This window comes from Hyla sarda, chromosome 4 (genome assembly GCF_029499605.1).
Source record: "Hyla sarda isolate aHylSar1 chromosome 4, aHylSar1.hap1, whole genome shotgun sequence".
Classification (NCBI taxonomy): domain Eukaryota; kingdom Metazoa; phylum Chordata; class Amphibia; order Anura; family Hylidae; genus Hyla; species Hyla sarda.
In genome coordinates, this window is record NC_079192.1 from 380013498 (window position 1) to 380157676 (window position 144179).

The 144179-nt window shown below is 43.6% G+C and overlaps 2 protein-coding genes and 1 long non-coding RNA gene across 8 annotated transcripts; 2 read left to right on the forward strand and 1 right to left on the reverse strand.

The window, feature by feature from the left end:
* The first annotated feature begins 3341 nt into the window (after window positions 1-3341).
* GPX3 (glutathione peroxidase 3) lies at window positions 3342-30297 on the forward strand. The gene is made up of 5 exons (XM_056516920.1): window positions 3342-3571; window positions 21996-22149; window positions 25637-25754; window positions 26281-26380; window positions 29723-30297. The coding sequence occupies exons 1-5, from the start codon at window positions 3386-3388 to the stop codon at window positions 29963-29965; spliced, it is 801 nt and encodes a 266-aa protein (XP_056372895.1). The 5' UTR covers window positions 3342-3385; the 3' UTR covers window positions 29966-30297.
* Window positions 30298-30858: 561 nt separating this feature from the next.
* Window positions 30859-119722, reverse strand: TNIP1 (TNFAIP3 interacting protein 1). Of its 6 annotated transcripts, none has more exons than XM_056516916.1 (19): window positions 119534-119690; window positions 89909-90036; window positions 78972-79100; window positions 77200-77285; window positions 73586-73654; window positions 57537-57737; window positions 56631-56725; window positions 55502-55625; window positions 52051-52140; window positions 50335-50400; window positions 47932-48063; window positions 46311-46439; window positions 46001-46129; window positions 41279-41404; window positions 38662-38727; window positions 36120-36299; window positions 35938-36028; window positions 32183-35597; window positions 30859-32059 (listed from the first exon to the last, which is right to left on the reverse strand). In XM_056516916.1, the coding sequence occupies exons 2-18, from the start codon at window positions 90006-90008 to the stop codon at window positions 35554-35556; spliced, it is 1857 nt and encodes a 618-aa protein (XP_056372891.1). In that variant the 5' UTR covers window positions 90009-90036; window positions 119534-119690; the 3' UTR covers window positions 30859-32059; window positions 32183-35553. The 6 variants fall into 6 exon arrangements, with proteins under 6 accessions (XP_056372891.1, XP_056372890.1, XP_056372889.1 ...); XM_056516915.1 differs by having other exon boundaries at window positions 57537-57731; window positions 77200-77300; XM_056516914.1 differs by having other exon boundaries at window positions 57537-57734; window positions 77200-77300.
* LOC130267339 (uncharacterized) lies at window positions 85636-108542 on the forward strand. Its single transcript, XR_008843149.1, has 3 exons — window positions 85636-85723; window positions 94077-94209; window positions 108414-108542. It is a non-coding gene; the product is annotated as an uncharacterized LOC130267339 (long non-coding RNA).
* Window positions 119723-144179: the final 24457 nt, after the last annotated feature.

A 144179-nucleotide genomic window follows, 5' to 3' on the forward strand; every position in this document is an offset into this window, starting at 1 on the left:
ACACACTCTTTTACTGAAGCCACACACTCTTTTACCGAAGCCACACATACTCTTTACTGAAGCCACACACACTCTTTACTGAAGCCACACACACTCTTTACTGAAGCCACACACACTCTTTACTGAAGCCACATACTCTTTACTGAAGCCGCACACACTCTTTACTGAAGCCACACACACTCTTTACTGAAGCCACACACACTCTTTACTGAAGCCACACACACTCTTTACTGAAGCCACACAGACTCTTTACTGAAGCCACACACTCTTTTACTGAAGCCACACACTCTTTTACTGAAGCTTACTGAAGTCACACACTGCGAACAGGAGAACGCTGTGAGCGCTCCGGGGAGGAGCGGGGACCCGGAGCGCTCGGCGTAACATAGGTTTAGATCTTCAAAACTATTCGCACTGTCAGGAAAAAGTGTACGCCACCAGTATGCAAGCACCAATATAGCCAACATTACCGCCATACAGTGGCATACCATGGTCAGATACCAGGTCTACTCTTGCAGAGGATCATTACCCTTCACGGAGAATACAGTAGGGATCAAATGCAGTCACAGGCAAAATTCATATCTATTACACCCAGTGAATACAGGTGATGTCTTCTCTGATTGGAGTCCTTCACTTTTCTTTTATTCTCCATCCAGCCTAGACCACCATGAGGATTTCTCCTGACAACAGACCAGACTGACAAAATTACGGTAATCAGACCCCTAAATAAGTCAAACTCCAGACACGACCCCTTAAATGTATTTTAAAGTTTTTCAGATCCTTAGATCAGATCCCCAAATTAATGGAGTATTACCATTTGAAAAAGGGTCCTCCCTGAGTCTGACAAAGGAGGACCCACAGCTCCCCTTCAAAGGAGCTCTACCTGTCTCGATCATTATAGCTCAAGGACCCTTTTAGCAGTGGCTTATTATATAGGGGCACAGGGGCAGTTTCCCTGGGCATTAAATTCATAGGGCACAATATCAGACAGGCAGATGATCTGATCCTCAGGTTTTGCACCCATAAGATAAAGTGAGCTACGATGCATACAAGGTATACATCAGTGCTCACTACAGTAAGTGTACATTTTCCTGGGCTATGTATGAAATTTGTAGTAAGTGGTGGTACACACACGGTATGCATTTTCAGTCAATTTACATTCGCCAGGCAAGACTAAAAGGCATTGTCCCATTACCCCTAAGGACAACTCACTGTCCCTCTTTTTGTCTACCAATGCAGTTCCTATATAGTTAAGATTTCTGCATAGGTCCTGTTGCTAAGTAACAAATGGGATGAGACCTGCCAGGGCTGGACCCATCTATACAGGGGGCCTCATGGTATATAGTAAGGCTACACTCATACCACATATTGAGGTGCTAAAATAAAAAAAACATATATATTGTTTTTACTTATCATTCTGCACTCAATACCCCAAAATGACAAAGTGAAAACAGAATGTTAGAAATCTGTGCTAAAAAACAAAAGGTAAAATCTTGTAGAACTATCTGGATCGGGTTTTCATTAAAGTTGTCATCCAGTATTAGAAAAGCAGAGCTGATTTCTTTCAAAAACAGCACTGCACCTGTCCTCAGGTTATTTGTTGTAATGCAGGACAGAAGTGGTGCTGTTTTTTAAAGAAGTCAGCTCTTTTCCTATTTCTGGATAACCACTTTAAATATATCTCTGTACTTTGCTCCATTCAGCTGTCCCTCAACCCTGGCCAGTCTCCCTGTCCCAGCCACTGCAAAACACCCCCACAGCATAACGGTGCCAGCACCATGCCTTACTGTAGGGATGTATTGGGCAGGTGATGAGCTGTGCCTGCTTTCCTCCAGTTATGAGGCCAAAAACATCAATGATTGTTTTATCAGATCAGAGAATGTTATTTCTCACAGCCTAAGATCCTTTAGGTGATTTTTCTGAAAACTCCAGGCAGCTTTTATTTGTCTTTTTGACCTGATTGGTGGAGGCTGCAGTGATGGGTGACCATCTAGGAGTGGCCCCCTTTTGTACACAAGATCTTTGGGGCCCAGCCAGAGTGACCATTGGGTTCTTGTTCATCTCTCTTACCAAGACGCTTCTCCCCCCAATCCTCAGTTTGGTGGTTTCATCAGCTCTAGGAAGACTCCTGGTTGTTTCAACTTTCTGTTATTTAAAAATTATGGAGACCACTGTGCTATTGGGAACTTTTACAACAGCAGAATTTGTTGTACTCTTCTCTGGATCTCTGCTTCCACATAGTCCTGTTTCTGAGCTTTACAGGGAGTTCCTTTCTCCCTCATGGCTTGGTTTTTGCTCTAATATACATTGTCAGCTATGAGACCTTATATAGACAGGGCTGAGTATTTCCAAATCTTGTCCAATCAGCTGAATTTACCCCAGGTGATTCCAATCAGCGGAATATACCCCAGGTGCCTCCAATCAGCGGAATTTACCCCAGGTGACTCCAATCAGCTGCATTTACCCCAGGTGACTCCAATCAGCTGCATTTACCCCAGGTGACTCCAATCAGCTGCATTTACCCCAGGTGACTCCAATCAGCTGCATTTACCCCAGGTGACTCCAATCAGCTGAATTTACCCCAGGTGACTCCAATCAGCTGAATTTACCCCAGGTGACTCCAATCAGCTGAATTTACCCCAGGTGACTCCAATCAGCTGAATTTACCCCAGGTGACTCCAGTCATCTGAATTTACCCCAGGTGACTCCAATCAGCTGAATTTACCCCATGTGACTCCAATCAGCTGAATTTACCCCAGGTGACTCCAATCAGCTGAATTTACCCCCAAGTGACTCCAATCAGCTGAATTTACCCCCAGGTGACTCCAATCTGCTGAATTTACTCCCAGGTGACTCTAATCAGCTGAATTTACCCCAGGTAACTCCAATCAGCTGAATTTACCACAGATGACTTTAATCAAAGTAAAGAAACATCTTAGAGATGTTTAATAGAAATAGGAGGGGCCAGAGCTAAATATTGTCATAACAAAAGGTCTGAATACTTATGTCCATGTGAAATTTTAGTTTTCCATGTCTATAAATTTGCAAACAAACAATATATTTCCACTTTCTTATTATGGGGTATTGAATACAGAATAATGGGTTGGAAATAGATTTTTTTTATGTTTACATTTTAGCACAAGGCTGCAATATAGATACACGCAAACATCCCAAGTGCTTCCAGAACATACGTGTGTGTGTGTGTACAGTTGTAAACATCCTCCATATCTTGTGTGATATGATCTGTGCAGGATTTAGTGTATTCTCTCTGTCTTTCCTGTGACAGCGCAGACATTGACAGGGTTAACAGGTTCTCGGTATCTTATTCCTGTTCTCCTATTGGCTGACACTGGCTCTGCCTTGAGTGTTATATTGTGTGATCCCTGGAATGTGTCATTATTCCTGTGTGCAGAGAAGAGGCTGCTCAGCTGCCAGCTGTGACCACATACAAGAGCCTCTGCTCCTGGGGCCGCTGTGCTCCCCCAAGATGGGGGCTAAATTCAGATTGCCGTGGCTTCTGCCCTGTATCCTGGCTGCGCTAGTCCAGGCACAGAAGGACAACGACCAGAAATCGGTAAGGATTCCAGATATTCCTTATTTTATTAACGTTTGTACAGATGCAGCAGAGCTGAGTTTGTAATTTAGTTTTATTCACGGTTGTATCTGGTTATTTGGGGTTTTCCAGAGGATTGCAGATAAATTGAATGCACTACAGTAAGTCAATATCTCAGTGCAGGAAAGAAACAGGTAAATGGCACTATAAGCTCCGCTATATCTGTGCATGGTACTTAGTGAAGGCAGAACCCTCTGGTATTCTCTCCATTCTATAGCAATGCATATTAGGGAATATACAGTAGGCTACGCAGGTAAAACCCTATTGGTTTCAGCTTTTTAAGGTAAATCAACTTTTGCGTTTTTATTTACACTTTTAGGGTAGGTTCACACATAAGCAGATTTGATGCGCAGGATTTTCTGCTGTAGATTTCAATGTAAACTAAATCACTGGCCATGGCTTCTAATCTTCAATTACAAATCCTGCGCATCAAATCTGCGCAGGATCCTATACGTGTGAACGTACCCTTAATAGGGGTGGCCTCGTCACAGAAAATCCCTTTACTATGAGAGTTGTCACAGCCATCGGCTGATCACAGTGGGTCTGGTTCCAAAGACCCCCGGGGAAAAAGCAAAAACAATTTCGCAGGGGAAATGTGCCACCAGTTGCTTATTTCCCAATGGACACATTACGGGAAATAAAAAAATGCAAGTGGCAAATCAAAGGTAGGTCTGTCTATACAAAACATGGACGACAGGGTCTGCCAGTATGGGAGCTGCCCCTTGTTACCGGCTATCCCTCCAATAAAGGGAGGGGTCCAAACAGGACTATATGACGTCCATGCTATAGGATGTATGGAGAGGAACTGTTGAGTTGTGACACCACCCAAAAGTGTCCATGGAGATGATACATAGGATATACCCCCCCCCCCCGAGAGCCATTGACCTATCCGATCCATAGATCCATCTGTTCAGGATGTGCAGACAAATAACTCCAGGAAAAGTTCTCCTGCCATTCCGATTAAGCTAAAGAAAATGCAAGATCATACTAGACTCTATATCATATCTATCTATCAATCTATCTATCTCATATCTATCTATCTCATATATATCTATCTCATCTATCTATCTCATATCTATCTCATCTCTATCAATCTCATATCTATCTATCTCATATCTATCTATCTCATATCTATCTATCTCATATCTATCTATCTATCTCATATCTATCTCATATCTATCTATCTATCTCATATCTATCTCATCTCTATCAATCTCATATCTATCTATCTCATATCTATCTATCTATCCTCATATCTATCTATCTCATATCTATCTATCCTCATATCTATCTATCTCATATCTATCTATCTCATATCTATCTATCTATCTCATATCTATCTATCTCATATCTATCTATCTATCTCATATCTATCTCATCTCTATCAATCCCATATCTATCTATCTCATATCTATCTATCCTCATATCTATCTATCTCATATCTATCTATCTATCTATCTCATATCTATCTATCTCATATCTAAACAAACAAAGAATAAGTTGGACAGCACTATTGATTCCAAACTATTATACGGACCTGGCCTACAGGTGCAGGCTGCTGGGCTAAATATACAGCAACAGGAGAATACAGCAGCACACTGCTAGCACAAAGATATAGATAAAACATGAGTATATAGATACAACATGAGAAGCTATTCAGCTATGGTGCAGTAATGAAATAGTGAGATACTTAGCTTGCAATTTGGCAGCCAAATAGCTTGGACCGTCCCACCACGGTAAGGTGATCTCATTGGGACGGACCCTACACTATGAATATGCCTCTGTGTGAATAGATCAGCAGGCATATATCTCATAGCTATCTATCTAAAATTCACAGAAGAGCAGCACAACCAAGATGAGGCTATACGTAAATGGTACAAGCTGTGTCGGAGCCTTGGCGAGGGGATCCCAACATAACTATATCCAAATAGGCAGCAGCACACAAGGGGTAGGTGAAAAAACGTGGCAAAATTTATTGCATCATTCCAGTGTACAGAGAGCAACGTTTCCGCGGCCTCTCGCCGCCATTCTGGCGGCGAGAGGCCGCGGAAACATTGCTCTCTGTACACTGGAATGATGAAATAAATTTTGCCACGTTTTTTCACCTACCCCTTGTGTGCTGCTGCCTATTTGGATATATCTATCTATCTCATATCTATCTATCTATCTCATATATATATCTATCTCATATCTATTTATCTATCTCATATCTATCTATCGGCAGAATTCTGATTATTGTTATTAAGTGACAGCCATCCTGGACCCTTAGGCGGGGGGCGATTTTTCCGGCAAATGAGCATATGTAGGAACGGGTATTATCCACAACTGGCCTGTATAAAAGTATTAGTTGGCAGATGGCATCTTTTGTGCAGGGAGTAAAATCAACGTTATCGGACACTTATCACCTTGTAGAAATGGGGTGTGCGGCCAACAATGAAGTGAAGGTCTGCACGAATGATCCTGCAATTGTTTGTTTGACTCCCACTGGTTTCAACAGGCTAAACATTGGGATGGAGAAAGGATGAACAAGGGGTGGACCCTTTTGCCCGAGAATGATGACCAAAAGAAGGACTACGGGGCTATTGGCTACATGGCTAACAATGCCCAGCAGTTTCTCTGCACTGGAGGACTGTATGGACGCTCACTGTAAAAATATTGAATTACAATATTTGGTTATAATATTTAGGGGGTTAGCAATGCTACCATACTGCACTGGGGTCCTGAGGGGGACATCTGCACAGAGGTTTCATATTTGTCCCCATCTGTACTGGCATCTTCTGTGTCCTCTACTGCCTTCCCATCCTCCAAAACATTCCTTATTTACCCTGGAGTGTTTGCACGTGCTTGACACAGGGGTACTAGAATGTGAGCACCTTCATGGCAGCTTCCTCTGCAGGTTTATTAGTTCAAGCTTCAAAGTGGTGGAAGTTACCCATAGTGGCCTGATATGTCTTTCATGGGGGCGTGCAAAAAAAGGGCCCTTATGTCCTTCATTGACCTTAATGAGAGAAATGTAAGACATCATATGAAAAATGCAATCCCTGTTATCCATATCTATCTATCTATATCTATCTATCTATCTCATATCTATCTATCTCATATCTATCTATCTCATATCTATCTCATATCTATCTATCTATCATATCTATCTATCTATCTCTCATATCTATCTATCTCATATCTATCTATATCATATCATATCTATCTATCTCATATCTATCTATCTATCTCATATCTATCTATCTATCTATCTATCTATCTAGCCAGGAGGCTACCTTATCGCGGTGGGACGGTCCAAGCTATTTGACCGCCGGCGGAGACAAATTTGCGAGCTAAGTGCCTCACTATTTCATAGTTTCACATTTGCATCTATTACACCATAGCTGTATAGCTCTCCATGTTTTAACTGCATATTCATGTTGCACCTATATCCTTGTGCTGGCAGTGTGCTGCTGCATTCTTCTGTTGCTGTATATCTATCTATCTATTTAGATAAATAGCAAAAGATAGTCACAGCACTCCAAAAATGGTGAAAAAAGATAAGGTGGCTTTATTCCATATACAAAAATAAGAGCAATGTTTCGGCTGCCTGTGCAGCCTTTTTCAAGCATGCTTGAAAAAGGCTGCACAGGCAGCCGAAACGTTGCTCTTGTTTTTGTATATGGAATAAACTTATCTTTTTTCAAAATTTTTGGAGTGCTGCGACTATCTTTTGCTATTTATCTGGATTTGGGCCTGTGACCTGGGCCAACTAGTTGCCTTCGCCCAGCTAATTTTTTTTCTTGATCTCTGGCTGTGCTGCTCTTCTGTTAAATTTTTTAATCTATCTAAATATCTCCTTTCTATCTATGTATCTATCTATCTATCTATCTATCTATCTATCTCTTATCCGTCTATCTATCTCCTATCTATCTCATATCTATCTATCTATCTCTTATCCATCTATCTCCTATCTATCTATCTCCTATCTATCTATCTATCTATCTATCTATCTATATATATATATATATATATATATATATATCATATCTGTCTATCTATCTATCTCATATCTATCTGTCTATCTCTTATCTATCTATCTATCTATCTCCTATCTATCTATCTCTTATCTATCTCATATCTATCTATCTATCTCTTATCTATCTCATATCTATCTATCTCAAATCTATCTATCTCAAATCTATCTATCTCATATCTATCTATCTCATATCTATCTATCTCATATCTATCTATCTATCTCTTATCTATCTATCTCCTATCTATCTATCTATCTATCTCATATCTATCTATCTCAAATCTATCTATCTCATATCTATCTATCTATCTCATATCTATCTATCTCTTATCTATTTATCTATCTGTCTATCTCCTATCTATCTATCTATATATCTATCTCCTACCTATCTATCTATCTATCTATCTCTTATCTATCTCATATCTATCTATCTCAAATCTATCTATCTATCTTATATCTATCTCTTATCTATCTATCTCATATCTAGCTCATATCTATCTATCTATCTATCTCATATCTATCTATCTCTTATCTATCTATCTCCTATCTATCTGTCTATCTCCTATCTATCTATCTATCTATCTCCTACCTATCTATCTATCTATCTATCTATCTCTTATCTATCTATCTCCTATCTATCTATCTATCTCTTATCTATCTCATATCTATCTATCTCAAATCTATCTATCTATCTATCTTATATCTATCTCATATCTATCTATCTCATATCTATCTATCTCATATCTAGCTCATATCTATCTATCTATCTCACATCTAGCTCATATCTATCTATCTATCTATCTATCTATCTGTCTGTCATCGAGGGAACTATAAGAACAATGACACACTGTATAAACAAGGACAACAGTACCAACCTTCTGACTTCTGTGTCTATCCCCCATTGTCCTATTTGTTTCTATGTGGATGACCTTTCCCTTTTGGTTTATGGTTATTAAAAAAAAAAAAAAAAAAAAAAAAAAGACAAGAACACTGTGTGCAGCTGGTTAAATCTGTAAAATCAGCTAGCGGCGAGCCCCTGGACTGGGCAGAGTGTTAGTCCGAGCTGCGGTCTCTGGAGCTTTCTGTTCAGATCAGCGGGTTGATCTCTGTTGTATTCGTCTCCTCCGCACAGGCCGGGGGTGGCGGTTTCGTTGCACAAATTCCTCATTGCGTTTCGCAGTTAATTGCTTTTTACGGGGCGGCAGAATTATGATTATTATAATTATCATTCGCTGAAAAGCGTGCTGACACAGTCCTTCACAGTGTCCTTTATTCTAAACTGCTGTGAAAGGCAACAGTCATTTTGCACATTTTTAGGTGACCCTGCCCTTGTTTGTCGCTTTATGTACCATGGCCCCACATAACATGGCCCCACTCCTCCATAACCCCCTTCAACCTCAAGTTCAGATCATGAAAAACATAATGAGGGAGATTTATTAAAACCTGTCCAGAGGAAAAGTTGCCCAGTTGCCCATAGCAACCAATCAGCTTGCTTCTTTCATTTTGCAGAGGCCTAGTTAAAAATGAAAGAAGCGATCTGATTGGTTGCTATGGGCAACTCAGCAACTTTTCCTTTGCCCGGGTTTTGATAAATCTCCCTCATAATGTTTTGAATTTTTCCTATAAACAAGGATAATGCACACAGTGATGTCACAATAATGGGATAATGTGCACAACAGTGATTTCATAGTACATTTACAGTATAGTAAACATAGTTATGTCACAGTACAGGGATAATGCACATAGTAATGTAACAGCCCCTATGCCCAGTATAGTAAGACGGCTTTCACACTATAAAAATTATTCCGTTATGAGCACCCGTTATAAAAAGCCTGGAAATCGGCAGTTATACGGCCGGTACAAAATCACTAACGGCCGTTAGAAAATCCCATTATAGTCTATTAAAACAAAGGAAAGCACTCCATAGTGTGAAACCGTATATATGTATATTAGGTGAACAGTAAGGAATATTGCTCACCCGCAATAGTTGCACTCAACCAAGTACAACAATGGTAAAAGCATGTAGAGAAGGGAGTCTCAGAACAGGCAGCCGCTCCTGGGATAGATACAGACAAATTCCAAAATTCCTCCAAGGTGAACCACAGGATAAATCAGGTGCCACAAACTTGTGAAGAGCAGAAGTTTATTTTACCCACAATGCAACGCGTTTTGCGGTGAAGACCGCTTCATCAGGCATATCTATATGCCTGATGAAGCGGTCTTCACCGCGAAACGTGTGGCGCCTGATTTATCCTGTGGTTCACCTTTGAGGAATTTTGGAATTTGTCATTATAGTCTATGGGATTTTTCTAATAGCCGTTTTAACCCGTTATCGCCCGTTATTAATAACGGCCATTATTTTGTGACGGGCGATAGTAACGGGAGAATTAGAGCATACACTATCTCTCCCGTTGAGTCACAAAATAGTGGCCGCTATTAATAACGGGCGATAACGGGTTAAAACGTGTATTAGAAAAATCCCATAGACTATAATGGGACTTATTAATGGCCGTTAGTGATTTTGTACCGGCCGTATAACTGCCGATTTCCATGCTTTTTATAACGGGTGTTCATAACAGAAGTATTTTATAGTGTGAAAGCAGCCTAAACAGTTAAGTCACAGTATGGGGTTAATGCACATAGTAATGTCACAGGCCTTGTGCACAGTATAGTAAACAGTTAGGTCACAGTATGTTGTTAATGCACATGGTGATGTCACAGACCATGCACAATGTAGTAAACACATTTATGTCACAGTACAGGGATAATGTAGAAAGTGATGTCATAGTACATGTACAGTATAGTAAACATAGTTATTAATCAGCAGGAGACTGCATAAGGGTTTCCTCCTAGCATTCTCCCAGCCCTCTGGCAGTGAGCACATGGTAGGTTTCAAACTGGTGTGGTTCTCTGTGGCGGCCATTGTTTCTGTTATGCTTTGTCTGTGGGGTGGTGCGGCCCAGAGCCAGGGGCTTGGTCGGGCAGCAGTGGGGCTGCCTGGCCACAGGGTCGCTCCCCCTGTGGGCTTGGTGTCTCGGAGGCAGTGGTCGCCGCCCGGCACTACGCCAGTGTCAGGTTAGGGACCCACTCTGACTAGGTGGCCTTGACGTGGCGAGTGGGCTTGTAATTTTTGTTACAATTTTTGTTGTAATTCAGTGGGATAATCCCGGTCCGCAACCCCAGTGTTAGTGGTACTCACCTGGGGTATGGCTTGATATGTGCATATCTCCCCTCCGTGTGGGGTCAGATGGTCTCTGGCTTACAGTGGCTGTATGCACCTTATACTGTAGTTCTTGCAATTGAGAAAGGGGGAACTTACCCTCGAAACGCGTTTTGCATGTCCATATCTCAGTTTATGTTACAATAAATGAGATTTTAATTATAAGACCGAAGCTTCATTCCGATCTCTACAAGGCAGCGCCACCGCAGACCATTTTTTTGCAATCTTCTTTGCACCATTCCACAGTACAGGGATAATGCATATAGTGATGTCACAGCCCATGCACAGTTTAGTAAACATTAGTCAGATCACAGTAAGGCTAGGTTTCCACTTGTTTTTTTTGGCGTGGCAAAAACGCCACTAAAAACGCCCATTCTGCCGCATGGCATCTGGGGCCAGATGTTAGCTGCAAGATAATAGGGAACTGCAACATTTTTTTTAATCCTTTTGGCGTTTTCAGCTATTTTTGGCAGTCTTTCAAAAACGACCTCTTGTTGTTTTGGTGTTTTTTTTAAGGAAAATTTTGGTGTTTTCCTCCCATAGAAGTCAATGGGAATAAAAAAACGCTAAGAAAAATGTCATGTGGGTTTTAACTTTGGCGTTTTTGCCAGCGGTTTAAATTTTTGTCTTGGATTTTAGCAAAAAAAAGGGATGGAGATTGCTTTTTTTGAAAAATGTCATAGGGTACCATTAAAAAAATAAAAAAAATAAAAAGATATAGTAGTGATGGAAAAAATTGTATTAAACGAAATTCATATTTTTTAGAACAAAATTTTTTTATTAATTTTTAAACAGGGATCAATTTACGTGGGCGGGCAGAGAACTAAAAATCTAGCCGGCAATATAAAAAATCTAGAAAGGGGCCATTTAATTATAAAAATTATATATTTTTTATAATTAATTTTGTAAAACTTTTTATAAGTAATTTATTTTAATTATGTGTTTAATAAAAAATGTGTGTTTTTTTTTTACTTTTCTAACTACTTTTTATGTTTTTTGATTTTTAAGGTAGTACTACTACTCCCAGCATGGAACAGACTGTTCCATGATGGGAGTAGTAGTACCTGTACTAATAGACGGATCACAGCGGGTGTCACTTCTGACACCCCCTGCGATCCTCCGGTATAAGCTATAGAAGCGCGGCCAGCCGCACTTCTCTGATCCACTGCTCGTCACTATACTCCGCTGTGATGTGAAGTTCTCTTCACTTCACAGCTTCATAATTCCCGCTGAGAGCTGTGAATGGCTGGATAGTGTTGGCCACTTGGCCACTCACAACTCTCAGTGGCATATATGAATCTGTGAAGTCAAGATAACCTCACATCATAGTGTAGTGACGGGCATAGAGTATAGTGACAGGCAGGGGACCAGACAAATGCGGCTGCCGCCCGCTTCTATAACTTATACCAGAGGATCGCAGCGGGTGTCAGGAGTGACACCCGCTGTGATCTGACTTTAACTGCAGGTACTACTACTCCCAACATGGAGCACACTCTGCTCCATGTTGGGAGCTGTAGTAACTGCATTAAGAGACAGATCACAACGGGTGTCAGAAGTGACACCACGGCCATCTGTCTATTAGTACAAATACTACAGCTCCCAGCAGGGAGCAGAGTGTGCTCCATGTTGGGAGCACTAGTACCTGCAGTAAGGGACAGATCACAGCAAGTGTCACTTCTGACACCTGTTGCGGTCGTCATGATGTGAATTTGGGGACTCAGCTGTGGTCCTAGCCTACCCTGGTAATGTCAGGCTGTTGCTGCTTGGTTGGTATCTGGCTGAGAATAAAAATACAGGGAACTCTATTCATTTTTTTTCCATAATTTTTTTTAAAGGGGTTCTCCGGTGCTTACACATCTTATCCCCTATCCAAAGGATAGGGGATAAGATGCCTGATCGCGGGAGTCCCGCCGCTGGGGACGCCTGTGATCTTGCACGTGGCACCCCGTTTGTAATCAGTCCCCGGAGCGTGTTCGCTCCGGGTCTGATTACGGGCGACCACCGGGCCGGCGGCGTGTGACGTCACGCTCCGCCCCTCAATGCAAGCCTACGGGAGGCGGCGTGACAGCTATCATGCCCCCTCCCACAGGCTTGCATTGAGGGGCGGAGCGTGACATCACACGGGGGCAGAGGCGTGACGTCACACACCGCCGGCCCGGTGGTCGCCCATAATCAGACCCGGAGCAAACACACTCCGGGGACTGATTACAAACGGGGTGCCGCGTGCAAGATCACGGGCGTCCCCAGCGGCGGGACTCCCGCGATCAGGCATCTTATCCCCTATCCTTTGGATAAGGGATAAGATGTGTAAGCACCGGAGAACCCCTTTAAACGAATATGGTTCCCCATATTTTTATTCTCAGCCACATACCAACCAAGCAGCAACAGCCTGACGTTACCAGGGTGGGCAAGGACCATTGTTACTGGCCCTCCCCAGCCTAAATAACGGCAGCCTGTTACCGCCTAGGCCCAGGAGCGCCATTTTTGATGCTCCGGGCCTGTTGGTACCGGCTCTTCCCGGAACCCCTCTGGTGGTGGGTACCGGGGTAATAATTGGGGGTTAGCGCTAGATGTTTTTGGGGCTAATGCTAAGCCCCTGCTTAGTGATGGATTCCGTCTATAAGACGGCTTCCACTACTAAGCCTTAAAATTCAATTTAAAAAAAAACGACACATTGGAAAAATTATTTTATTTTAAAAAACACTCCCCCACAGCCCTCGTTAGCCATTTTATTAAAAGAAAAAAATCCAGTTAATCCACCGTAATCCATCGAATCCGCCGTAATCCTCTGAAACGAGAAGAAAAAAGAAACGCAAAAAATTGGTTAGGGCATTTTTGGCACTGTCCGCTGGGGAAAGCACCCATAATGCAATGTCTTCCCAAACAGAGAGCCTACAATTGTTACAAAACTACAACTCCCAGCATGTCCAGACAGCCTTTTGCTGTCTGGGGATGCTGGGAGTTGTAGTTTAGCAACAGCTGGAGTTTAACTGCCACAGTGCACAAATTTGTCTGTTTCCACACGCCAGAAAAAATGCCAAAAACACAGGAAAAAGCTGTGGCAGTTTTTCTGGCAGTTTTTCCTGGTGTTTTTGCTGTTGGAAAATGGAAAAAAACCTCAGTGGAATCCTAGCCTAAGGGTGCGTTCACACGCTATTTATTCTAGCGGGTTTTCCGCTGCGTATTTGAAAGTGGGCGGGCTCTTCTCAGCTGTCCGCCGCAGTCCCTACTGACTTCAATGGGGCTTGCGGCAGATTTTCCATAGCGTAAATTCCTCAGTGGAAAATCTGCTGCGGACAGCCAAGAAGAGCCCACCCCCTTTCAAATACGCAGCGGAAAACCCGAAAAAACAAATAGCGTGTGAACGCACCCTAAAGAAGTCTCTTTCTGGTTATCTGTAGTTCAGGCAGCATGAAACTTAATACAGGTTCCCAGCCTTAAAAACTGTCTTTTCTCAGACTGTTGCCTGTGCACGCCATTGGGTAATGAGTAATTTCATTTAATGTCTGCATTCCTGCATTGGGACCCCCGCCAAGTAGGTCATTATGGTCCCATAAGACAAAGGGGTTACTTATAACAGGCTACTCAATACATAGACTTGTTTTACAGGTGTAACCTAAAGCAGAGCAGGTGCCTACAAGTTGTAACACAGCTGCTGAATCACACTTTTGGGGCACACCTGAATATAAGCGATGACAATCTGTAAGGTGATGAGAAACTAAGTCACTGTGGCATTGTTATGTATTCTAGTTATACAATTATATGTGTGTCTACCTCCCGACAATTGGCAGATGGCACATTGTGAGTTCTTCCGCCAAGATAGAAATGCTGCCCCCTACTGATTGCTCTGATGAAGCTTAGGGCCCTATTACATGGCTTGACCCCATATTGAGAAGCGCTTCACTAACAAAAGCTACATCTTTTGTGCTGCCGCTTTGCTGCAATAATCTGATGTGTGTCCAAAAATTTGTGATGGGTCAAAATGACCCAACATGACAATCTGATGTGCATATTCGTGGGCTGATTGCAGGCCCAATTACAAAGGTCAATAGCGACCTATTAGGGCCCTTAGTTTTACAGCCGTGATAACTACTTTATGGATACAATGGAGATAGTGCTGGCAGCCACTTTGGGGCCCCTGGAGAGAGGGAACCCTGCCCTGATTGGTCAGTCCTCTCCCTTTCTCTACTAGGTAGAGAGCTCTTGTCCACATAGGAACTGTATTGCTAGGAAACAAAGGTGTGGGGCATTGTTACAAGGATAACAGAAAGAACGTAAAAGAGGTCACCCCTAACTAGGGTTGCCACCTGGAAGGTATTTTGGCCACCCTGTCGGTATTTTTATATTAAAAATACCGGCAATGCAATGGCCGGTATTTATCCAACCTAATTCCCGGAATGTTGCACCATATGCTATACCAGTGTTTCCCAACCAGAGTGCATCCAGCTGTTGTAAAACTACAGGGTGGGCCATTTATATGGATACACCTTAATAAAATGGGAATGGTTGGTGATATTAACTTCCTGTTTGTGGCACATTAGTATATGTGAGGGGGGAAACTTTTCAAGATGGGTGGTGACCATGGCAGCCATTTTGAATCCAACTTTCGTTTTTTCAGTAGGAAGAGGGTCATGTGACATGTCAAACTTATTGTGAATTTCACAAAAAAAACAATGATGTGCTTGGTTTTAACGTAACTTTATTCTTTCATGAGTTATTTACAAGTTTCTGACCACTTATAAAATGTGTTCAATGTGCTGCCCATTGTGTTGGATTGTCAATGCAACCCTCTTCTCCCACTATTCACACACTGATAGCAACACCGCAGGAGAAATGCTAGCACAGGCTTCCAGTATCCGTATACACTGCTATATACTACTATATACACCGCAGGAGAAATGCTAGCACAGACTTCCAGTATCCGTAGTTTCAGGTGCTGCACATCTTGTATCTTCACAGCATAGATAATTGTCTTCAGATGACCCCAAAGATAAAAGTCTAAGGGGGTCAGATCGGGAGACCTTGGGGGCCATTCAACTGACCCACGACGACCAATCCACTTTCCAGGAAACTGTTCATCTAGGAATGCTCGGACCTGACACCCATAATGTGGTGGTCACCATCTCGCTGGAAAAACTCAGGGAACATGCCAGCTTCAGTGCATAAAGAGGGAAACACATCATCATGTAGCAATTTTGCATATCCAGTGGCCTTGAGGTTTCCATTGATGAAGAATGGCCCCACTATCTTTGTACCCCATATACCACACCATACCATCAATGTTTGTTTTCCAACAGTCTTGGAGGGATCTATCCAATGAGGGTTAGTGTCAGACCAATAGCGGTGGTTTTGTTTGTTAAAGGGGTACTCCCGTGGAAAACTTTTTTTTTTTTTTTAAATCAACTGGTGCCAGAAAGTTAAGCAGATTTGTAAATGACTTCTATTAAAAAATCTTAATCCTTCCAGTACTTTTTAGGGGCTATACACTACAGAGGAAATGCTTTACTTTTTAGATTTCTCTGATGTCATGACCACAGTGCTCTCTGCTGACCTCTGCTGTCCATTTTAGGAACTGTCCAGAGCAGCATATGTTTGCTATGGGGATTTTTTCCTACTCTGGACAGTTCCTAAAATGGAAAGCAGAGAGAACTGTGTTCATGACATCAGAGAAATCTAAAAAGTAAAGCATTTCCTCTGTAGTGTATAGCCCCTAAAAAGTACTGGAAGGATTAAGATTTTTGAATAGAAGTAATTTACAAATCTGCTAAACTTTCTGGCACCAGTTGATTTAAAAAAAAAGTTTGACTTGTTTTATGGACATTAAATAAAAGTTGGATCAGCCTGTAGTGTGGTTTTCCACTTTGATTTTGAGTGTGACTCCATATCCAGACCTCCATGGGTTAATAAATTTGATTTCCATTGATAATTTTTGTGTGATTTTGTTGTCAGCACATTCAACTATGTAAAGACGAAAGTATTTCATACGATTAGTTCATTCATCCAGATCTAGGATGTGTTATCTTAGTGTTCCCTTTATTTTTTGAGCAGTGTATATATTACTATATAGTCCAACATGCTGGGTGTTGTAGTTTTTTCGTTTGGGGCAGCTGCTGAGCCACAGGCTGTATCAAAGCATGCTGGGAGTTGTAGTTCGTAACTAACTGCAACTCTCGAATTTAATAAAAAAAAAGCGATCAAAAAGTCACATCAAAACAAAAATGGTACTGTGAAAAACTACAGATTGGGGCGCAAAAACAAACCCTCATACAGGCCCATATAAGGAGAAATAAAAAAGTTCTAAGGGTCAGAATAGGACAAAATCCCCCCCCCCCTCCCTCCCCACATTTGTGTATCCTGTGATATTTAATTATGCAAAGTAGCATGACCAGTATTTTTTGGCAAGAAATGTGGCACCCCTACCCCTGACTGAGGGCCACCATAACAATATGCAATGTGCAGCAAAACACTATGGGGGAGATTTATCAAAACTTTTCCAGAGGAAAAGTTGCCCATTTGCCCTTAGCATCCAATCAGATTGCTACTTTCATTTTTAACAAGGCCTCTGCAAAATGAAAGAACAGATCTGATTGGTTGGTGGTTTTGATAAATCTCCCCCTATAGTATTATTTTTGTCTCATATCCCCCCTCTGTCATTCAGTCTTTATCATCTGCCGGGGACATGGTTCATTAGAAGACACTTGGCTGTGACAGCGGCGCGGACTGTCACTACCTACTGATAGCAGACTGGCGCATGCTAAATCCTTAGAGCATATCCTAATAATAACTCCCATATTGGACATTGTGAGGGGATTAGATGCGCCTTGGCTAATGAAAAAGTGCAGTGTGTATGAGATAGACTCATCCGGAGGACATTAATATTCAACCATATGAAAAGTAAAACCTCAGCATCACCGGCCTCCCTCACACACATTATAGGCCATGCAACCTAGGGCAGACATTATGTTATAATGTAGATTGTAAGCCCTCTCTGGCAGGGCCCTCTGTCCCTCTATATCAGTCTGTGTTATGTATTTATCAAATGTACAGCACCCATTCAAAAAAATGTATCGAAAGTAAAGCCGACCCCATCCACATTATGTTTTGGGGCATCGGTCAGGCTGTATGTCAGTATCCTATTAAAAGGAGATGTTGCGTGCAGTGTATTGGCAATGGACAATACTGTAGGCTTCAAAGGGGTTCAGGTCTTATTGGGGGAGCAACCAATCAGATCGCTTCTTTCATTTTTGAAAAGGCCTCTGAAAAATTAAAGAAGCAATCTGATTGGTTGCTATGGGCAACTGGTCAACTTTTCCTTAGCACAGGTCTTGATGAATCTACCCCAATGATTGTGACTACATTTAGTCTATTTTTGGGACTGCAGAACTGATATTTGTAAGTAGCCTTTTCCTTTAACCCTTAAAGAGGTACTACCGTGCTGACAACTTATCCCCTATCTAAAGGATAGGGGATAAGTTGCCTGATCGCACTGGATCCCGCCGCTAGGGACCCCGGCAATCTCGCACGCAGCACCCCGCTCTCATCAGGCCCCGGAGCGAACATCCACTCCGGGTTTGATGACAGGGCCGGTGATCGTGATGTCACAGTTCCGCCCCCATGTGACATCACGCTCCGCCCCTCAATGTAAGTCTATGGCAGGGGGCGAGACAGCTGTCTCGCCCCCTGACATAGACTTGTATTGAGGGGCAGAGCGGGACATCACACGGGGGCGGAGCTGTGACATCACGATCACCGGCCCTGTCATCAGACCCGGAGTGGATGTTCACTCCGGGGCCTGATGAGAGCGGGGTGCTGCGTGCAAGATCGCCGGGGTCTCCAGCGGCGGGACCCCGCGCAATCAGGCAACTTATCCCCTATCCTTTAGATAGGGGATAAGTTGTCAGCACAGTAGTACCCCTTTAATGCTTTCAATCATACATCTATGGGGAACGTGCGTTGGGGAAGAATGGAGCAGAGTCAGGAACTAATATGTATAGTAGCATTATTTTTAAGCACACCTGTAAACTCACTCAGTGTGTTATGTCTATCGCAGGGAGCAGCCTGACTCCACCATTGGGACACTGTGTATGTAGATGACGTACGTAGGTGTAAAGTTATTGTTTGCAGTGAAAATTATAGTTCAATAAAAGGAAGTGCTCAGTTAATTTGATGTCGTCGGGGTGTGATGTGAGGTGTAGGGGCAAATGGTGTTGCCAGGGGTAGATGGGATTAACCCCTTTGTGTTCGTAACGCCAGGGTGTGGTTTGCCTATGTAACCACCTGACGGTTGTACCGCTAGTCCTAGGTTAGGCAGGGGCAAATAATAGTCCAAAGCCAGGTTAAGGTTAACGGTAGCTTTTATTGAGATTAGACAGGTGTTACAGTCTATACAGTTCGGCCAGGATCCCAGAGAGGTGACCAGTAACCAGGGGACCTCGCAGCTTGCTGGGACTTGCAATGACTTGAGAGACTATAGGTGCAGGCCACACTTTCTGCAATTGACTTTACTTGACTAAAGATGATGACAGCAGATAAAGATGACTTGACTTACTGACTTGTGGCTGCAATTTGGGTTGAGGCCTCCAGATGTGCTGGACACTGACCCTGAGATGTCTGGACTGGACTTGACCTCAGCAGAAAGTGCAACACAAAAGAGACATTGTAGTACCTCCCCCTCTTATAAAGGGGGGCTGAACAAGGAGCCCCTAGGCCAACTGCGGGTCACCTGGTGCTCTCTGGGTAACAAACATATGACTTAAACATGTGACAAGCATTATCATGTGACTAACAATCATGTGACCCACTTCAAAGGTTCTTTGCACTTAATATACAACCCATTCACTTTATGGGGGGACACTGCAGGAGAGCCCTGAGGACATACAGGGGTTCAGCCTGACAGGACTGTAGGAACATATCCCGTACTGGGACATCACATTATCTTCCTGGAACATATCCCAAATCCAGCATGGTGCTCCGTTTCCATGTGAAGAACTCGGCACAATGATGCAATGTGAAAGGTGCTGTACTTTTAACCTTTATTGTGACTTGACAGCGCTCTGCTACCTGAGATTAATGGAAGGGGTATTTTGGTTTTAAGGACTGGTTTAACTTGGCTCCCGTATCTTTCTTATTTTTCCTTCTGGATGAGGAGCTGCAGGAAATAATACTGGGTGATCTAAAAGAATGAGTCTGAATGACTGTAAATGAATGAAAATTCTGGAGCATCTTTTCTCATAACTCTCCTGTGTCATCCTCCTTTTGTACCTCTTGGAAATGTATTAAGATATTGACAAGTGTTACCATTCCTCTTGTCAATGAATAGTGTCCCAGTACCAGTGTTTCAGCTACCTTCCCTAAATAAATTGTTATGTGAGAACTTTCTGGGAATTACATAAATCTGTTTGGGGCACCATGAGTTTACTTGAAAAATAGGTTTTGTTCATGGCACTACAATAATAGCATACACTGAGGTAAAATAAGAGTTTAAGGGTTAAAGTTTGCATACTTTTGTATGAGAAGAATGCTGTCTTGGCCTGTGTATGCTGCAAAAGAAACCTTTAAAGGGACAGTGACCAAACACGACAGTATAGCCTCATGGGTACCACAAAAAGGCAGTGTTCCCATCTGCTTCAAGGTTCGACGTGTTGTGCATTCAGAGATGGTATTCTGCTTAGCTTTGTTGTAACAAGTCATTATTTGAGTTAATTATGCCTTTCTGACATCTCAAACCAGTCTGCCCATTCACCTCTGACCTCGTATATCAACATGCCATTTTCATCCACACAACTGCACCTCACTGGATATTTTCTCTTTTTTGAACCACTCTCTGTAAACCCTAGAGATGGTTTTATGTGAAAATCCCAGTAGACCAACTTTTTCTGAAATACTCAGACCAGCCCGTCTGGCACCAACAACCATGTCACATTCAAAGTCACGTAAATCCACTTTCTTCTCCCATTCTGATGGCTATTGGTGTTAACAAGCACTTGAACAGGTGTACCTGATAAAGTGGCCAGTGAGTGTACAGCATGTCCATTGGTGCTTTCTGTAAAGCATATCTATGAACACTGTTTTAAAAAGCTCATGCAACATGGCGTCCCCATAGTGATGTGCAAATTGTATTAAATAACAAAAAAATAGAAACAGATTAGAAACAAAGTGAATTTCAGTATCTGGTTCTAATCAGTAAAAAAAGAAATAAAATCTAGGCGATACATTCCCTTTAAAAACCTACAAGTTGTTATATTAACCCTTCAGATTGGTGACAAGGTGATTTTTGTGATCACCCTGTCCTTATTTATGGACATTTATCAATGGGTTTAGTCAGGTTTTCTTTACTATAATTGTCGCAAAATTGTCGCACCTGCGACTACGCGATTTTTCGTGCGACAGTTTGACTGGAAAGCGAGAAAAGCAAGTTTTCCCAAACTTAACTATGTAGTAATAATTTTAAAATGGACTCCGGGTAGTCAGGTATTTATTAACTGCGACAGTCGCAACTGCGCAAAAAAAAGTCGCAACAGCGTTAAAAATTGACTAAATTTACTCCAGCTCAAACATGGAGCAGAAAAAGCTACTACCAAAGTAAAAAAAGTTAAAATTGCTTACGTGAAAGAAAATTATCAACAGGCTGAAACCAGCTGATAAATAAGTCACACATACAAGTAAAGAAAAAATTACTAAAAAAAGGAATACATAAGCAAACATTGATAAATGTCCCTCATTGAGCCTATTAGAGTTTCCTCCATGATGCATCTATTTCTCCTTTTCTACATTTCAGGGGGCAGGACCAGAAAGGGGCTGTTTGCCAATAGTACACACATAGTTGCCTCCATTCCCTGACTACTCTTGCCAATTACAACACAGCACATACTCCACTCTGCTATGCCATGACATGCTGTTGAAGGTGCACTGAACAGGCAGAATTGTGCTAGGAACAAACCTAGAGAGTCGTGTGGTAGGAAATCAGCAGGTAAAACCTTGCAGAAACCCAACAGACCCCATCAAAATCCAAAAGGTTTCATCAGAGGCCATAGCTGGATCCAGCAATGCATTATGGTTTTCACCAATAACATGTACCACAGTGCAGATAAGCCTTACTTGGTCCAATGTTAAAAGCGCCATATAATTCTTATGTTATTGTTTTGTCTCAGGTTGACTGCTACAATTCTGTCCAGGGAACCATCTACGATTACGCAGCCCTCACATTAGAGGCGAGTCAGCTCATCCCCTTTAAACAGTACGAGGGGAAGACACTCCTGATTGTGAATGTGGCTACGTTCTGAGGGCTCACCATGCAGTACCTGGGTAAGACTTGTGGACTGGATTACGAAGGATAAATGTAAATATTGTTACATAGTGTAACATTTATTCTTCAGGTCTATATGGGGCGGTGATCAATATCTAGTTGTCATGTCGTCTCTGATAAATTCCCTATGTTCTATGCCCTATATTTCAATATATACATTTTTGAGGTATGTACCATCAGGGGTGTAACTAGAGAGCAGTGTTACCCTCCTTGTGGCTCTTAAGCTGTTCCATCAAGCCTGAACAGACCTGAGCAGAATGCAGAGGTAGTAGTTGGTCCTGGGTCCTGGTGTCTTAAAAGGGTTGTGCGCTGCCCTGCAGTTCGGAGTTCCGCTCACAGTGTCCGGAAGTTCATTACTCCGAACGCTGTGTGCGGGCTTCCGTGTTCGCAGCCGCCGGGCGTGACGTCACGCCCGGCCCCTTCGTGACGTCTCGCCCGCCCCCTCAACTGAAGTCTCGCTTTCTCAACTGAAGTCTCAACTGAAGTCTCGCTGTCACGCCCACTTCCCATAGACTTTGGTAGAGGGGGCGGGCATGACGTTACGAGGGGGCGGGCGTGACGTCACACCCGGCGGCTGCAAACACGGAAGCCCGGACACAGATGAGAACTTAGACCTAGCTGTGAGAAATATTTAATGTTTTTCAATAATTCATAGTAAGTGAAGATTGAGTTAATTCTGCGTTAATATAGAGAGTGTCCTCTGTTCAGGATCCTTATTTCTTGGCCAGAGTAAAAAAACTCTTAGTGTCTCTTGCGCTGAAGGACCGGTCTTGTTCTGCAGTACTCTGACATCCTATTGATGTGAATGGGTGTTGTGCAATGCTAAAAGGGGTAGTCTAATGGAAAAAAAATAGTCAAATCAACTGGTTCCAGAAGTTACACAGATTTGTAAATTACTTCTATTTAAAAATCTTAAAGCTTCCAGTACTTATCAGCTGTTGTATTCTCCAGAGGAAGTTGTGTAGTTCTTTCCAGTCTGACCACAGTGCTCTCTGCTGCCAGTCTGTCCCTGTAAGGAACTGTCCAGAGCAGAAGAGGTTTTCTATGGGTATTTGCCTCTACGTTGGACAGTTCCTGACACAGACAGAGGTGACAGCAGAGAGCACTGTGGTCAGACTTGAAAGAACAACTCAACTTCCTCTGGAGCATAAAGCAGCTGATAAGTACTGGAAGGATTCAGATTTTTAAATAGAAGTAACAAATCTGTATAACTTTTAGAATCAGTTGATTTGAAAATATTTGTTTCCCACAGGAGTACCCCTTTAATTTCCCCTGTGGTAGCACTACAGGGTCTATATATAACACTACCAGGTTTCCCCACAGAATACAGCTGATCACTGGGGCTCCCAGCAGGGAGACAGGTTACAATTAGTATATTGTCCAGGACCCTTCTAACAAGTATGGACTGTCCAAAGAGGAGAACCCCTTTAAATTAATTTCCTATATGACGTCTGTGTTCTCCATGTGAGCTGACTGGATCGGGTGTGCTCATTATTTAGTTTAGCGTTGATTATTTCATTAGTTAACATTGAACAGTCTTGTGTCAATAGGATCTTTATAGCGGATGTGCAGTTGTGGTAAAGCCTTTTAAGTCTTCCCTCTGTTATAATGGAGTCATGTAATTCCATGTAGGAGCATGAAGGATTAGATACAAGTAAAACAATGGAATTTTCATTAAAAGTTGAGGCAATGGACGTTGGTATCCCGTGTGCTTGTCATCCCCAATCTCATGTTCATCCCAATACTATATTCCTTTGATATATTTAGGCAAAACGATAGCGGTACCAGCTGTTAGGGGGCCCATAGACTGAAGGGGACCCCAATCAAAGTGCTAAAACAGTTATTCTCTTTGAAACTGGAACAGAGATGATGGTGGCCATCTGTAACTTCTTTGTGGGTTCTGTGTTATGTAGAAGATGTGCAGTATGGTAAAGCCATTTCTTGTGTGCCAAGAAAGTTTGTGTTACTATAGACAAAGCAGTAGGGTCACGTCGTTGACTTTGCAATGGAACCTTCTATAGTTACAGCCCTGGTAGCAAATACACTTAGGTATTCTATCAATGTAAATATTTGTGTATTCGTTAAATGGGTAGTCTGGTTTAGAAACCATTTTGAAGTGTACCTGTCGTTAACACAAACTTTTGATATAATGTAGATAATACTATTATATGTATATTTGTAATATACATTGGTTAAAAAAAAATTGTATAGTTTTGGGTGAAAAAAATGCTGTCCCTGCAGCTATTGCCTGTGTGTCTCTATGAGGAGTCCAAATACAGGAAGTGAGGGCGGGAAAAGCAGGATCCTGGCTTGTCAATCATCCTGCTGTGTGAGCTTGGAGCATATCACAGAGCCTCAGTGCACAGAGCCCTGCTTGTCCTCAGTGTACAGAACCCTGCTTGTCCTCAGTGTACAGAGCCCTGCTTGTCCTCACTGTACAGAACCCTGCTTGTCCTCAGTGTACAGAGCCCTGCTTGTCCTCACTGTACAGAGCCCTGCTTGTTCCCCATGTACAGAGCCCTGCTTGTCCTCACTGTACAGAGCCCTGCTTGTCCTCAGTGTACAGAGCCCTCATTGTCCTCAGTGTACAGAGCCCTCCTTGTCCTCACTGTACAGAGCCCTCCTTTTCCTCACTGTACAGAGCCCTGCTTGTCCTCAGTGTACAGAGCCCGGCTTGTCCTCAGTGTACAGAGCCCTGCTTGTCCTCACTGCACGGAGCCCTGCTTGTCCTCACTGCACGGAGCCCGGCTTGTCCTCACTGCACAGAGCCCTGCTTGTCCTCACTGCACGGAGCCCGGCTTGTCCTCAGTGCACGGAGCCCTGCTTGTCCTCAGTGTACAGAGCCCTGCTTGTCCTCACTGCACAGAGCCCTGCTTGTCCTCAGTGTACAGAGCCCTGCTTGTCCTCAGTGTACAGAGCCCTGCTTGTCCTCAGTGTACAGAGCCCTGCTTGTCCTCAGTGTACAGAGCCCTGCTTGTCCTCAGTGTACAGAGCCCTGCTTGTCCTCAGTGTACAGAGCCCTGCTTGTCCTCAGTGTACAGAGCCCTGCTTGTCCTCAGTGTACAGAACCCTGCTTGTCCAACAGCTGTAGGGACAAAAATATACATTGGTTAAAAAATTTGTATATTACAAATATACATATAATGGTATCATATACATTATATAAAAAGTTTTTTTGTTAATGACAGGTACACTTTAAATACTGAGTTAATTCAGCATCCACATCTGTTAGCCATTGGCCATAAAGGGCATTCTCACCCTTGAGGACCTGGTACATTTATACAGTACAAGGACAGACAATTATTCCCATTTAGAATGTCTCCGGACCAGTTTCCTTAGAGCTGGGAGTCCCAACAGCGTGACACCCTGTGATCAACTAATCGCTAGTTGGCGTTTACTACATATACCTCATTATATGATTATATATCTCATAATATTTATACATACCTTTGTTATTCTCAATGAAATTCTTGCTATAATTCTCAGAACTGAATGCACTACAAGAAGAACTGGGGTCCAATGGGTTGGTCATCTTGGGGTTTCCATGCAATCAATTTGGTCTACAAGAACCTGGTAGTAATGAAGAAATTCCTTTAGGATTAAAGTAAGTACTAAACAGTCTAGATTGTGTTAGGCTAGATTTCCACTTGTTTATTTTTTTTTAAACGCCAATAAAAACACCCATTCTGCCGCATTGGCGTTTTTTTGTGAAAAAACGCTGAGGTTAGATGTTAGCTGCAAGTCAATAGGGAACTGTAAAATGCCATATCCACTTGGTGTTTTTTTAATCTTTTTGGCAGTTTGGCAGTTTTTCAAAAACAACCTCTTGTTGAGACTTTGGCATTTTTAAAGGAAAATCTTGGCGTTTTCCTCCCATAGAAGTCTATGGGAGTGAAAAATTGCCAAGAAAAACGGCATGTGGGTTTTAACTTTGGCGTTTTTGCCTGCATTTTTTATTCTTTTTTTTGGGCTTTAGCGATCCAAAAAGAGTGATGGAGATACCTTTTTTTTAAATAAAATTTCATAGGGTACCATTAAAGAAAAATGATAAAAAAGATACAGTGGAAAAAGTGGAAACCTAGCCATATAGAAACCTGTTTAAAAGTTTGTATCTTCTTTGTTTCCTATAGATACGTTCGTCCTGGCAATGGCTTCACTCCAAATTTCCAGCTGTTTGAGAAAGGAGATGTCAATGGGAAGAAAGAGCAGAAAGTATTTACCTTCTTAAAGGTATCTAAAGCTTTCCACCCTCACAAATACATAAAGACAATGTCAAAGTGTCTAGATAGTTGATGGCTAAATGACCACAAGGAGTCCTCTAATGTCTATGGCCGCCTTTACGATGCCCGTGCACATTAGACTTCGGTCAGTGAGCCCAGATAACTATCTTACACATATAATAGTGTCTCTGTTCTCCCCTGGCCGTGCTTAGTGGTATACTTGAACCAATCCCGACATTTTGCTTATTTTACCCGGTATGAGTGGTTAGATGGCACATGACCAGATACAAAGTAATGATGGCACCTTTCCTCTTCTGAATGTCTCCGATTCTTGCCTCAATTCACTCCTTGCTTTTCATGTAACAAATAAGAGGAATATGTATCCAATAGTGTACATTTTGGGTTTAATGGGCAAAGTGTTCCCTTTGGTACTAGGTTTTGCCACAAATGATATACCTGGTGTTTGCTGTCCTCCTCATTGCCTTTTTGTTGACCCTTAGGGCAATCCACCTCCTTTATTTGCTGATAAAGTTTATTTTGTAGAAGTTCTCCCCATACAACCCTTGACAATAAATATGGACTCTAGGCCCTTTTACACAGGCAAATGAGTGTTCTCAAAAAAGCTTGTTCCTGATTTTTAAAAAAACAAAAACAAAAAAAACACTTTTGTGCCGCCATTTAAAAGATCGTTATTGGCCATACATTGTTCTGTGTATTCAGGGGATGTGCAACTGACTGATGAATTTAATGGACCACACTATAGATCGAGCCTTGTAAAGTTTTTTTTTTTTTTTTAAACTTCCTAACAAATACAGAAATAGCTGCGAATTGTAGCTTTGTAACACATCCTCTAAAATAAAGATGGGAAACTATTTAAGTTTTTCTAAGTTAAGTGGAATTAAATCTTTAAAGCAAATACTGGCATGTCTAAATATGAGTCTGCATTGAAAATGGAAAGCGTTTACAGACCTTACCAAGCTTTGGGACAAGGTTAAAGGGGTACTCCGGCGCTTAGACATCTTATCCCCTATGCAAAGGATAGGGAATAAGATTCCTGATCGCGGAGGTCCCGCCGCTGGGGACCCCCGTGATCTTGCACGCAGCACCCCGTTATATCAGTCCACGGAGCACGTTCGCTCCGGGTCTGATTACTGGCGTTCACGGGAGCCGGAGCATTGTGATGTCACGGCTCCGCCCTCGTGTGGCATCGCGCTCCCCCCCCCAAATCAATGCAAGCCTATGGGAGGGGGTGTGACAGCTCTCACGACCCCTCCCATAGGCTTGCATTGAGGGGGCGGAGCGTGACGTCAAACGGGGGCGGAGCTGTGACGTCACAATGCTCCGGCCCCCATGATCGCCAGTAATCAGACCCGGAGCGAACGTGCTCCGGGGGCTGATTTTAACGGGGTGCTGCGTGTAAGATCACGGGGTCCCCAGCGGCAGGATCCCCGCAATCAGGCATCTTATCCCCTATCCTTTGGATAGGGAATAAGATGTCTAAGCACCGGAGTACCCCTTTAACTGAGAACAAACCTGATCCCATCAAGAGAGCTGTCAATTGAAGCAACAGAAAGTATATAAACCTCCTGTGTATGGCAAAAGATATTGGTTGTTCCCAGTCAGTTATGGGTAATATCTGGTATAAGTAAAAAAACAAAATGGGAAGGTTATAAAAGGGTAGACCAAAGAGTCAGCATAGAGAACTAAGTTATATGCCTAGAACATAGCAAACAAACAAACAAAAAATGCTCCGAAATTTGTGAGGACCGGATGATAGTGATATTCAGTGATTAATCACCAGACTGCAATGGCCAAGGAGATGATGATCCCTACGCTCCAGAGTTGTTTTTGAGATTCTATTTTTTTTTCATCTCATAATAAAACATTGTGGGTGATTTATCATTGTCTTTAAAGCTGTTTTTGTGTGTAGATTTGTCTCACAATTGGTGCAGCGCTGCACCTCAGGCAATTTTTTGCGCCTTTTTAGTTTATACTTTTTTTTAATTTATTTTTTAAGTGTGTACAGACCAGCTGTTAAGGTATGTCTTACGCAGTGGTAATTCATTTATCAACTGAGACTTTTTGTAAAAAGGCGCAAAAAAAGGTGCAAAACCACCGTCAAGTCTCTAAAACTACACCAACCAAGACTTAGCTTAGCTTTTTGGAGTATGTGAAGAGTGAAGTTTCAGAAAGTGTTTACCTGCACAACATTTATCAAATGCCCTGCAACCATTTAATAAATTTGGTGCTCCTACACATTACCAGCACACAAAAAAAAAGGTGCAGAAAAAAGCTTCACTTACAGCTACAGTTATGAATGCCCCTCATTGGGTTTTAAACGGGTCACAGTTTTTTGAGTGATTTTCATTGTCAAACAATCCTTGATCTACTAGAGGTTCCAGCACCTGTAAAGTAAGCCCATTAAAGGGGTTATCCAGTAATAGAAAAACACAGCTAATTTCTTTCAAAAACAGCACCACGTCTGTCTCCAAGTTGGATGTGGTTTTACAACTTGGATTGGCTAACTGAGCTGCAGAACCACACCCAACCTGGAGACAGACGGGGAGTGGATTTTGATAGCAGTAGCTCTGTTTCTATTCCTGAATAACCCCTTTAACTATTGAACCTCCAGCAGCACAAAACATCCAGCGTGCCAGGGTTTCTAAACCCTAAGGAGATGATGCTAAAACCTTTCTCTGGTGTTGTTATAAAACATAAAAATGACACTTGAAGAAAACATTTATGATATGGGGGTTACATGTCAGGTGAAGCACCAGGGGAATGGACAATCATTCCCTCAAAAAGCAATGCCCAGGTAGATAAAGTTTGGAAAAACATTTATAAGGTTAGGGTCACATACAGTGCATCCGCAGTGTATATGATGCTGCGGATGCACTGCTGGCAGTCACAGAGCGAGCTCCCTACTCAACATAGCACTGTGTGTACATTCATAGTGGCGTATTTCCTGCCGGCAGTCACAAGCTGCCTGGACGCAGGAGGGAGCTCATTCTGTCGTTGCTCTGTAACTCCTGGCAGTGCATACGCAGAGTCAAATACAATTCCGATGTGCTGTGTTTAACCATACCGTTAAGATATGATACCTTTTTTATTTTTTTTATTTGTTTGCATAACATTTTACAAAGACAGAATATCTAACTAGTCTCATATTTAGAGTTTGAATATTTCCTTTGAAAGTAAAAAAAATAAAAAATTTGTGACAATTTGCAAGTGTGGTGCAAAAATAATTTTTGTCAGGAATTGTAGCATAAACCAACCAGGTCTGGGACTTGTAGGCTGTGGGGAATGACCTAAGTAAAATGTTCATAACATGCTTCCTGTCTGTTCTTCTCAGAACTCCTGCCCCCCTGTCGGTGAAACCTTAGGCAACCCATTAAACCGTCTCTTCTGGGATAACATCAAACTCAACGATATCAAGTGGAACTTTGAGAAATTTCTTGTTGGACCTGATGGACGTCCCGTGAAACGTTGGCATCCCCGAACACCAGTCACTCAAGTCAGGAGAGATGTGATCACATACATGAAGTCAAAGTCGGGACTCGAAAGGATTCTGATGATGGGAAGGGAAGAGCAATAGACACAATTGTGCTTAATGTTACAAAGCTTTGTTTATATATATAGATATATATTTTTTGTGATCTTTTGTGCCAAGTCTTTAAGCAGTTGGTAGGAGACAGAAGGTTCTCTGGAGATTCCATCAGTATGAAAGGTAGGTCAGAAAGCACATGTGTGGGACCTATCTAGAAACCAGAAATTTGGTAGATTGCTGTTTAGTGCATTCCAGCAACTACCAATCTGGGATGTGCTCTCTAGCTGAACCTGAGGTTTCTCTTCTGCAGCTTGAGCTCAATGGTGAAGCTTTATCTGTGCTGGTACTCAATAAACATCATACATATACAACTTTTGAAAGGCTCGGGATGGATTGTTAAAAATAATTTAGTGGGAATGTGTTGGGTAAGACGAATTAACCACTCAATGTTCTTGCTACAAATGCAAAAAAATTCAGCCACTTGGAAACATTTTATTAACCTTAATGGAATGTGACACTTAAGATGTATATTATAACACAGTATATAATATACAAGCCTAAAAGGCTATTACAGGTAACTGCATAAGGGTTAATAGTTCTAACAGTGCACTGTACAATATTTTATTTAATACAGTTTATTAAACAGTTCTCATACAATGCTACACATTTAATAAGTACAAGTATCATTTGACATTAAATGGAAAAAGATAAAAAAAAAAAAAAAAAAAAAAAAGAATCTGATTTTCATTCCAGAAACAGCGCCACATCTGTCTATAGGTTGTGCTTGGTATTGCAGTTCAACCCTATTCATTTTAATGGGATTGAGCTGCCAGACAAAGCCCAAGCACAAAAGTGGTGCAGTTATTGGAAAAATGTTTTTTGTTATCCTGGACAACCCCTTTAACCCCTTAAGGACTCAGCCCATTTTGGCCTTAAGGACTCGCCTTCTAAAAATCATAACTCTTTTATATTTTCATCCACAGACTAGTATGAGGGCTTGTTTTTTGCGCGACCAGTTGTCCTTTGTAATGACATCACTCATTATATCATAAAATGTATGGCGCAACCAAAAAACACTATTTTTGTGGGGAATTTAAAACGAAAAACGCAATTTTGCTAATTTTGGAAGGTTTTGTTTTCACGCCGTACAATTTATGGTAAAAATGACATGTGTTTTTTATTCTGAGGGTCAATACGATTAAAATGATACCCATTATTATATACTTTTATATTATTGTTGCGCTTAAAAAAAATCACAAACTTTTTAACCAAATTAGTACGTTTATAATCCCTTTATTTTGATGACCTCTAACTTTTTTATTTTTCCGTATAAGTGGCGGTATGGGGGCTCATTTTTTGCGCCATGATCTGTACTTTTTTTTGATACCACATTTGCATATAAAAAACTTTTAATACATTTTTTATAATTTTTTTTTAATAAAATGTATTAAAAAAGTAGAAATTTTTGACTTTTTTTTTTTCGTTCACGCCGTTCACCGTACGGGATCATTAACATTTTATTTTCATAGTTCGGACATTTACGCACGCGGCGATACCAAATATGTCTATAAAAAATGTTTTTTTACGCTTTTTGGGGGTAAAATAGGAAAAAACTTTTTACTTTTTTATTGGGGGAGGGGATTTTTCACTTTTTTTTTACTGTTACTTTTACATTTTTTTTTACACTTGAATAGTCCCCATAGGGGACTATTCATAGCAATACCATGATTGCTAATACTGATCTGTTCTATGTATAGGACATAGAACAGATCAGTATTATCGGTCATCTCCTGCTCTGGTCTGCTCGATCACAGACCAGAGCAGGAGACGCCGGGAGCCGGACGGAGGAAGGAGAGGGGACCTCCGTCCGGCGTTCTGAATGATCGGATCCCCGCAGCAGCGCTGCGGGCGATGCGATCGTTCATTTAAATCGCGAACTGCCGCAGATGCCGGGATCTGTATTGATCCCGGCACCTGAGGGGTTAATGGCGGACGCCCGCGAGATCGCGGGCGTCGGCCATTGCCGGCGGGTCCCTGGCTGCGATCAGCAGCCGGGATCAGCCGCGCATGACACGGGCATCGCTCCGATGCCCGCGGTTATGCTTAGGACGTAAATGTACGTCCTGGTGCGTTAAGTACCACCTCATCAGGACGTACATTTACGTCCTGCGTCCTTAAGGGGTTAAGTCCTTTTTTTTTCTTTGGATACTGTATGTTCAGTATTACGTCCCCTAATGACTCTGCTGCAAGAAGAACATAGACCACCTCACCAGGACGTACATTTACGTCCTGCGTCCTTAAGGGGTTAATTATAGACCCTAAGAGTACAGATTTGAAGCAATATCGACTATAATTTAAAGACCTGTGCAGAATTTGTGTCACGACTGGCTTATGGTTTTATTGATTTTGTGGGAGTCTATTCTGTTTCTGTCAAAGATTCAGATGAATAGCTACAACATATGTCTATTAGAAGACCAGACCATTTATCACACAAGTGGCACTCAAGAGAAGAGTTTGCAGAACTGGTAGAACTAAAAGAGTGTTTCACGACTTCAGTCCTCAAGGACCTCCAGCAGTTAAGGATTTCATAGATCAATGCATTGAGTAAATGCCACAGGTCTCCTATCTATAACATAGCAACAGATCGTACCCTGTTGGGGGTACTTGAAATCGGAAGTTGGTCTATAACAACAATTTGTATTCTTATTTTATGCAAATGGTACACACTAGTAAGACTGTGTTTGCCAATCAATCTTCCATAAAACAGGTAACGCTATTAACAAACAGATAAGGCTTACTGATCTATATGACACCCATCATTTTTAATGCTTTCCTTCTTGTGCAAAAAGATACCAGCCAGTTTCCCCAAAGAACAAGCTAAGCAACCTGTGAGCCAGTAGATTTTGTGCTGACAGGGTCTACTGGAAGAAGGTGGTGACCACAAAGTTTGCCAAGAAAACTACTACAACTTCAAACTCTGTTGTGTCCCATGAGATCAGCCATTTTCCTCTCTCATAACCTAAGATCAGATCTGCCTGTGGCTGTAAGGCAACTGGATGAAGTAGATGCCCTCCTCCACTGCTTTGTCTGCAATAGGAGAAGAGCCACAATAGCCTTACCCTATAGATGGGCTATCAGCTAGAAATGTCAGGGAATAGTGGGATCTTCTTCTCTATATTTGGTTATCATTTCTGCGTCATGTCATTATAAGTAACTCAATCGACCAAGGTCATGATATTCTTGCCATTCAGATGCACTGGGTAAATGGATTTCATATAAGCCATGCTTTCGGTAAACAGAAGAGCACATATACAATATATCTTCCCATGTTGACACAAGCTGCTATTCAACTTCATCAAATTACGATGAAAGAACTACCAACTGGATACGCTCAGAATTAAGGCAAATGTTGGCATCAACAACACCCGTTATTTTTTACTGGTCCAAAAGGAGTCTTCTGGCCAAGAAACCCATTGATAAGGACCAGTATAAGTAATAACCTGGGGATCCACCGATCCACATAGGGCTTATTTCATTCACAGTTTCTCAGATTACAAAAAAAATCTCTTCTAATATCTTCTCATTCCTATTACATAACACACTTTTAGCAGAAAACTAAATCCCAACTTAAAGGGGACTTCGCCCCTAGATATCTTATTCCCTATCCAAAGGACCCCTGCGATCTTGGCTGCGGCACCCCAGACATCCGGTGCACAGGGCGAACTTCACTCCGTGCCGGATGACTGGCGATGCAGGGCGGAGGCTCGTGATGTCACAGCCATGCCCCCTCAATGCAAATCTATGGGAGGAGGCGTGACGTCACAAGCCTCTGGCGCTGCACCGAACGCTCTAAACAAACGGCGGTTGCCGCAGGGAGATTGTGGGTGTCCCCAGTGGCGGAACGCTTGTGATCAGACATTTTATTCCCTATCCTTTGGATAGGGGATAAGATGTCTAGGGCCGGAGTACCCCTTTAAAGCCCTGCCAGGTAAATACTACCAAGACAACACAGAAAAGCCAAATGTTTGCACCAACATCATGTAAAGGTGTAAATTCAAGATAATGGACCCCAATGTAAAATCTGCAACAGGGTCCTTCCCTACCACGTGGAGGGGAACTTTGGCCACCTTAGGTATCAGGGGACTGCTAACCTCTGCATCCTACATAGCTACACTGCTGGCCCCACACATGCTGCGGTCTGGTTCCCAGAACATCCGTATAGAGAATGTTGGTTGGTATGGATAGCCCTTGTCAACCAGTCTACAGCCAAGCTCAACAATAAGGTGAACCATCTGATCTTCAAGGCCTGGAAGCGAATACATGAAACTATACTGAACTGGTCCTTTTTCATGAACTTGAACCTTCTACTACTCTGAACATAAATTCATAAAGACTATTCTTCCAAGATAACCGAGAACCTTCATTCTTTCTTGGTATAGCAAGTGTCTAGTCACAGTACACAGGCTACATGCAAAATAATGCAGAATCCCACTAGACTTGGTCATTGATTTTACATGCATCCTCTAATTTTTTTAGGCTTAGTTCTCGATCATTTAAACTGATGTATCATCAGCTCTCTGATATTGGTATTGTGACATTTTCATCCCTGATCTACCTAGTTTTTCAAATAACATTTGTCAAGGCTTAGCACACCTATAAGCTGAATTACTGAAGACCAGGGCTTTTTGCTTATTTTTCGTATTCTGTGCTTTCTTATTAAGAACTCAGATATTTATTTTAGCTGTATTCTAAATGGATTAGTCCATTCCGCCTGCACATGCTGATCAAAGAGTGCGGGATGAATACGTAGGTGTTACTAGCACTCAGCAATCATCTCTGCGGGCACATACAAAGGGATGCACAAACTGTACAAATCCGGCTTTTCTTCTCCTCCCTCATGCGGAGATGGCAGGGCACACTCACCGCAGCTTTTAGGCAAAACCAAATCTGAGTCATGTCGGTAAAATGCAGGGAATTAAAATTAACCTGTACTGTTTGTTACAGTCTGAGCAATCACTGAATATTATTGGTACTATAGTATATATAAGGGTTTTGTTAAGCATTGGTATATGCTAGGGGAAAGTGAAGGAAAAGAAATGGAAAGGGAAAAGGAAGGAAGGGATAAAAAAAAAAAAAAGGAAAAGAGATGGGAAAATCAAGAAGGAAGAGGTAAAGGGTAGGAGTAAAGAAAAATAGTAAGAACAAAATGAAGGATTTAAAGTAGATAATAAAGAGGCAGAAAGGGGGATAAAGAAGGGGAAGAAAGGGTTGAAGGGGATAGAGAAGGGGAAGGAAGACCGGATTTTAGTATATCGATTACATTGCCAAAATATTTAGCATTGAGGTAAATATTATAATAGGTATAGAGAATATAACATTTTTATCTTATTAAACATATTAACAGCTGTGTACCCCTATCCTCCTACAATACATAAGAGGACAGGCTAGTGGTATGTATGTATACTCCATCTATTCGGCTAATATACTGATCTAAGCCATCCAGTGCACTTGTACTCGCTTGGTCATTCCCGACCTGCTACTTCTCCTTATTGATATGGTTGTGCCTGTGTATTTTGACCTCACACCTAGTCAGGTGGCAATGTGAACATCAGTAAATATTGGAGTCTTCATGGTCTTCAGGTTTGTCTCTGAGAATTCTGGGCTCCTTTCTTTGGGCCATCTACAAAGACAATAAACAAAATGTAAACATGGTTGATCCTGAAGGTCTCCTTACAAGATGTGAAAGCTACAATGAGCCTATAAAAGCATGGTACTTGAGAAAACCTGAGCATGGTGATTTTGAGGTTTCACTTACACTTTCTCCCTGCACCCTGGATGTTTACCCCGTGTGCTCAATATTAGACATGAACAGTACAACTGCCTGTGTTTTTATTTTGCATAAATTGTGCTTTATTATCATTGTGAGTTAGATCATCAGGCCCCATTTTGTTAGTAACCAATGCAGAAATCCAGATAAGTCATATATTTTTAAACCAAGCCCCTTCATATTTACTACTTACCAGGCTCTTTCTTTCTAGATTTAGGAATCTCTGTTCCCTTTGGATTGTGAGGTCTTGGGGGGGCGTTGGGGCCTCTCCACTGATATGCCGGCTGTAAAAAAACAATAACAATAAAAATATTACATTAAATCCAATTGGAAAACCAAAAAGGAACGGAAACAATAAAAGTGTAAGGAACTCACCGGTGGAGCATTTGGGAGATCCTGAACTTGACTGTGCTCTGGACCAACAACTGGGGGTGGATAACAGATTGGCCATTCCTCATATCCCTTATATATCATGGCAGGTGGGCTGTAAGGATACTGGTATGGAGGACAAGTGGGTCCCATGTGATGGTTTATGATGTATCTCTCACCTATTGCCTGAAAAATATAAAGCAAACAGTACATAAAAACACCTTGTTGGGAAATATTTTGTAATATAACTCAAAACATAACTACAATATAATGTGAACATTTACAATTCTCTTTCCTGAAGGTTGTCTACCAACTTCTGTGCAGGCCTGTTTCTCCATGGTAACAGACTACAAACAACCCAGTGTAGTCAAACTCTCTTATGTATGTCCCTATATATGTCCAAAAACCAAACCCAACTGGTTTGGTTTTGGGCCACTCCAAGTGCATTTTCTAAGTAGCCCTCAGGTTTTTACCCAATAACCCTCATCTATGAGGGTCTGCAGGGGACTACCTGGTCACTACATCTGGGAGTGGTCTTGATGTGGTGGCTGTGCCTATGCCTATGCCTCACCTGGTGTCTGTGTCTTCAAGGAGGTGCCAGTGTTACATTTGGTAATTTAACCAGAAGATGACAAGATATGGAAAACACTATTACCGCTGGATTAGACTATACAAGATTTGTTATGTTAGTTCTATGCCCAGCAGGGAACAGAGCTCCATAATACCCTCGGTGGTGCAGGAGTGAGGAAAGTGTCTAATTTTAAACTACCAACCTCCCTGACCCTAGTTATAAAAAAAATATATATATATATATATATATATATATATATATATATATATATATATATATATATAGCTGCCCGGAGAACCCATTTTATGGTATACTTATACTTTCCTATACATATTTGCACACTACACTTTCACTTATCTCTAACCAGAGCGGGAATAGCAGACTTAACATAATAAACCTCTGACAAACACTCAGCAGCAATGAAACTACTTAGAGCAGATGTGGATGGAAAGACTGAATAACAATTAGTGTTCTGAATGAAAAAAAGTCATTGTGGCGGAACACTGTTACATGGCATTAATGTTGTAGGATGACGCAGGTCCAGTGAATCAGAGGCTGAATCAAGAACATACAGGAAGACACTTATTATTTTATTCTGCAATTTAATCAGGTTTTCAATGATATGCACATGCATTTAAAGGAGCTGTCTGCCCTTAAAGGAGTAGTGCAGTATAACAAAACTCATCCGCTATGTGCAGTATAGGAGATGAGTGTCAGATAGCCGGGGTCTGACCGCTGGACCCCCCATGCATTTCTTTAGGAGAGCTGAAGATATCCAAACGCTGTATCTTTGGCTCTCCCATAGAGATGCATGGAGGGGGCGTGTCTGTCACAGCTTTGTGCCGTGGTCAACACACTGCATTCATACAGAGACCCGGGTGCCGTACAGGAGCTTGCGGGGGTCCCAGCAATCTTACACTTATCCCCTATCCTGCAGAAAGAAGGTACGTTTTGTTATACTGCAAAACTCCTTCAATAATAGGAAGAGTTTTTGCCATATATGTTCACTTGGAACACTTTTCTGATTATTAAAGGGGTTACTGTGTTTGTCACCCCCCCCCCCCTTCCAATTCATGGAAAAGACAATAACCTGTCCAATGGCATGGGACATTCAATTTATCTTTCATTATACCATCACTGCAGCTGCCATAAAGCGCACATCAAACACCCTCCTGCACTATTTACAGACGGGAAATTTGTCTCTCTGCTGGTCAGCCCTGAGGACAATACAAGATCATAATACTTATAATTGTAATCATTTCTTTATTTCTCTAGTCTACAACTGACTTCTACATTTTCTTCAAGAAGGTTGTCAAATTTAGAAAATCTATTTTATCTATTATATACTGTATTAGGAAACTGAGTAATTGAAAGGGGGTCCCATATTCAGGACACGCATCTCTTATCAAGCGTGGAGGGTGGTTACAAAAAGAAACTCTTGCTCTGGAGGACCTGAACTGTCCTGCATTACAATGGACAACTCACTGATGTAATGCCTAATTTTTCCTGTGGGAGCGCTGCAGGAAATGAATGAAACTGAATGCTTACTACCAGGTTTCCCCACAGATTACAGCTGATCACCAAGGATATCAATAGGGGAAAACTTTGTGGCCTGCTTATAGTCAAGGAACCCATTTAACAGTTACGAATGTCAGAAGCGGAAAATCCCTTAAATGGTGAACAATGATTACCTAAGCATCCATTCTTCTGGTTAATGGTGGTTATGGTTAAAAGCATAAACTAGCAAATATTAACCAACATGTATGGAACTAGTTCACTACAACAGTAATAAAAATCTATTGGATTATCCCAGATATGTAGCAAAGGGCAATAAAGTACCAAATCAGCAGAATATGGGTTTGCAAGTTCTTGGCAAAACATGTGTTGACCATGTGAACTATTGGCACTATGCACTGAACGCATTACAGGTTTTTACAAACAAGAGCTTTATGTAACCTTATAAAAGTCACACATTACCTGCGGTCTTGACAGCTCGCGAGCATTTTCCTTCTCTTTTCGTAAGTCCTCCTGACAAGCCTGCAGCTACAAAGGAAATGGATACTGTAATTACTAATAGATAACAAAGCGCCTACACTGACATATACAGGTCTCTGGGAATTGTTCTGCAGCTTTTACAGGTTAGAATTGGAGTCACTTAGAGTAAATGAACATTGTCTGCTTGCTAAGAATACTGTGTTAGATTTTCAGTCGAAATTATGTGAACATAGTAAATCTTATGAGTGGCAGGTGAGACGTAAAGTAAACCAAGAATTAACTAATGAAGTAATATGGTGAAAGTAAATAGTGGGTAAAATGTTATCACATGCATTTAAAGCGTCACTGACATTTGAATAAACTTCTGACATGTTGTCCAGACATGTCAAAAGTTTGGATCGCATAAGTCTTATTCCTGAGACCTGCTGTGATTGTGAGCTACAACCTTGTGAAGTGCGCTGCAGTGCTTTTCACTCCCGGCCGGCCACTCCGTCCAACCTTTTCACTCCATAGACCTATGCTGTGAAAGGGTTGAGATAGAGTGACAGCCAGGGAGTGGGGCACAGTGCGATTTAAACTTTTGACATGTCTGGACAACATGTCAAAAGTTTATTCAAATGACAGTAACCCTTTAACCCCTGCACTTTTAGGTGACTTTCCATCACAAGTAATATTCTAAACCTTGTATATGACATTGTTTACCAGTCAGGCTCCATCTCTAATTTGTATTGCCCCTGAGCTAGTAGGTGTAGATTAGCTGCTATGATGTGTGGCAAATACTATACACACAGAAGAGGAGATCCTGTTCTCCCATTTCACTTTAAAGCATCCTCAGAAGCAGCAGCAGAACTGAGGACATTACAAAGCAGTTATGAGCAGCATAAACTGTAAATCCAGCACGGGGTTGAGATATAAACACTTAATGCAAGCCTCTCTGTGTTTCTGTCTCTCTCCAGTCATTTTCATGTCCTCTTCCCTCTTTCCAGACTCCTAAGAGCAGCTAAAACCTACTCTATTTCATTTGCTTGTACTATTGCTTTTGCAAAGTTTGTTGAAAGTGTAGGGAATATCTAAGTATATATTTATTCTAATGGCAAATGTTTTCTCTTTGGGAGCTACAAATAACAATTCTAGTTCTAAGGGCATCCTGTATGTTTACGAGAAAGCAGGTACGGTATCTACACCAACATAGAAATGGATTCCTTACTGTAAGACCATTGAGACTATGGAACTCTATACCAGATGAAGCTTTTAAAGGGGTTATCCAGGAAAAAACTTTTTTTTATATATCAACTGGCTCCAGAAAGTTGAACAGATTTGTAAATTACTTCTATTAAAAAATCTTTATCCTTCCAATAATTATCAACTAGACGTAAATGTGTTAGGTCCCACGTCAGACCACGCTTAAGCGTAATTCCACCCAGCATTCAAATATGTCAAAAGAACAAAAAATATAAAGGTGTTCAGGGTAGTGCCTAAAAATTTACTTTTATTTGGATCATTAAAAAATCACCCAAAAACGTGTTTGATTTCAACACCATTAAAAATTGAATAGATGTAGACCATCAGGAGCAGTAACCTTCCAGAATCGGAGGAGACGCTCAAACTGTGCCACAGCTAATTAGTAACTATGGGTTACCAAAACTAGCAGCATATCATACCACTATTATATTGTACCACCGACGCGTTTCTGCCATAAATTTATATGGCGTCCTCAGGGAGGCATATAATATGTACAGAAAAGGTATGTCAAATTGATAGGTTTTATGTATATACAATCGGTATATCAAATCAAACCAAAAGTATTAAAGAAGTCCTTGGCGTAGGGAACAGGTCATCCATCTGCAATAAAAATATTCTCCTATCCCTATAAATCCTGTAGGGAAAAGCAGCAGGTATACATAAATGATAAGACTCTGTCCCTATATTATAGGCCAGGACTCTGTCCGTTGGTCCACGGATCCCTGGTTCACGGGGCGGGCGCGACAACCTGCTGTGGCACAGGGAGCTGGCTCCGTCCAGCTCTGTTCACTCCGGTGATTTACAAATCTGTTTAACTTTCTGGAGCCAGTTGATATATAAAAAAAAAAGTATTTTCCTGGAATACCCCTTTAAGGTAAATTCTGTATTTATAAGAATCCTGAATGCATTCCTGGAGTGTAATATGTGTATATGTATGGATATGTATATATAGTTCCAGGAATCCATGAATTAATTCTGACCTCCAGATTTGAAATCCAGAAGGAATTTTGTTTTACCAAAAATTTGAAGAATTGGCCTCTACCACATATTACTGCATTCATTCTCTTGTGTTTCTTTTAAATCTCTCCAACCGTAATGTCTGGTTTGTACATAATTGGGTTCATCCCTTCCTTTTAGAGGCTTGGGATGGGCGCTACTGTTTTTTCTTTTTTCCTGCATCTTCCCCCCTCGCCTATCACCCTCTCTGTATGTTTTTTTTGGGGTCTCCTCAGGGTCAACACTGTATGTAAGTGTATATATGTCTATAAGAGTTACAAACTCGGTTACTATATAATATACTAAAGCATCCAGAGTTGCATAAAACCCCATAACACCAATAAAAAAAAAAAACATTCACCTTAGCGTTGGCCTGGGTCAGCTGTGCCTGAAGCTGCTCCATCTCTCGTTTCAGGTCCTCCTTCTCCTCATTCATGCGTTCCCGATCGCTGCGTTCCCTCTTAAAGTCTTCTTCAAAGATGGTCACCTATAAACAGTGTACAAATAAGGATTATATATCCATAGGAGACACAGTATACACACCTAAAAGTAATCATTTTACAATGTGCAAGATACAGCTGTCCACATCTGTATTAATAATATGACGCCACATTACTCTATGACTGATGCATGAAGGCGTCCAAACTACTTTTAACATGAGTCCATTTGTAGGAATAAAATTCTACAAGGCTTAATGCTATATTCTATCTTTATTGGTGTTAATCTTAGTTTTTCTCATAGAGAAGCTGAAATCTCCCTTTTTTATCATTATTATTTAACTCACATTGAACTTACGGTAATAATAAATCTGACTTTCGTGAGCTCCCCCTAGAGGAGTCTGCAGGTGGTCAGAGTTTTATTGTTAAAGAGAACCTCTCACTAACTTGATACATTTTATAATCCTCCCAGTTCACTGCCCCCATCATGATAAACCCGTTGCCTTTATTTTTATTATTCTTTAGTTTTCTACCTTGATATTACTCTGTATTTTCTGCTCAGTCAGATTCACAGACTGGGAAGGGGTGTTCCCCAGCAGGCGTGACATCATCTGAAGCCATACATGGGAGAACTTCCTCCCTCACTCTGCTACACACAGCCCAGAGCAGTTCAGTGTGTGAGATGAGCTATGATTGGCTAAGGCAGTGCACACACCCCTCTCAGCACTCCAGACTGCACTACAATTTCTGATTTTGGTATTTTGCCAGGCCATCAGGAATCCAAAATACTTGCAAAAGATGGGGGGGGGGGGGGGGCGCGGAAATGTGCTCCGGACAAATAGGGAGACACCTAGTGGCAGCTTTTTTTTAAGACAAATAAAATATAGAAAACTTCATTTTTTTTCTTTTAAACAAATATTATAAATATTTTTTGTTTACCATAAGGAGTGCAATAGCAAACATTAGTTTTAATGAGAGTGGCCATTTAATGCTAGTATGCTCTAATCCTACAACTATAGTGAAGAATTGTGCACTGTAAAAGGAAATAATGATATGATACACTTTCTATTCAGTGGTGGTCTTTGCTTATTCTCAAAAGTAAACTTGTAGAAATCTCTTGAGTAAATCAGTGGGACACACACTGTCCAGAGCGTGTCATCTGTAGTCTCTGTATTTCCCATAGGCTTTAATGGAGCATGCGCAATCTGTACATGTCCAATGAACAAAAATAAACAAAGGATTAAAAGGTAAATTCTATCTCCAAGAGACTTAAGATATACAAAGCACCAGATTATTACCATACAGGAAGTATCTAGTAAATGGTGGCCACAATAATGCATCGGATTAAGATTAGTTAATCCCCTGCGGAACCGATTATATAATACAAATCTCTTTTCAGACTAGGAGTCAATGACATATTGTGCATGGTTGGTACAGCTATGCCCGGCTATAAGACTTCCTTGAACTCTCTAAAAATTCTTTAAAACCTATGGATCAATGACATTTACCATTACAAAGAAAACACACACAAGGGCTTGATAACCATATTTGAGGTTTTTGGCACATCATAAAGACCTGGATTTATAGAACATGCTTCAGGCATAGGACGTTTAGTAAGGAGTTTGGTTTCTGATTTTTGGTCCACAACTTATAATGCATTTCATTATATATCTTGGCTTGGAGCTTTTTCCGTTGAAACAGGTAAAATATAAAATACTGGCCTCTCATAGTCACCACTAGGGGAGCTCAGGAGCTTACTGTATACAGATTAATTATTGTGCTCAACTGAGCTCAGTAAAAAAAAAAAAAAAAAAAAAAATAATATATATATATATATATATATATATATACACACATATATATATATATTATATATTATATATAAAATTGTCACATCATTTTACTCTATGGCTGTGTAAAGGGGAGCAGGGGATTTGGAGCTATGTAACAGAAAATCAGATATAAAAATATATAAAATATATATTATGAAATAAATCACTAAAGCAGACTACTGAGATGACTCCAGATAAGTATAAATCTGACCTATGGCACTCCAACAGGTGCAAAACTACAACTATCATCATGTCCTTGCTATTAGGGACGATAGGAGTTGTAGTTTTGCAAGGCTGGAAAGCCACAGGGTGTCAGGGAATGATTAGAGTTGTAGATAGGCAACAGAAGGACAGCCACAGGTTGTCGGGGCCTGACGGGAGCTGCAGCTTTGCCAGGTTGGAGAACCATATATTTTCAGGGCATGATGGGATTGTAGTGTTGTAAGGCTGGAGAACCACAGGTTGTCAGGGCATGATGGGAGTTGTAGTTTTAAAACAGCTGGAGACCCAAAGGTTGGGGAAAGCTCTTCTAGACAGACTGTCATGGTTTGTTTGGTGAGGTCCTACCCCCGAGACTCCAGATGAAAATATTGATGGTTCAAGGAAAGGCTATGAATGTTTAAAGGGGTACTCCGCTGCTCAGAGTTGGGAACAAACTGTTCCGAACGCTGGAGCCGATGCCAGGAGCTTGTGATGTCATAGCACCGCCCCCTCATGACGTCACATCCTGCCCCCTCAATGCAAGTCTATGGGAGGGGGCGTGACGGCTGTCACGCCCCCTCCCATAGACTTGCATTGAGGAGGCCAAGCGTGGCATCATGAGGGGGCGGGGCTATAACGTCACAAGCTCCCGGCGCCGGCTCCAGCGTTCGGAACAGTTTGTTCCAAACACTGAGCAGCAGAGTACCCCTTTAAGTCTGGCAAAACAAGAAGTCCACAGCATGAATTTGACTGTTTTTTTTTTTCCCCCCACAAAACATCAAATACAACAATTTTTACCAGAACAATAAAAAAGGCTCAAGTGATCGTATTCTAAATTATTGGGGCTGCCTCCAAAACTAATGAAATTCATTGCTGGGACAGGACAGACATGATGAATTTCTTGGTCAGATGTAAGTTATTAAAGGGGTACTCCGCTGCCCAGCGTTTGGAACAAAACGGGGGGGGCGTGACATTATGAGGGGCGGGGCTATGACGTCACGAGCTCCCGGCGCCGACTCTAAGCATTCAGAAAATGTTGTTCCAAACGCAGAGCAGCAGAGTACCCCTTTAAATGTATTATTAAGAGATGATTCTGATTGAACAGAGCAGATGGACGTGTCCGCCTGCCGGCAAATGAACCAGCACCATACAGCAGCATCACAGCAGCTCTGGGACCTTCAATACCCTCTGTCCTTCCTATTCTTGATAATAACCTCACATCTTTCTTTAGTTGATATAATAGGCTGTGGATCTGCTGAAATCATTTGAAGATATAGTTGAAGGTTTTTTTAGTTGCTTGTTTCAGGACTTTGATAATAATGGGCTATTCTTAGGATCAACAGTATGAGATCTGTGGGGGTCCGAATCCAGAACCCCCCTCCCCCCCAGCTCATTACCCCTTTATGTACTGTTAGGTTATATGTCAGATGGGGAAGAAAGAAACACGATCAAGAGCTGAGCCTGAACCAGCGAGTGCCGGCTTCTGACACACATCATCAGTGCCTGGCATCAGAGATTCTGGTGATGATGGCAGTTTAACCCCATAAATGCCACACATCTCTGTGGCACCGAACAGACCCTGTGAGGTCCTGCCAGGGATCTGATTGGAACGCCCGTGACACAATCACTGACATAGCACCCAGGGTAATTCTGTAGGCCTCCATAATAGATCTACTAGTATACCTTGCTACAGACAGAAATAGTAGATAGCACATACGACAATACACTGTAATACAATAGTATTGCAATGCACTGTAAAAGCAATAGAAAAAACACTTGTAAAAGTCCTCTAGGAGGACAAAAAAAAAAGTATAAAAAAGTAAATATAAAAAAAACTATCACTTATTTTAAAATTAAATCACTCCTATTTTGTAAAAAAAAAAAGTTTTTAAATCGAATTGTAGTGCAAATCATTGAATGTTCAAACTATTAAACTATAACATTATATATTCATAAAGGAAAAATAATCATTGTCATAACTGTTTTTTTTTTTTTTTTTTTTTGTGGTCAACTCACATCCCAGAAAACATGGAATAAAAGCAAATCAAAAAAAAAAAATCCACCTACGCCAGGCTGATACAGCTCACAATACAATATACAATACAGCTCAATTGATGAAAGAATAAAAAGTATATAACGCATAATATGGTGTTCTATAATAAAACTTTGGTATCATTGTAATCATGATGACCTGCAGAATAACGTTAGAATTTTTACCACACTCTGAAAATTCCATTTTTTTTTTATTGCACCCCATGTATATATTTATTTTTTATTTTTCAACAGATTTAGTCATTAAAAAGCACAAAAGGGCAAAAAATAAGTCTGTTTATGAAAAAAATCTTTATGGTTCTTAGAAGACTAGGAGGAAAAAAAACTTAAGCAAAAAAAAAAAAAATTATTGCTGAAGCAACACTTCCTACTGTTTGCTGGACACAGTGCCATACATTTGATAGTGGCCATACCTGGTACTGCAACCAAGCCCATTTACTTGAATGATACTGTAAATGTATGGTGCTGTCTCTGTGTTTTTTTTTCCCCACGTCAGCTGGTACAAAACTTAGAGAGTGTCTAATAATGGCTTATCACCCTACGGCAATACGGAAAATGTACCTGTTGTTTCAGGAGGCCAATCTGAGTAATAAGTTCTTGGCGGTGAAGGTTCCCGGTGTCCTCTGTAGAGATGGTGAAAGACGGAGAACGTGGACCAGCTCCCTGCAGCTTCAGAGCTTCTTCTAGTGCCTGTGAAGACAAGGAGACCAACAAGTCCAGTGAAAAGCACAAAAATAACTCTGACACAAGTAAAGACATCAGCAATAATGATCTGCAGGATCTAGTACTACATCCAGGATTAGTAATCAGGTGTCTAGTGTATTGGTAAATCCAGCAGAGTATACAATGGATATCATACAACAAGAATTACTTTATTCAGTCGGCTGATCTCTCGCTCCTGGTATTCCCGCTGTCTACTGGTAGAGCCGAGTTGGTCATGGAGGAACTTGTTCTTCTGCTTCAGATCCCTTATCTCAGACTCCAGCTTCTGAATTTGTGACTGTGAAAGATATCTGGGCATTTTAGTTTTACAAGGACGCATAATGGAATATGGTCATGTATTGTCTGCAAGACTCCCCCAAGCACTTTACTTCTGTAACCTAGATTGTAAAGTATTATAAGGAGGTCGAGGGTGGACTGAGAAACTCTGACGACAACATGTCTCTTCTTATACAGTGGTCCCTCAACATACGATGGGAATCCGTTCCAAATGGACCATCGTTTGTTGAAACCATCGTATGTTGAGAGATCCGTGCAATGTAAAGTACAGGACAGTGGTCTACAACCTGCGGACCTCCAGATGTTGCAAAACTACAACACCCAGCTTGCCCGGACAGCCAACGGCTGTCCGGGCATGCTGGGAGTTGTAGTTTTGCAACATCTGGAGGTTCGCAGGTTGAAGACCACTGGAATTGGAGGTTATACTCACCTGTCCCCGCCGCTCCGGACAGTCACCGCTCGTCACCGCTGCCCTGGATGTCGCCTTTCATCTCTGTCGCCGCGTCCCTGACGCTCCGGCAAGGCCTCTGCTTCCCCGGCAACCTCGCTTTCCGTCGCCGCCATCACGTCGCAACGCACGCCGCTCCTATTGGATGACGGGACGGCGTGCGCAGCGACGTGATGACGACGATGGAGAGCGCCGACGATGCAGAGGATTCCGAAGAGGACGCGCCGGAGCCCCGAGGACAGGTGAGTGATCGTCAGAGGACCACACGGGGCACCGTAAACGGCTATCTGGCGGCAGCTGAAGCAGTCTGCGCTGCCGGATAGCCGTTTATGCGATGGCCCCGACATACAAAAGCATCGTATGTTGATGCTGCCTTCAACATTCGATGGCCTCTGAGAGGCCATCGCATGTTGAAATGATCGTATGTCGGGGCCATCATAGGTCGGGGGGGGGGGGTCTCTGTATTGGTCAGGTGTATCCATGCAGAGTCCCCATGAGAACACTACAGAAATCAAAAGGTGAAATGCTGGCATAAGAAGCTCTCAGTAGTACTTTGGGCAAGTGATTATATCTCAAATATATATATATATATATATATATATATATATATATATATTCCCAACGTTTTTCACTGTACTTCTTAATCTTCTGGTGCATCTACATGAAGAATGCCTGACACTGCTATTTGTATATTATATACAAACTGGAATTATGTTGCACAGTTTACACAATGTTTTACTTTTAATGGTCTTTTAGCCATTGCCTATATCAGATCTGTAGTGGTCTGACTCCTTGTACTGGTGCTGTACATTTTGTAGTGGTTGTGCTTGGTATTGCAACTAAATGGAACAGAACTGCAATTACAGTGACAGCCACTACTAAATATATGTGCTAGGTAAACATAAAGAGAACATTATGCTTGTCAAAACCCTGAAAACCATTCAATCACCTGGCACCCCTACCAATCTGATACTGATGGTCAATATCACTTTCCGTTATGTGGGTGCCCCACCTTGAGACCCTATATATGCCGAAATGGCTTTACCTCTTTTTCCTCTATCTTGTCTCTGGCCAGAAGTAGTTTGCGGTCGAAGTCTCTCTGCTTTCGATCTCTGTCAGCCTCTTGATCGCTCTCAGATTTAGCAGCTTGTGAAAGCTTCTGACGTAAAGATGTGATCTGCGCGGATTGGTTGTGAGATATTTTAATATATTGTCAATAAGAGGGAAATTTTTTAAATATAAAGCAACGATTTGAAGCAACATAACATACTGTAGTCAGACTACCATAGTCCTATATGCATATATATTATATAGTTCCAGTCTATAATCACACAAGTGGTATATAGAATACAAAATGCCACATAAATAGTATTTTATTTATTTAAAGGGGTACTCCGGTGAAAAACTTTTTTTTTTTATTTTTTTTTATCAAATGGTGCCAGAAAGTTTAACAGATTTGTAAATTGCTTCTATTAAAAAATCTTAATCCTTCCAGTACTTATTAGCTGCTGAATACTACAGCGGAAATTCTTTTCTTTTTGAAACACAGAGCTCTCTGCTGACATCATGAGCACAGTGCTCTCTGCTGACATCTCTGTCCATTTTATGAACTGTCCAGAACAGCATATGTTTGCTATGGGGATTTCCTTTTACCCTGGACAGTTCCTAAAATGGACAGAGATGTCAGCAGAGAGCACTGTGCTTATGATGTCAGCAGAGAGCTCTGTGTTTCAAACAGAAAATAATTTCCACTGTAGTATTCAGCAGCTAATAAGTACAGGAAGGATTAAGATTTTTTAATAGAAGTAATTTACAAATCTGTTTAACTTTCTGGCACCAGTTGATAAAAAAAAAAAAAAAAAAAAAGTTTTTCACCGAAGTACCCATTTAACCCCTTAAGGACTCAGCCCATTTTGGCCTTAAGGACTCAGACAATTTAATTTTTACGTTTTCATTTTTTCCTCCTCGCCTTCTAAAAATCATAACTCTTTTATATTTTCATCCACAGACTAGTATGAGGGCTTGTTTTTTGCGCGACCAGTTGTCCTTTGTAATGACATCACTCATTATATCATAAAATGTATGGCGCAACCAAAAAACACTATTTTTGTGGGGAAATTAAAACGAAAAACACAATTTTGCTAATTTTGGAAGGTTTCGTTTTCACGCCGTACAATTTATGGTAAAAATGACATGTGTTCTTTATTCTGAGGGTCAATACGATTAAAATGATACCCATTATTATATACTTTTATATTATTGTTGCGCTTAAAAAAAATCACAAACTTTTTAACCAAATTAGTACGTTTATTATCCCTTTTTTATTTTTCCGTATAAGCGGCGGTATGGGGGCTCATTTTTTGCGCCATGATCTGTACTTTTTTTTGATACCACATTTGCATATAAAAAACTTTTAATAAATTTTTTATAATTTTTTTTTTAATAAAATGTATTAAAAAAGTAGGAATTTTGGGCTTTTTAAAATTTTTTTTCGTTCACGCCGTTAACCGTACGGGATCATTAACATTTTATTTTAATAGTTCGGACATTTACGCATGCGTCGATACCAAATATGTCTATAAAAAAAATTTTTTACGCTTTTTGGGGGTAAAATAGGAAAAAACGGACGTTTTACTTTTTTATTGGGGGAGGGGATTTTTCACTTTTTTTTTACTTTTACTTTTACATTTTTTTAAAAAATTTTTTACACTTGAATAGTCCCCATAGGGGACTATTCATAGCAATACCATGATTGCTAATACTGATCTGTTCTATGTATAGGTCTGTTCTCGATCACAGACCAGAGCAGGAGACGCCGGGAGCCGCACGGAGGAAGGAGAGGGGACCTCCGTGCGGCGTTATGAATGATCGGATCCCCGCAGCAGCGCTGCGGGCGATCCGATCATTCATTCAAATCGCGCACTGCCACAGATGCCGGGATCTGTATTGATCCCGGCACCTGAGGGGTTAATGGCGGACGCCCGCGAGATCGCGGGCGTCGGCCATTGCCGGCGGGTCCCTGGCTGCGATCAGCTGCCGGGATCAGCCGCGCATGACACGGGCATCCTCCGATGCCCGCGGTTATGCTTAGGACGTAAATGTACGTCCTGGTGCGTTAAGTACCACCGCACCAGGACGTACATTTACGTCCTGCGTCCTTAAGGGGTTAAAGTTCTTATCAAATTAGGTGCAAGAGTCTAGTGGGCGATCCTAACCAGTGATTGACAGCTATCTCTGTATACACACCCACACAGGGAAGTCTAAATATTATTAATTGGAACTGTCCCCTGGAATCACACACCGATAGAGTAAGTGTTCAGGCAGCGTTTTCTGCATAACTAGTGATGACATCTTTTATTACTAACTATAGAAGCCTCCATGTATACGATATTTTGAATAGATCTCAACAAAAGTATAGTTTGCAGATTATATATGTTTATTAGAATACCTTTTCCTCATACTGATGTTTCATAGAACGGAACTGCTGATCCCACTGCTTATTTACATCCAGGAGCTGCAGAAAAAGTTATGGAAAAAAATTGCTGATATGAGCTGTACAAGTACTGTACGGTAGTACAAAAGCAATTAATATTTTATTGGCAGAATAGACTACACCCATTAAAATTGTTTACTGGTATGTAAAACAAAACTCATGACAGACATAGTAGCTAAATGGGTTACCCAGGAAAAACTTTTTTTTTAATATCAACTGTAAATTACTTCTATTAAAAAAATCTTAATCCTTTCAATAATTATCAGCTGCTGAAGTTAAGTTGTTGTTTTCTGTCTGGCAACAGTGCTCTCTGCTTGTCTCGGGAACTGCACAGAGTAGAAGAGGTTTGCTATGGGGATTTGCTTCTAAACTGGACAGTTCCTGAGACACGTGTCATCAGAGAGCACTTAGAAAAGAACAACTCAACTTCAGCATCTCATAAGTACTGAAAGGATTAAGATTTTTTTAATAGAAGTAATTTCCAAATCTGTTTAACTTTCTGGAGCCAGTTGATACATATAAAAAAGTTTTTTACTGGATAACCCCTTTAAAGCATGTGGATTACTGTCACCGGAAATAACATGCGGGTATAAACATGAAATGCACAGATGGCAGCACAATGTGTAATAATATGGAGAAACCTATGAAAAATGCCATGTACAAATACATCAAATTAATGACATGTACAATACCAATCCGGTACACGGGAAACCCAACGTATGTTTCGCTATGACCAGCTTCGTCAGGGAGAGCAGAACACAATTCCTTTAGGTGTAGTCTATTTTGTCATTATGTAGGTGTTTAAAAAACGGATTAGTAAAGCAACTGAATTCATTCTTGCGTCAAACTGTTACATTATACAACAGCATATGTCTCCCCACACTTTGTGGCTCTCCAGCTGTTGCACAACTACAACTCCCATCATGTCTTGACAGCCAAAAGGTGATCAGTGTATAATGGGTGTCGTAGTTTTGCAACAGCTGCAGTGCTGCAGTTTATGGGGAAGTCCTTTATAGTTTAGGTTTACAATTAGGGAGTCTATATAAGACAACCGCTTACAATGTACATATAGCACTAGATATTTATGTTATTTATATGTTAATCTGTAGAATAAGTGTTTTAGCATATCTAGAAAACGTTAAAGAGGAACTCCAGTGAAAAAAATAATTGTTCAAATCAACTGATGCAAGAAAGTTAAACAGATTTGTAAATCATTTCTATTTAAAAATCTTAACCCTTCTAGCACTTATCAGCTGCTGTATACTACAGATATACTACAGAGAAATGTGTGAAGTTCTTTCCAGCCTAACAGCAGTGCTCTCTACTGACACTTCTGTCCGTGTCAGGAACTGTCCAGAGCAGGAGAGGTTTTCTATGGGGATTTGCTTCTAATCTAGACAGTTCCTGCCATGGACAGAGGTGTCAGCAAAGAGCACTGTGGTCAGACAGAAAAGAAATTCACAAATGTCTCTTTTTTTATACAGCAGCTAATAAGTACTGGAAGGATTAAGATTTTTTTTTAATAGAAGTAATTTACAAATTTGTTTAACTTTCAGGCACCAGTTGATTTAAAAACATTTGTTTTCTACTTGTTTACACCGGAGTTCCCCTTTACTACATTTATAATCAACATATACATGTTTTATATTTGTATGTTATATATTTTTTCACCTCTGCCCTCTGGTGTTCTAGAATTTTCACTTTCTTTAACAGGGACCCAACTTGGTCTTTATTGGACGATTTATCCAGCAATTTGGAGGCCTGAAATCAGAGAAGAAATTCAACCAATGAATAAATAAGACATATATACCAACATTCAATACGTGCGGATAAGCTGTAACAGGAATAGCTATGATTAGAGCTAAATTAAAGGATTCCTTTAAATGAGCGTTCGTGTTTACTCACACATGGAAGATTTGTAGCAGAGTTTTCTGCTACTGTAAATCTGTAACATACATATGGATGGGGATGTTTCTGCAGTATGTGAAAGGGTTTCTGAAAGCACCATTAAAATGAATGCAGCAGTCACTAAAAATTCTGCATTAAAGGGGTATTCCAGGCAAAACCTTTTTTATATATATCAACTGGCTCCGGAAAGTTAAACAGATTTGTAAATTACTTCTATTAAAAAATCTTAATCCTTCCAATAGTTATTAGCTTCTGAAATTTCTGTCTAACTGCTCAATGATGATGTCATGTCCTGGGAGCTGTGCATGATGGGAAAATATCCCCATAGGAACTGCACAGCTCCCGGGACGTGAGTCATCAGAGAGCAGTTAGACAGAAAACAACAATTCAACTTCAGAAGCTAATAACTATTGGAAGGATTAAGATTTTTTAATAGAAGTAATTTACAAATCTGTTTAACTTTCTGGAGCCAGTTGATATATAAAAAAAAGTTTTGGCCTGGAATACCCCTTTAAATCAGCTGAGAGTGATTACAACCTAAGGGTAAGTTCACACGGGTGGATTTTTTTTTTGCGGGTTTTCTGCTGCGTATGTGAAAGTGGACGGGCTCTTCTCGGCTGTCCGCAGCAGATTTTCCATGGCGGAATTTACGCTGCGGAAAATCCGCCGCAGTCCATACTGATTTCAATGGGGCTTGCGGCAGATTTTCCGCAGCGTAAATTCCACGGCGGAAAATCTACTGCGGACAGCCAAGAAGACCCCACCCCCTTTCAAATACGCAGCGGAACCCCCCCCCCCCTCCAAAAAAAAAAAAATCTGCTTGTGTGAACGTAGCGTACGTTCACACATACAGGATCCTGCGCAGATTTGATGCACAGGATTTGTAACTGTCGATTAGAAGCTGTGCTCAGTCATTTAGTTTACATTGAAATCTGCAGCAGAAAATCCTGCGCATCAAATCTGCGTACGTGTGAACGAACCCTAAAAGCAACAGAGCACACTGAGTAATTGGTATAGTTGTTGTCGCTTTTGACAATACAGTGGTCCCTCAAGTTACAATATTAATTGGTTCTGGGACGACCATTGTATGTTGAAACCATTGTATGTTGAGACCAGAACTCTATGGAAACCTGGTAATTGGTTCTAAAGGCACCAAAATGTCATCCAAAAATAGGAAAAAGTGAGAAGTGAAGAAAAATAAGTAGATAACTAATATAGATAAAGCAAATCCTTACATATAAAAGTAAGAAAGATCTGCTGGGAGCTGTAAATCACTGTTTAAGTCAGTTTTTCCCATGCAGGGAGCCTCCAGCTGTTGCAAAACTACAACTCCCAGCATGCCCGGACAGCCAAAGGCTGTCCGGGCATGCTGGGAGTTGTAGTTTTGCAAAAGCTGGGGCCACCCTGCTTGGGAAACACTGGTCTATGTAGAGGACAGGAGCTTCTTCGGGGTCCTGTACAGTACACACAGTGTCCCAAAAAGTAATGGAGTCGCCTTCACCTGGTGTCCAAAGGAGCAGGTAACCCTGGGACAGGTAAAGTGTACAGAAAATGTAATACCTCTCTGTACTGTAGGGGGCGCTACCAGACACTAGTCAGTCCATACACTTCAGTAATACAGGTAAAGTGTACAGAAAATGTAATACCTCTCTGTACTGTAGGGGGCGCTACCAGACACCAGTCAGTCCATACACTTCAGTAATACAGGGGTTTTACCAGTGAATGCCCATTTTGATTGGTCAGTTCTTTCAGCCATTGACACGTTTCACAGATCTGGACTGTCTGTAGTATTGTATGTGGAGTCTGGTTTCAACTTACGATGGTCCAGAAAAGACCATTGTATGTTGAAACTATTGTATGTTGAGGCCATTGTAAGTTGAGGGATCACTGTATAGAAGTAAACAGTAAAAAAAATAAGGCTTTGGTCACAGATTATACGGGAAAAAATGCATTGAAAAAAAGTAGTTAAAGATATATCTGCAGCTTTACATAGGACTGCTGGTTAAGTGGCATAAGATAAGGCTTGTTTATAAAGCCTGCTGAGAACATTCGCACCATGATAACACTTGGTCTAGAATTTCCAGAACAGATAGTGAGCTTAACAAGACAGCATTTTATCCCTATTACAAATGGACTTTTATGCCTCTCGTAAGAACTCACTGCAGTCTATGTTCTTCTTGCAGCAGAGTCATTAGGGGACGTAATACTGAACATACAGTATCCAAAGAAAAAAAAAGGACTTAAAGAAGCACTCCAGATTTTTTTTTTCATATTCTGCAGAATAGGCCATTTTTAAAGAATAATGTAGATGGACTTATGTTTGCCTTGGGCCTATTTATTTTAGTTGATGGGTTTACGTCGCCACTCTTAACTCCTTCTTCCCCTCTGATATGAGTCTCTTAATGCAGCCTACATTTCCCATGATGCCTCTAACTCTGAAAAGTCAGAGCAAATGGAGATTCATCACTGCAAATTGCTCAGAGACATAGAACCTGTTTCCCAATACACACCATAGAGTCTTCATGTATTCCAGTGTGATGCAGCTTCAGCCTGTCCCCAAGCAGGAGGGACAAGAGGACAGGATGCATCTCATAGGATACACTAAAGAATATGTTCACAAAATGAAGCTGGCAATAAGAGGAGTTTCATAAGTCTTTCGCTGATTATTGTATAGATTCACCTACTATATCACTGCACTCCTGGTCTCTATATACAAGGTAGAAATGATGATGATCTTCTTAGCAGCATTCTGTGCATAATCCTGACTGGCATCCTGTCTATATAATAAAGCATATAACTTATCTGGGGTCTGAGTGATTACATGACTTGGATGCAACAAAGGGAGGGCTTAATGTGTTAGGAAGCTGAGATGAAACTATAGGAATAATGCTGTTAACATTATAAAAATCTAATTTCTTTTTTTTCCAGGGTACTTTTTACCAGTATTACAATTTCAACATAAAACTTATTTTTTTACTGTATAGTTAAAATACTTTCTTCTTCAAGATTTCTTAAGACGCTTTTCAACATTTCTGCTAACATTCAACAGGAACCCCCATTACATCCAATCATAAAAACAATGCTGGACAAAAAAGTCACAGGAAAGAAGGGGAATCCTGGTGTGGGGCCACCCCAAATATGGCCTCATGCAGTCTTCAAGGTCAGGGTTCCCAACTAGGATTAAGAACAAGGATGTAGTTAGACGTTTATTTACCTGCTGATGTGTCGCAACCTCAACATTATCTGGGGTCTCCCCCGCCGCTGGAGTGCTGCCATTGGTGGCTCCCAATATTTTTCCTCTATCCATAAGCAATTTCTTTAACTCTAGATTTTCATATCTTCAGACCAAATAGAAAAAGTAAAGGTTCACACATTTATTTCATCGTAGACTCACAGATTTATCAATAATCCGGCACATTCAACGATATAAAATAAGTAACCATAAAACAACTATAATCACACTAAAATAACCCACACGTGATGCCTTTTGTGGTGACAGGTTTCCCCCTACGGATCATTTCAGGGTAGTGCACTCTTTGTTGTAAAAAGAGCACACACACCCTTACTGCGGACTGCCGGGGCCCCATACAGGAGATCGCGGGGGTCCCAGTGGTCAGACACCCTGCGATTATCCCGTAGTATAGTGATAAGTTTTCATATCCCAGAGTACTCCTTTAACTGACAATCCATTACTGTGACCTCTATGATTAAAGGAGCTGACACGCTCAGTTCTGGACATGACTGTTTAACCCCTTAAGGACGCCACCTGTTTTTACCTTAATGATCAAGCCTAATTTTTCAAGATTGACCTGTGGGTCTTGAAGTGGTAATAACTCTGACATGCTTTTACATAGCGACGTGATTCTGAGACTGTTTAATCGTGACATATTGCACTTTATATTAATGGTAAATCTTTGTTTATTCATGAAAAATTTGAAAATTTCTGGAATTTTTTTTTATTATTTTTTATGGAATTCACAAAATTTTATTTCAAAAACCTTTTATTTTTATATATTTCACTTTTTAGAGGTTATACTATGCTGCAATACATCTGTACTGCAGCACAGTATAACTGTCAGTATACTCAGACATGCAGTCTGTGCGATACAGCCTATGGCTGGACCTCACAGGCTGCCGTACTTGGCAGACAGGAGGCCATCAGCTGGCCTCCTGCTGCCATGGCAACCAACGGGATCCCGGGATTGCATCACGGCATCTATGGGGTTAATAGAATAGAATAGAACTGTGTGAACATGTTAGAAACTGGGACTCAAAACAAAACAACAAAAAACAATAAAAAAGAAATCTGGGTGTAACAGGTTCCTACATGTCATGTCTCTCACCTCAGGTCTTGCTCAGCCTGGTTTCTCTGATTCCAGTCCACCTCCAGCTTAGACCGTAGATCCTCATTCTCCTTCCTCAGCTGCTCGCATAAAGTCTACAACAAAAGAACATAAATAAGGTTTTTATACAGCAAGATCATCTCATCAAGGCTCGTCTAACATAAAACAATATCTAAATATTTGAATATATTGGTTTTTTTTATATAGTTTTTAAAGCCAATGTGAGGAAAGCATAGTAAAGATTATGTAAGAAAAATTCTACTTCATCATTTTTTTTATACCTTAAGACAGCCTAAAAGATTGACCACTTGCTTCCTGTCCATAGATTATAAATATCCTGGGGGGGGTTCAAGCATGGTCTATGAGTATGTGAAAACATGCATGGTCAGGAACGGGTAGCGGGTAACTATCCAGCCGCTTTTCTGGGTCCCTCTGCCCTTCCTTTTCTGTTGTAGCTGCTACATGGTAAGCGGAGGCCAACAAGCCCCCTCCATGTATCTCTATGGGAGAGCTGGGGATACCTGAACATTGCATCTCCTGGTCTCCCATAGAAATACATGTATCGGTCTCTGCTTTGTGCAGCGTCGGCGCGCTTGGGAGAGCCGGGGAACCATGCAGGAGATCTCGGGGAGTCCCAGCGATTAGACATTTAAGTTGTCCAGCATGATAGTTCTCCTTTAACTCAAAATCCCCCAATAAGGCAATAGATAGTTAGTACAGACCAGACTAACACTTATGCTATTTTGTTGTCACTGGTGATTACATATAGAGCTGTAAGTCTAGTCATATCCCGCCTTAAGCAATTACTGTGATTAAACCTGATGTGGAGTAATAAATCCTCCACTTATACCTCATTGAGCTTTGTAAATGAAAACAAACTCAGACATACCTAGCCCATTCCCATACCTGTAACACTGATGTCCGCTGCTCGTTCTTGTGCACTTTATTCGCCAGCCGGTTAAACTCCAGGACCAGGCGGCTCATGTGGTTCAGAAGCCGGTTCTGGTCAGATTCCTCAGCAAACATACTAATAGAATTCTCCATACGTTGTAGGTGATGCCGTAGATTATCCTCGTCATTCTGTACATTGGATTCAGGATTCTTCTTCAAAAAAAAAAAAAAAAGAAAAGTAGGTTAAAGGGGTTGTACAGGCAGGAGATGGTGGGAGGTCCCACGATCAGACACTTCTCCCCCATCCTTTGGATAGGGATAAATTGTCCTACACCACAATACTCCTTAAACGTAGGGTCACACGTAACGGATCCACAGCATATTTTTATGCAGCGGATTCGCCGGTGACCAGACCCATTTTGTGCCTCCAGCTGTGAGTCGCCAAGTCCACTCAGACATTGCAGTGCATTCGCCAACTTGAAGGCCCTCTATGTGGCTGCTTGTAGCGGCGGATTGCCGCTGCCAGCAGGCCAGGGGCAGAGCGAGGCGGGGGAATGGGGGTGGCAACAGCTGGAGGCACAAAATGGATCAGGTCACTGGTGGATCTGCAGTGTAAAATATGCTGCGGATCCGTTACGTGTGACCCTACCCTTATATAATAAAATTAGGCCTGCCTGATGCCACCACTACGGGGAGCAAATGAGCTTACTGAATATTGCTTTACACTGTACTCTATAACACTGTATGAAGTAAGTAGATGTGATGATTTCTACAGTCCCTGAGTTTCTCGGTCCCTAAAATTGGCGAAAAGTATCCCAAAGGTGCGTATAGGCATTCAATAGCAGTGGCAGTCACCTTTACTCACTGACTCCCCTACAGACATACAAGGCTGCTAGACACAAGGTGCATTTCAACTTACAGGATTGGACAGGTTAAAATTTTAGAGTCTGGTACTGACATTTGGTCCCATTAAAATACACTTATTTTAACAAACCTCTGACATGTCAGAAGTTCTGATCAGTGAGGGTCCTGGTGCTTGTTTTTATTTATTTATTTTTTCAGCTCACCCCCTTAAAAAAAAAAAACCTCATACACCTATGTGGATAAAATAAAGTTATAGCTGCCCCCTTAAAGGGGTAAAAACACAGTTCACTCCTTTACTGAAATATTTTAAAATATCAATCATGTAGAATTACATTGTTTTATGTTAAAAACCCCTTTAAATTGATCTTTCCTGTAGAAAACCATAACGTGTGAGAAAAAAAAACATAAAATACAGAACAGAAACAATATTTTACTTTATATCTTTAAAAAAAAAAATCACATATTTTCATTGTGAAATCATGGAAGTTCCATCCCAGTTCCTCAAACATAGAAGATGCCGTAACACTAAAGCGTATAAAAAGAATGGCTGGCTCTACAGACCACCGCAACACGTGCTATTATCTGTTACGTTTAATTTTTATATTACATTATTTAAGATTACCGTATTTTTCGCCGTATAAGACGCACTTTTCCTTCCCCAAAACTCGGGGGGGAAAAGTTGGTGCATCTTATACAGCGAATACACACCTATTGGGTCAGTCCCTGTGGCCATCAACGGCCGGGACCCGCAGCTAATACAGGATATCACCGATCGCGGTGATGCCCTGTATTAACCCTTCAGACGCGGCGATCAAAGCTGAAGCGAAAGTGACACTAACCCGGCTGTTCAGTCAGGCTGTTCGGGACCGCCGCGGTGAAATCGCGGTGTCCCGAACAGCTTACAGGACACCGGGAGGGACCTTACCTGCCTCCTCGGTGTCTGCTCCGTGCTGGGATCCCCTGCATGGCGGCGCTCTCCTTCGATGTCATCACTGGATCCCGGGGAAGAAGACGTCCGGAGCGTCGGGAACACCACGGGGACGCGGCAACAGCGATGGAGCAACATCCAGGGCAGCGGTGATGGGTCCGGAGCGGCGGGGACACGTGAGTATTACCTCCTATCCAGTGGTCTTCAACCTGTGGACTTTCAGATGTTGCAAAACTACAACTCTCAGCATGCCCGGACAGCCAACGGCTGTCCGGGCATGCTGGGAGTTGTAGTCTTGCAACATCTGGAGGTCCGCAGGTTGAAGATCACTGTTGGGTGCAGAATCTTTTTTTTCTAGATATTGCACCTTTAAAATTGGGTGCTTCCTATATACCGGTGCGTCCTATAGGGCGAAAAATACGGTATGTGTACTGAAATGTGACAAAGAAAGCCTCTATTAGCTCCCCTGATATGCCATTGAGGGCCGAGAAGACACCGGAAGACCAGCGCTGGACCCGGAGGGCACCCCGGAGCATCGTGGAGGGGTAAGTAATACTTACCGCACCACACGGGGAACATTAAGCTGCTATCTGGCAGCAGCTTAAGGATTTTGCGCTGCCGGATAGCAGCGATGGCCCCGACATAAAAAAGCATCAAATGTCGATGCTGACATTGGCATGCGATGGCCTCTGAGAGGCCATCATATGTCGATTTAATCATATGTCGGGGCCATTGAAGGTCGGGGGGTCACTGTATGTGTAATTCCTTAGTACCCCTCATGAGTTCTGTGACTCCCGCCTGTGAGAAATAACTTGCAGATATGATCATGAAAAATTTTCCTCTGGACATGTGCTTTGTTATTGTTTTGTTAGTCACAGCCAGTCAGGTTTTATGAGGACATTGTGCCAATGAACAGATGGAAAAGCGTAAAAACTAAGATAATACTAGAAGCTTGTAAATACGTTGTTATGCAAGAAACAGTAAGTACTTGAACAAAAACAATCAGTAAAAAATAACACTGCAAAATAAATAAACTAAAATAAAAACGAGAACAGGATGTAGAAACCCTTTGTGGAAAGTCAGAAAGATATCATAACAAAAATAAATAACAAAAGGTACGGTCACTGGGGTCCCATCATTGACTGGACCCGCAGCAATCCGACCAAAACCCAAATACTCTTCAAATCAACTGGTGTGATAAAGTTATACAGATTTGTAAATTGATTCTACTTAAAAAAATTCAAGCCTTCCAGAACGTATCAGCTGCTGTATGATACAGAGGAAGTTGTGTATTTTTTCCAGTCTGACCACATTGCTCTCTGCTGCCACCTCTGTCCATGTCAGTAACTGAGTAGAAGCAAACCTCTTCATTCTTCTACTCTAGACAGTTCCTGGTAGCAGAGATACCAGCACAGCGTCAAGTGTCAGACTGACTGACTGCCACGCCCCCTCCCATAGACTTGTATTGACGGGGGCGGGCCGTGACGTCACGAGGGGCGGAGCCGTGATGTAACGATGCTCCGGCCCCTGTATTGCCCGTCATTACGCACAGAGCGAACTCGCTCTGCGCAGTAATGATAGCGGGGTGCTACAGCAACGATCCCCGGGGTCATGAAAAAGAGATTTTTTTTTTAACTCATCGTAAAATCTCTTTCTCATAGTCTTCATTTGGAGACACCTACACTGATGGGGTATATGCTCTTGTCACTAGGAGGCGCAGACACTAGGAAAAAAAAAGTCGTCTCCTCCCTGGCAGGATATACCCGCCTACTGGAAGTGAGGTAATCAGTTTTGTTACCAAGAAGTAGGAGAAGCCAACAAAGAAATATGTCCGAAGGACCCCAGAAAGGAATCCCGGCTAAAAAAAAAAAAAAAAAAAAAAACAAGAACCGGAAAAGAAAATCCGGACAAGGAATTAAGTAATGGGTGGGTGCGGTGTCCCCCAATGAAGGCTACGAGAAAGAGATTTTACGGTGAGTACAAAAAAAATATCCTTTTCTCGGAAAAAACCCCTCCAGGGAGATTGCACCGAGGGAGGAGGAGCGCAATGGCAGGACCCAAACAACAGACGGTGCTAGACCGGCTGTCGCCGAGCCATACATGAGTGCATAAACTCCTCCAACAGGGGAGAGTGCCAAGTCTATATCAGCAGCAGTAGATAACCAAGAAATAGGAATAGAGCCAGGCTACAAAAAAGTGCGCAGCTCAGCTGATTTGATGAAAAAACAAGGCCAAGCCAAGTACCCCACTTATATAGAGGAGGGGAAAACAAGGGGTGGTCGCTATGAAACCCAGGCCCAGACTCAAACCCAAGCTCCCTGATCCCCGTACCCCCCTGTGGAAGGGGGATGATCAAAATGCGCCAGGCACTATAGGAGCAGTGAAATACCACCCAAAGGTAAGGGGACAAAGTACTGGGTGGACGTAGTCCCCAGGAACCCTGCAACAACATATCAAGGAATGGAGGAGCTAATTTGAGTCCTGACCAAAAATGGAAGTAAGAAGCACACACACCCAAAGCGTTGAGGAACACTTCAATGGGGTGTAACCCTGGACCAGAATGGCGTCAACTGAGCCCTTCTGGTCATTTCATAAGGCAACAGAGCCGGCGTCTGAACCCCCCTGCACAGATACCTGGAAGCATGGGGGGGTGCTGAACTGACTGTGTCGCCCCATCATGCTCCATGCCAGAGCGGAGGAGTCCGACCGCCTAAACCTGGATCACAGGAAAGCCTGAGGCACACCCCACAGAAAAAAAGGGAAGGTGGACTCTACACGTGCAGAGTGGCCTAGCATATGTAGGGCACAGACGTGGTTACCACATGATAGAGGGGTACCAAGACAGCAGATGCGAAAGAAACCGCAGACATTCAAAAGAAGGGATGAAGGATGTATGTGGAGCAGGAAACATGCAGACACAGTCTGACTGGCAAGTATAAAAGATTCAATGAATCCACAGAGACACTCTTTGTAACTTCACCTGGAAAATGAGTCGCTGGACTGTAACCGCAGGAGCGGCAAGAATGGGGAAGAGGACCTGGCGGGGTAGAAAACCATGCAGACACAGTCTGGCTATCTGGCATAGAGACCATGGCCACACCTGGTGCCGTAGACAGAATCACACACAGAAAGAGGGTTACCAGCCTTCAGCCGTGAGAGCTGCAGGCATGTAGGGAGGAAATTGGTAAAGGAGGCAACCCCGCAAACCAGGATGCGGTGTATTGTATAGGGCCCATGGTGCAACACTGGGAGACTTACCTGTAACTACACCTTGGCAGTGGATAACCTGAACTACCGTCCACGGTGTGGGAATTGTATGGTAGAGGACTCGACGTAGTAGTAGTAGACCATGCCGACTACCATTGGGCTGACTGGTATAGGATTCCTGAATGCTCAGGGACAGTTCATCGGACCCCCCTACAGATAGTGGGAAATTGGAGTACGACGGAACTAACGAGTGACCTGGTGGTGTAAGAGACCCAGCAGACGAAAGTCTGGCTGACTGTCATCAGTTCAGAGTACCTGCAGGGTCCCTCATCCAGAGTCCTTACACCAGCAGAGAAGTATGGGGAATCTGACCAAGCCCGCGGCAGCCCAGATATGGGAGACCGACAGTGATGGAGACCGTGCAGACAACAGTCTGGCTGAACAAGTACACTTCCAGGCACTGGATAAAAGGGGACAGCCAGACAGGTGATCACTGTGCCCCACTGCCGCATGTAACATATTAACATAGTTAATAAGGTTGAAAAAAGACCAGAGTCCATCAAGTTCAACCTATAATGAGTCCCTACTGATTTGATCCAGGGGAAGGCAAAAAAAAAACCTCATACTAGAGGTAAAAATTCCTTCCCGACTCCAAATATGGCATCAGAATAAATCCCTGGATCAACGTTCTGTCCCTATAATGCAAGTCTATGGGACGTGTGACGTCACGCTCCGCCCCCTCAATGCAAGCCTATGGGAGCTGTCACGCCCCCTCAATGCAAGCCTATGGGAGGGGGCGTGACAGCTCCCATAGGCTTGCATTGAGGGGGCGGAGCGTGACATCACATGGGGGTGGAGCCGTGACGTCCCAATGCTCCGTCCCTGTGATCGACAGTAATCATACCCGGAGTGAACACGCTCCGGGGACTGATTCTAACGGGGCGCGGCGTGCAAGATCACGTGGGGGTCCCCAGTGGCGGGACCCCGCGATCAGGCATCTTATCCCCTATCCTTTGAATAGGGGATAAGATGTCTAAGCGCCGGAGTACCCCTTTAAAGAACATTTTGGGGTTAGTTTTCGTCTCTTTGGCAATGAGTCTTTAGTGTCATTATTGTTGTTTTTGAGGACATTATCCCATATTATATTGTTAAATGGGCACTGTCAGATACAAACACTTTTGATATGTTGTAAAGCATGTATAACCAATAGGTTTTGGAATTGCTTTCATAAAAAAAATTTCAGCATTTTATACTGAAAAAGCCAGTCAAACAACTGCCCCCCTGCCTGCTTGGACACATACTAGCCCTGCTGTGTCCATGCATCATCACCTATGTCATGGACATACTTCCTTGATTGACAGCTGTGAGCACAGGGCTCACAGCTGGAGGAAAAATCCTCCCACTGTCAGCTTGTGTCCCGCTACCTTCCTAAAGTTCATTGTTTTTGTGGCCCCTCACGAGGTTCCCTTATTAAAGAACAAGTTATTATGTATGATATTATGATCACTATTCCCTAGGTATCCTTTTACCTGCACATTAGTTATTCTGTCTGGTCTGTTGGTTAATATTAAGTCCAGTAGGGCGCCCCCTCTGTTCGGGCCCGCACCATTTGGGACAGATAATTGTCTTTAGCTATAGTCAGAAACCTGTTTCCTTTATGAGATTCACAGGTCTCAGTCTCCCAGTTTATATCAGGATAAAGTCCCCCATTATTATCACCTCATTCTGATTTGCTGCTTTGTTTATTTGCCTCAATAATTGATCTTCTGGCTCTTCCATTATGTTTGGTGGCTTATAGCAAACCCCTACCAGAATTTTATTATTTTTATCTCCATATATTTCTACCCATAATGACTCCACATTATCGTTTCCCTGCCATATATCCTCCCGCAGTGCGGCCTTCAGACTCGATTTTACCTAAAGACAAACTTATCCCCTTTTCCGTTTTGTCCGATCCTTCCTGAATAGACTATAACCCTGTATGTTGACCGCCCAGTCACAGGTATCGTCCAACCAAGTCTCTGTTATACCCACTATGTCATAATTCTCCTCAGACATTATCAACTCCAGTTAGTATGTTTTATTGGACAGACTTCTAGCATTAGTCAACATGCAATTCAATGGTGTATGTTTTTTTTTCCTATGAAGCCTGCCCCTATTAACTATTCTAACCCCCCCCTCCGCTCCCCCCCCCCAGGAACATTAATAAGTCCCCCCTCTCGATTTACCCTATCTTCCCCCTCTATGTTGTAGGTACCCCCCCCCGCCCAGTCCCTAGTTTAAACACTCCTCCACCCTTCTAGCCATCTTCTTCCCAAGCACAGCTGCACCCTCCCCATTGAGGTGCAGCCCGTCCCTACGACAGAGCTGGTATCCAACAGCGAAGTCGGCCCAGTTCTCCATGAACCCAAACCCCTCCTTCCTACACAGGCTTCTGAGCCACTTTTTTACCTCCCTAACCTCCCGCTGCCTCTCTGGTGCGGCTCGTGGTACAGGTAATATTTCAGTCTAAGTCCCTGAAATCATTTTTAAGGACACTCCACCTACCTCTTACTTTGTCATTGGAGCCAATATGTACCATGACTGCTGGGTCCTATCCAGCCTCACCCAGCAACCCAGTCAACCCAATCCGCGATGTGCCGAACTCGAGCGCCAGGAAGAAAACACACTGTTTAGCGATCCCGGTCTTTGTGACAGATCGCCCTGTCTGTCCCCCTAATAATTGAGTCCCCCACTACCAGTACCTGTCTGGCCTGCCCTGCACTCCTCCCTCCTTACTGGAGCAGACACCCCCCTGGCGGTCAGAGGCAGAGTCCTGCTGCAGTACTGCTAGCTCTGAAATGGCATCCCCTCATCTGCCAACCGGGCAAACTTGTTGGTGTGTGCCAGATCAGGACTAGCCTCTCCCTGACACTTTTCCCTCTACCCCATTTTCTAACTAACCCAGCTAGCTGTCTGGCTGTCCTGCACCTCTGTCCCACTATCCTCCCCCACCTCTACCCCAGAGAGTACTTGCTCAGTGAGCAGGAGACTCCTCTCCAAGTTGTCAATGCATCTCAATGTTGCCAGTTGCTCCTCCAGATCCAGGATCTGGGCTTCCAACCCGCACACGTCTCACACAACAATATGCACCCTCAAACTGCTGTTCAAGGATAGCATACATTGCACAAGATGTACACTGGACTGCATTTTCCAACATCAGTTAAAGGCCATCTAGTTATGGGGATTTCACAGATTAACAGCCAAAAACAGCCAATAACTATTACAATTAAATTCTAAGTAGACCTTGTGAGTTAAAGTTTCTAGAGCAGTGGTTCTTAACCTTGTTGGAGGTACTGAACCCCACCAGTTTCATATGCGCATTCACCGAACCCTTCTTAATTGGAAAAATAAAATATGATTTTTTCAAATTCAAAACCTAGGTATATATTTAAGTATATATTTATACATAGGTGCACAAAATGAACAAAACCATTAAAGAACAAAACTAGAGATGAGCGAACTTACAGTAAATATGAACTTCTCGGCTCGGCAGTTGATGACTTTTCCTGCATAAATTAGGTCAGCTTTCCGGTGCTCCGGTGGGCTGGAAAAGGTGGATACAGTCCTAGGAGACTCTTTCCTAGGAATGTATCCACCTTTTCCAGCCCACCGGAGCACCTGAAGGCTGAACTAATTTACGCAGGAAACGTCATCAACTGCCGAGCCGATAAGGTCGCGATGAATCGAATTTACTGTAAGTTCGACCGGACGTGCGTCACGGGAGGCCGCGCCGGAAGGGGTTCGTTTCACCGTGGGAAGCATGCAGGTGATCGCGTAGGAGCGGAGTCACAAAGGATAGGAGGCTTCCTTTACAGTAGGGTAAAACAGTACTCTGAGATCTGTTAGGTGGGACATGATCACCTGCAGCCAATGATGGACAAGCGAGGCGTGTCATCACGAATCTTATGAGTTGGGTGTGTGTCTTGACCTCCGCCGAACCCGCGAGACTGACTCACCGAACCCCTGGGGTTCGATCGAACCCAGGTTAAGAACCACTGTTCTAGAGTGTAAGTAAAGTAACACTCACAGCGATCTCAAACTCCTGCTTTCAAACTCTCAGTTTTATAACTCTCTTTTACTTCCTCTCTTCCAAAGCCCACTCAAACAGAGCACCCTTGTGGGAGGGAGGGGAGGCCTAGGAGCCATAGATAGTATCCCCGCCACCTTGGGAGATCGGGGGAGGCTGAGGAGCCGAGGAATGCATCCCTGTACCCCATCTAGGGTTCATAGGACACGTCTTCCGAGGGATCGAGAAATCCCTGGCAGTAACCCACCACATCGGTGCGTATATGTTCCCTGACAGAGTGAGAACCCAGCAGAAAATAGATACGCCAGAGGCATAGGTCAACTGGCAATGTAAATAGTCTAAAGCAGGCCACCGTACAGGGTGACTGAAGGAATAAAGCGGCCCCCCATAGAAAAGGAACCCTGCAGGTATTAAACTGATAAAAACAGATGTGACAGGCCAAGGCTGTAATAGTGCTTGGTTGCCACAAGGGAGAGCTCACGAAGCAATGAAAAATCCAGGGTGCAATACAATTGATGGCCAAGCACCACCAAATGGTCTGAGTGACCAGTGGTGAATTTTATTTATGTTTTTAAAATTAAGCGCAGCCCGCCGAGAAGGGAGGGCGCGCTAGAAGAACACCGCCCCCGGAGCTGGCCTCAGACTAGGAGAAGCACAGGGGAGGGGGGAACTTGTGGTAAGATGCGGCACCCGGCCGCATGAAGGGGGCTTCGGCCGCACAATCTGCAGCCATTACAGGAAGAGGGCTGGGGAACTGGCTGAAAGACGCGGACGGTTCCTCCCCCACCGGGGAAGCGCCTGGCCGCATGAGGAACAGTAAGCAGGCTGGTGTGCCCACACTGAGGGGCGGTCGGCCATGTGGGACTGGAGGCCCGCTGTCTGCAGCTGTAGGTCTCCGGTCATCCCATAAAGAACATGGCCAGGACACTGTGCCTGGCCGCAATGATAGGAGTAAGCCTGGGACCGGAGACCTGCTGCCTGCAGCTGTAAGTCTCAGGTCAGCCTAATAAAGAACGGGGCCAGGACACTGCACCTGGACGCACAAGGTAGTAACCGGGCAGATAACGCCCCCACTGGGGAAGCGGACGGCCGCGAGGGACCAGAGACCCGCTGCCTCAGAGACTGGAACTGGGACAGCAGCATAGAGTCTCCGGCCGGTAGTGAAGATAATGTGGCCAGGGTACTGTGCCTGGCCACAATACATGTGGGTTAGAAATGCGTGGCCCGAAGAGAGGGGAAAGGAAGGTTCACCAGACCGTCCCCTCCAAAGTGGCACCAGAGGCCATGAAAGGTCCAGCACAGCCGCGTGTGATGGCGGCTGAGGAGCTGGGCACATGAGAGAAAGGGGACCCCTGGATGAGCAAGAGGGAGGGAGAGAAGGAATGGGGGTTGTAGTACATACTCACCCACAGCTCCATCTTCTTACACTCACCCTGAAGTTTTCAACCAGCTTATGGCCACGCTGCATCATACCAGGCTAAGATAGTGGGGCGAGCAGGGGCAAGTGGGGGACCTGGACTCAGGGTACAACCTCCAGGCGATGGCCATTGGCGATAAGGGGTTGACGGCCCATACTCTTATGTTCCGTGCCCCTTTGTCGCATATGGGGGAACAGGTAGCGCCATGCTCCTGAACCCCCACCTGAAAAAGGGGAAAACAAAAGGGAGCCCTTACAAGAAAATAATTTTTTTTAAAACAGGTCTGGGGAGCTCCCTTGCTTCCCCTGTCTTGCTTCCTACTGACACTAGCTAAAACTGATTACCTCACTTCCAGTAGGCGGGTATATCCTGCCAGGGAGGAGCCGACACTTTTTTTTCCTAGTGTCAGCGCCCCCTAGTGGCAAGAGCATATACCCATCAGTATAGGTGTCCCCCAATGAAGAGCGACCGAGAAATGGTGGGATATCAAAATATAAAGCATAAAAACGCAAAAAATTATAATAATATTTGGGTTAAATTTCAACGTTTATAATACAGTACCGAAACAGATATTAACTGGAGCGGTCAACGGGAAAACTAGATATTGCTAGTCAAATTGATTCCGGGCATCATTTTTATTTATTTATTTCAATTCCCTCACAAGGCAAGAGCCCGGATAAGCTCAGCCAATTTCCTTTTAATCTAGTGCCTGTCAGGTAAACGGATGCAAGCGAGCCATGAGGTGGTTATAAAGAAGAGATAAGGCTAGAATTACCTGGGCTCTTGCAGTGATGGGAAACGCCTCCTGGGCACCTGAACCTCATTTATATGCTCTAAAAAAGGCTTATAGAATCCATACTGGAAAACCATATAGGACTTTCGCCCTATTTGTGTCCCGTACATAAGCAATCTCTAATTTATCCAATATATGGCTAAAGTCCTAATCCTATTTTGCTAATATTTTCCATAACCCATAACTGGAGAACATGAAAAAAATCCATACTGATGTTACCAGGGTTAGATTAAAGCCCAGAACACCGTAAGGCTTAACAGTAAGCCATACATATTGCGACAATAACACCCTATGGGCACAAACCTATTATCAGTATAACTGTGCCAATATTAGGCGTGTTAACCGAGAAGGACCCAGTAGATGCCCCAATTTTATAGCATCTGTCTTAAAGGGGTACTCCGCCCCCAAGACATCTTATCCCCTATCCCCTCCATGCCGGATGACTGGCGATGCAGGGCGGAGGCTCATGGCATCACGGCCAAGCCCCGCCTATGATGTCATGGCCACGCCCCCTCACTGCGAGTCTATGGGAGGGGGCATGACAGCCGTCATGCCCCCTCCCATAGGCCTGCATTGAGGGGGTGCCTCACCCGACGCTCTAAAGGAATGCCAGGTGCAGCAGGACCCAACGACGGGACCCCAGCGATCCTGGGGATAAGATGTCTAGGGGCGGAGTACCCCTTTAAACAAGAATCGTTTGTCAAATTCCACAACACCAGCAGACATACAGAACGTGTCCCTGCAGAACAATGGAATCGTACGCAGCTCTGGCCAGGAAACATGAGCCGTAGTAAACTTGGCTCACCTTGTATATACGCACATGACTTGATTCCTCGATGACCAAACCACTATACTATCAGGAGCTCAACACCATCGCTTAATAATAGAAAGCCCCATACCAGACTGACTCACCATACCTGCAATACCACAAAGTGAGTCAGCCACACATATCAAAGCCAGTGCAAGCCAAAAAAACTACACAATTGCACAATAAGGAAACATATCCTGGACTTGCACAACACATTGCCGACCAGTAAAAAGGAAACAACAACCACTTGGGAACAGAATGTTCATGTATTCACATATGGGTCACATTATGTTTAGCACAATAGGTGAAAAGCAATATTAAAAAAAAAAAAAGAAAAAAAAGAATTCAATAATTACCAGCATGACTGCAACAGTAAAGCAGTGTCTCCTTACACGTGGTTTTGCTCTGCATTTAGTGCAGCTTAAAGGGGTACTCCACTGGAAAACATTTCTGTAAGACCTAAGCCGGCAATGTATTCACATGAATAGCTGTATGTAATACTGTTGGGCTTGTGAGACTTCTGTCAAAATCAGCTGTGTTCCAGGGGTGTTGGGAGCTGGACCTGCAGCGAAAAGTACTATAGTGGCTTCCGCATCACTTCTCGCAGCTGCAGACACCACATCATGTCACACATTGCTGCGGCCAGTGATTGACTGAGCGGCCATGTGACGTGGCACCTGCAGCTCAGAAAAGTGTTGCAGTGGAGCCCATACTGGAGCCTGCGAGGGAATAAGGTGAGTAGAGGCTTTTCAGTGTTTTATTATGCAACCTGGGCATATGTTTTCACTGGACAACCCCTTTAAAGGGGTACTCCACTGGAAAACTTTTTTTTTTTTAAATCAACTGGTGCCAGAAAGTTAAACACATTTGTAAATTACTTCTATTAAAAAATCTTAATCCTTCCAGTACTTATCAGCTGCCGTATGGTCCACAGGAGGTTCTTGTATTTTTGAATTTCCTTCCTGCCTGACCACAGTGGTCTCTGCTGACACCTCTGTCTATTTTAGGAATTGTCCAGAGTAGGAGCAAAGCCCCATAGCAAACCTCTCCTGCTCTGGATAGTTCCTGACATGGACAGAGGTGTCAGCAGAGAGCACTGTGGTCAGGCAGAAAGGAAATTCAAAAAGAAAAGAACTTCCTCTTGATCATACAGCAGCTGATAAGTACTGAAAGGATTAGGATTTTTTAATAGAAGTCATTTACAAATTTGTTTAACTTTCTGGCACCAGTTGATTTCAAAAAAAGTTTTCCAGTGGAGTACCCCTTTAAAGGGGTTGTCCAGTGAAAACATATGCCCAGGTTGCATAATAAAACACTGAAAAGCCTCTACTCACCTTATTCCCTCGCAGGCTCCAGTATGGGCTCCACTGCAACACTTTTCTGAGCTGCAGGTGCCACGTCACATGGCCACTCAGTCAATCACTGGCCGCAGCAATGTGTGACATGATGTGGTGTCTGCAGCTGCGAGAAGTGATGCGGAAGCCACTATAGTACAACTTTTTCGCTGCAGGTCCAGCTCCCAACACCCCTGGAACACAGCTGATTTTGACAGAAGTCTCACAAGCCCAACAGTATTACATACAGCTATTCACGTGAATAGTTGCATATGTTATACACTGCCGGCTTAGGTCTTACAGAGAGGCTGTCCTTTCTGCCTTCTAGAGGCGGGTCCTGAGGAGGACCACTACCTATGATGTTTTTGCCCCCAGGGATGGTGAGGATATGAAGTTTGTAAGTTATCCCCGCCGCGCCCGTAAGTAGTCCCCTGGGCGGGGAGCTATACTTACCTAGTCCCGTCACTCCAGCATTAGTGATGCCCCTTCAGTGTGATTGACAGCTCGCATCACCGCACTGTTCCCTAAGCAGATGTAGCAGAGTGGTGACGTGCGCTGTCAATCATGCTGAAGGGGCGTAATTATGGCCAGAGTGACAGGACTAGGTAAGTAGAGCTTACTCACTGGGCGGCGGGGGTGACTTACAAACTTCCTACCCTCATCATCCCTAGAACGAAGGTATAGTGATTCGATTCATCACGAACTTCTTGGCTTGGCAGTTGCTTAGTTTAGCCTGCATAAATTAGTTCAGCTTTCAGGTGCTCCGGTGGGCTGGAGACTCTCTTCTACGACTGTATCCACCTTTTCCAGCCACCGGAGCACCTGAAAGCTGAACTAATTTATGCAGGCTAAAGAATCGAATCACTGTAACTTCACTCATCTCTAATCCCTAGGGCGAAAACGTCTCCCGGGGATGGTGAGGATAAAGATTACCATATATAACACGTTGCGAAACATTATTTAAGGTAAAATCTAATGCTTGGTTTCCTTTAAGAAATATTCCTGGAACAGACCCTATGGAAAATGGAATGGCATTGTCATATGTAGAAGCCTGATGGTGTTTTTTGCAGGTGATTTTTATAATCACTGGTTTTCCCCCATTGACGTTAGAGTGGGGAAAAACTGACAGAACACAGCTCATGCATTAAAGGGGTACTCCAGTGGATTTAAAAAAAAATATATATTTTTAAATCAACTGGTGCCAGAAAACTTCTATTAAAAAATCTTTACCTTTCCAGTACTTTTTAGCAGCTGTATGCTACAGAGGAAATTCTTTTCTTTTGGAATTTCTTTTTTGTCTTGTCCACAGTGCTCTCTGCTGACACCTGATGCCCCAATCAGGAACTGTCCAGAGCAGGAGAAAATCCCCATTGCAAACCTATCCTGCTCTGGGCAGTTCCTGACACGGACAGAGGTGTCAGCAGAGAGCACTGTGGACAAGACAAAAAAGAAATTCCAAAAGAAAAGAATTTCCTCTGTAGCATACAGCTGCTAAAAAGTACTGGAAAGGTAAAGATTTTTTTTATAGAAGTCATTTACAAATCTGTTTAACTTTCTGGCACCAGTTGATTTAAAAAAAAAAAAAAAATGTTTTCCATCTGAAAACCCCTTTAAAGATCACGTGGTTGTCATCCCAAGATGTGAATACAATTTTGGGAAATCCTATTCACTTTATCAATGCATATTACCCGCACTTTTGTAGACTGGTGGATGACTATGCTTGTCCCCATAAAAGGATAGAAATCCTGCAGAGTAAATTGATGACTTAAAGGGCCGGACTCACCAACAACATTTATCTCTATCTATTCACAGGATTGGGGATAAGTGTATGATCACTGGTGGTCTGACCAATGGGACCTGAGAACAGGGGACAAGTGTGCCACTACATTCACATTCTATGGGACTTCCCAAAATAGCCATGTGCACATGTGACCGCTGCTGGATTTTGCTAGTGACCCGGAACCCCAGTTCTCAAGTCCATAGGGGTTATCAATGGTCAGACCCCGATAATCATACGCCTATGCCCTAAGGGTTGTGTTGGGACAACCCTATTAATCTATTTTTCTTATTGGTTGAAAGCACATAAATAAAATTAAAAAAACAAAGCAACACTGCAAATAGACTTACTTAAAAATATACTGTTGTTTTGTGTCTGCAGCTCCTAAATCAGGTCTGTTTCTATGGTAACAGACTACAAATATATCCTTTGTAGTCTGAATCGGCAGACATATTGGTATCTAAACCCCCACTTCCTGTCAACCTACCATATGTATGTTAGCGGTCCATTTACACGGGGTGATTGTTGCCTGTGGAAGAGGACCAGCGATCACCTGACGAACACGCAATTAATCTAGGCTGGTAGTCAGAAATATCTAGAAGTGATGAAAACTCTCTCACCAGACTGTTATTGACACTATGGGGTGCATAGATCAGTGTTTCCCAACCAGGGTGCCTCAAGGTGTTGCAAAACTACAACTCCCAGCATGCCCCGACAGCCTCTGGCTGTCCGGGCATGCTGGGAGTTGTAGTTTTGCAACACCTGGAGGCACCCTGGTTGGGAAACACTGACATAGATGAAAGCTGACGCATTTCAGACTATTCTAAGCAAAAAAAATCCAACTGTTTAGCTGCTGCAGTACTCACCGACTGCCTGGATTCAGGAGTTCTTCTTTTCTCGCTAGCGTCCAGGATGTCAAATTCGGATGAAGATGCCTAAAAGAGAATATTTTATTAAGAGGACTTCCTACGTTTATTTATGGCACCAATGAATATCCAGTTTTGTAGACTAGAGGTTAGCTACGGGGAATTCCAACTTTCCTGCAGTACCAGTCAGCAAGCCATAGACGTCTATCAATGATGAATTGAGGAGATGAATAAGGCAGGAAGGATGAAGGAGCGAGGCTGAGAGCTTGACACACATGGATGTCAAACCCCTTTACTCTCCTCCTGATGGCAATTACTGTCATGGCCACAGGGGGCAGCACTGGGAACAGTGTCAAAATCAAGTGGACTACACAACTCCCTCTGCTACGGACAGGGGGATAGAAGTGCCTGAATGGTTCGATTTTGTTAGTAGATGAAATTCCTGAATGTACGTAACTTTATATGTTTACCTATTTATTTATTTACAATTTCGATTCTCCGGAATGCCCCTTTAGGGTACTTCACACGGATGGATCACTTATGAGCTTCCTGCAGCGTATTTTCCACAGCGCAATTTTGCAAAGCAGCAAATCTGCAGCAGATTACGTTGACTTCAATGGGCTCTGCTGCGGCGGGTTTTCCGCAGCTAAAACCTGCAGCAAGAAATCGCAAAAGATCCGTCTATGGGAACGTACCCTTAAAGAGAAATGTACATGGAGTAATGTGCTCTATGCCTGTACAGGGGGTCGCTTCCTTAACCCCTTGCTGCAAAACGCCATTTCTAAATGGCACTGTGGCACGGGAGGGTTATGAAGCGAGCTCAGGAGCTGAGCTCGCATCATACCCACACGGTCCCGGCTGTATCAGCAGCCACGACCCGTGGCTAATGCCGGACATCTACGTTCAGGCAGATGTCCGGCATTAACTCTTTAGATGCGGCAATCAAAGTTGATCGTCGCGTCTAAAGTGAAAGCTTCCCGGCAGCTCAGTCGGGCTGATCAGGACCATCGTGGTAAAATCGCGATGTCCCAATTAGCTAGAACACAGCAGGAGGGTGCCTTACCTGCCTCCTGCCCGATCGGCGATTGATTGCTCCAAGCCTGAAATCCAGGCTTGAGCAATCAACCACAGATAACACTGATCAATGCCTTGCAATGGCATTGATCAGTTTATTGAATCAATGTACTGCATGTTATCATCCCCTATAGGGGCTATTACATTGCAAAAAAATAAATAAAAAAGTGAATAAAAATGATTTAACCCCTTCCCTAATAATTTGAATCACCCCCTTTTCCCATTAAAAAAACAAACAAAAAGTTTGTAAATAAAAATAAACATATATGTTATCGCCGCGTGCGTAAATGTGTCCGAACTATATAAATGTATCGTTAATTAAACCACAGGTCAATAGCGTACATGCAAAAAAGTCCAAAATAGCGTATCTTTGGTCACTTTTTATACCATCAAAAAATGAATAAAAAGCAATCAAAAGGTCTGATCAAAAGAACAATGGTACAGAGAAAAACTTCAGATCAGGGAGGGATACAATTTTAAAATACAGCAAAGCAGCAGCTCAGAATTGCTCATCGTGCACTGCAGGCACGCCGGGCATTTCCATCATAGCAGAGTAAATCAATCTAGGCTAGAGGACTGTATACTAGCCTCTATATACAGAAGCTAGACAAAAAGCTTAAAGAGTACCTCTCATCAAAAAAACTTTTTATATTTTATAGTTCAATATCTCTAGATTAATTTTCTAATTGGGTTCTATTAAAAAAAAAAATGTATGCTTTTATGTGTTTTTTGTGTTTAAAACTTTTGTCCACTAGGGGTCTCCCTAGGAGTCCTTTTTTTTTTTTAGTGATTTCGGACTCACGCCGGCCTGGCGGCTGAGTCCGAAATCTCATACTCAGCGCAGCTCCCCGCCTGTCAATTAGACAGGCGGGAGCGAGCGCTGTGTGCGCATCACTGCAGGGCGCGCTCCTGATTCTGCCGGCCAGCAGCGCTGACAAGGAGAGCCGGCGCCTGCTGGCTGAGAGTCAGTTGAGCGCAGCTCTGCAAGATTTTCCGCCATATAAGTTATGTATATATGCATACAGCATAGAGGAAGAAGGGCGGAAGCCGCCTCAGATGACGTCGCGCCTGCCGGGCCCCGCCCACTTCCTCCTTTCTCAGACGCTCCTCTCTGAGCTACCGAAGATGAACATAAAAAGGTAATTTAAAGTTTTTTTTTTATTCAAATAAACGCTAGGGATAGATAGAGTTAGAGACAGGGACAGATGGGGAGGGGGATTAGCGAAAGTTTAGTTGATAATAGGTACTCTTTAATGTACTGAGCTGCTGTTCTGCTTACTTTTTAACGTGAGTTTCATTATATGTTTATGCACATTTACTTTATGATTTAATAAAGCTTGTGGGTTCACCATAAAGTAAATATATGGGAAAATTGGGAATTTTTGGATTCCTTTTTAGGGATCTATAGGTTAATAAAATAATGTAACCCTCCATATATTGGTCCGATTAGTGAACAGATAAAAACTTCAGATCACGGCGCAAAAAATTTGCCCTCATACCGCCCCATACGTGGAAAATTAAACAAGTTATAGGGGTCAGAAGATGACAATTTTAAACGTATACATTTTCCTGCATGTAGTTATGATTTTTTTCAGAAGTCCGACAAAATCAAACCTATATAACTAGGGTATCATTTTAACCGTATGGACCTACAGAATAATGATAAGGTTTCATTTTACCGACAAATGTACTGCGTAGAAACGGAGGACCCCAAAGGTTACAAAATAGCGTTTTTTCTTCCATTTTGTCACACAATGATTTTTTTTCCGTTTCGCTGACGATTTTTGGGTAAAATGACTGACGTCATTACAAAGTAGAATTGGTGGCGCAAAAAATAAGCCATCGTATGGATTTTTAGGTGCCAAATTAAAAGGTTTCGATTTTTAAAAGTAAGGAGGAGAAAACGAAAGTACAAAAACGGGAAAACGCTATGTCCTTAAGGGGTTAAACTAATCACCTAGCCACACTCGACACCCTATTTTCGAGTACAGAAAGATGGATATCTACACTCCATAAAAAGACAGAGAGGGGGGTTACTAAGAGCAGTGATTTTACATGGATTTCACAGATCCATTAAAAGGGGTTGTGCAGGAATAGAAAAACAGAGCTATTATTTTTCTAAAAACAGCACCACAGTTGTCCTCAGGTCGTGTGTGGTATTACAACTTGGCTGCGTATACTTTAATAGGACTGAGCTGCGATGCCCCACACTGCTTGACCACATGTGTGGTGCTGTTATTGGGGGAAAAAACAGCAGTTTTCCCAATTCTGCATAAGCCCTTTAAGAGGTGCAAAACTTCCTAAAGAAACCTGTATGTGCATGTAAAAATCTTTTTTTATTTTTTTTATGCCATACATATAATAATAAATTCCCCCCAGGGCAATGGGATGAGTCCGGCTACATGTACCAGTAGTAGTAGTAATATGTTAACCCTCGACCTCAAGTGGCCAAGCTGGTGGGTGCAGCTCCTATGTGTACATGCTGTAATAATATACCTTTTCCTCTCAGAAATGTGTATGTGATATTGCAATCTACTTACGCTTGCTGGGATTTTCAGTAGAACCGTGGGGTGAACAGCAGATTCTGTATCGTTCACGTCTGACAGCTCAACATGCAGAAAATCTTCTGTTTTTTCCTGCACTGAAACGGTAAGAAAGATAAATCTATGAAAATATATCGACAATGCAAATAGCCTAAAGAAAAGTAGGGAATCTAGATAATTTATTAGGTCATCTTCTCCTATGGATCTATGACAAAGATCATTTTTATTGGATGATCTGCCCCATTATCCATATGAATAAATACTCCCATCTGACGCACCTTATAATATCTTGGAAAAATAATATTTATCCAGGTTGATGTTGGTGCAGATCACCCAAAGGCCCTTCATCTATACCCTGGGTCAGCTTCATACAGCAGGCAATGCAAAAGCTTTAAAAGTCTATATGGGTTTACACTGTCTGCAATGGATTTCGATGTATCCTCCTTATACATTATGGGTCGGTCTTGCACAGGATAACACAAAACACTAATGGATTGCGATGTATCCTCCTTATACATTATGGGTCGGTCTTGCACAGGATGACACAAAACACTAATGGATTTTGATGTATCCTCCTTATACATTATGGGTCGGTCTTGCACAGGATAACACAAAACACTAATGGATTTCGATGTATCCTACTTATACATTATGGGTCGGTCTTGCACAGGATAACACAAAACACTAATGGATTTCGATGTATCCTCCTTATACATTATGGGTCGGTCTTGCACAGGATGACACAAAACACTAATGGATTTTGATGTATCCTCCTTATACATTATGGGTCGGTCTTGCACAGGATAACACAAAACACTAATGGATTTCGATGTATCCTACTTATACATTATGGGTCGGTCTTGCACAGGATAACACAAAACACTAATGGATTTCGATGTATCCTACTTATACATTATGGGTCGGTCTTGCACAGGATAACACAAAACACTAATGGATTTCGATGTATCCTCCTTATACATTATGGGTCGGTCTTGCACAGGATGACACAAAACACTAATGGATTTCGATGTATCCTCCTTATACATTATGGGTCGGTCTTGCACAGGATAACACAAAACATTAATGGATTTCGATGTAACCTCCTTATACATTATGGGTCGGTCTTGCACAGGATAACACAAAACACTAATGGATTTCGATGTATCCTACTTATACATTATGGGTTGTTCTTGCACAGGATAACACAAAACACTAATGGATTTCGATGTATCCTCCTTATACATTATGGGTCGGTCTTGCACAGGATAACACAAAACATTAATGGATTTCGATGTAACCTCCTTATACATTATGGGTCGGTCTTGCACAGGATAACACAAAACACCACGTTACACTATTCAGACCTCCAAATGGCAACAGAAACCTGACGGAAAAGGAAAATCTCGAATTCTACATCTGTGTTCAGTGTAGCAACTATGAACCCTGATACATTACTATAAAGAACTAAATGGAACTAGAAGAGAAGAAGGAGCCGCAAATCAAAGAGCATGTATACTTTATATCAGTGGTCTCCAAACTGTGGACCTCCAGATGTTGAAAAACTACAACTTCCAGCAGGCCCGGACAGCCGTTGGCTGTCCGGGCCTGCTGGAAGTTGTAGTTTTGAAACATCTGGTGGTCCACCGTTTGGAGACCGCTTCCGTATATTATATCCTTTTTTTGTATAATAATGATGTACTACTATGGATCTTAGATAGTCCGCTATACCTGAATACAATATAGTTGAACTCTCCTGAGTATACACTCACCGGTGCTCATGTTTCCAGCATGAGGATTGGCTGAAGAAGTAGTCTGTGGGTCCCAGGTGTCTTTTACGAGGGATTCTGCTTTCTGTCGGAGATTGCAGGCCACGTTCTGCGACTCTTCCAGGAGGTCACCTAAAATGTAGAGAACGTCAGATTGAGGGAGCGAGAGAATGCTGAAAGTGAGGGAGGGGAGAGGTGGGTTATAACTGCACACAGCGGAGAATGGAAAGAGAAAGTACATGCAGAGAAAGGAAACCAACATGAAGCTTGTGTAACAGATAAGGACAATCTGAATTATGATCAATTACCGGTTTATTTCCAATTACACATGGCTCATAAAAGTGATCTCAGGGGAAAGGGGAGTAGAACTCTCTGTGGGGGTCCATATGATCAGGAGATGTCATGAAAGAACCTAAAAAATGGCCATTCAAGACACTACAGTGGTAAGGGACTGATCAGGACCCACAGTAACATTATTATTAACAACAATATTATAAATATTATTATTAATAATGATAATAATAAAGTATAAATAATAATAATATTAATTCTTTATTTATATAGCGCACACAGATTCCGGATCGCTATACGCTCGAATTAGTCGATGTCCCCATTGGGGCTCACAATCTAACTTCACCTATCAGTATGTTTTGGAGCGTGGGAGGAAACTGTAGTAAACCCAGGCAAACACGGGGAAAAATATACAAACTTGTTGCAGATGTTGTCCTTGGTGGGATTTGAACCCAGGACCCCAAGACAACATTGCTAACCCCTGAGCCACCATGTTGCCCATTATTATACAATTAAGAGCTAAGCAAAGGAAATTACAGTCAAACATTTCCATCTTTACTGATCATCAAAAGTACATGGAATGGAAAGTACAGGGTGGGCCATTTATATGGATACACCTTAATAAAATGGGAATGGTTGGGGATATTAACTTCCTGTTTGTGGCACATTAGTATATGTGAGGGGGGAAACTTTTCAAGATGGGTGGTGACCATGGCGGCCATTTTGAATCCAAGTTTTGTTTTTTCAATAGGAAGAGGGTCATGTGACACATCAAACTTATTGTGAATTTCACAAGAAAAACAATGATGTGCTTGGTTTTAACGTAATTTTATTCTTTCATGAGTTATTTACAAGTTTCTGACCACTTATAAAATATGTTCAATGTGCTGCCCATTGTGTTGGATTGTCAATGCAACCCTCTTCTCCCACTCTTCACACACTGATAGCAACACCGCAGGAGAAATGCTAGCACAGGCTTCCAGTATCTGTATACACTGCTATATACTACTATATACACCGCAGGAGAAATGCTAGCACAGACTTCCAGTATCCGTATACACTGCTATATACTACTATATACACCGCAGGAGAAATGCTAGCACAGGCTTTCAGTATCTGTATACACTGCTATATACTACTATATACACCGCAGGAGAAATGCTAGCACAGACTTCCAGTATCCGTATACACTGCTATATACTACTATATACACCGCAGGAGAAATGCTAGCACAGGCTTCCAGTATCCGTAGTTTCAGGTGCTGCAGATCTCGTATCTTCACAGCATAGATAATTGTCTTCAGATGATCCCAAAGATAAAAGTCTAAGGGGGTCAGATCGGGAGACCTTGGGGGCCATTCAACTGGCCCATGACGACCAATCCACTTTCCAGGAAACTGTTCATCTAGGAATGCTGGGACCTGACACCCATAATGTGGTGGTCACTATCTTGCTGAAAAAACTCAGGGAACGTGCCAGGTCCGAGCATTCCTAGATGAACAGTTTCCTGGAAAGTGGATTGGTCATCGTGGGCCAGTTGAATGGCCCCCAAGGTCTCCCAATCTGACCCCCTTAGACTTTATCTTTGGGGTCATCTGAAGGCAATTGTCTATGCTGTGAAGATACGAGATGTGCAGCACCTGAAACTACGGATACTGGAAGCCTGTTTGATGTGTCACATGTTTGTGGGCCATTTTATCCATATAAATGGCCCACCCTGTACTAGAAAAAGTTATGTGGAGGAATGGAGGGTTGTTTTACCGTAACCAGAAGTAATCCTTCACCTGCTAAAACAGGAAGGGAAATTGGAAATTAAGGATAACCCCACAAGATCCTGTCATGACTGGTTTCCTTTTTTAGTTATCCTTTCCCTTCATCTAAGTGTTTGAAATTAAAAAAAAATTGTTACCGCCATCGCATCCACTAACCCACTATCTAGCCTATTGTAAAGGGACAATATATAAAGTCTATATTAAGGCCATTTGCATAACAGCCGAAAGTAGTTATCTTTGCCTAATGAACGGAAGTTCAGGAAAATCCCTCATAATGACGTCTCCAGTGCAAAGAACAAGCAGAAATATTTCCATCGGTACCTGTGAAGGACCATCAGCAGTTGTTTTTATAAGTTTTAAGTTCATAAGAGGTCTACTTAGGAGCTCCTAGGTAGCAGGTTTGCATACAAGTAGAGTTGGCATCATCACCAGGTAAATTTGGGTAGACGCTGGCCCCAGATCAATAAAGCCCTGTCCCAGCTAGAGACGTATGAAGCAGTGCATTGGGTACCCTCAAAATCTACAGGTGTCATAGCTATATAATAATTTAGCCAAGATGTTAAATTATTATACTTAAAGTGTACTTGTCATTATGCAAAACTTTTGACACGTCCTAGTGACACGACAAAAGTTTCGATCGACAGGGGTCTGACTTTTCATACCTCTGTCGATCAGGTGAACGAGTCGGGAGAATTCTGCGTTGTCGCGCGCTCCTCTCTTCCTACCTCCTCCCCCCTGCCAGAGTCAAATGATCAAGACACTCTAATAGACTTACAAGAAGAGTTTGTCTCGATCACATGACACAGAGCCTGGAAAGAACGCACCAAATGCTAACTTCTCCCGGCTCGTCCTCCTGATCAGCGGGGGTCTGAGTGTTCAGACTTGGATATGTCAAAAGCTTTGCATAATAGCAGTGGCCATTTATGTTGTATTTCTCCAGGATTGTACAGGAGAATAAAGTTTACTGAAGTTGACTTAGTAAGGATACTTTTACACACCTCATATACGCTGCAGATTTTCTGCAAGGCATTACTGTGCAGTACCAGCAATGTGAATGAGATTTTACAAAATCTCATCCATACTCAGGAAAAATCTGCAAGCAATCTCATTAAATAACCTGCAGAGCGAATCTGAAATACTCAGCTTGTCAGTTTAGGCTGCAGATATGAATGGTTGCCAATTTTCCCTGTTGACTTCAATGGGGAAGTTAACATTTGCAATACAACTACAATGAAATTTGTTTCAGATTTTGCTGCAACTGCGGATTTGACACTTTTTTTCCCCTTAAAGGAGAACTACGGGATTGAAAATGTTATCCCCTATCCTAAGGATAGGGGATAAGTTTCAGATCGCGGGGGGTCCGACCGCTGGGGGCCCCCACGATTTCCCGTACGGGGCCCCGGCTCTCTGCATAGAGAGCGCGTGTCGACCACAGCACGAGGCGGCGGCTGACAAGCGCCCTCCATTTACTGCTATGGGAGAGCCGAAGCGCTGCCTTCGGCAATTTCCGTCTCTACCATAGCAGTGTACGGAGGGGGGGGGGGGAGGGGGGGGGGGTGTCGGCCGCTGCTTTGTGCGGTGGTCAACACTCTCTAACCAGAGAGCCGGGGCCCCGTACGGGAGATCGCAGGGGGCCCCAGCGGTCGGACCCCCCGCGATCTGAAACTTATCCTCTATCCTTAGGATAGGCGATACATTTTTCAATCCCGTAGTTATCCTTTAACCTCCTGAGCGGTAATACCGAGCGTGACTCGGGGTTAATTTTCCCTGCCAGGATCAGTAACCCCGAGTCACGCTCGGGGTAGAATTGCAGAGTTCCCGGCCGGGCTGCACGATATATCGCAAAAGCAATGCGATATAGCGATGCGGCCCCCCGGGAAAACATGCGATTATCTGCTCTGGTCGTCTCCCGTTGCGGGGGCCGGCCAGAGCAGGTAAAGAAAAATACTAAAAGTCAGTGTTTCCCTACCAGGGGGCCTCCAGCTGTTGCAAAACTACAACTCTCAGCATGCCTTGGTGTGCCAAAGGCTGTCCGGGCATGCTGGGAGTAGTAGTTTCACAACAGCTGGAGGCCCCCTGGTAGAAAAACACTGAGCTAAGTGTAAAAGGAAGAAGTAGTAAAATAAAATAAACTTTTGCTCACCTAGTCCCGGTCCCTGCAGATGCCGTTCCCCTCCGTGCGGTCCGGGGTGTCCTCTCTTCACTATTCATCTTCTAGGACCTTTCACTTTTCAGCCAATCACAGGCCGCAGTGGTGTAAAGCCTGTGATTGGCTGAAGGGGAAAGGGCTTGTTCTGCAGGAAATACACTAGGTTTGAAATCTGCCGGCAAACCCAGTGTATTCTGCTGCAGGACAGGACAAGACAAGGGGGGGGGGGGGGGGGGGGAATGTGACAAGGGGGGAATGTGACAAGGGGGGAATGTGACAAGGGGGGAATGTGACAGGGGGGGAATGTGACAGGGGGGGAATGTGACAAGAGGGGGAATGTTACTGGGGGGGGAATGTGACAGGGGGGGATGTGACAGGGGGGGTAGGGGAATCTAACATGAAGGGGGGATGTGACAGGGGGGAGGGGAATGTGACATGAAGGGGGAATGTGACATGAAGGGGGGATGTGACAGGGGGAGGGGAATGTGACATGAAGGGGGGATGTGACAGGGGGGGGAGGGGAATGTGACATGAAGGGGGGATGTGACAAGGGGGGGGGGGTGTGACAGGGGGAGGGGAATGTAACATGAAGGGGGAGAATGTGACAAGGGGGGGAATGTGACAAGGGGGGGAATGTGACAAGGGGGGGAATGTGACAAGGGGGGAAGAATGTGACAAGGAGGGGGAAGAATGTGACAAGGAGGGGGGAGAATGTGACGGGGGATGTGACAAGGGAGAGGGGAATGTGACGGGGGAGATGTGAAATGGGCGGAGGGAGATGTGAAATTCAGTTAAAAAAAATTGTACCGCTTTTGGTACACATTTCCAGACAGAATCATACCGCCAGGGAGGTTAAAGGGGTATTCCGGTGGAAAAACTTTTTAAAAAATCAACTAGTGCCAGTTAAACAGATTTGTAAATTATTTCTATTTAAAAATCTAAATCATTCCAGTATCTGCTGTATACTACAGAGGAAGTAATTTTCTGTCTGACCCCAGTGCTCTCTGCTGACACATCTGTCCATGTCAGGAACTGTCCAGAGCAGAAAAAAAATCCCCATAGCAAACCTCTCCTGCTCCGTTCCTCACATGGACAGAGGTGTCAGCAGAGAGCACTGTGGTCAGAAAGAAAAGAAATACAAAAAGAAAAGAACTTCTGGAAGTACTGAAAGAAGTAGGCTTTTTAAATTAGAAGTAATTTACAAATCTGTTCAACTTTCTGGTACCAGTTGATTTAAAAAAGAAAAAAAAAACTGTTTTCCACCAGAGTACCCCTTTAAAGAGACACTCCATGTGCAGAAAACTTTGGGCATGTCTTAGGGACATGTCATACATTATGATCGATTGGGAGTCTGAGTGTTCAGACCTGGGCCAATCACTAGAACGAGCCGGGGGACGTCAGTTCGAAGCAAATTCTTTCTTTCAGACTCCCAATGCAAGTCTATGGGGCCGTCTCCCTCACACAGACACATAACGGGAAAAGAAGAGCTCATTTTGGTGATTGGCCAGGGTCTGGACCTCAACTGATCAAAACTTTTTGACATAACTCAGGGGTCAAGTCCTGTGAAAAAAAAGTGTGGAAACTCACCCAAGAGTTCCACTCAAGGGCTGGACCTGCAGGACTTCTGACGTTCGGGCTGCAAAAGAAAAGAAAACACACTTTCTCTTACCTGCCAACGAGCCCCCGGAGCTCCGGTACAGGTGTTCCGTCCCGGGGCTGTATTCTTCTTACTTCCTTTTAGCCCGGCACGTCACACGGAGCTTCAGCCTATCACCGGCCGCAGCGATGTCCCGCCTCTGCTGGTGATAGGCTGAAGCTCCGTGTGACGTGTCGGGCTAACAGGAAGTAAGAAGAATACAGCCCGGGGACCGAACACCTGTACCGGAGCACCGGGGGAGCGTATGCAGGTAAGAGAAAGTGCGTTTTCTTTTATTTTGCAGCCCGGACGGGATAAAACGAGAGAAGTGAGCATTGGACTACTAGATCGCCGCTGTCAAAGCTGACAGTGGCGTCTATTGGGATCTATGAATGCTCCCAGGTGGGCGATGTATCGTCACCTAGACGGTATCGCGATATATCGGGATATATCGAATCGCCACACTGGTATCGCGATTCGAATCGTATCGCCAAATTCTTGCCGATTCACACCCCTAGTTGTAAGTCACCCTATTTACCAAAAATGACTGCACACCCCAGAAAAACATCTGAAGTCTTGGCCACTAATCCCCCTTCCCTGTAATTTGCTGTTCCCTGCCTGTTGTTATGGGAAATCTGCCTCTAGTAACAGTCTCAGCAAAAAAGTCTATGTAAAAGACTATGGGGGAGATTTACCCAATCCTTTCCATAGGAAAAATTGTTGAGTTGCCCATAGCAACCAATCAGATCGCTTCTTTCATTTTTCAGAGGCCTTTTCAAAACTGAAAGAAGCAATCTGATTGGTTGCTATGGGAAACTTTGCAACTTATCCTCTGGACAGGTTTTGATAAATCTCCCCCTATGTACCTGTACCCTATGTGTCCAGAAGATCTTCACTGTCCATGCAAGGTAAATCAAGCAGCAAAAAAAAAAAAAAAAAGTGCAGCAGTAACCCTTTCTTAACAACCCAACCCCCACCCACATGTCTTAGATGGTATTATTCTGTGTAAATGATCCACCCAGAATAGTTTAGTCTTTTCAGTGCACTTATAACAAAACTATCTCATGGCATAGCAAAGAGGAGTATTTTATATGTTACTGGGGGCTGCTGAAAATGAAAAGTAAACAATAGTTACCCACACCAGCCCCCTAAAGTTCCAGGTCCAGGTTTACACAGTAAAAATGCACATTGGCTAATTTGCCCCAAAATCTGACTGGGTACGTTCACACGCACAGATTTTTCCGCTGCGTATTTGAAAGTGGGCGGGCTCTTCCGCGGCGGAATGTACACTGCGGAAAATCCGCCGCAAGCCCCATTGAAGTCAGTAGGGACTGTGGCGGATTTTCCGCAGCGTAAATTCCGCCGCAGAAAATCTGCTGCAGACAGCCAAGAAGAGCCCGCCCACTTTCAAATACGCAGAGGAAAACCCGCTAAAAAATCCAAGCGTGTGAACATATCCTAATACTAGATAAATGCTGTGGATTTTCTGAAGCAAAAAATCTGAAGTATTTCTGATTCACCATAATAGTACCCTAAATGTATGTTTAGGAATGATTTTTATTTACTTTTTTCTGAAAAAAACTATCCAAAAACTGTAAGAGATTACATGCAGTCATGGCCGTAAATGTTGGCACCCCTGAAACTTTTCTAGAAAAGGAAGTATTTCTCACAGAAAAGGATTGCAGTAACACATGTTTTGCTATACACATGTTAATTCCCTTTGTGTGTATTGGAACTAAACCAAAAAAAGGAGGAAAAAAAGAAAATTGGACAAATTGCACACTAAACTCCAAAAATGGGCTGGACAATATTATTGTCACCCTTTCAAAATTGTGGAAAAATAAGATTGTTTCAAGCATGTGATGCTCCTTTAAACTCACCTGGAGGAAGTAACAGATGTGCGTAATATAAAAATCACACATGAAAGCAGATAAAAAGGAGAGAAGTTCACTTAGTCTTTGCATTGTGTGTCTGTGTGTGCCACACTAAGCATGGACAACAGAAAGAGGAGAAGAGAACTGTCTGAGGACTTGGGACCCAAAATTTTGGAAAAATATCAACAATCTCAAGGTTACAAGTCCATCTCCAGAGATCTAGATTTGCCTTTGTCCACAATACGCAACATTATCAAGGAGTTTGCAACCCATGGCACTGTAGCTAATCTCCCTGGGCGTGGACGGAAGAGAAAAATTGATGAAAGGTGTCAACGCAGGATAGTCCAGATGGTGGATAAACAGCCCCAAACAAGTTCCAAAGATATTCAAGCTGTCCTGCAGGCTCAGGGAGCATCAGTGTCAGCGCGAACTATCAGTCGACATTTAAATGAAATGAAACATTATGGCAGGAGACCCAGGAGGACCCCAGAAAAAAGCAAGACTACATTTTGCCAAAATGAACTTGAGTAAGCCAAAATCCTTCTGGGAAAATGTCTTTAGAGCTTTTTGGTAAAGCACATCATTCTACTGTTTACCAAAAATGGAATGAGACCTACAAAGAAAAGAACACAGTACCTATAGTGAAATATGGTGGAGGTTCAATGATGTTTTGGGGCTGTTTGCTGCCTCTGGCACTGGGTGCCTTGAATGTGTACAAGGCATCATGAAATCTGAGGATTACCAATGGATTTTGGGTTGCACTGTACAGCCCAGTGTCAGACAGCTGGGTTTGCATCTTAGATCTTGGGTCTTCCAGCAGGACAATGACCCCAAACATACGTCAAAAAAGACCCAGAAATGGATGGCAACAAAGTGGCCAACAATGAGTCCAGATCTAAATCCCATTGAACACCTGTGGAGAGATCTTAAAATTGCTGTTGGGAAAAGGCGCCCTTCCAATAAGAGAGACCTGAGCAGTTTGCAAAGGAAGAGTGGTCCAACATTCCGGCTGAGAGGTGTAAGAAGCTTATTGATGGTTATAGGAAGAGACTGATTATAGTTATTTTTTCCAAAGGGTGTGCAACCAAATATTAAGTTAAGGGTGCCAAAATTTTGTCGAGCTCATTTTTGGAGTTTGGTGTGACATTATGTCCAATTTGCTTTTTTTCCTCCCTTTTTTGGTTTAGTTCCAATACACACAAAGGGAATAAACACATGTATAGCAAAACATGTGTTACTGCAATCCTTATCTGTGAGAAATACTTCATTTTCTTGAAATATTTCAATGGTGCCAACATTTATGACCATGACTATATGTGCAAAGTTAAAAACTCAATCCAGTTGCTTTTTATAGAACCAGTACATCTGTTTCTGTGGAAACTGGGTCACACACGGTAGCTACTGTCTCCCCGAAGCTTTTCCAGAAAGGAAATATGGAGCAGAGAAAGCATTATTGCATAAGTAGCCAGATTTACCATTCAAGACTTAGGGAAAGCTGGATGAAATCCCCTATAAGAACAGGTTCACACATAGTGGAAATGCTGCAGATTCCTCTGTAGAAAATATTTTGCATTTACAGTAAAAGCAAAGACTGTGAGAGCTTAAAAAGTACCTATCATGAACCAAACTGTCCCTAAATTCCCCCCCCCCATCTGTCCCTGAGTCTAACTGACACTATCCCTGCATTAATTGTCCTTAAAACCCCCTCTTTGTACCCGATTTCTTTTCTACTTTACTGCTCCTTCTGCTGGCCGAGAGTGAGGGAGGAAGGGGGAGTAGCCCGGCAGGCGCAACGTCATGTGAAGCTGCCTGGGCTCACTTCTGCCCTTCTTCCTGTGCAGCAATTATAACTGCTTTTATCTATAATAATGCATAGGAAGACCTCGATCTGCGCAGGGAAGGCAGACCCGATGGTGTGGAGCGCATGGAGCGCTATGAGAACAGCGCTCACTCCTGCCTGTCTGATTGAAATGCGGAGAGCTGCGCTGTGCTGTGCTTCTCACATGTCCCGGCTGCACTATGAAATTTCCGACTCATGCCAGGCCGGCATGAGTCCGAAATCTATAGCCAGGACAGCTAGGAAGACCCCTAGTCGTCACTTTTTCAACTTAAAAATAAAAATAGAAAGAAATATCATTTTTAAACACATTCAATTGGAAAGTTGTTCAGAATACTTCAATCTATAAAATATAAAAAAAATTTGGGTGAGATGTACTCTTTAAGAAGTCCAGACGAAATCTGTGAGGGTACTGACATGCAGTGCAGATTTTATATCCTCAGTATGTCAATTTTAGTGTTGGGTTTACAGCTGTGAAATTTCCCCCCATACTTCAATATGAAAGTCAAATTCCCTAGTAAATCTACACGGTTGTGGATCGGGCCTGTGAAGCACTGCAGATTGACATTGTTAATTGACATAATCTGCACCAAAATCTGCATAATTCGGTGCATATTTACTGCTACAAAATTTACATGCAGAAGTGCGGCAGAATTTCTGTTGCATAAAATTTGCAGCATTTCCGCTACACGCGTCCTTACCCTTGTAGCAAAATGTAGACATTAAAGCGGTGCTCCAGGGAAGTTAAGAAAAATAAAAATGTCCCAAATCCACCACAATACCTGTTCTGTGTCCCCTGTAGCTATCCTTGTGATTTTGCCATCTCCTGTGGCCCCTGTTGTCTCCTTAATATTCTTCGTCCTTGCTTGCAGCCCAGACTGTGGCTCTGTGTAATGGCTGCCAGCCAACTGTTTTACTATCTGTGTGCAAGCTGTGTTGTCAGCAGCACACACTGTACATGTCTTTTCTTTCAAACTATCCTATGGCAGCAATCAGTGATTAGATCTACACAGGCAAAGAGCAGCGTTATGTGCTGAGTTGTGACTGAGAATCTTCACAGGAGACGCTGGCAAGATCCTCACACAGGAAGGGGAGATGAGGGGGAGGGGAGGTGTGACTGTGAAGCCAGACATAAATCACGTGGTGTTTGTCTTCCAATGGGGGGCTAGGTCTCAGTGAGGGCTTTGCACAGAGACAAGGTGGATCTGATAATGACCTCTTTCTCTCATTCCCTACATGTAAGTGACAGCTGAAACTGCTCTATATAGCTAATGAGTGATATTTAGACAAATAAATAGGTTGATAAGAGGGAAAGGATGGGCTATGGTTTTTAGTTCCCCGGAGTACCCCCTTTTAACGTAATCTGCACATATGTAATTTACCAAGACTCGAGAATCCTGCCATGCGTTCCTGTTGACCATCAAAAAATTGGGGGGCACTGCCACCTGGATCATATATTCTGTAGGGACTTCTGTCTTCCATTCATTCAATAAATGGTGATCTTACATCTCTAAAAGAGAGAACACACATAGTTACATAGTTAGTACTAGAGCTGGGCGGTATGACCAAATATGTGTATCACGGTATTTTTTTTAACTTACGGCGGTTCCACGGTATATAACAGTATTTTCACCCCCCCCCCAATCATGTGACCCGCCAGCGCTGTTCTACCCCCCCGCCCCAATCATGTGAGCCGCGTGCGGTGTTCGGTGCTTGACATCTGTGAGTAGTACCCCGCTGGGCTGATCATTAATGGGGGGGGGGGGGGCAGAACAGCGCTGGCGGGTAACATAGGGTTAGTTCCCCGATGTGGGGACAGTGCTGCGCTAGGCTGATAATACATTCCCGAGGGGGAGGGGCCCAACCGGTATTGCAGTCCATAGAGTTCAACCAAGGAAGTAAAGGGAAGGGCTATGGGTGCATGATGAGAAGGATGCATTGTATGATCACAATAGTGCAAGAAGAAGTCCAGTGATGCCACCCTTAGGGCCAAATGTGTTTGATGCCACCCTGTACCTCCAAACCACCATGTATATAGGGTTATGTTTAAAGCAGGATCGGTGTCAGCCTGAGGCAGTCACTGCGCAAGACTTCAGGAGCAGTGGTCTAAACTAGTGTTACCTCCTCCATATGTCAAACTTTTTGACTGCTGTCTTGCAGGTGCCCTCTCCCTACAAGCAGGTAAATGGGTGGGAATAGGATAGTGCAGAAAATAGAGGGCACATAAACCTGGAGCAGAGCAGCCATAAATAGTTGGAGTTTCCAAATGAACATAGAAATATCATTATGTCCGAGTATAAGCAGAAGTTCACTTATCTAATGGTACACGTTATCAGCAGGAAATTTCCCCAGCTGGTTATCAGTACGGTAGTAATGCACCGCGCCAGCATATCCTTGTTGGAGATAAAGTCACCTGTTGTGCACCCGTGCAGCAAGAAATACAGAGGTGGACTTTATAGGTATATATACTTTAATAGACAGAAGTGAAATGACCAGAATGGGCGCCATTACGGTGGAGTAAGGGGAGAAGCTTTAACTACAACTGCTTTGGACTATAACGTTTTGTAAGGTTCCCTGATCACACGATGTCCCTGAAGTCATCTGAGTGGGAATTTAGTAGTAAGCTCTTTGTAGCCTCTCTACATTAGGGCTACTAGACAAGGGTCCTGAATAAGGGACAACATTCTATTCATTCAGCATATACCGTATATACTCGAGTATAAGCCGAGTTTTTCAGCACGATGTTTCGTGCTGAAAACACCCCCCCTCGGCTTATACTCGAGTGAACTCTCCACCCGCAGTGGTCTTCAACCTGCGGACCTCCAGAGGTTTCAAAACTACAACTCCCAGCAAGCCCGGGCAGCCATCGGCTGTCCGGGCTTGCTGGGAGTTGTAGTTTTGAAACCTCCGGAGGTCCGCAGGTTGAAGACCACTGCGGCCTTCGACATCATCCAGCCCCCTCTCACCCCCCTTTAGTTCTGTACAGTACTCACCTCCGCTCGGCGCTGGTCCGGTGCTGCAGGACTGTCCGGAGAGGAGGTGGTCCGGTGGGATAGTGGTTCGGGGCTGCTATCTTCACCGGGGAGGCCTCTTCTAAGCGCTTCGGGCCCGGCCCCAGAATAGTCACGTTGCCTTGACGACGACGCAGAGGTACGTTCATTACCAACGTACTTCTGCGTCATTGTCAAGGCAACGCCTCTATTCCGGGCCCGCAGGGCGGAGAAGAGGCCTCCCCGGTGAAGATAGCAGCCCGGAACCACTATCCCACCGGACGACCTCCTCTCTGGACAGTCCTGCAGCACCGGACCAGCGCCGCGCGGAGGCGAGTACTGTACAGAACTAAAGGGGGTGAGAGGGGGCTGGATGATGTCGAAGGCCGCAGTGGTCTTCAACCTGCGGACCTCCAGAGGTTTCAAAACTACAACTCCCAACAAGCCCGGACAGCCGAAAGACTGCCCGGGCTTGCTGGGAGTTGTAGTTTTGAAACCTCTGGAGGTCCGCAGGTTGAAGACCACTGAGGGCGGATGATGACAAGAGGATGATGAAGGGGGGGTGTGGGATGATGACAAGAGGATGATGAAGGGGGGTGTGGGATGATGAAGGGGGGTGTGGGATGATGACAAGGGGATGATGAAGGGGGGTGTGGGATGATTACAAGGGGATGATGAAGGGGGTGGGGATGATGACAAGGGGATGATGAAGGGGGGGTGGGATGATGACAAGGGGATGATGAAGGGGGGTGGGGATGATGACAAGGGGATGATGAAGGGGGGGTGTGGGATGATGACAAGGGGATGATGACAGGTGATGATGATGAGGGTCTGGATGATGACAGGCAGTGATGATGATGAGGATGTTAATGACGGGTCTGGATGATGACGGGGGTCTGGATGATGACAGGGGGGATGATGTATTTCCCACCCTAGGCTTATACTCGAGTCAATAACTTTTCCTGGGATTTTGGGTTGAAATTAGGGGCCTCGGCTTATACTCGGGTCGGCTTATACTTGAGTATATACGGTACAAGTTTTTTTAGTTTTTTTAATTTTACCAGACATTCCCTTTAAAGTGGTTATCCAGGAAACAAACTTTTTTTTATATATAATCAACTGGCTCCAGAAAGTTAAACAGATTTGTAAATTACTTCTATTAAAAAAAATCTTAATCCTTTCATTACTTATGAACTGCTGAAGTTGAGTTGTTCTTTTCTGTCTAAGTGTTCTCTGATGACATCTGTCTCGGGAACCGCCCAGTTTAGAAGCAAATCCCCATAACAAACCTCTTTTACTCTGTGCAGTTCCCGAGACAAGCAGAGATGTCAGCAGAGAGCACTGTTGCCAGACAGAAAACAACAACTCAACTTCAGCAGCTGATAGTTTTTGAAAGGATTAAAGGGGTATTCCAGGCAAAAACTTTTTTTTTTATAGATCAACTGGCTCCGGAAAGTTAAACAGATTTGTAAATTACTTCTATTAAAAAATCTTAATCCTTCCAATAGTTATTAGCTTCTGAAGTTTTCTGTCTAACTGCTCAAGGATGATGTCACGTCCCGGGAGCTGCGCATGATGGGAAAATATCCCCATAGGAGCTGGACAGCTCCCGGGACGTGAGTCATCAGAAAGCAGTTAGACAGAAAACAGCAACTAAACTTCAGAAGCTAATTACTATTGGAAGGATTAAGATTTTTTAATAGAAGTAATTTACAAATCTGTTTAACTTTCAGGAGCCATTTGATATAAAAAAAAAAAGTTTTTTCCTGGAATACCCCTTTAAGTGTGCCCCAGACCTCCAGATGCTCAGTTTGCCCAGTTGTAAAATTTCTGGAAAAAAATACTGCAGCATGCCAGGCTGTTTGTCTGGTAAAATGTGGAACAAAATGAAACCTTGCAAACCCCAATAGATTCAAAGGGTTCCATCTGTAAGCGTTCTTTTCATTGTTCTGCTCCTGTAACCAAGCAGAAAAATACACTGATGTGAACAAGGCCTTAGACATCAATGGAGCCCAACCTTATCACTGAGATCAGTGTTTATGGGCAATCATAGAATGGAGTGGCTGCTTTCAAAAAAATATCTGCCTGCCGCCATGGCTGCTCAGCCTGTGTGGCTGGTCCTCTTGTTGGTTATAGGCCGGCCTGCTGTGTTTGGGGGTAAAGGAAGTTCAGAAGGTGAGGCACTGTGGTAGGCACTCTGTGGGATAATGGGAAGGGTAAAGACTTTGTGAGGAGGGGGCAACAGAGGGGGACAGGGGCTTCGGATAAGAGGGAATGGGCAAAAGGCTTTGGCCTGGTTGAAGTCACCAGATGTAGCCAGGAAGATGAAGACAGCTGAGGCGGCTATTTTGTGCTGTTTCTGTAACTCCCATTGATGTTAATGGGAGTTACCTAAATAATTGCCTGCTTGGCTGTCTCCAGCTCGACCTCTGGTGGCTGCACCCAGCCCAAAGGATGCTGGGAAATCCTCAATCTTGAGCTAGGTATACGGTTCATACCATCCTACATATATCCGAGGCTAAAAATCCGAGGCTAAAACTCATCCTCTCTATTTCTCTAGAGTTCTGGACCACAACGAAAATCCCCTAAAGCTCACCAATGACTATTCTGGAGGAAATCCTTTAAGAATGATGGAGATGACTTGTCACGGGCAAAATAGAGTGTGACACATAGCTGGAACAGCAGACTCAGGAGTGAGTCAGTAATAAACAGAGTGCAGTGATGGGTCGTCAGGTCTTTTTTATAGACTAATATGTCAAACCGCATGTACAGCAAAACTGAATGGAAGATGGTCGAATACAAATTTCATGAGACAATTCAAGAAGTTTCCCAGTAAAAAAACACAAATAATGAGCAAGAAAGTAGACATGTTTTACTAACCCTGAACAATCCCTTTAAAGGGGTACTCCGGTGGAAAAACATTTTTTTTTCTTTTTTAAATCAACTGGTGCCAGAAAGTTAAACATATTTGTAAATTACTTCTATTAAAAAATCTTAATCCTTCCAGTACTTATTAGCTGCTGAATGCTACAGAGGAAATTCCTTTCTTTTTGGAACACTGATGACATCACGACCACAGTGCTCTCTGCTGACATCTCTGCCCATTTTAGCAACCATGCATAGCAGATCTATGCTAAGGACAGCATGGTGGCTTAGTGGTTAGCACTGCTGCCTTGGAGTGCTGGGGCCTTGGGTTCAAATCCCACTAAGGACAACAATAAATAAATAAAGACGCAGAGAGCAGTGTGTTTGTGATGTCATCAGAGAGCATTCCAAAAAGAAAAGAATTTCCTCTGTAGTATTCAGCAGCTAATACATACAGGAAGGATTAAGATTTTTTATTAGAAGTAATTTACAAATATGTTTAACTTTCTGGCACCAGTTGATTTAAAAAAGAAAAAATAATGTTTTTCCACCGGAGTACCCCTTTAAGATCAAGTACATCCAGGAGATAAACAGGAATTAAAGGAGTAGTTCCATGGATAAAAACTTATCTCCTATCAGCAGGATAGGGGATAAGTTTTAGATTGCAGGTGGTTCGAGCGCTGGGGGCCCCCCTTTATCTCCTGTATGGAGCCCCGGTTCTCCCCTGGAGTGGGGAGGCACCACTCCCCCCTCCATATATTTCTATTGGAGAGCCGAAGATTTCAATTAGATATCTCCTTTAATGAGTATTCTCACACGTCTCCTTTTGCCCCTTTATGTAGTCTCCCACGAAATTGTTATCTTATGTTGCTTTTCTTATTGCTGCGGGCTGAATTAACGGAATCGTCTATAGTAATCCCATCACCCCCGCACAGGTCACTTCCGTGCATCTGACAGAATAATTATTATATTCAGTATTTGCCAAAACGTTCACACGTGCTATGCATAGTTTGCTTAAAGGGGAACTATAGCTGGTATTGCTTGCTATTAGAATCCATTACCTCTGATATGATCTTATCCTACAATGCCAAAAAAGGAAAATCTAACAAGTGCTCTACAGCCAAAGCATATGGACAACCTTCGTATTAGTAGGATTGGGCATTTTAGTCTCAACCTTTGCTTAAATGTGCATAGAGCAATACATACTGCCATACAGCTTTCATTGACTAATAATACAGTGATCCCTCAACTTACAATGGCCTCAACATACAATAGTTTCAACATACAATGGTCTTTTCTGGACCATTGTAAGTTGAAACCAGACTCAACATAAAATGCTACGGACAGTCCAGATCTGTGAAATGTGTCAATGGCTGGAAGAACTGACCAATCAGAATCGGCAATTTACTGGTAAAACCCCTGTATCACTGAAGCGTATGCACTGGCTGTCTGGTAGCGCCCCCTACAGTACAGGGAGGTACAACATGTTCTGTACACTTTACCTGCTCCAGGGTTAGCTGCTCCTTTGAACACCAGGTGAGGGTGACTCCATGTTACATTTTTAGGACATTGTGTGTTCTGTACAGGACCCTGAAGAAGCTCCTGTCCTCTACATAGACCAGTGTTTCCCAAGCAGGGTGCAAAACTACAACTCCCAGCATGAATAAATGAATAAAACTGTTAACTTTAATAATCCATATTAAAAACAAAGGAACAGCAACATGTCACTATAAAAAGTGAAAAACGCCGACGTGTTTCGGGCTGTGATACAAGCCCTTAGTCATGACAAGAATTTGCCATGACTAAGGGCTTAGAATAAATCAAAAACAAGGCGTGACTACAGATCAACATAAACTTTATTGATACATACTGTTTATAAAATACAGAGGTAAAGGTCAAAGACCAGTACATCAGGAAACATATAAAAACACATACTAAACACACAATAAGAGACTGCACAGAAATTGCACTAGACATCAAAATACATAGCCCAAAGGTATATAAGGGATCAAAAGATTTCTCTGCTACAAGACTCCCTCAAGTGAGCGAGACATAGCCATTATTATTGGCCTAAAAATAACACTTAAATACATTACCAAGTGGTAGATAAAGTGATGGATGAGGAGTGCCACTACCCAACGTTTCGCCACCTGTAGGCTTCTTCCACGCCCCCGAAGAAGCCTACAGGTGGCGAAACGTTGGGTAGTGGCACTCCTCATCCATCACTTTATCTACCACTTGGTAATGTATTTAAGTGTTATTTTTAGGCCAATAATAATGGCTATGTCTCGCTCACTTGAGGGAGTCTTGTAGCAGAGAAATCTTTTGATCCCTTATATACCTTTGGGCTATGTATTTTGATGTCTAGTGCCATTTCTGTGCAGTCTCTTACTGTGTGTTTAGTATGTGTTTTTATATGTTTCCTGATGTACTGGTCTTTGACCTTTACCTCTGTATTTTATAAACAGTATGTCTCAATAAAGTTTATGTTGATCTGTAGTCACGCCTTGTTTTTGATTTATTCTAACTATTCCTAGCGTGGGATCTTTAATGTATTTGGGAACTTCTATGGTATTTAATGACTAAGGGCTTGTATCACATCCCGAAATGCGTCAGCGTTTTTCACTTTTTATAGTGTCATGTTGCTGTTCCTTTGTTTTTAATATGGATTATCAAAGTTTACACTATTATTCACTACCATTTTTTGGGAGTCGGAACTGCACTTTTTTCTCCTTGGTTTATCTCTACGTGGGACATGGCCCATTGTTTCCGAGCTTCCATTCTCCACTGATGCCATGGACTTGATGCGTATTCACATTGAAGTGGTGAGCTGATCTGCGTTTTTTTCAAATTTTGTCATAATATGCTACCTTCCTACCAGGACCGGTCATCTCAGCTTTGCTATAGAATACCACCTTCCCACCAGGACATTTTGTTATTTCACAGTACTCCACCTTCCAGTAGTCCGTTTACAACAGCAATAGTATGTCCCACCCTCCCACCAGGTACTAGGGATCGACCGATTATCGGTTTGGCCGATATTATCGGCCGATATTCACGATTTTGGACATTATCGGTATCGGCAATTACATTGCCGATAATGTCCCGCCCTGCCCCGTCTCCCCGGCCAGAGACCGCCGCTGCCCCATTGCCTCCCCCATCCCCGGTTTTATATTTACCTGTTACCTGTCCTCAACACGATGTCACTGTCAGTGCGCACAGTGACAGCTCAGGACGCCGCCGGAGCCAGAAGTAGCGCGGACCCCGGGAACAGGTAATTATAAAACCGGGGATAGTGGAGGCAATGGGGCAGCAGCAGGGGTGGTGGTTGGACTAGGGAGGACCCCAGGACAGGCAGGGGGAGAGAAGCGGGCAGCGGCGGTCTCTGGCCCTGCAAAAGCCCCTGCAGTTCATTGATTTAAAGCGCCCGCTTTAAATCATTGATCTGCAGCGGCTTCTGCGGGGCCGGGTGGGCGGTGGGGGGCTGGGGTTTAAATAGCCGATAACTTATACCGGAATATCGGTATAAGTGATCGGCTATCGGCATCGCCCCGGGTGCCGCTCACAAGGGGGGGTGCTGGGGGCCAACTGACTCGCCGCAGCCGCCGCCACGACTACTGAGGAACCGGGACACTCGTTCCAGATCCCCAGCAGACAGCGGTGCCTTCTCCTGTATGCGCGATACACGCACATACAGGAGAAGGCATCCCCTCTGTGTGAGCCGCATCTAAAGCTACACAGAGGAGACGTGACCTCCACTCCCACGCAGTACAGGCGCCGGTGATGTCACTCATCGGCGCTTGTACTGTGGAGGGGAGAAGACGCGGGCCCTGCAGCTGAGGAGATCGCTGCGTGGGATATCAGGTGAGCATAATTTTTTTTATTTATTTTTCTCAACTCTGATACACCTATGGGGAGGGGGGGGGGTTACTCTACATATACCTATGGGGAAGGGGGGGGGCAACTCTACATATACCTATGGGGAGGGGGGGCTTACTCTACATATACCTATGTGGGAGGAGGGGGGGTTTACTCTACATATACCTATGGGGAAGGGGAGGGGGGGTTACTCTACATATACCTATAGGGGAGGAGGGGGGGGGGTTACTCTACATATACCTATGGGGGAGGGGGGGTTACTCTACATATACCTATAGGGGGGGTTACTCTACATATATACCTATAGGGGAGGAGGGGGGGGTACTCTACATATACCTATGGGGGAGGGGGGGGTTACTCTACATATACCAATGGAGAAGGGAAGGAGGGGGGTTACTCTACATATACCTATGGGGAAGGGGAGGGGGGTTACTCTGCATATACCTATGGGGAAGGGGGGGTTTACTCTACATATACCTATGGGGAAGGGGAGGGGGGTTACTCTACATATACCTATGGGGAAGAGGGGGGGGTGTAGCTGCATATACCTATGGGAAAGAGGGGGGGGGTGTAACTGCATATACCTATGGGAAAGGGGGGGGTGTAACTGCATATACCTATGGGAAAGGGGGGGGGGTGTAACTGCATATACCTGTGGGGAAGAGGGGGGGTGTAACTGCATATACCTGTGGGGAAGAGGGGGGGTGTAACTGCATATACATATGGGAAAGAGGGGGGTGTAACTGCATATACCTATGGGAAAGGGGGGGTGTAACTGCATATACCTATGGGAAAGGGGGGGTGTATCTGCATATACCTATGGGAAAGGGGGGGGGTATCACTGCATATACACATATGGGAAAGAGGGGGGATGTAGCTGCATATACCCTATGGGAAAGAGGGGGGGTGTAACTGCATATACCTATGGGAAAGAGGGGGGGGGCAACTGCATATACCTATGGGAAAGAGGGGGGGGGGGTGCAATTGCATATACCTATGGGAAAGGGGGGGTGTAACTGCATATACCTATGGGAAAGAGGGGGGGTGCAACTGCATATACCTATGGGAAAGAGGGGGGGGGTGTAACTGCATATACCTATGGGAAAGAGGGGGGGGTGTAACTGCATATACCTATGGGAAAGAGGGGGGGGTGTAACTGCATATACCTATGGGAAAGTGGGGGTGTAACTGCATATACCTATGGGAAAGGGGGGGTGTAACTGCATATACCTATGGGAAAGGGGGGGTGTAACTGCATATACCTATGGGAAAGGGGGGATGTAACTGCATATACCTATGGGAAAGAGGGGGGGATGTAACTGCATATACCTATGGGAATGAGGTGGGTGTAACTGCATATACCTATGGGAAAGAGGGGGGGTGTAACTGCATATACCTATGGGAAAGAGGGGGGGGTGTAACTGCATATACCTATGGGAAAGGGGGGGGTGTAACTGCATATACCTATGGGAAAGGGGGGGGGGGGTGTAACTGCATATACCTATGGGAAAGGGGGGGTGTAACTGCATATACCTATGGGAAAAGGGGGGTGTAACTGCATATACCTATGGGAAAGAGGGGGGGATGTAACTGCATATACCTATGGGAATGAGGGTGGATGTAACTGCATATACCTATGGGAATGAGGGAGGTGTAACTGCATATACCTATGGGAAAGAGGGGGGTGTAACTGCATATACCTATGGGAAAGAGGGGGGGGTGTACCTGCTTATACCTATGGGAAAGAGGGGGGGAGGTAACTCTGCCTATACCTATGGGGAAAGGGGGGGAGGGTAACTGCCAATACCAATGGGGAAGAGGGGGGTAACTCTGCCTATACCAATTGGGAAGAGGGGGGGTATCTGCCTATACCTATGGGAAAAAAGGGGTTTAACTCTGCCTATATCAACTCTGCCAAACAAAGGGTCCGCCCCAGGTGCCAAATGCTATAGGTACGCCCCTGATTCCAGGCAAAACCTTTTTTTATATATATCAACTGGCTCCGGAAAGTTAAACAGATTTGTAAATTACTTCTATTAAAAAATCTTAATCCTTCCAATAGTTATTAGCTTCTGAAGTTTTCTGTCTAACTGCTCAATGATGATGTCACGTCCCGGGAGCTGTGCATGATGGGAGAATATCCCCATAGGAATATGGGAGAAGTTAGACAGAAAACAACAACTCAACTTCAGAAGCTAATAACTATTGGAAGGATTAAGATTTTTTAATAGAAGTAATTTACAAATCTGTTTAACTTTCCGGAGCCAGTTGATATATATATATATATATATATATATATATATATATATATATAAAGTTTTGGCCTGGAATACCCCTTTTAGATGCAGTCACTGCAAACATCAAGCCCCATTTCTTCTGTAACTGGCTGATATGGAAAGGAAATAGGGTGGCACCGAATCTACTGTGAAAGTTAGGGAGGCTAGGGGTCTGCTCTAATGACTAGGAAAATGAGCACTATTTTGGTATCCAGAAAAAAGAGAAAGACATAGTAGCACCTCTAGAGGAAAATGGAAACACATCAAGTAGAGAACTAGGCTCACTAAGGCCCCAGTTGGGAAAAAAAACATACAGCATGCCGACTCCTAACTTTTGGCGCTACCTTTAAAACTGACCACAAACTCTAGATCAGTGGCCCCAAATTGTGGCCCTCCAGATGTTGCAAAACTTCAACTCTCAGCATGCCCGGACAGCCGTTGGCTGTCAGGGCATGCTGAGAGTTGTAGTTTTGCAACATCTGGAGGGCCACAGTTTGAGACCACTGATCTAGATGGTAAATAAGCATATAGCCAACAGTTATTCCTTCCAACTGAAATAGATCCTGGTTGCACCCAGTGAAGATCTGCCCCCTTCCTGATTAGTTTTATCAAAAGCGGTGCACACGTTCGGAAAGACCACCCAGACACCTGTTAGCTGAGATGATACTCAGGAAGGGACTACAGGGGGGTTTATACGGTTATACAATGCTGAGTGCAGGAGGTTACGTGCATTGAAAGCAGCTAATTGGTTAAAACTCCTTTTACGTATTTCCTATCTCTGCCACATTCCAATCCGGGGCGCCATCTTCAATACGCGATGGAGGTAGCAAACAGGTGGGGGTGGGAGGGAGCAGTTCAGCGAGGATAAACAATGCAATATAGGAAAATAGACATTTTAGTATAAGTACGGTATTTATATCAGTGCATACTAATCCACTACACAACCAGCCGTACATATATGCAAAGTTTGCCAAGTATGCATGTGGAGTAGCCATTGGCAAAAACAGCTCCTGTGACATATCTCCCCAGAGAATAAAAGCATTGGGTATGCATGTGGCCCCCACACATTAAATAGTTGGCGGGCCCGTCTAAACTAGCAGGTTCAGCTAACATTAAAGGGGTATTTCAGAAAAAATTAATTTATATCAACTGGCTCCAGAAAGTTAAACAGATTTGTAAATTGCTTCTATTAAAAAACTTAATCCTTCCAATAATTATCAGCTGCTGTAGTTGAGTTGTTCTTTTCTGTCTGGCAACAGTGCTCTCTGCTTGTCTTGGGAACTGCACAGAGTAGAAGACGTTTGCTATGGGGATTTGCTTCTATTCTGGACAGTTCCAGAGACAGGTGTCAGAAAGCACTTAGAAAGAAAAGAACAACTCAACTTCAGCAGCTCATAAGTACTGAAAGGATTAAAAAATTAATAAAAGTAATTAGCAAATATGTTTAACTTTCTGGAGCCAGATGATATATAAAAAAAAGTTTTTCCTGGATAACCCCTTTAATCTAATGTGTATGGCCATCTCTACAGTATATAGAGGAGAGACAGATTGATTGCCAATAGTGGCAAGTTATTTTCCAGCTCCCTAGTGAAAGCTTTAGGTTGCCATTAGAGATGAGCGAATTTACAGTAAATTCGATTCGTCACAAACTTCTCGGCTCGGCAGTTGATGACTTATCCTGCATAAATTAGTTCAGCTTTCAGGTGCTCCGGTGGGCTGGAAAAGGTGGATACAGTCCTAGGAAAGAGTCTCCTAGGACTGTATCCACCTTTTCCAGCCCACGGGAGCACCTGAAAGCTGAACTAATTTATGCAGGATAAGTCATCAACTGCCGAGCCGAGAAGTTCGTGACGAATCGAATTTACTGTAAATTCGCTCATCACTAGTTGCCATCATAGAACAAAAAGGCGCCTCTAGTCAATGAATACTTATCTGTATCATGCTAGAATAGAACGTATCTGGCCATGAGACCAATACCCTTTAATTCTCACGAATATGTCAAAATTTCCCAGAACTTTTTTTACCCTCCAATTTATGACACTTACTGGCAGCTTTTTAAATCTTCTTTTTCATTCTGATTTAGGGCAATGTTATTTAACATGGTACATTCCCCTATTCTAGAGTAAAGTAAGACAATTGGCATCCTTGTAAGAAGACGAAGAGAAAAGTTTCACTTCTCGGTCTTTTTTTTTAACGGGGGATTCTCCCCGTGATCATTTACGCCGACAGACTGATGACAGCCAAGACGTAACAGGTAACAGCACACAGTAAATCATCTGACAAGATTACTAATGTCTGTCTCGAGAAGTATTAGTGGTAGGCTGTCACGGATCACAGATAACACAACAGAGGCGCTGAGGCAAGAGGAAGCTGGGAATTCCCAATTTTGCTGCTTAATCTATTTTTAACAGAGACGACATATAAACCATTAGATGACAAAGGGCTGGGATTACAAGGAAAAGAATTTTAATCTCACGTCAATCTAATAAATCTGTACCATGAAACATCAAGGATGTACAAGGTTTCCTACGGAAACCATACAAGGATACCTGAAATAAAGGGGAATTCCATCTAACTCAATGGCACTCAGTCACCAGCACTGTACATTCTACATTCCTATACTTTACCAAAGGAATTACAACACCTGCGTCATCCACCCATTACAATTCCCTTTTTAGGGCCCTCGTCTATTAACTGGAGTGGATACATAGACTGTCTCTTGTTCTGGAGATCCCATGCATTACAAGGGTGTGTTTGATGGTGATATTAAAGGGGTACTCCAATGATCAGCGTTCGGGACATTTAGTTCTGAACTCTGTGCGTGCTCTGCGGGGGTCTGCCACGCCTCCTCGTGACATCAGGCCATGCCCCCTCAATGCAAGTCTATGGGAGGGGGCATGGTGAAAGCCACACACCCCTCTCATAGACTTGCATTGAGTGGGTGGAGCGTGACATCATGAGGAGGTGTGGCCGACCCCCAGCACAAGCACAGCGTTCGGAACTAAATGTTACGAATGCTGGCCAGTAGAGTACCCCTTTAACAGTGTAATACGTCATCCCTCCAGTGGTGGCACTACAGATAAATAAACATCTGCTGCCAGGGCCTTCCACAGATTACATTTTCATTTCCTTTATTAATAACCAACCTCCAGTATATTAAACAATCTGTAGAGAAAAGAAAAGAAAGGACCGACGGACGGTGCCTCGTGTATTTACCCTCAATAGATCAGGTGGTGGGTGGGGGGGCAACCCCACGGGGCTTATAGATGGCCGCTCACCTTGAGATCTATGCAAAAAAGCATATCACCCACGATATAATCTGGGTACTGTAGTGCGAGTCGCTGCTATGCCGATGGGTTGCAGGAGGAAACAAGTCGTCCTGGGAGTCAATATTAGAAGTAGAGCAGGAAAAAACCCTCAGGTATGGCGCTGCAGACTCTTGTAGACAGATGAGGCGGATGCCAAAGGTAATAGGAAAGTCCTCAGCAGGATATTTTATTTAAAAAAACAATAAAATGGACAAGATTACCCGTTTCAGGAGGATCCCTCCCTTCCTCAGATCAGGATCCTGATCTGACGAAGGGAGGGATCCTCCCGAAACGGGTAATCTTGCCCATTTTATTGTTTTTTTAAATAAAATATCCTGCTGAGGACTTTCCTATTACCTTTGGCATCCGCCTCATCTGTCTACAAGAGTCTGCAGCGCCATACCTGAGGGTTTTTTCCTGCTCTACTTCCAGTATATTAAACACCTGACACATTTTGTCGAAGAACCCTTAAAGCAAACGCTCATTATATAAAACAGGGACACATCAAAAGTTTTGATCAGTCAAAATCTAATTTCTGAGACACCCCCCCCCCCCCCCCCCCAAATCATGAGATATAGGCATGTGAAGCATGTGGCAGTAACGCTTTAATCATAGGATGAGCAGTGCTCTAGTTAATGCAATACACTATGAGTAGGGGTTCTTAGATCCGAAACACGTCAAGAGTTTCTATGCTCTGTTTTGCTGTACTAGACTTTGGATATTGATAACAGAGAATCTTTAAAACTGCACACCTTGATGCTGGATATGGTGTTTGTTGAAGCTTAGCGAACTCACGATGGAGACGTGGACACGATTTGAGCTTTATATGCATACTGTTTGTATATTGACATGCGGCGAGGCCTTTAAATCTTTAAAATGGAGCATTATGGAGATTTATTGTGGAATTTTCCCATTGATTTCAGTGGGGAAGTGGCATTGTGCAATAAGTCCACAGTTGAAGCAGATTTTGTTGTATAAAAATGCAGATTTCAAAAACATTTATAATCCACTGACAAATCTGCATGATTTGGAACAAATTTGGTACTGTGAATGTTGGTGCCGTAAAGTTGTAGTTTTCCCTCAGTGGTAAATCTGCAGCATTTTAACCCCATGAGAATGTACCCTTAAAGGAGTACTGTGGTGGAAAACAACTAATCCCCTATCCAAAGGTAGGGAATAAGTGCCTGATCGCGGGGGGTCCTAGCACGGCGCCCAGGCTCTCTGCATGAACGGAGCTGTGTCAACCCCCGCAGGAAGTGGAGGCCGACACACCCTATCCATGCATCTCTATGGGAGAGCCGGAGGTACATGGAGGGGGCATGTCGACCACCGTTTCGTTCAGGGGTCGACAGTCTTTGCACGGTCCTTGCACGGAGAGGAGTTCGCTCTGTGCAGGAGGAGAGCGGGACACCATGAAGGAGATCGTGGAAGGTCCCTGCCCCCCCATGATCATTCAATTATCCCCTATCCTTTGGATTGTTTTCCACCACAGTACTTCTTAATTTGAAGATGGAGTCAACGCATAGAATAAAGATACAGCTAGCGATGGTTTAGTGCCTTAAACAAAAAAAGGGAGGGGGAAGGTGGGGCCAACGTCCTTAGTGTCAGAGTGAAGTCTAGTTTTAGGGTTTCCACAACCCCAGTTCAAATGTTACCGAAATTTTCTTTACAGATCTTGTCCCCATTACAGAAAATATCCCCATAGAAATAAATCTATGTCACCACGCAATGTAAATGCTGAGGATTAGCCCTATTGAATGAAAATAAAGCTAACCTGCAAGTGACTGTACTGCAGATCTACTGCCTCGGAAATATATATTGGATTTTAATCTGATGTGTGAAAAGACTCTAAATTGTAGACCACCCAAGAAAAAATTGTTGCAAACTTTTGGCCTTTGGGAGGAAAATAACGTTGTGTAGGCTTTGTACTCTACACAGAAGGTACTTTGGCCAAAGTTACCACAGCCATGCCATGAATGATACTGGTAGCTTGTACAATAAAATATGGTCTTCATAGGAAGATATATTTATCTAGAGACTATTTAAGATTTGGAAAACTGTTTGTAAAAACACCTACTAATAAGGTAGATATCTTTCTGCGTCTATATATTTTTTATTGCTTTAAACCCCTTAGATGCTGCAGTCAATACCAACTGTGGCACCTAAGGAATTTTTGACAAAAGAAGGGGGCTCTGTGTGACATGATCACAGAGCAAGGGTTACACCAAGGCAGTCCAAGACCTAACAAGGGCCCAAAGTTCGGCAAGATTTACGTTTTATGAAAAGGGTTGTCTGCTTTGGACAACCCATACTTGTTCAAATGGTCCCAGATAATAAGATGACCAGAATATAATCTGTAGAAAAACCTGTTACTTTCTCTGCGGCACCTCCAAAGGAGAAATTAAGTATTACACAGTTCATATTGAGATAACTGGGTTGTCTGTGTATTTCATGGACATGCTGGGTCCTCCAGACCAAGAGACACTCTTTATAATTGCTCTTTGCACCAGCTAATACAGTGGTCTCAAACTGTGGCCCTCCAGATGTTGGAAAACTTCAACTGCCGGAATGCTGGAATTTGGAGTTATGCAACATCTGGAGGCTCACAGTTTGAGACCACTGAGCTCATAGATGAGGGTTTTGAAGGAAGGACCTACCTCTACTAACTCCGACCACCCTTATAGGGAATTTAGGCATTTTCTAAAGCACATTCTTGAAATTGCGATGGATCTGCAATCCTGGACTTTTTTTTATTTTTATTTTTTTAAGGAAGAGGAGGAGGAAGTTATAAGTAGAGAGGTCTTCTAAGAATGACCATTACACCACCCTGCGTCATACTGCGCTTTCATTTCACAAAAGTATGTGAATCCCAGGCGAAGTCTGGGACTTTCTTGGGTCATGATGATGCCAAATGTTCCTTTGTTTTTCTGTGAACATGAGCTGCCGTAAAATACAGTATTCCAGAAATGCTGGGGATTTCACAGGCTTCATCCTCTCAAAAACGATTTAAGTTTCCCAAGCGGTATGACAAAACACCCACTAATAAGGTTTGTATCTTTCTTCTAGATAAAATAAAGGGATAAGACACTAAATGTCCCTATATACAGGGATGTGGAAATCCTATCGCCCGACTCCCGGGACATGTAGTTCCGGGTGCCGGGCAGGTGAATTTTTCATAGATTTAGCCCTGTATCGGGCAAGCAGGGCCGGACCGACTTCCCCCCCCCCCCCCTTTTTTTTCTGTGGTGTGAGGTGCAGGAGCAGATGCAGACTTGCATGGGACGCAAGTCTGCACCACCCACCTGCGCTCAGGGTATATGGATTGGGCCCCTGACTCGAGCCCGCTCCATACTCGGCGACCGCCGGCTGATTTCAGTAGCCGGGTGCCGCCGCTAATAGCCCGGCACTATCGCTGCAGCCGGCTATTAACCCTTTAGATCACCAGTGTCTGAAGGGATCTTTTAGCCATCCCTGGTGGTCTAACGGTGCAGCACGATCGCGGGGGGCGATCCCCTGTGGAGGTAGCTGGAGGGCTTACCTCTGCATTCATGGCTGCCCCCATGGATCTGCATTTGATTGAGCAAGTTGAAAAAGTTTAAAGGGGTATTCCGGCCAAAAACATCTTATCCCCTATCCAAAGGATAGGGGATAAGATGTCTGATCTCCCTGCAGCAGCCCGCATTCTCTGCTTTTTCTGAAAGCTACGGGCTTCCGAGACGGGGACATGACATCACGCCACACCCCTCCATTCATTTCTATGGGAGGGGACATAACGGCCGCAACGCCCTCTCCCATAGAAATGAATGGAGTGGGCGTAGCGTCTCGTCCCCGTCTCGGAATCCCGGAGCTTTCAGAAAGAATGTGGGCTGCTGCAGGGAGATCGCAGGGGGTCCCAGCGGCGGGCGCCCCGCGATCAGACATCTTATCCCCTATCCTTTGGATAGAGGATAAGATGTTTTTGGCCGGAATACCCCTTTAATAAAAGTTTTAAAACACCCATTAACCCCTTCCATATTAAAAGTTCATGACCCCCTTTTTCCATATAAAAATACGAAAACATAATAAAAATAAACATATTTGGCATTGGCGCGTGAGTAATTGACCGAACTATTAAAAAATAACATTTCATATCCCGTACGGTAAATGGCGTTAACGTAAAAAATTAATAAAATACCAAATCACAGAATTGTGTTTTTTATGTTTATAGCATCATATCCCAGAAAAAATGAAGTAAAAAAAGTTTTTAAAAAGTCCGATCAATACCAAACTGGTACCGATACAGACAGCATATTACGGCCCAAAAAATGAGCCCTTATACAGCCCAGTTTACGGAAAAATGTGAATATTATAGGGGTGAGGGTTTTTTCCTTTTTATTAAAAAGTTAAAAAAAAATTATTAAAACATCACGGAAACTAAACAAATTTGGTATTTGTGTAATCAGGCCGACCTAAAGTATCAAAATAATATGCAAGTTTGATCACAAGGTGAATGGCAAAAAAAACGAAAACGCCCAACTTTGCGTTTTTTTCAATTTCACCTCACAAATATTTTTTTTTTTTTTGTTTCAGAGCATCAGTTATGGAAAAATGAAAGGTGTCATTACAAAGTATTCTTGTCCCCGCAAAAAACAAGCCTCATATGTGTCTGCAGATGGAAAAATAAGAGTTATGGCTATTATAGGACGAAGAGGAAAAAACGAAAGTGCAGAAACTAATAAAGACCTTATTTACATACTATTTTCATTGAAATTATTTTATCTACCAGTGGATTTTCTTGAGGGACAAGTGGATTGTGGTCCGCTTAAGTCCATTGGACAAGTAAATGTTTTTTTAATTTCCACACCCCTGTATATATATATATGTATATATATATATATATATATATATATAATTATTATTATTATTTTTTTTACAGCTTTAAACCCCTTAGATGCTGCAGTCAATAGCAACCATGGCACCTAAGGAATTTTTGACAAAAGAAGGGGCTCTATGTGACATGACCCCAGAACAAGGGTTACCAAGACAGTCCGGGACCTAACAAAGGCCCCAGGTGTGTCACCAGTGAAAGTCTAGTATAGCATGTCAGAGGCACGGTTACAATCACAGACAACAAGGCTTTGGCTGTACAGCAATTACCGATTTCGCTCAGCCGATCACTGGGATGGGGGCAGGTGAGTATACTTTTTTTTTTTCTTCTAACCAAGTCTGAGCCAAATTCATATATTTTATTTTCCCAGCCAACCCCTTTATGTCCTCCGGGGCAAAAATATTGTTCAATTAGGTTAAATAAAGTTATAAAGTTTATTGGTAAAAATACCACCCTAATAATAATAATAATAATAAAAAGGTTTTTAAAAGATTTTAAAATGTTTTTAAAAAAAAATGAGTTTAACATAAAGAATGGCTATACAGCACAGTACAGGAATAAAAGCCTAAAGAACAATGGCATATTATTTGCTGCTTTTTCACCCCTAAATATCTTATCCCCTATCCAAGATGTCAGATCGCAGGGGTCCCGCCACTAGGACCCCCTGCGATCTCCGTTGCAGGACACACGTCATCTGGTGCACAGAGCGAAGTTCGTTCCGTGCCAGATGACTGGCGATGCGGCGCCGGAGGCTGGTGACGTCACAGCCACGCCCCCTCCCATAGACTTGCATTGAGGGGGCATCGCGTGACTTCCCGGGGGGCGCGGTTGTGATGTCAAGTGCCTCCAGTGCCGCAACCAGCAATCTAAACAAACGCCGGGTGCTGCAGGGAGATCGCGATGGGTTCCAGCAGCGGGACCCCTGCAATCAGACATCTTATCGCCTATCCTTTGGATAGGAGATAAGATTCCAGGTGTGGAGTACTCCTTTAAGAAATAATACAATTATTTTATTATTAAAAAAAAAAAAGTATCCAAATAGGATCAAATAAAACCTACAACTAATACCTAAAAAAAACATGCCCCCAAATAGTTACACCACCTGGGAAAAAAAAAGAAGTACTTTATTCACCTTGAGGACAACTGACCCCTTTTCTTGTGATCATTGGTAGCAGTTGGACCCCCACTGCTCAGCTAGGCATCCCCTATCCTGTAGATGAAGGATGACTAACAGGGAGGAACCCTTTAGGGCATAAAATGGGCCAATTCCTATGAGGTTACAGAATACCTTATATTTTCTTTGTGCATATTGTGGTGGCTTAGATCTTTGTCAGGTAGAAAAAGAATATATATATATATATATATATATATATATATATATATATATATATATATGAATCATCCATCTGCAAGAAAGACGGGATCAATATTGAGACATGCAGAGACTATTAAGAAAAGTGATCAGTTCAGGGAAAAATTTGAGATTACACTCTTACGTGGCATTTCGAGGGGTTTTCCTCTTTAGAGTTTACACAACAAGTGTTATACAGGGCTAGTACGTGCATGTTATAGCATAGGATACTTTTTATTGGGCTATTGTAAGCCCTAGGTTAAAAGAACCATAAACACCAAAATATCTGTGTAAGACTCTCACAGTGCAATGGCCTACAGCTCGCCTTCACTTGTATATGGACCAAACTGAGGCTGTAAGTCCACCATATAGGTATATAACACAGGGATGGACAAATCCCAGGCCCCAGGTTAGCATGGCGACTGAACTATCACATAATCATTTACCCAGCGTATGGCAAAATCAGGCAAAGCAGAAAAAGAAGAGGTATGGTGCAGGCTGTACCCAGGGTGCCGACGCCATGTCATGTTGTCGTTTAGCTTTATATGATCATGTGACTAGGCAAGAAAGTACAGCAGTGAAATAATTGCACAATACTAATCAAGCACAGGGCTATAATGATGACGTTTAAAATATACAAATTTTATTAAGACATACATAAAATCACAGAAAAAATTGTAATAAGCACAAAAGAAAAGGGCACCAGAATACAACAAAAAATTAGTGGGTAAAAAGGTCCTTAAAGTTCTAGACAAAGTATAACCGAAATAGCAAAGTGTGAGCTAGGGTACATAACTGGTGGAGCAAGCATAAGCTTGAGCCTAAAGACAACAGTTAACGTACACACTGCCAAAAAGAAGGTACAACAAAAGAATGAATAGACCATAAGATAGTTAAGGGTGCCAGACCTTACCCACCAAACCACAACGATCGTTTCGCTTCAAATGCTTCCTCATGGGGCGTGCGCCCCCTGAGGAAGCATTTGAAGCGAAACAATCGTTGGGGTTTGTTGGGTAAGGTCTGGCACCCTTAACTGTGCATGATTTTTTTCTTTGGTGTTATCAGTTTCTAGTGCACCGTTACTTACATATCAGTAAGGTACCTTTTTCGGTGTTCACAATTCTAATTAAATAAATCTATTACAATTTGTTATGTTTTCTCACTTAGAAACCGTGGAAAACCCCCTCGAAGGCGTCTTTACTTATTGGCGGGAATATCTTACGTAAATATCAAACATCACAAACAGTTGCTGTACAGTCCCATGGTCTCTACAGTACACAGCGCCGGTTCCGAAGAACACAGCGCCAGGTGCTGTGTGACGTCTGTGTCACATCCATTCACGTCGTTCTTCTCACCACATCGTGTGAAGAGATTTCTATCTGTGTTCTAACTTCAAAACCACACGGCAAAATATATATACAGGTATATAAGAAGAGAGACCTACTGCTAGACCAAAGCCACATCTGTACACACACAACACGTCACTGCACGAACAATGAGGTAAAAACAACCCAAGTCTATCAATAACTAGACCTAAACATAGACATAATATAAGGACAGGCAAGATATTTTCTATTCTAGACAACATAGACCTTAAAGGAGTAGTCCAGTGGTGACTCAGTGGTTTACAACTTATTCCCTATCTTAAGGATAGGGGATAAGTTGCAGATCGCGGGGGGTCCGACCCCTGGGGCCCCCCGCTATCTCCTGTACGGAGCCCCGACAGCCCGCGGGAAGGGGGCGTATCGACCTCCGCACGAAGCGGCGGCCGACACGCCCCCTCAATACAACTCTATGGCAGAGCCGAAGCGCTGCCTTCGGCAATCTCCGGCTCTGCCATTGAGATCTATTGAGGGGGCGTGTCGGCCGCCGCCTCGTGCGGGGGTCGACACCCGCTATCTCGGCGGAGAGCCGGGGCCCCGTACAGAGAGATTGCAGGGGACCCCAGCGGTCGGACCCCCCGCGATCTCAAACTTATCCCCTATCCTTAGGATAGGGGATAAGTTTTTCACCACTGGACTACCCCTTTAAAAGAAAAGTTCTTGATTTGGACATATCCAGTTTGATGATTTCTTATACCAAATGCAGTTATAGCCTTTCCTAAACCTGTCTGAGACATTAAAGGGGTACTCCAAGCTGTTCCAAGAGCTGGAGCCGGGAGCTAGTGACATCATAGCTCCACCCCCTCAATGCAAGTGTACGGGAGGGGGCGTGATGGTTTTCCCGCCCCCTCCCATAGACTTGCATTGAGGGAGCGGGGTGTGACATCATGAGGGGGCGGTGCTATGATGTCACGAGCTCCAGGCTCCAGCTTCAGCGTTCCGAACGCTGAGCAGCGGGGGTACCCATTTAAAGGGGTATTCCAGGATTATTTTTTAGTCTTTGAGGCAAGTTATCATACTGTGTAATATGCTTTTATTACCTCCTTGCGCTGCTTTGTGCTTTTTTTCATGCACGGACCCACACCTGGAAGTGATGTGGTGCAAGTCTTTTTATCTTAGGCTGGGTCCACACTACGTTTTGTCCCATACGGGAGCGCATACGGCAGGGGGGAGCTAAAAGCGCGCGCTCCGGTATGTTACCGTATGCGCTCCCGTATGTCATTCATTTCAATGAGCCGACCGGAGTGAAACGTTCGGTCCGGTCGGCTCATTTTTGCGCCGTATGCGCTTTTACAACCGGACCTAAAACTGTGGTCAACCACGGTTTTAGGTCCGGTTGTAAAAGTGCATACGGCGCAAAAATGAGCCGACCGGACCGAACGTTTCACTCCGGTCGGCTCATTGAAATGAATGAGATACGGGAGCGCATACGGTCACATACGGGAGCGCGAGCTTTTAGCTCCCCCCTGCCGTATGCGCTCCCGTATGGGACAAAACGTAGTGTGGACCCAGCCTTAGGCTGGGTTTACACCGTGGTTGACTACGGTTTTAGGTCCGGTGGAAAACCGCCTCCGGGCAGAAATGATCCAACCGTTTCCCTCCAGTCGGCTCATTGAAATTAATTACATACGGGCCGCATACGACAGGGATACGGGAGCACCCGGTTTTAGCTCCCCCCTGCCGTATGCGGCCCCGTATCGGGGAAAACGTGATTTGAACCCAGCCTTACTGTTGTCTCTGACCTTTCTTAGCATTTCATGATGCCAAAGACAATATGTAATAAGTCACATGATCACCAGGGGTGTGTGGTTATGCTGCAGTTGGTGGGTGAATAGCATTACTTCAGTAAATCGCTTCCACCCTTCTAGCCTCTCCCCCACTGCAGCACAACCACACTCCCCTGGTAACCATTTGGGGATTTATGACATATTGCCTCTGGCCACATGGAATGCTGGAAAAGGTCAGAGACAACAGTAAAATAAAGCCTTGCCTATGCATGAAAATGGGGCAAAAGTATATTACCCAGTATTATAACTTGGTGTCATGGGCTCAAAGGCGCAAGAAAAAAAAATCCTGTAATACTCCTTTGAAGTTTACAAAGCTGAAATTTTGCGTAATGTCCGCCCGTGCGGATGGGCAGAACATGCTGGTGCTAGGATCGCGCAGATATACGCCATCTCTACAGACTGCAATGCATTTCCGAGCAGATTCAAGCAAAAGAATTACATTTTGTGACTTTTTTTTAGCGGAGGGCAGAATCGGGATTTCCGCAGCAAATGTTTCCATAGCGGGAAATTCCACTGTGTGCACGGTGCAACAGAATATCATTGAAAGCAATAGAATTCCTGTCTATGGCTCCATTGGAGAAAGTATTACAGTATTTCAGATGTCAGTGGTCCCAGAGCTGTGGCAAGATACCTCAAGTGCCCTGATAGCCGGATAATGTGAGGGTGCGTTCACACGGCCGTCTGTCCCCGTTATTGTTTTTTTTTTTATCCCCGTTTCAGTTCCGTTCTTTCTGGCTGTAAACGGATTTAAAACGGTTAAAAAAAAAATCCTACTCATGTCAATGGGATTTTTTTTACAACCCGTTTACATCCGTTTGTACCAGTCTGCACTCATTTCCGTTTTTTTGACGGCAGAAAAAACGGCACATGCAGTATTTTTTCTTCCGTCAAAAAAACGGAAGAAAAAAACGGATACAGTAAATTAGCATTGAAGTCTATGGAAAACGGATGAGCCTTTAATGTCATTCGTTTGCATCAGTTTTTTCAATGTTTTTTGATCCATTTTTACCTCTGAGCATGCTCAGAACAAAAAAAATTGGGCAGGGGGGGGGGGTTTATTAACAGAACAATAACGGATGCAAACGGATATTAACGGATAACATCCATTTGCATCCGTTATTTTCAGGTTTTTTTTTTAAGTCTGTTTTTATTTTTGACAGGAGAAGAACGGGACAGGTCTAGACAGCCTTGTGAACGCAGCCTAAGCCAAATATGTGGGTCTTATTTATTTTTATCAAAATTGATGGAAACGAACAATTTTAACCAAAACGACTAGAGTGACATTTGACAATGAATAACTGTTTAAGGCGTCCACAGCCTATCATCATCTGGAGAGAAGCCAGTTGTAACGCTGAGCACTCCGGTCCCTGTTCCTGGACCGGAGCGCTCGCAGCGTCTGTCCCAGGGGGGTGCCCTTGTCGGACTCTCTGACCGGGGACACTCCGTCTCTGCTCCCGTCGGGGACGCGGTCCGCGCTGCGGGATCACCACGCGCGCGTCCAGAGCCTCAGCGCTACTTACCCGTGCCCGCTCCGGCCCTCTCCTCTGCTCCCCGCTCACGTGACTCCCACCGCGCGTGTCCCTGCACTATAGGGCGCGCGCGTGTCCCTGCACTATAGGGCGCGCGCGTGCCGGCAGTTTACGATTTAAAGGGCCAGTGCACCATTGATTGGTGCCTGGCCTAATCCGTTCATTTTCACTCCTATTAAGTTGTCCTGCCCCTTCCTGCCCTTGCTGGATCTTTGTTGCCTCAGTGCCCTAGAGAAAGCATTTTTGTGTATATCTTTGCCTGTTGCCGATCCCGTAGCTAACGACTACTGCCTGCCCTGACCTTTGCTACGTCTGACTACGCCTCTGCCTGCCCCTTCTGTACTTCGCCTGTCTCAGCTTCCAGTGAGGTTGAGCCGCTATCGGAGGATACAACCTGGTAGTTACCGCCGCAGCAAGTCCATCCCGCTTTGCCGCGGGCTCTGGTGAAAACCAGTAATTGCTTAGAACCGATCCTCCGGTACGGTCCACGCCAATCCCTCTCTGGCATAGAGGATCCACCACCTGTACCGCTTCCCGCTATTAGTCCGGATCCTGACACCAGTTAGGCCCCTTTTCACACTACAGGTATCATCCTGCTTTTTTACTGCCGCTATTTTACAATAACGGATGGAAAAAAAAAACCTGATGCAATAACTAGTAATAATATATTATAACTGATGAACATCATCCGTTACTTTTATGTTTGATGTTGTTCATCCGTTATCATCCGTTATTACAAGTTACATCCGTTTTTTTTTTTTAAATCAGGTTTTTAACCCTTTTTTTTAAAGCTGTACTGAGCATGCTCAGTACAAAAACGGATGTTAAAAAAAACTGACGATAACTGGTGATAACGGATGTTTTTTTTTTGAACATCCGGTTCCCATAGACTTCAATGTTAAATTTTAAAGTCCGGTTTTTCACCATTTTTTTTTTTTTGTCGAACCAAAAATTAATGCATGCACCGTCTTTTGTGCTGGCAAAAATAACGGACATTAGTAAAAACGGACATGCAAAAGGATGTTCAAAAAATCTCATTGACATGAATGGGATTTTTTGCTGGCCGTTTTCAGGACTTTTTTTTTTTTTTTTGAGTTTTTTTTTTTGAGTTTTTTTTTTAGGTTTTTTTTTACAGGATGACACCAGTAGTGTGAAAGGGGCCTTAGAAGATCTTTTATGCGTGAATGATCTTTCAAGAAAGAATGTTCTGAGAAAGAACATTCACCCTTTACCTGATGTCAGAGATCATGTACTGAATCTATCTTCTAGAGCAGTGGTCTTCAACCTGCGGACCTCCAGATGTTGCAAAACTACAACTCCCAGCATGCCCGGACAGCCAACGGCTGTCCGGGCATGCTGGGAGTTGTAGTTTTGCAACATCTGGAGGTCCGCAGGTTGAAGACCACTGCTCTAGAAGATAGATTCCACTGTTCTAGAGTCTATGAGACTTTTACTGAAAGTGTAAACAGCGCACTCTGTTTTCCGAAGAGATCCGAAATAAATGATAACAGTAGTCCGCTGATCTTTCTGCCTCTTCATTCTAGCAATCAACACTCGGACCCCCACCGATCGCAACTTCCCACAGGTCACAAGTTTATTGAAAGTTTGGGTACACGTTAAAGGGTACCTTTCATCAAGAAAACTTTTGATATATTATAGATTAATGTATGCAGAATAACTTTCCAATAGCATGTTATTAAAAAATATGCTTCTTTCTATTTAATTTTCCACTTTGAAAAAATGACCACTAGGGGTCTCCCTACCAGTCCTTTTTCATAGATTTCAGACTCATGCAGGAGTCCTAAATCTCAAACTGCAGCCGGGACACAGACAAACTCAGCACTGCTCACTGCCAGGGCTCAGTGCTGTGCTTGCCTGTGTCCCAGCAGCAGTCTGAGATTTAGGACTCCAGCATGAGTCTGAAATCTATAAAAAAAAAAAAAAAAAAAAAAAAAAAAGGACTGGTAGGGAGACCCCTAGTGGTCATTTTTTCAAAGTGGAAAATTAAATAGAAAGAAGCATATTTTTTAATAACATGCTATTGGAAAGTTATTCTGCATACATTAATCTATAATATATCAAAAGTTTTTTTGATGAAAGGTACCCTTTAACACTATAAAGGAATAATCATAAATGCATTTATGATAGAGAGGTCCTGCATAGTTATAAGGGTATGTTCACACTGAAGAATTGGAGCCGAATTTAGGAGGAATAATTGCGATCAGGAAAATATGGTTTTTTTGCCATTTGCTCTTTTGCGCAAAATTTGTGCAGAATTTCCACATGGAATTCCGCCCAAAACTTATTTTGTCAGTAGAAAAAAAAATATATGATGATTATGATTTTATTTCCCATAGAAATTAATGAAGCGCATGCCAGCTGCAGCATCGCTCCTGACTAAGGCTGCATTCACATCTCGTTTTTGCACTACGGTTGCCGTATCCGGTTTCATTGAAGAAAACGCATCGACCCGTATTGCAAACCGTATATATAGACATTTCATTGTAAACCGTATGCCAACCGTAGCATCAGGTTATGTAAGTTTTGCACCATTTATGGGTTTATACGCTTTTTAACGGTACACCAAACCGTAGTCTACTACGGTTTTGTGTCCTGGTCAAAAACCGTATACAACCTGTATACGGTTATTTTAAAATGGAGTTCTATGGTAACCGTATTGAACCGTATGTGTGTACGGTTACATCCGGTTTGCACAATACTGTTTTTCATTTTTTATTTATTTTTTGGAAATTCAATAACAAAAAGAACTTTATTTAAAATGTTGACAAACATAAAACCGTATCCGTTTTTTTTTTCCAAGGAAAACGTATGCAAACGGACATCCGTTTTCAATCTGTATACGGTTTAAAAACGCGAGGAGGCATATACGGTTGCATACGATTCAGTCCGGTTTGGAGACATACGTTTTTTTGTAAAGAAACGGGATACGGCAACCGTATTGCAAAAACGAGATGTGAATGCAGCCTAAGCGCCAGGTCCCGTCCCTGAGATCGCAGGGGGTCCCAACAGTCGGACCCCCGCGATCAGCTGCTTATCCCCTATACATATAAAGTGACTTGTAGTTCTTCATAGAGTGATTGAGAACCGCACACAGTTTACGGCAAATTTGCGCAGTTTTATGGGAAGCAAAGGCACATGAAGCCAAGAACAGCTCGCTATACTACCCCAATGTGCGCAAAATGTTATACGCTCTATAACAGAGGTACATTAATAACCAGCCTAGGCAGATGAGATGCAAAATAGATGATTTTTTATCCTGCGTTAGTCATTTATACAAATCCGATAGAATTACGTATACACAGAATTAAACCCATATCACACTTATAGGTGTGTACTCAGAAATAGCGCTAAACTGCGTCACAACCGCTACGTCTGAACGGGCTCCTTTAAGTCAGTGAACTCATCAGCAAATTGTTGCTAAAATTAGTGGTCTCCAACTTGCTTGGTCTCCTGCTGGTGCAAAACTACAACACCCAGCATGCCCTGACAGCCGCAGGCTGTCAGGGCATGCTGGGAGTTGTAGTTTTGCAACAGCTGGAGAGCCCCAGGTTGATGACCATCAGAATGCTATCAGTCAATGTTTTCCAAACAGTGAGTCTCCAGCTGTTGCTAAACTACAACTCCCAGCATGCCCGGACAGCCTGCGGCTGTCCGAGCATGCTGGGAGTTGTAGTTTTGCAACAGCTGGAGAGCCCCAGGTTGATGACCATCAGAATGCTATCAGTCAATGTTTTCCAAACAGTGAGTCTCCAGCTGTTGCTAAACTACAACTCCCAGCATGCCCGGACAGCCTGCGGCTGTCCGAGCATGCTGGGAGTTGTAGTTTTGCAACAGCTGGAGAGCCCCAGGTTGATGACCATCAGAATGCTATCAGTCAGTGTTTTCCAAACAGTGAGTCTCCAGCTGTTGCTAAACTACAACTCCCAGCATGCCCGGACAGCCTGCGGCTGTCCGAGCATGCTGGGAGTTGTAGTTTTGCAACAGCTGGAGAGCCCCAGGTTGATGACCATCAGAATGCTATCAGTCAGTGTTTTCCAAACAGTGAGTCTCCAGCTGTTGCCAAACTACAACTCCCAGCATGCCCGGACAGCCTGCGGCTGTCCGAGCATGCTGGGAGTTGTAGTTTTGCAACAGCTGGAGAGCCCCAGGTTGATGACCATCAGAATGCTATCAGTCAGTGTTTTCCAAACAGCGAGTCTCCAGCTGTTGCCAAACTACAACTCCCAGCATGCCCGGACAGCCTGCGGCTGTCCGAGCATGCTGGGAGTTGTAGTTTGGCAACAGCTGGAGAGCCCCAGGTTGATGACCATCAGAATGCTATCAGTCAGTGTTTTCCAAACAGCGAGTCTCCAGCTGTTGCCAAACTACAACTTCCAGCATGCCCGGACAGCCTGCGGCTGTCCAAGCATGCTGGGAGTTGTAGTTTTGCAACAGCTGGAGAGCCCCAGGTTGATGACCATCAGAATGCTATCAGTCAGTGTTTTCCAAACAGCGAGTCTCCAGCTGTTGCTAAACTACAACTCCCAGCATGCCCGGACAGCCGCAGGCTGTCCGAGCATGCCGGGAGTTGTAGTTTTGCAACAGCTGGAGGCTCACCGATCGGAATACACTACCATAATTAAACTTTAGTATCAAAATGGCAACAAACTGCCAACGACGTTACAAAAAACAACAAACAACCCCATCATAGGGAATAGACATGTCTGCAACAAAAATACACAGATAAAAGCTAAGAAAGCAACATAAACAAACCTGGAGTTGTTGACAGTGCAGTGCGATCAGTAGGTTCCCACATCCATGAATAGCGACTATCGCGACCACCAGCGCACTCACCACTTCCTACAACACAGTGGAATTCCCCAGGACCGACACGGCTCCTCCCAGGACACGCCTACACTGCTGTGCGCCTGCGCGGACATCTCCAGAACGCGGCGCTGCTTTCCTCTCAGACTGTGCGCGTGATAGAATCGCTCCATGTGTAGTTCGGTTGGTAGAAGCGGTGAAGACTGTCTTGTGAGGTGTCTGCAAAGTGAAAGTGAAGACATCAAAAGTGAAAGTGAAAACAAAATCACCGTCAACCCCCTGCCCCCCCCCCCCCCCCCGAAATTATGCAAAGGCTGATCAATGTTGGACCAATTTCTTCTCCTTCCATTATTATATTCCCTTCACAACAAATAAGGCTAGGGTGCATGCACACCACGTTTTTGTTACACACTTAACATATACGGTTTCAAGTTAAAAACCGTATGGAACTGTATAGAAAACTGTATGCATTGACTTAACATTGTAAACTGTATGTCAAACGCATCATCCGGTTGAGGCTGGGTTCACATCACGTTTTTGCCATACTGTTTTCAATCCGTTTTCTAAAGAAAACCGTATGGCAAAAAAAACGGATGGAACAGTATGGAAAAAAGTAAACCGTATGCGTTTTTAAACAGTATACTGTTTTTAAAAGTGCATACAGTTCCGTCAGTTTTTATAGAAAAAAAACCCATACGTTTTTGAAAATTTTGTCCATTTTTAATGGGAGGGGTCTTGGGTGGGGACTTTAGGATTCAAATGCCCATGTGCAAAGTAAAAACGTATAAGTTTTTCCCGTATGGAACTGTATACATGTGCGTTTCCCATTGACGTCCATGTTAAAAAAAAACGTATGCGGTTGCAGTACGGTTTAGAGTGAAAACCGTGGTTGACCACGATCTTGTCTCCGGTTTAAAAACCGTACTGCAACTGCATACGTTTTTTTTAACATGGACGTCAATGGGAAATGCACATGTATACGGTTCCATACGGGAAAAACGTATACGTTTTTACTTTGCACATGCGCATTTGAATCCTAAAACGTATGGGTTTTGTTTCCATAAAAACTGACGGAATTGTATGCACTTTTAAAAACAGTATAATGTTTAAAAACGCATATGGTTTACTTTTTTCCATACTGTTCCATCCGTTTTTTTGCCATACGGTTTTCTTTAGAAAAACGGATTGAAAACAGTATGGCAAAAACGTGATGTGAACCCATCCTTAGTCCATTTTGCATCTCATATGGTTTGGTCAGTTTTTTAGGCTGGGTTCACACTACGGTTTGTTATTACGGTTCCCGTATACGGCTGGGAGGAGGGGTGGGCGGGGCTTAATCGCGGCGCCCGCCCTCAGCCGTATTCGGGAACCGTAGTTAATGTATGTATATGAGCCGACCGGAGTGAACCGCAGCCTCCGGTCGGCTGCTTTTTCGGCCGTATGCGGTTTCCCGACCGCAGCCAAAAACGTGGTCGACCACATTTTTGCCTGCGGTCGGGAAACCGCATACGACCAAAAAAGCAGCCGACCGGAGGCTGCAGTTCACTCCGGTCGGCTCATAGACATACAATAACTACGGTTCCCTATACGGCTGAGTGCGGGCGCCGCGATTAAGCCCCACCCACCCCTCCTCCCAGCCGTATACAGGAACCGTAATGACCAACCGTAGTGTGAATCCAGCCTTACCCGTATCCAAAACTGTCGTCTACCACGTTTCTTGGTCCGGGTGAAAAACTGTATTAAACTTTATACGTTTTTTTTTAACATGGGAGTCAATGAGAACCGTACAGAACTGTATGTGCGTACGGTTCCATCAGGTTTTCACCATACGGTTTTTGACTTTGCACAGTTTTTTTTCTTGGAATTTCAATCAAACAAGTGAAACTTTATTCAAAATGGAGTGAAAAGTTAAAAACGTATACATTTTTTTCTTAAAAAACGGATGCAACCGGACATCATTTTTCAAACAGTATATGGTTTTCAACCGTATATGGATTAAAATTTGTACACACTTTTTGATACTGTTTAGTCAGGTTTTGAGGAATCCATTTTGTATCAAAAACCTGATACAGGAACTGTATTGCAAAAACGTGGTGAGCATGCACCCTAAGTTTACACGGCTGTTGTGCTCCGACCTGTTCAGGGTCCATTCGGCTTTTTTTTTTTGCGTTTGTGGCAGAACGGACCCTAAACGGATGGGCGCACAGGTGAGGGTGCATGCACACCACGTTTTTGCAATACAGTTCCCTTACCAGGTTTTTGAATAAAAACGGATTCCTCAAAACCTGACTAAACTGTATCAAAACGTGTGTACAAATTTGAAAAACGATGTCCGGTTGCATCCGTTTTTTAAGAAAAAATTGAAATTCCAAGAAAAAAAACTGCAAAGTCAAAAATTGTGTGGTGAAAACCGGATGGAACAGTACGCACATAAAGTCCCGTACAGTTCCCATTGACTCCCATGTTTTAAAAAAATGTATACGGTTTAGGCTGCATTCACATCTCGTTTTTGCAATACGGTTCCCGCATCCCGTTTCTGTATGCAACTGTATATGCCTCCTCACGTTTTTAAACCGTATACGGTTTGAAAACGGATGTCCGTTTGCATACGTTTTAATACGTTTTCCTGGAAAAAAACAGATACGGTTTTATGTTTGTCAACATTTTAAATTTTAAATACAGTTCTTCTTTTTATTGAATTTCCCAAAAAATAAAAAACCGTATTATGCAAACCGAATGTAACCGTACGCACATACGGTTCAGTACGGTTACCATAGAACTATTCATCCATTTTAAAATAACCGTATACGGATTGTATCCGGTTTTTCACCGGGACACAAAACCGTAGTAGACTACGGTTTTGTGTACGGGTAAAAACCATATAAACCCGTAAATGATGCAAAACGTACACACCCTGATGCTATGGTTGGCATACGGTTTACAATGAAATGTCTATATACACGGTTTGCAAAAACGAGATGTGAATGCAGTCTTAATACAGTTTTTCACCCAGACCAAAAAACGTGGTAGAGTACGGTTTTGGGTGCGGGTAAAAAAAACGGACAAAACTGTATAAGACGCAAAACGGACTAAGCCGGATGATGCGTTTGACATATGGTTTACAATGTTAAGTCATTGTGCATACGGTTTTCTATACAGTTCCATACGGTTTTTAACTTGAAACCGTATACGGGAACTGTATAGCAAAAACGTGGTGTGCATGCACCCTGACACCGCCAGGTTCTGACAGATCCCATTGACTTAGGCCTCGTTCACATTGCCATCGGACTCTGCTATTCGGATCAGAGGGGCGGGAGTTTAGCGGCGAAAAAAATAGTGCAAGCATTATTTTTTCTCTCCTAAAATCCTAATGGACCCCATGTAAGTGAATGGGGTCCTATATAACCTGGTTGTAGATGTTTGCATCTGACCCGGGGCGGATCAGCTCCAAAAAAAAAAAAGCCAATCGGACCCTTAACGGGTCATAGGCAAATGGCCGTGTGAATCTAGCTAAATGCATCTTGTATCCTAAGGATAGGGGATAAGTGTTCGACCACTGGGACCATGACACTCACACCCTAAACACTCCCACCACCCCAACCCCGCGATCTCCCGCACGGTACTACACCTCTCTGCATGAAACGAGCTGTGTCAACCATGGCACGAAGCTAAGGCTAACATGCCTCCTCCTAGCAGCAGAATGGGAGAGCCGGAGAGCAGGGGTGAGGGTGGGGTGTCGGGTACCACTTTGTGCCGTAGTCGACAAACCCAATTCAGGAGAAGAGCCGGGGCACCATTTGGGACATCACGGGGGGGGGGGGGGGGGGGGGTCCCAGCAGTCGGACCATCTGCAGTAAATTTGGGGTCCAATGGGTGTCTGGTATTTTAAAAGGAGTTGAGCAGAGATAAAAGACCGGACATGCAGTATTTTTTTCTCTCCTCGACTCCCGTCCTTCCGACAGACTGAGCTATGGAACTCCTTTTACCGAGGCACAACAGCTGTGTTCACTCAGCCAAAAAATGGGCAGAATGTCCTAGCGGAATCCACAGAAAGAATAAACAAGTCAGATGCCAGAATCAAGATTTCAGTTGCAGAAATTCTGCCGTGTGCAGAGTGCAGCAGAATCCCACTGAAATCAATTGGTCTCTGCTGCAGCGGAATGTCTGTGCCGAATATTCCTGTGCGATTCTAAATGTACATTCTGCCGTGTGATCTTTCTTGTGTCCTTGGCCCACAGTGCCTACTTGAAGGCTTAAAGGATTATGCTAATATGTTATTTAGTAAGACATTTGGCATTTCGCCCGGACATGTCAAAAGTTTAGATTGCACTGGGTCTCACTCCTAAAACCTGCTGGCTGCCCAATCCGCTCTGACAGTCTTGGTTAATCTCCATCAGATTGGTGGGAAGGCATTTTACTGTTTTGTTGTCATACTTAATGTATTCGGCTCCATCCAGCGCTCAGACAGCACTCAGAGTGTGACACCGCTCTCCCAAACAGAAGTCTCTGCCAAAAGACTGAGGTCTGGAATTTTACTATTTACAATCGAGTTTCAGGTACGCTGTAGGGTGATTATATGATTATATATGAAGAGCAGGTGATACAAAAAGTGTCTCTCTCTCTATGGAGGATCTGTCCAGCACTACATAGACAACCCAATGGTTTAAATGGCAGCAGTGTAATTAAAGTGTGCTTAAAGGAGATGTCCGGTGTTCACTTTTCTTATTTTATCCGTTCCGGGCTGAAAAATAAAAGAAAACAAATTTTCTCTTACCTGCCTAGGCTCCCCCGGTGCTTCGGTACAGGCATTTGATCCCCGGGCTGTATTCTTCTTACTTCCTGTTAGCCCGGCACGTCACACGGAGCTTCAACCTATCACCGGCCGCAGCGATGTCCCGCCTCGGCCAGTGATAGGCTGAAGCTCCGTGTGACGTGCCGGGCTAACAGGAAGTAAGAAGAATACAGCCCGGGGACCGAACGCCTGTACCGGAGCACTGGGGGAGCGTAGGCAGGCAAGAGAAAGTTTATTTTCTTTTTTTTTGCAGCCCGGAACGGATACAATAAGAAAAGTGAGCACCGGACATGTCCTTTAATTTCCCCTGTGATGGTGCTACAGTGAAATAAAAAGTCTTGTAGTTAGGCCTCCCTACAGATAATATAGTATTGCTGGGGGTCCCAGAAGGGCAACACTTTGTGATCAGCAGTAGGGATTGTTCATAGAAGACTAAAGCTGGCTTCTCACTACGGATTCTCTGCCCGGATGAAATCCGGCCTAGTGCGAGATTACGAGTCAGTCCGCGCTAGGACTGTGCAGACAATGCCGTCTTTATAGACTGCAATGTCTGAGGAGATTATTCGAGGGGATTTTCTGAACGGAAAGTCCACTTCGAAAACTCGCACTGTGCAGCAGAATCCCATTGCCAGCAATGGGACTTTGCTTCATCAGAATTTCTGAGCAGAATTTCAAAACGGAATTCAGCTCAGAAATTCCGTAGTAATTTTATTTCAATTAGTGGATGACAGAACAGCTTGTTCCTTCCTATAGAACTATGTATTCCTTCATATATTCATACAGTGAGGTGCAGATTTAAAAATATAAATAAAAAATAATTAATGCATGCATACTGCATAATATGAAACACAATAATCGCGATCTATAACACACAAGCCATGGGATTATTGCAACCTTGGGAGATGTTCAGTGCTGAATTGAGCATGGAAAATTTGCGGCCGATTATAGTAACAGTAAAGTACAATGGTCCTTCAAGTTACAATATTAACTGGTTCCAGGGTGACCATTGTATGTTGAAATCATTTTATGGTGAGACCATAACTCTATGGAAAACTGGTAATTGGTTCTTAAAGGATAGCTCCCACCATCCTTTTTTTTTTTTTCCCTGCCTATTGCCCATCTTTCCCTAACCCCCTCCCTGCTTTTACTATATAAAAAAATGCCTTTTTGTCTGTCTGGTTGTGCTCACTACCAGGCAGACTTCCCCAACAGGCAGATATCACTGATGCCTGCTGGGATGGCCGACTACCGCCCTTAGTTCATCCACACAGGGTGCCTCCAGCTGTTTCACCACTACAACTCCCAGCTTGCCCTCTATTTGCTGTCAGGGCATGCTGGGAGTTGTAGTGGTGAAACAGCTGGAGGCATCCTGTGCCTCTCTCCCCCCCCCCCCCCCGGAACAATAAATTTGTTATGGCCGCGGCACTAATCATACAACGCTCTTCCCCACCCTGCGGCCGCCCCCGCCGAAAACAATACATTTTCTTTGGCTCTCAGCGCTCGCTTCCGCCTGTCTGAGTGACAGGCAAGGAGCGAGTGCAGGCTGAATGAATAAGGACTGATGCCCGGCCGGCATCGGTCCAAATTCATGCGTGACGTCACGCCAGCCTGCAGCCGGCCACTAGGAGGGAGACCCCTAGTGGCCGGTTTTCAAATGTAAAAGAAACTTATTTAATGAAAAAAAAAAATAGATCTATATTAGAGATATGTTGTAGTACATGAGTACTACAACATATCAAAAAAAATGTTTAGTGACAGTGCCCATTTAAGCCCCAAAATGTCATCCAAAATTTGATAAATTAAAAAACAGAGAAGTTCCAATGATCGAGGATTACATGTCTGTTTGTAATGCCAATTGCCTACAACACAACAATGTTTTGCTATAACGTTACATTTTATGTTAGTATTAAAAACTCAAACATGCTCCTCTTATTTTGGCAACCACCAAGTACTAATACATATTAGGATGTATATGGTATTGCAATCCACTGTAGGTGAAGTTTAGTCCTTTTCAGGTGAATAGGACTGAGCTGTAATACCAGACACAGCCACTATGAAAAGTATGGAGCTGTCCCTGGGAAACAATAAAGGGAGTAAGGCGCTATGACCCCTTCCATTGACAGGGACGCTGCGAGTCAGACCCCCACTGACCTAATATCCTAACAATAAGCAATCAACTTTGGACATATGGATAACCCATATGAAGAAAATCACCTGCAGGGGTGGTTGCTGCTTAGTAAAACAGAGCACTAAGGGTAGAGTCACATGGAGAGGCCAGCTATATAATTTCAAAGCACATCTACATAAGGTGAGCAATGTTTTCACTCCTCATGGCCACCTGAGGGGGTCAGAAAGCCAACAACAGCCAAGGTAGCTGTTTTCATGCAAGTTGTGTAAGTCCCGTTGAATTCGTAGGAGCTGCACTGTTTACATAACTCCAGGAGTTAAAATCGATGGGAGTCAATGCGATATTCCAGCTTAAAACATTTTTCCTCCTACCCCAGAAGTCTATCCCCCTGCAATATAGACAACAAGGACCTGAGTCTTATCTTGGAATAAAGCAGTGGGTCACGCATGCTCACTTGGTACTTAGCCCCTAGAAATCTTATTCCCTATCCAAAAGATAAGATTTCTGATTGCAGGGGTCTCGCAGCGATCTCTCCTGCAGCACCCCATGTCATCTGCTGCATGGAGCAAACTTCACTCCGTGCCTCATGACGGGCGATACAGGAGCCGGAGTATTGTGACGCCAATTCCCCGCACCATCGTGACATCACGGCCCTGCACCCACAATACAAGTCTATGGGAGTGGGCATAATGACCGCCATGCCCCCTCCCATAGACTTGCATTGAGGGGGCGGGGCGTGACATGGCATGACATCACGAGGGGGAATGGCTCTCTGGCCCCTGTATCGCCCGTCATTAGGCACGGAGTGACGTTTGCTCCATGCAGCAGAGGACACGGGGTGCTGCAGGAGAGATCACGGGGGTTACCAGCGGAGGGACCCCCACAATCAGACATCTTATCCCCTATATTTTGGATAGGGGATAAGATACCTAGGGGCAGAGTACTCCTTTAACCAGTCTTATTTTTCCGCCTACGGGCTGGTATGAGGGCTCATTTTTTTGCGCCGTGATCTGAAGTTTTTATTGGTACCATTTTTATATTGATCGGACTTTTTGATTGCTTTTTATTTATTTTTTCATGATGAATACGCTATTTTTTTGCGCGTACGCCATTGACCGTGCGGTTTAATTAACAATATATTTTTATAGTTCGGACATTTCCGCACACGGTGATACAACATATGTTTATTTTTATTTACACAGTTTTTTTTTTTATGGGAAAAGGGGGGTGATTCTTACTTTTATGAGGGAAGGGGTTAAATGATCTTTATTAACTTATTTTTACACTTTTTTTTTTTTTTTTTGCAGTGTTACAGTGGGGATCAAAAGTTTGGGCACCCAAGGTAAAAATTTGTATTAATGTGCATAAAGAAGCCAACAAAAGATGGAAAAATCTCCAAAAGGCATCAAATTACAGATTTGACATTCTTATAATATGCCAACAAAAGTTAGATTTTATTTCTATCATTTACACTTTCAAAATAACAGAAAACAAAAAAATGGCATCTGCAAAAGTTTGGGCACCCTGCAGAATTTATAGCATGCACTGCCCCCTTTGCAAAGCTGAGACCTGCCAGTGTCATGGATTGTTCTCAATCATCTTCTGGGAAGACCAGGTGATGTCAATCTCAAAGGTTTTAAATGCCCAGACTCATCTGACCTTGCCCCAACAATCAGCACCATGGGTTCTTCTAAGCAGTTGTCTAGAAATCTGAAACTGAAAATAATTGACGCTCACAAAGCTGGAGAAGGCTATGAGAAGATAGCAAAACGTTTTCAGATGTCAATATCCTCTGTTCGGAATGCAATTAAGAAATAGCAGTCATCAGGAACAGTGAAAGTTAAAGCAAGATCTGAAAGGCCAAGAAAAATATTATCAGACAGAACAGCTGGCATGATTGTGAGAAAAACAATTCAAAACCCATGTTAGACTGCACAATCCCTCCAGAAAGATCTGTCAGACACTGTGTTGTGGTACACTATTCCACTATAAAGAGATACTTGTACAAATATGGTCTTCATGGAAGAGTCATCAGAAGAAAACCTCTTCTACGTCCTCACCACAAAAATCAGCGTTTGAACTTTGCAAATGAACATATAGACAAGCCTGATGGATTCTGGAAACAAGTTCTATGGACCAATGAGGTTAAAATTGAACTTTTTGGCCGGAATGAGCAAAGGTACGTTTGGAGAAGAAGGGGAACAGAATTTAATGAAAACCTCTGTCCAACTGTTAAGCATGGGGGTTGATCAATCATGCTTTGGGGTTGTATTGCAGCCAGTGGCACAGGGAACATCTCACGGATAGAAGTAAAAATGGATTCAATAAAATTTCAGCATATTTTGGATGCTAACTTGCCACTTGCCAAAGAAAAGAGCAGTGTGTGACAGACAGCCCAGAAATCTCAAAGAACTTGAAGACTTTTAGAGCAAGAATTGGCAAAGATACCTCAAACAAGAATTTAAAGACTATTGGCTGGCTAAAAAAAAGTGTTTACAAGCAGTGATACTTGCCAAAGGGGGCAGTACAAGATATTAACTCTTATGTCATACACAGATCATTGCCGGGCATTGACACGGCAAAGATCAGTGTTATCGGTGGTCGATTGCTCAGGCCTGGATTTCAGGCCTGGAGCAATCAATCGCCAATCGGACGCGACGGAGGCAGGTAAGGGGACCTCCGCTCACATTCTAGCTGACCGGTACATCGCGATTGCATCGCGATGGTCCCGATCAGCCAGACTGAGCTTACGGGAAGCATTTACTTTCATTTTAGACACAGTGATCAACTTTGAATGCCGCGTCTAAAGGGTTAATAGCACGCGGCACAACGATCGGTACCGCACGTTATTAGCCAAGGGACCAACCCGGTATGACGCGAGGTCACGCCGGGACCCCGTGTTATATACCGGAACCAGTCGCAGGGCGTACAGGTAAGCCCTGCGTCCTTAAGAGGTTAAAGGGGTACTCCAGACAATTTTTTTGTTTAAATCAACTGGTGCCAGAAAGTTAAACAGATTTGTAAATGACTTCTAATAAAAAATCTTAATCCTTCCAGTACTGATCAGCTGCTGTATTCTCCAGAGGAAGTTGTGTAGTTCTTTCCAGTCTGACCACAGTGCTCTCTGCTGCCACCTCTGTCAATGTCAGGAACTCCCCAGAGCAGGAGCAAATCCCCAAAGCAAACCTCTTCTGCTCTGGACAGTTCCTAACACGGACAGAGGTTGCTGAAGAGAGCACAGTGGTCAGGCTAGAAAGAACTACATAACTTTCTCTGTGGTATACAGCAGCTGATAAGTACTGGAAGGATTATGGCAGCATATGTTTGCTATGGGGATTTTCTCCTACTCCGGACAGTTCTTAAAATGGACAGAGATGTCAGCAGAGAGCAGTGTGCTCGTGATTCAGCAGAGAGCACTGTGTTCCAAAAAGAAAAGAATTTCCTCTGTAGTATTCAGCAGCTAATGAGTACTGGAAGGATTAAGATTTTTTAATAGAAGTAATTTACAAATCTGCTTAAGTTTCTGGCACCAGTTGAAAAAGTTTTCCACCGGAGTACCCCTTTAAGGCCAGACCAAATAGAGTGGTGGTTTTTAAACTGTGGAAATCAAGGCCTTGTAAATTCCAAACTTGTAGCATGCCCCCACGGGCATTGGCATGCTGGGAGTTGTAGTTTTGCAACATCCGGAGACCTCTAAATAGAGTGTTGTATATGAAAGATATTAATGGCATTTTTTATTCCGCTTTGTTCATCGTCTTTAACCTGCTTTGAAAATCTATGACTCTTTAGAAGGTTAAGCTCTTTCCCTGCAGGAAGGAAAACCCCACTGATGACTTTATGGTTCTTACCTGGTTTACAAACAGTCCCAAAAATTTGCTATTGTGTCATAGGACTGGATAATCCAGTCAAACCAGGGATGTGAGGGAAGTCAGGGAGGCTGAGAAATTTCCTCCAAAAATAGAATTTATTGTGTTACTTTAAAGGAGGAAGTCAGGTACACAAATGTTGACCTTCTTTGAAAGTATAATATAGTAATTAAAGGGGTACTCCAGTGATAGAAACTTATCCAATATCCATGGGATAGGGGATAAGTGTCCGATCACGGGGGTGGGGTCTGTACTCTGGGCCCCCCTGCAATCTCCACGACAGGCCCAGACTCTAGTACTAGTCTTGATATCCAGCTCTGTGTGTCCACGCGTAGTGGCAGATTTACCACCGGCAGTCATGAGCTAACACACAGAGCTACCGGGCTGCAACAGGGAGCTTGCTCTGCAGCCGCTCTATGACTGCTGGCAGCACATCCACAGCATCAAATACACTGTGGATGCGCTGTGTTTGACCCTAATCTTCTTTGAAGATATTGAAAGTCATATATGTTGTTATAACAAGGAGGACGTATTTAGGAAATGTTCCCACTCAGTTTTTGTTCTGTATTTTCAGTGTTATTTTTAGCATGAGGCTATTTTCCCACCCAGGTTATTTTTGGCATTTCTTTTTATACTTTGACCAGTTCATCCATTCATTTATAGCTCAAAATGGTAATTAAAAAACTGTGAGTGAATATAGCTTCTGCTGTAAATGGCTGAAAAAACGCAAACGCAACTTTCACTAAAAAAAGAAAAAAAGGCTGAAAAAACTGCTGAATTTAAGGCTGAAAATACGATGTGCGAAAATCGGGATCCAAAGTTCAATGCAAAGTTTTGCTGAGCCTCATATTTTTGCCTTTGTCTCTGTTCATGCCATACAACATGCTACATATTTGGATAACATTACTGTACAAAGCGAATACCTCACCTAGTGGAGATCTTTTATCCTCTCCCATGGCTGCTTTGTCTCTTTATGCTGTTCGCCCTGAGGCAATGGGAAAATCCGTGCTCAACCTGCTAGAAATAACCTTCCTCGTTGTGTTCAGTGTGTACTCTTGTCTGTGTACTCTTGTCCCCCACTATCTTAATTTTGCATATGAATGGATAAATATTACTACTAAATTGTACATAAAATACTACAAAAATTTTGTTCCATACATTAGAGTTGTTTTACTTTTTTTTTAGAACCCAGGAAAACTATTGACACTTATGTGGTCTCCCAATGTGGGATATGGTCCCGTGTGGTCCTTTTGTCCCATCAGGTTGAGTCCCTGTCTGTCTCCGGGGCTCTCCTGCAGTATCTCCCCCTGTGTACATAGGTTTTACATAAAGAGTAAAGGACCTTTATTGTTTGTCACATGATTATATTTGTACCACATGATTATGTCATATCACATGTTCAAGTCATATGATTGTTACCCTGAGAGCCCAGTGACCAGGTGACCTCCAAAGTAACCCATGGGCTCCTTGCACAGCCCCCCTATATAAGATAGGGAGGAGCTGCAATCTCCCTCTTTCATCTCTCTTGTTCCTAAGGTCCAGTGCAGTCAAGACGTCTTACAGAGTGTGTCCAAAGCATTGGAGGCCTCAAGACTAAAGTCTGCAGCCACCTGTCAATTGCAAGTAAGCTAAAGTCATCTAATTGTCAGTCATCAAGTCAGTTAAATGAAGTCTAGTGTCTTGTGACCGTGGCCAGCATTATAGTCAGTCTACCTACTGCAAGTCCCAGCAAGCCTGCGAGGTCTCTCTGTGTCACTGGCCACGTCTCTGGGATACAGGCTGAACTGTATAGACTGTACCATCTGTCTAACCTCAGTATAAGCTACCGTTACCCTTAACCTGGCATTGGACTCTTTATTGCCCCTGCCTGACCTAGGACTAGAGGTACTACCTTCGGGTGGTTGTATAGGAAAACCACGCCCTGGCATCACAAACACGAAGGGGTTAAAACCATCTACCCCTGGGCAACACTATCTGCCCCTTACACCTCACCTCACACCCCGTGGCTCACCACACTTACATCTTCTGCCGTTTTTCTATTGTAAAATATAACACCAGATCTTGGCTAATGGTGGAGCAGACTGCATTGGATAACATTACGACTCTACTGAGACTAAAGCGAATACCTCACCTAGTGGAGATCTTTTATCCTCTCCCATAGCTGCTTTGTCTCTTTATGTTGTTCGCCCTGAGGCGATGGGGAAATCCGTGCTCAACCTGCTAGAAATAATCTTCCTCGTTGTGTTCAGTGTGTACTCTTGTCCAGGTATGTCCATAAAAAGGGGTTTGTACACTTTCCCATGAAGTGAAGCATTGTACTGCATTACTAGACATTTATTAGTACAATGTCATTATCAACAGATTCCTTTACCAGAGTGATTCTAATAAAATGCCTACAAGCTAATGCATCGCTCCTTCCCTGCAGGCAGCATATTGGCAGATGGAGATCCTACAAGGGACTGTGCCGACAGGGATCGCCAAAATCTGGATAATCTCACCCGCTGTAAATTTAGAGACTAAGGCTAGTTGTCCACTCGTTTTTCCACTAGGCATTTAATTCTACCCCCACTATCTTAATTTTGCATAAGCCATGACTTGCCATGAAAAAATATGAATGGATAAATATTACTACTAAATTGTACATAAAATACTACAAAAATTTAGTTCCATACATAAGAGTTGTTTTACTTTTTTAGAACCCAAGAAAACTATTGACACTTACATCTTTTGCTGTTTTTGTATTGTGAAATATTACACCAGATCTTGGCTAATGGTGGAGCAGACTGCATTACAACACTTTATAATTTCCAACGGGAAACAAAGCTGCAATGAGCACAAATGACTAATGGGATACAGTGATATAGTGAGCGGTCACCACCACCTGCCAAGGCGAAGCTCTGGAATATGTGCCCCAAATGTAGAGTGTTAAAGAGGTACTTTACCCCTAGGGGATAAGATAACAGATCACGGGGTAGTACACAGCAGTCACGCCCCCTCCCATAGACATGTGTTGAGGGGGCCGGATCCCCCCTGTCCGGACATTTAATCCTCTATCCAAAGGATGTCTTGAGGCTTAGTAACCCTTTAACCTAGTAAAGTTATTAAAGTTACCTATTCTAGTAGGTTTAGTACCGACCATGGGAAAAGTTAAGGAAAGGAATATTTATGGGGTGTGTAGGTGTAGCCAGTGTGCCACCAGCAACAATTAAAGGGGGTTTCCAAAGATAAAAACAAAACAATTGTTGCACAATATTTGGAAAAGCCAGTGAAATACTGGAAGAATATAGTGTGGTCAGATGAGAGCCAAATGGAACAGTTTGGAAGCCATAATACACACCATGTTTGAAGGAGGAATGGCACTTAACCACTTACAACCAAGGACGTAAATGTACGTCCTGGTGCGACAGTATTTAAGTCGTACATTTAAGACCTGTACATGACCGTACATTTAAGTCCTGTACATGACCGCGAGCATTGGAGTGATGCTCAAGTCATGCGCGGCTGGTCCCGGCTGCTGATCGCAGCCAGGGACCCGCCGGTAATGGCCGACATCCGTGATTGCGCGGATGTCTGCCATTAGCCCCTCTGATGCTGTGATGAATACGGCATCTGCGGGAGTGCAGTCAGAAATAAGGATGATCGGATCACCCGCGGCGTTGCTACGGGGATCCGATCATCCAGAACGGCGTGCGGAGGTCCCCTCACCTGCCTCCGCCGCCTTCCACGGGTCTTCTGCTCTGGTCTGAGATCGAGCAGACCAGAGCAGAAGATGACTGATAACACTGATCAGTGCTATGCCCTCTGCATAGCACTGAACAGTATTAGCAATCAAAGGATTGCTATAAATAGCCCGCGGCATTGCTACGGGGATCCGATCATCCAGAACGACGCGTGGAGGTCCCCTCACCTGCCTCCGCCGCCTTCCACGGGTCTTCTGCTCTGGTCTGAGATCGAGCAGACCAGAGCAGAAGATGACTGATAACACTGATCAGTGCTATGCCCTCTGCATAGCACTGAACAGTATTAGCAATCAAAGGATTGCTATAAATAGTCCCCTATGGGAACTATTTAAAGTGTAAAAATAAAAGTAAAAATTGTGAAAAAAAATTTGTAAAATAATTAGAAAAATCCCCTCCCCCAATAACAATGTAAAATTTCCTTTTTTTCCCATTTTACCTCCATAAAGTGTAAAAAAAAATTTATAAACACATTTGATATCGCTGCATGCGTAAATGTCCGAACTGTTAAAATATATTGTTATTGCTCCCGTATGGTGAACGGCGTGAACGTTAAAAAAAAAAAAAAAGTGCAAAATTGCTGCTTTTTTGTCACATTGTATTAAAAAAAAATTATAAACATTTTTATAAAAGTTTTATATACACAAATGTGGTATGAAAATTACAGATCACGGTACAAAAAATTGGCCCTCATACCACTGTTTATACGGAAAAATGAAAAAGTTATAGGTCGTCAAAATAGAGGGATTTTAAATATACTAATTTGGTTAAAAAGTTTGCGATTTTTTTAAAGCGCAAAAGTAATAGAAAAGTATGTAATCATGGGTATCATTTTAATCATATTGACCCACAGAATAAAGAACACATAAATTGTACGGTGTGAAAACGAAACCTTCCAAAATTAGCAAAATTGTGGTTTTCTTTTCAAGTTCCCCACACAAATAGTATTTTTTTGGTTGCGCCATAGATTTTATGGTAAAATAAGTGATGTCATTACGAAGGACAACTGGTTTTTGCAAAAAACAAGCCCTCATACTAGTCTGTGGATGAAAATATAAAAGAGTTACGATTTTTAGAAGACTAGAAGGAAAAAAACAAAAGTGCAAAAATAATATGGCCTGTTCCTTAAAGGGGTACTCCGGTGGAAACTTTTTTTTTTTTTTTTATCAACTGGTGCCAGAAAGTTAAACAGATTTGTAAATTCTAAAAAATCTAAATCCTTCCAGTACTTATTAGCTGCTGAATACTACAGAGGAAATTCTTTTCTTTTTGGAACACAGTGCCCTCTGCTGACATCACGAGCACAGTGCTCTCTGCTGATATCTCTGTCCATTTTAGGAACTGTCCAGATCAGCATATGTTTTCTATGGGGATTTTCTCCTACTCTGGACAGTTCTTAAAATGGACAGAGATGTCAGCAGAGAACACTGTGCTCATGATGTCAGCAGAGAGCTCTGTGTTCCAAAAAGAAAAGAATTTCCTCTGTAGTATTCAGCAGCTAATAAGTACTGGAAGGATTAAGATTTTTTAATAGAAGTAATTTACAAATCTGTTTAACTTTCTGGCACCAGCTTGGTAAGACTGTTACACCTGTCTGACTCAGTAAAGCTGCTGTTGTTCCTTAGCTTGGTGTCTGAGTCATTATTTTCCCCCGTGCCTAGCCCAGGATCCAGCGGTATACCTTAGGGTGGTGTAGAGGTTAAACCGCGCCCTGGCATCACAAGTACAAGGGGTTAATGCCATCTGCCCCTAGGGCAGTGGCGTACCAAGGGGGGGCGGGGGGTGCGGCCCGCCCCGGGTACCACTCTCAAGGGGGGTGCCAGGGACGGACTGACCCGCCGCCGCCGCTGCTGAGGTCCGGGACACTCGTCCCAGATCCCCAGCAGACAGCGGTGCCTTCTCCTGTATGCGCGATACACGCACATACAGGAGAAGGTGTCCCCTCTGTGTGAGCCGCATCTGCAGCTACACAGAGGAGACGTGACCTCCGCCCCCACGCAGCACGCAGTACAGGCGCCGGTGACGTCACTCATCCGGCGCCTGTACGGTGGAGGGGAGAAGACGCAGGCCCCTGCTGCTGAGGAGATCGCTGCGTGGGAAATCAGGTGAGCATCCTTTTTTTTTTTTGCTCTGCATTTACCTATAGGGAAGGGGGGGGGGGAGAGGGGGGGTGCTCTGCATTTACCTATAGGGAAGGGGGGGAGAGGGAGGGGGGTGCTCTGAATTTACCTATAGGGGAGAGGGGGGGTGCTCTGCATTTACCTATAGGGAAGGGGGGGAGAGGGGGGTGCTCAGCATTTACCTATAGGGAAGGGGGGGGGAGGAGGGTGCTCTGCATTTACCTATAGGGAAGGGGGGGAGAGGGGGGTGCTCTGCATTTACCTATAGGGGAGAGGGGGGGTGTTCTGCATTTACCTATAGGGAAGGGGGGGAGGGGGGTGCTCTGCATTTACCTACAGGGAAGGGGGGGAGAGGGGGGGTGCTCTGCATTTACCTATAGGGAAGGGGGGAGAGGGGGGGGGGTGCTCTGCATTTACCTATAGGGAAGGGGGGGAGGGGGGGGGTGCTCTGCATTTACCTATAGGGAAGGGGGGGAGAGGGGGGGTGCTCTGCATTTACCTATAGGGGAGAGGGGGGGGGGGTGCTCTGCATTTACCTATAGGGAAGGGGGGGAGAGGGGGGGTGCTCTGCATTTACCTATAGGGAAGGGAGAGAGGGGGGGAGTGCTCTGCATTTACCTATAGGGGAGAGGGGGGGCTCTGCATTTACCTATAGGGAAGGGGGGGGCTCTGCATTTACCTATAGGGAAGGGGGGGGTGCTCTGCACTTACCTATAGAGGAGAGGGAGGGGGTGCTCTGCATTTACCTATAGGGAAGGGGGAGGGGGGGTGCTCTGCATATACCTATAGGGAAGGGGGGGTGCTCTGCATATACCTAGGGCTGGGCGGTATGACTATATATGTGTATCACTGTATTTTTTTTAACTAACGGCGGTTCCACGGTATATAACGGTTTCCCCCCCCCCCAAATCATGTGACCCGCCAGCGCTGTTCTGACCCCCCCCCCCCGCCCCTATCATGTGACCCGCGCGCGGTGTTGGGCTTCCCTCCCCCCCCCAAAATCATGTGACCCGCCAGCACTGTTCTGCTCCCCCCAATTAATGATCAGACCAGCGGGGCACTACTCACATATGTCAAGCACTGCCCTCCTCCTCTTTGTTGGGGGCTGCCGGCAATGGAACTCACTGTACGCCAGTGGTCTCCAACCTGCAGACCTCCTGTTGTTGCAAAACTACAACTCCCAGCATGCCCGGACAGCCGTTGGCTGGGAGTTGTAGTTTTGCAACAGCTGGAGGTCCGCAGGTTTGAGACCACTGCTGTACGCTGTATCCCTATGCCCGGGCTGCAAAAGATACAGAAAATAAACTTTTAACTCACCCATGTCGGCCGCACGCTGGGGACGGGAACGCTGGACAGCCGTCAGCCTATCACCGGCAAGAGCGATGCCCCGCCCCTGCCAGTGATAGGCTGAGCCGACTGTCATGTAAGAAGCCGGCTTCATACATGACAGTGGGCTCAGCCTATCACTGGCCAGGGCGGGGCATCGCTCTGGCCGGTGATAAGCTGACGGCTGTCCGGCGGTCCCGTCCCCAGCGTGCGGCCGACGTGGGTGAGTTGTAGTGGGAGTTGTAGTTTTGCAGCATCTGGAGGTCTGTTCCAGCGCCTGGTGGCCCCCAACAAAGAGGAGGAGGGCAGTGCTTGACATATGTGAGTAGTACCCAGCTGGGCTGATCATTAATTGGGGGGAGCAGAACAGTGCTGGCGAGTAACATAGGATTAGTTCCCCGATGTGGGGACAGCGCTGTGCTAGGCTGATAATACATTCCCGGTGGGGTACATGGCCCAACCGGTATTGCGGTATGGGGGGAAATTCATATCGTGCAGCCAAAAAAATTTGGTATTCGGTATGAACCGATATACCTATGGGAAAGAGGGGGGGGGTGTAGCTCTGCATATACCTATGGGTAAGAGGGGGTGGGGGGTTTAGCTCTGCATAGACCTATGGGAAAGGGGGGGGGTGTAACTCTGCATATACCTATGGGAAAGAGGGGGGGGTGTAGCGTAGCTCTGCATATACCTATGGGAAAGAGAGGGGGGTGTAACTCTGCATATACCTATGGGAAAGAGGGGGGGTGTAACTCTGCATATACCTATGGGAAAGAGGGGGTTACCGGACTACCTACCTACCTGCCCTTTTACTGTGCAGGACACCAAGGAGGGCATTATTACAGTTTGTGGGCCTATAGATGGGAAGATTGTGTAGAGGAGGGGAGGGCACTGAATATATGCAGAGTCAGACATGTTTTTCCTGCAGATGTTAAGAGATAAACATGGCGGTCTTATCCAGACAGAAAAGAAAAGGAAAGAGGACGCCGCTGATCAGAAAAGACGTAATTGTGAGTCCCAAAATTTAACTGTAATCACTTATATGGTATATACATCCTGTATACAGCTGATATCTACCGCCATATGGTCCTGTATATAATCACTTATATTGTATACAGATTCTTTATAGTATAGTGGTCTGTATATAGTGGTTTTATTCAGTACAGTATGGCGGTATTATCCAGTTATTGTGTGGTGGTATATATTTACTCCTTGTATACCAGTATTATTGTTCATGGAAATTTACCTACGTTAAAGTGTTTCTTACATATATAAATTTTAGTTTATTGTGTGTGGGATTTTAGGTCCGGTTGTAAAAGCGCATACGGCGCAAAAATGAGCCGACCGGACCGAACGTTTCACTCCGGTCGGCTCATTGAAATGAATGACATACGGGAGCGCATACGGTCACATACGGGAGCGCGAGCTTTTAGCTCCCCCCTGCCGTATGCGCTCCCGTATGGGAGAAAACGTAGTGTGAACCCAGCCTAACTCGTAATGAAAACTGGTAATTTGGACTTGTTGGCTCCATGTTCAGAGGATGAAGACTTGCGGTTGCTATTAGTAATGAGTAAAACTCATTGATTTTTTTTGCTCTATTATAAGCGGTCTTCAAAATCTGTTCCCTGTAGCCCCTAGCACTCAGCCTGCCATGAAGTACCCTGGATTCTCTCTCAAAAATAATATCACTAGAACAATTTCTCCTTATACGAATCCACTCCCAATAAGGGATGTTATTAACTACGTTTTGGGTGGCATGAATCAGCCTGTAAAATGCTTTTCCTGGCCGACTCCTTCCTATATGGTTCTACAGTGATCCTGCTGATATCGGTATGAAGGGGGGGGTGCACATAATTTCATGTCCAAGAATGGAATGTTTGTATGGGAAAAATGTGCTGTAAACTGGAGATTAAGATTATTGTTTTTAATGTAAGCGAAATCCAGGAAACGGCTTTCAGTATCCTTCCATACCACAACCAGATCATCAATATATCTGCCAAAATATTTAATGGACGAAAAAAATGGATTGTTGTCTGAAAAAATGAATTCCTTTTCCCACAAAATCATATATATATTAGTGAAAGACGGTGAATATTTAGCCCCCATAGAAGCTAGACTGATCTGAAGGAAATAATCACCATTAAACAAAAATTCTGTGGCCATGATGATGAATTCCTTCAGACCAGGGGAGTAGTTGCTATGGGCATCGAGATGTTGGGAAAGTGCAAATAGACCCTGCTGTTGTTGTATGGAGAGGTACAAAGCGGTGACATCACATGTAGCCCAAGAGAAATTTTCCGACCGTTCCATTTTATTAACTATTTCTAGAACATATTTAGTGTCCCTGAGGAAAGACGGGGTGATTTTGGTTAATGGTTGTAAATGCGAGTCAACCCAGTCTCCCAGTCTCTCCCCAAGTGACCCTATACCCGCCACAATGGGTCAGAGGGGAGGTGGAAAAACTCCTTTATGTAACTTGGGGAGGGAGTGAAAGACTGGAGTGACTGGATTGTCCACATATAGATATAACTTCAATTTAGTATCTAAAACCCCCATGGTAAATCCTTCCTCAAACTATTTTCTGAGGGCGGTTTGGCATGACTTGGTGAGATTACTTGTAAGTTTTCTATAGGTGGAGGTGTCATTAAGCATTTCTGAATTTAATTTCGAATATAGACCTGCGTTCATAAAAACGACTGCGCCACCTTAATCGGCATTACGCACGATAAGGTCTATGTTATTTTTTATATCTTGAAGGGCAGTCTGTTCTGCTGAACTGAGGTTGCCATGGGTAACCTGCTTCTTTAACCCCTGATGTAAATTGACCAGGTCTTTTTCCACTAGCTCCTGAAACCTGTCAAGGACAGGTGTTCTGCAAATCAGTGGATAAAATCTGGGATTGGGAATACGAAATGGTATACGGTCAATTTGCAAATCATTCGATTCCATGCCAAGAAAATGCAGTAATAAAGTATTGTATTGATCATATAAATCGGTACAGATGGCAAAATCAGTATTACTATCAACCCCATTATCCCCAGAGTTCTCACACAAAATAAAATGTCTCTTTACTGTGAGGCATCTGGCCCAACGATTAGCATCCAGAATGGTAAAAAATAAATCAAAGTTACATGATGGAACAAAATTATGTCCACGGCTAAGTACCCCCATTAGTCAAACCGGAGCTGTTGCAGCACTTCATCAGTTCTCTTAAAGGGGAACGCACCTTATTCTTCCGAAAGCAACAGCACACTCAAAAATCAACAGGATGTCTGAACCCAGCACCACAGACCAACCAGGGGCCAGCACCCCTTCATCTCAAGTGGTGAGGTCATCACCTGCTCCAGTAGCCAGAGTCCTGCCTCCAGCCAGCAGCCCCCCCCCCCCTGCCTCCAGCCATCAACAGTCCTGGTGTTTCCACGTCTGCACCGGTATTCATGGGGAACCCTGTCCTTCCTACTTACAATGGAGACCCCTTCACCCTGAGGGATTTCAAAGAGAGGATCCAGAGTTTGTTTGTCTTTTACTCTTTCCCTTCTAACCAACAGGTACAACTGTTAACAGTTCCAGGGAAGTCCACACCTGGCCAACATATGAGAAGGCGAAGGTGGAGCAGATCTTTGAGGGACTGTACCAGGTATTTAAGCCACATTCTCCATCAGAGGAAGTCACCGGCTGTATGAAAGGCAACAAAAGCCAGGTGAGACCTTGAGAGCATATGTTGTATCCCTACAGAATGCCCTAGAGACTGTCTAAAAGTTAGATGGCATAACTCCCGAACAGGGCAACAAAGTGTTAATGGACAGATTTATTGACGGAGCCCATAATAAGTGGGAAAAGGCCCAATTGAGAATGTTAGCAGTAAAAAAAAAAACACACACACACGGTGAAGGATGTCAGCAGCTTCCTAGGATTCGCCGGCTACTACCGCCGCTTTATCCCACACTTCGGCCAAATTGCAGAACCCCTCACAGCTCTCCAATGGGGTACGGCGAAGGAGAATTACAATGGAAGACTACCTATTGAATGGGCCGAAGAGCAAGAGACAGCATTCCAAGTTCTTAAACGTCTGCTGACAGAACCAACCATCTTGGCGTATCCAGACTACAGTCAGCCGTTCTGGCTATATAATGATGCCAGTTTTGAAGGTCTGGGAGCTGTCCTGTTCCAAGTTGAAGATGGACAAGAGCGAGTAATTGCCTATGCCAGTCGTAACCTGCGAGGAGCAGAGAAGAACGATGCCAATTACAGCTCATTCAAATTGGAACTTCTCGCCCTGGTGTGGCCTGTGACAGAAAAGTTCAAAGATAATTAGGCTGCCACGCCATTTACTGTCTAAACGAATAATAACCCGTTGGCCCACCTGAACACTGCCAAGTTGGGTGCCATTGAACAGCGATGGGCTTCAAGATTAGCTAATTACAGCTTCACCATCAAGTATGTGGATTGGAATGCAGAGCAACGGTGAGAAATGGTACAGTGCATGTTCTGTCTGTAATGTCACCAAGAATGTGCGCAAGGACGCAAGAGCACCCATCCATTCCATCCAAAGTGACAGACCCAACCAGTTGGTCATCCTAGACCATATGAAGCGGTCTCCTACCCGTTTCAGGTAAACCTATGCTCTCACCATGGGGGATCATTACTCCAAGTGGGTTGTCGTGGTGCCTGTCAAAGATCTCACATACAGCCAAAACAACGGCCCAGATGTTCTACTCTAAATGGGTGCAAACCCTTGGATGTCCTGAGTCTGTCCTAACTGACCGTGGAACGGCCTTTGAGGCCCAACTCTTCCAAGAACTATGTAAATTCCACAACTGCAAGAAACTCTGAACCACCTGTGAGCGCATCAACCAAGTCTTTATCCATATGCTGATAAAGACACGGAGAATGGCCCAGGCTATTGCCCGAATTACTGTAGATTTACAACAATACAGTACACTGCTCCACTGGGTACACCCCTTTCTATTTGATGATGGGACGACACAGGCATCTGCCTAAGGACCAGATGTTTGGGTTGCAGGCTCCAATCAACAATTCTCCACAAGCATTCCTCGAGTGGGTCTCCGACCATCAGAAGAGGATTCAAGAGGCCAATGAGATTGTCAGTAAGAAAATGGGTGAGGCCCGACAAAGGCAACAAGATGATGATTACTGTCGTGCGGTAATAACTCAATTATGAATTATGAGTTATGAAAAATAAAATGTTTTGGAAAATTATCAAAAATATCAAAATTATGACCTGGTGAATTGTAGACAAAGCCAATCAATACAATTCACATCTGAGTCCAACTATTTTCTCAGATATCAACAAGTTCTTTTTATGACGGTGTCAGGGTCCGGACTAGCGGCTGGTGAAGACACTGGAGGTGGATCCTCTGTGCCAGAGAGGCGATGACGCGGGCCGTACTGGGGAATCGGTTCTAAGCAGTTACTGGTGTTCACCAGAGCCCGCCACAAAGCGGGATGGACTTGCTGCGGCAGTAACTACCCGGTCGTGTTCCCCAGTAGCGACTCGACCTCTTTGGCAGCTGAGACTGGCGCGGTACACAAGGACTAGACAGAGGCGAGGTCAGACGTAGCAAAAGGTCAGGGCAGGCAGCGAGGTTCGTAGTCAGGGGCAACAGCAGAAGGTCTGGGTACACAGGCTTGGGAACACACTATAACGCTTTCTCAGGGCACAAGGCAACAAGAACTGGCAAGGAGAGGAAGGGGAAGTGGCTTTTTATAAGAATGGGAGTGATTGGACCAGGCACCAATTAGTGGTGCACTGGCCCTTTAAATTTTAGCAAGCCGGCGCGCGCGCGCCCTAGGGAGCGGGGCTGCGCGCGCCGGGGGGAAGCAGACGGGGGCGAGAGGTGAGTGACATGGGGCGCCCCCTCCGGAGACCAGGGAGCAGCGCTCGCGGTCAGCAATGCCGACCGGAGCGCTGCAGACAGAAGCACGCCGTGACAGTACCCCCTCCCCCCTTGGGTCTCCCCCTCTTCTTGGAACCGAGGAATCTGTAGATGAGTTCCTTGTCTAGGATATTGTCCTCTGGCTCCCAAGACCTCTCTTCGGGGCCACAATTCTCCCAATCAACAAGAAACATTTTTTTTTTTACCTCTGACAACCTTGGAAGCGAGGATTTCTTTAACCAAGAAGATGCCAGAGGACCCCGAGACAGGAGCAGGAACAGTGACCTTGGGGGAAAAGCGGTTAAGAATGAGAGGCTTGAGAAGGGAAACATGAAAGGAGTTAGGAATACGAAGAGAAGGAGGAAGATGGAGCTTGTAAGAGACAGAGTTGATTTGACTTTTGACCCTAAATGGCCCGAGGTAATGTGAACCCAGATTGTAGCTAGGGAAACGAAACCGAATATATTTGGCAGAGAGCCACACTTTGCCACCAGGGGCAAAGACAGGAGGAATTCTTCTCTTCTTGTCCGCATGTTTCTTCGTACGAGAGGAGGCCAGCGAGAGCGACCTTTGAGTCTTCTTCCAATTTGAGGAAAAGTCCCGGGTCAAATCATCTACGGCAGGAACTCCAGATGAAGTGGGAATGGGGAGGGGGGGAAGCGGGTGACGGCCGTACACGACAAAGAATGGAGACTTGACGGATGACTCAGAGTTTTTGAAATTGTACGA

Excerpts from the sequence above, each read along its gene's own strand:
- TNIP1 (XM_056516912.1), bottom strand. The coding sequence starts at position 90,008 with ATGGAAGACAGAAGTCCCTACAGAATATATGATCCAGGTGGCAGTGCC. Across the intron at positions 57,738-73,585 it reads CTCCTGAATCCAGGCAGTCG|AAGAAGAATCCTGAATCCAA; the intron begins GTGAGTACTGCA and ends TTTTTTTTTTTG. Across the intron at positions 46,440-47,931 it reads ACAAGATAGAGGAAAAAGAG|TCACAAATTCAGAAGCTGGA; the intron begins GTAAAGCCATTT and ends TATCTTTCACAG.